This window comes from Loxodonta africana, chromosome 10, assembly GCF_030014295.1.
Source record: "Loxodonta africana isolate mLoxAfr1 chromosome 10, mLoxAfr1.hap2, whole genome shotgun sequence".
NCBI classification, from domain to species: domain Eukaryota; kingdom Metazoa; phylum Chordata; class Mammalia; order Proboscidea; family Elephantidae; genus Loxodonta; species Loxodonta africana.
This window is the reverse complement of record NC_087351.1, coordinates 110,611,936-110,733,831: the sequence shown is the minus strand read 5'-3', so window position 1 is coordinate 110,733,831 and position 121,896 is coordinate 110,611,936. Positions and strand designations below refer to the sequence as shown.

Genomic DNA, 121,896 nt, shown 5'->3' with positions numbered 1-121,896 from the left:
ACGTCCTTTGGAGCAAAATAGGAAGTCCTTTCTTCAAAGTGAATATTTGCATGTTTAACCCTCTGAGCAGACTTTTTGGATGGATATGTACGGTCAGCTCTAGGCCAATGAAAGCTTCCCTCTGGCCTAGCTAGCCAGGAGAGTGGAGGAATTCTGCCAGCTCCCTCTCCAAACCAAACCCACTGCCTTCGAGTTGATTCCAACTCATAGCGACCCTATAGGACAGAGTAGAACTGCCCCATATAGTTTCCAAGGAGCGCCTGGTGGATTTGAACTGCCGACTTCTTAGTTGGCAGCCATAGCACTTAACAGCCATCTGGAGATGAAAGGTTTTACTGAATTAAGTTGAGTCAACAGTCGCTATGAGTCAGAATCGACTTGACGGTAGTGGGTTTGGTTTGGTTTTTGGAAACATCACTCGGCCTATTCAGCACTTGGCCCAGTCCTGCCAGCCCGGCCCTGGAGGAGTTCACAGCCTGAAGAGGAGGGAAAGTCAGCTACGGCGGCAGGCAGTTCAGCACCTAGGGTGGAAAGGCCCAGAACCGGGAGGACTCAGGTTCTGGAAGCAACGTGGGGCCGCACCCACCCTGCTGAACCGGTTTCGCGGCCTTTGCCTGGTGGAGGCGGGACCGGGGCCTGCAGTTACAAGGCGCAGCCACTAGATGTCAGGGTGCCCCCGCTCGAAGGCAGCCCACGCTCGTTCGTCCCCTGCCCTGTCCTTGAATGACCACAGGACCTGCTTCTGGGAGGATCGTGGGAGATCCCCGAGCACCCTCGGAATCGCCGTTTGCACCAAGACCACAGTTTTACAGACAGAAAGCTGGAGCTCGGAAAGCAGGTCTGGTCGATCTTTGGGAGGGAGCATGGTGGATTCCCTGTGCGTGTGAGCCCCTCCTCTGTCTCTTGTTAGCGCAAGTTATTTCTCCCTCCAAACCATATTCAAAATGTGGAGGTAATAGCTTATCCACACTGTTGCTGGGAACGTTAGGTAAAGCCGTTAGCACAGGCCGCACGTGGCAGTGACGTGGTCAGTTATTCCAGTCCAGCTGGGAAGACGGAGGAAGTTGACAGGCTTGACTCTCCAGCAACCCACTTGGGCATGCGCAAATTCCGCTTTCTTCATTTTTTTTCTAACAACCTAATTTCTGACCCAGGCCCCGTTCCACGCTCCCACAGCTGCCATACCACAGCGGTCAGGCAGGCAGAGGATTTGTGCAGGGACGGTCCTGTGGGAAACCCCACTGGCCACTACTCATCTGTCCACACCGATTATTGCTTCCCTCCTGGTCCCAAGCCTCCCTATGACTCCCAGCAGTGCTGGGGTACAAGGGCCTCTTTGGCAAATCTGCCTGGGGTCCCTTCCCCTTGGTGCCCAACCAAGTATTGAACCTGGGACCCTTCAGCTGCCTCCCATTGCCCTAGCCCTGGGGAAATTTTCCTGTGGTCCAGGGTGCCTCACCACTCCCTGCTTCCCCAGGATTCTCTGCCTGCAAGGAGGCGCCAGCTCCCCCGTCCTCCCTCCCCCATAGTCTTTTTTCTCTTAAGGGCTTGGACACCTGCTTTCAGTCCTAGGGCAACAGGCCCAGGCTGGCTCCTGCTTGGATACAGAGAAGGAGCAAGAAAACAAAACAAAACGAAAAGTCAGTTCAGGCTTTCCAATATGAACAAATTTCAGTGACCATAGTTTAGTGAAATTACACCAGTTCCCAACAGCACAGTTCAAATGTCAGTGACCATAGTGCATTAACTGTGATTAACCAGTACAAACTTCACGTCTAACAGATGTACCTCCGTTATTCAGTTGACTCACAGACAGCAAAGTGTGTAGTTGTGTTGCCTCTTTGTCTCCCAGGGATAAACACACAGGACGTTGTACAAAAACAGTTACTCAAAAGAGGGAACTGGCAAACAAAGATGAAAGTGCAGCAAAGAAACAAAAAGTGATAATGCTGGAAGTAAAATTCAAATCAAACTTACATGAAGTTATAGAAGAAATAGCTGACCGTGAAAATATTGACCTGCTGCCATTGCAGAGACTCCAGATATGCAGCCAGAGAAACTCAGTGGGGGTGTACTTACTGATGTAAATGAGATATCGCAAGGCATTAAAAGTGCAAAGGATAAAATGTTGGAAGCTGATCAATTCATCAAGACATAGAATAGATGCTCCATATTGTAAGTTAACAAGGAGAAGAAGTCTGGCACCGTTCAAAATACTCTTTACAAATTTTATACAAAGAAATAAAACACTCAGTGTTTCTAGTGTTTAAAATTAGAATGTATTAAATAAATGTGTTTTTTTTTATTTTCCTGTTTATAACCAATAGTAAGAGTTTTTAATGTTTCGAAGATCATAGAACAATTGTAATTTTCCAACTGATTTTTTTTCTGCCCACAGTTTCATTTATTTTATTGTGATTTAGGTGAAAGTTTACAGAGCAAATTAGTTTCTCGTTAAACAGTTAATACACAAATTGTTTTGTGACATCGGTTGCCAACCCCACCATGTGTCAACACCCTCCCCTTCTCCACCCCAGCTTCCCTGTTTTCATTCATCCAGTTCTCCTGTCCATTCCCACCTTCTTGTGTTTGCTTTTGGGCTGCTGTACCCATTAATCTCACATACATGATTGACCTATGAAGCACGTTCCTTATGTGTGTTATTGTTGCCCCTATAGACCTGTCTAATCTCTAATCTTTGGCTGAAGGCTGAACCTCAGGAGTGACTTCAGTATTGAGTTAAAAGGGTGTCGGACTTTTGGGATTTCTCTAGCCTCTGTCTGCCAGCAAGCCTGGTCTTTGTGTGTGAGTGTGAATTTGAATTTTGTTCTACATTTTTCTCCAGTTCTGTCCAGGACCATCTATTGTGATCCCTGCCGGAGCAGTCAGTGGTGGTAACTGGGCACCATCTAGTTGTTGTGGGTAAAGTTTTATTTTATTGAGAAAAAATTTACCATTTTAACCATTCGAAGTGTACAATTCAGTGGGTTTTAGTATATTCACAACATTGCACAACCATCACTGCCCAGCCATTTATGTATATATGTGTAAGTATATAAATACATATGCTTATGTGTGTGTTTGGAAACCCTGGTGGTGTAGTGATTCAGTGCTACGGCTGCTAACCAAAGGGTCGGCAGTTCGAATCCACCAGGCACTCCTTGGAAACTCTATGGGGCAGTTCTATATATACATATATATATGTATATACATAAAAAAAAAACACATACATATATATAAACACACACACAGAACCCTGGTAGTGCAATGGTTAAGTGTTTGGCTGCTAGCCAAAAGGTCAGTGGTTTGGATCCACCCACTAGCTCAGAGGAAAAAGACCTGGTGATTTTGCTCCCTTGAAGATTACAGCCCTATGGGGCAGTTCTACGCTGTCATATGGGATCATTATGAGTTGAAATTGACTCACCAGCACCTACCAGCAACATATATATATAACATATATATGTATACATGTGTTTTGTTCTGTTATACACAGGGTCGCTATGAGTTGGAATTGACTGGAGGGCACCCACCAACAACAACATGTGTGTGTATATTTATATTTCCCAGACTGTCTTGCAGCTAGGGTTCTGTTGAAAATTGGGTGGACAACACAGTGGTTAAGAGCTCAGGCTGCTAACCAAAAGGTTGGCAGTTTGAATCCACCAGCCACTCCTTGGAAACCCTATGGGGCAGTTCCACTCTGTCCTATAGGGCCACTATGAATCTGAATCTACTCAGTGGCAATGGGGTATGGGAGGAAGCCTGACCTGTATGTCCAAGCAGAGTGGGGGCATGGGCGTGGGGCATGCCTGTGGACACTTTTTTCCAAGGAATTTTGCAAAGGCAGTGAAAAGGTGGAGAGGTGTTGGGAAGGGGTGTAACAGGGTTATTATTACTATTCTTGTTATTTCTTTTTTAGAGTAGGTTGGATCCTGTAGGGGGAATTCAAGAGAGAGAGAACATTCCGGAGTGAGGGGAGAATTGCAGAAGCAAGGTCAGTAGAGAGGTGGGGCCCAGCGCTCAAAGGGCGCTACGGTCTGGCTGAGGACACAGGTTTTTAGGAGGAGGAGGGCGGGGCACTCCCAGACAGGAGCGGCCTGGCTGCGACTCTGCTGGCCCAGGACAGCGTGCTTTCAGAGGGCTGGAGCGCAGCCACGGCCAACGCAGCAGTCAGGAGAGCCAGATCCTCTGCGTAGAGACGACCTTCTCCAACGTCTCCCCGATGAGCTGTGGGATACGGGCTGACCCGCGGGCTGGGGCTCTCCGGATAGTCACTGCCATGACTCGCTCTGGGACCCTGGACAAGTGACCCAGGTGACCTTGGGAACGTGAGCCGAGGGGATGGATGGGCTGCGGGGAACTCCCTGCAGGGGATTCCAGTGCGCACCTCTAGAGGGCGCGCGGAGACTGTCCCTGAGATGTGCTCACGACACCTCACTCTCAAACGGCGCCCACGCGAAACTCCAGGGCCTGGGCTTGGTTCAAGCTTCACCCCGAGCTCGCTGGACCGAGCCCGAGCCCTGGGAAGGGCGTCCCCAGAAGGCGCCCTGCCGCTCGGGGCGTCGAGGGCCAACCGGGCCCTCCAGTGCGCCGGGCCGCTGGACCAGGGCTCAGAGCCGCGAGGGGGCCTGCGCGCACCACTGGCCGGCGTCGCGCTGGGAGTCCAGATGAGAGGCTTCCCTAGCCCCAGCCGGATGAACGAGCTGAGGGTACAACGTGGATGTCCAGGAGAAGAGGGGAAACTGGAGACGGAGCCCTGGAGGTGCTGGGCTAGCCAGAGGTCCACTGAGGGGCTGGGCTGCCCAAGGGTTGGAAGGGGGAGAGGCTGACCCAGTTTGGAGTTAAGGAGCCACAAACGAGGTCTTTCAGAGACGGGGCATGGAGGGGAATGGACACAGTCTCATCCGCTTAGAGAGATGGCCCCCAGTTTCTGATAAAATACCCGGGTGCCACTCTCATCCCCCATCAACCCGTAATGAACCCTCTCTCTCACACCCCCTGCCCACTGCCAACTGAAAGCAGATTCAGCTATGGACAACCGAGTTCCTGCATGGTGCAAATGGCTAATGTACTGGGCTGCTAACCAGAAGGTGGAAGGTTAGAGTCCACCCAGAGGAGCCTAGGAAGAAAGGCCTGGTGACCTACTTCCAAAAAAACAGTCATTGAAAACCCTATGGAGCACTGTCCTGCTCTGATGCACATGGAGTCGCCATGAGTCTGGAAGGCAACTGGTTTTTACTGTGGACAAGAGAAAGCAGAGATGCCAACATAGCAAGAGTGTGGGAGGGGCCAGGTTGGGTTGTCCCCTCCCCCCCTCCACACACACCCAGGGTCAGCTTGGGGGAATGGCAGTGGCAGTTTCCTGCACAAGGAGCCTGAAAGGGCCCCTCTCAGGAAGCACCCCTCACCCTGCAACGCCCCGGTGGTCTAGCCAGGCAGGCACCTGCTGAGTCCAAGATGCACTCAGCACCTTGCCTTGTAGGCACTCAGTCAGTGCTTGTCATGCTTATTTTTAAATTCAACGTAACAAACATCTTTGGAAAGCAGAAGTGCAGCACGGTTCGTTAATGTATGAATCCTTGCAGGTTGATTGTTCAGGCTCTTACACTTCCACCTCCTTAGAAATAGCAAATGCTTCGAATTTTGAGCCTCTCCTACAGGCTTGCAAACCCAGAGCCTGCTGCTCTGGGCTGGCTTGGGGCCAGGCTGCAGATGAGTCCCTCGATGTCCCAGAGGCTGCGTCTCCTGGCTGGTGCTGACTCACGGTGCAGCCTGCATGCAGCTTCTCCAGCTGCCAGGTCCCTGCGTGGGCTTCTGGGTCTCAGATGGTGTGTAGCTAGTTCAGAGTTTACTGACCTGTACCTAATGGATTGCCCTCTTTGTCCCTGTTCCTACGCCAAAGCCCTTAGCCTAGTGCCCCACATGCAGTGAGTGCTCAGCTATAGCGGTTGGTGGCGTTATTCTTATTCATTTCTATTACGCTCAGAGCACAAACTTAGTGCCGTTGCTTTATTTTTTCCTGGAAGATGCTTTAGAACAAAGTGGGCACATCATACAAGGGTGGCCTGAGGGCTGAAGGAGGGCAGGAGGATGGGGTACTACTCTAGAGCCTAAAAAAAAAAAAAATGAGCAAGGAGTGAGCATTTTGCATATTTCACAGTTTTCCAAAGATGCTTTAAGGACATCAAATCATCCCATCACGATTCCACCAACCAGGCCTCAGCTCTCTGACTGCCCACTTTGATGTAAGCAAACCCTTTTGGCTTCTCATCCTCCATCTGTCCAGTCTAAGAAGCAAGTTAGGAGTTGGAACTTCAAAGTCCAGTTACTCCTCTTTAGAACTGCCATCTCTAATTACAAACGTGGGCAGCTGGGATTCTTGCCCTTAAGTGGTCTCTGTGTCTAGGAGGCCTGGAATGACACGACTGTCCCAGGTCTTCCTCTTGGTCTTCACAGCATCCTTGTGGAGAATGGTTCTCATCATTAGGGCCTATCACAGTGTCATCCCAACCTTTCAGGCATCATCTCCTGGCTCACCTTACATTACCTGTGCAGTCAGTACTCCAGCCACAAGCTTCAGGCCCCTCTGTCATTGTAGAGCCTACTTTCTCCGCTGGGAATGTCCCTTTCCAGCCTAGTTATGTGACTGTCCTGAAAAAGTCTTCACTTCCTCTATGTGTATCTAATAACAAATTTATATTTATGATATATTTATATTAAGTGGTTGTATTTTAGTCCTTAACAGTGAGCACACTGTAGTCATTCATGCATGTAGTCATTCATTCGTTCACTCATTCACTCAAGGTTAGGTGCTTAGAATAATGCCCAGTACAAGCTAAATGCTCAATAAACATTAGCTCACTCAGTATTTCTGGAGTGTCGGCACTGTGCTGTTCGCTGCGGCCACAGCAGTGAACAAGACAGACGAGGTCCCTGATCGCCCGCAGTCACCTGGGTGCCAAGTTCGGTCTTCTGGGCTCTCAGTGCGGAAACCGAGCGGGCCCCGCCCAGCGCTGGGACTACAAGTCCCAGCAGGCCACGCGGTGGCGTCACCGGCCCGCGCTTGCGCGACGTGGTGACGCATACCGCGCGCGGGCGCCGGTGGTGCGGCCGGCGGCGGGGCGGAGCCGGCGGCGGCCTTTAGGGCGGAGCCGGCGCCACTCCCTCAGTCGGCCGCGGGTAGCGGACGGCGAGGCTTCCGCGCCCGTTTCCCTCCGTGTCTCGCGGAGTCGCGGCCCCCGAGCGGCGCCATGTCGGAGCCCGGCGGCGGCGGCGGCGAGGACGGCTCGGCCGGCCTGGAGGTGTCGGCCGTGCAGAATGTGGCCGACGTGTCGGTGCTGCAGAAGCACCTGCGGAAGCTGGTGCCGCTGCTGCTGGAGGACGGCGGCGAGGCCCCGGCGGCGCTCGAGGCGGCGCTGGAGGAGAAGAGCGCCCTGGAGCAGATGCGCAAGTTCCTGTCGGACCCGCAGGTCCACACGGTCCTGGTGGAGCGCTCCACGCTCAAAGGTGCCGGGCCGGGGCGGGGCAGCCGGGCCGCGGACACCGGGGGAGGGCCCCCACGGAGGGCAGGGCCCCCCAGGAGAGACCCCCGGCCGCGGACACCGGGGGAGGGCCCCCACGGAGGGCAGGGCCCCCAGGAAGGGTCCCCCGGCCGCAGACACCCGGGGGAGGGCCCCCACGGAGGGCAGGGCCCCCAGGAAGGGTCCCCCGGCCGCAGACACCCGGGGGAGGGCCCCCACGGAGGGCAGGGCCCCCAGGAAGGGTCCCCCGGCCTCAGACACCCAGGAAGGGTCCTCCCGGCCGCAGACACCCAGGAAGGGTCCTCCCGGCCGCAGACACCCAGGAAGGGTCCTCCCGGCCGCAGGCACCCTGAGAAGGGTCCGCACGTAGAGCAGGGCCGGCTAGGTACCCCACAGTCTCAGACACCCCCCGAGAAGGGTTCCTGCGGAGGTCACGGCTTGGGGTCCCCCACAGCATCAGACACACCCAGGAAGGCCCCCCCCCCCACGGCCGCAGACACACATAGGAAGGGTCCTCCCCACGGCCGCAGACGCCCCGGAAAGGATCCCTGCGGAGGGCAGGGCTGGCAGGGCCCCCCCATGGCAGCCGATGCCCCGCCCGGGGCTCTCTCGCCACATCCCCTGCCCGGGCCGGGTCCCCGGGGGCTGTCCCCTCCAGGGCCGCGGGGACTGATGAGGGTGCCCCTCTCTTTCCATCACCCAAAACAATGGGATGGCTTTGTCTGCACGGGCCTCTCAAGATGGCCGAGTTGGGTGGAGACACCGTCTCCCGGGCTGAGCGCGGGCGGAGGCCGCATCCCTGCCTCAAATGTCACGTGAGCTTCTCGGTTTAGGTTCGTGTCCATGCCAGGCCGGCCTCGGCAGGGCTGTGCCGGGGCGCCTCGCGAAGCCGTCGGCAGCACCACCCTCGCCCCTAGGTGGTCTCGGTGTCGGGGAGGAGGGCTAGGCGGGTCGGAGCTCAAGGCAGCATTAGGGCGGGCACCCAGCCCTGTGCCCACAGACCCCCACCCCGAGGCCTAGAATGACAGTGTCGCCCGGCGCCTGCGGAGCATCACTGTGCCCGGGAGATGATACCCTCACCGAGGTCCCCTCTGGTTCCTCACAGCATCCTTGCTGAAAGCTGTATCTTCCCATTGTTAATCTTGGGGAAACCAGAGGCTCCTAGGCTGGACTCAGCATCTCAGCTTCCAGTCCACTGCTTATTTTCCTTACATATCCTTCCTACCTGTGTAGTGCCCAGAGGGTCCCAGTGACCATTCTTTGATATCCTAGTCTGATTATACAGATTTAAAAAAGAGAGACGACTGAGATTAGGCGTCTAGTTGAGCTAGGCTGAAAGGTTTGCATTTTCCAGGTGTTTTAAGTACTGTGGTAGGGATCTCCCAACAGCAGCCCAGAGTTACCCTGAGAGTCTGGAGCTTGCCTCTGGGGAGGGTTGCCCATTTAAGACCAGTTTTTAGTCCTGGAGCCCTGGTGGCGCAGTGGTTAAAGGTTCATCTAGTAACCGAAAGGTTGGCAGTTTGAATCCACCAATCTCTCCTTGGAAACCCAATGGAGCAGTAGTTCCACTTTGTCCTAGAGAGTCACTGAGTCCATATTGGTTTTTTTTGAGGGGGTGGGGGTTGTAGTCCTGGCGGTGAGCATGTTTGATAAGGGCCTGTAGGTGTGGCACCTTGCACCTGGGAACCCAGGCATGGTGGTTTCCTCAGAAATGTTAATGTTGGCGTGGAGGGATTGGCAGTTATCCAGAAATAATTTGCCAGCAAGATGCCTACCAACTAAAACCAAGCCTGTTGCAGTCGAGTCAGTTCCAACTCATAGCGACCCTATAGGACAGAGTAAAACTGCCCCATAGTTTCCAAGGAGCACCTGGCAGATTTGAACTGCCAGCCTTTTAGTTAGCAGCCATAGCACTTAACCACTATACCACCAGAATTTCCTACAAGCTGCCTGAGATCACCAAAAACTTCATGGTTCTCTCTGTGGATAAGAAAGTTTACACCTTGTGTCTCTTCCTGATAGTTTGTTTCTTTCAAAGGCTATTCTAACTCAGGAGATGTTTCATTGTATCCTTGATTCTGGAGGCGTGAGAGAATATTTTTCCCAGATCCATGTGGATCTTCAGTGCAGCTAAGCCGTTTTTAGGGCATTAATGTTTAGGGTTTGGGGTTATGCTGTCCTGCATGGAAACCACATTGTTTTTTTAAAAGCTTTTAACTCATTTATTCCTTTTTCTGAAAGAGGAGGCAGTCATTGTGGAAGATTCAGAGCACACACAATAATGAAATTGCAGTCACCTGGAACCCTTCTACCCAGCTGTCACCACCGTCAGCATTCGCCGTGTGTCTCTCTGGTCGTTTTTCAACACATATACGTTGTTTGGTTTTATGAAAATATTTTTTAACCTTCTTTTTCACTTATTGTGTTTTGAATAATTTTACCTTGGTTAATTCTTGATCATTTTTATTGCACAATTTATATTTTTATATATTGAACTCAGTGAGTTCTACCTTGAGTCACTATTTTTTTCATGTCTTTTTTTTTTTTTTTAGATGAAGGTTGACAGAACAAATTAGTTTCTCATTAGTTAATACACACATTCTTTTGTGACATTGGTTGCTAACCCCATGACATGTCACAATTTATTTCTATGGAAAAATTTTTTAAGTTTTGTTGTTTGTTATTCAGTAATTCACGTTTTTTCAAATAACTTGGAATTGCACTTAGTTTAATTTGGGGGGGGGGAGGCTGTTTCCATGGTCTCCTTTCTAGTGCAAATTGTCTTTGTGGTTTATTTCTGGGTACATTTTCTTCCTTCCAGTGAAAGGAATATCTAGACATCCAAATCTTGGCTCCATAATGACTTGCACTTTTGAAAGTTGACTGAGGAATGAGATCATCTAAAATTGAAATCCTACCTCATTCCTGTATTTATAGAAATTCCTGGAGTATTTTTAGTAATTTGTCGGTAATTTATTTTTTACTTATGAAAATCTACAGCAAGATTTAAACATTAATTTTACGCTAATTTCAGCATCCCAGCTACAGTAACACAATTTAGATACACTGAGTGACAGACCCAGGACACCCAGTGGGAGGGCTGTCTCCTGTGTGGTTTTATGAGTTACTGTTGGCGTTTGTACATTTGATCAAATGGGAGCATCCAGTGGCTGAATACAGCGAAAAGATGCGTTTGCATTAAAGTGGCAAACAAGTCTGGTGTTTAAACTGAATAAAGACCACCGCTGATGATGAAGTCATGTAATTATTTAATGAGCAGGGGAAATTGCATTTATTTTATTACCCTCCCTCTTTTTTCCATGAAATTTCCCGAACACTTGCAATTGAATATAGAAGCGTTTTTTATATGAAGCCATATATACTTTTTTTTCTTTTTTTTCCAGAAAGAGTGAGATAGTTTATTAAGGAGATGCATACATCACTGGGGACCCAGAAGCAACACAGGCTGTCTCTATGGAGTCCCCCATATATACTTTTTAAAGAAGCTACCCCAGTTAAACATATATGTTTGTCATTGTTAAAATACAGCATTCGTAAAATGCAGAATAAAGGTCATGAATGTAACAGCCTGTTTTGCTAGTGAAGAACTGGAGAATTAGCAGGAGAGGCAGTGTTCAGTTTGTAGCTCCTCATTTTAGGGAGACTCTCCTGCCCGTGATTCCTGGCCTGTGGGAAGACTCTTCTTCATAGTATACTGAGGAATTATGTCCAGATCGGGTTCGTTTTGTTCATTACTGAGCTAGGCATTTCAAGAGCAGTGGGTTTGGTTTGGTTTTTGTCTTGTTTTGTCTTGCCTGCAGCGCATTTCTTGGTTGCGTTCTAGCCTGTGAGAGGTTGGGGGTATAGGTAGGAACGGGTCCCCTTTGCTTTAGTGTGCAGCTGCTGGAGCTGGTAGCTCTTTAGGGACCAGGCTGGGATCAGGCACTTGGTGTGCCTGGTTTTTGTACCCTCAGGTGTCTTGCCTTACCTAGCCTTACGTTTGGAATTTTGTCATTAAGACCAAAAATAGCAGTAGTCCTGGTGGTGGTGCAGTGGTTAAGAGCTCAGCTGCTCACCAGAAGGTCAGCAGCTTGAACCTACCAACCACTCCCTGGAATCCCTATAGGGCAGGTCTATTCTGTCCTATCGGGTCACTATGAGTCAGAATCAACTGAAGGCAACGGGTTAGGTTTGTTTTTGTCTTAAGCTTGAAATGATCTTTTTTCCTAAGGGAGGTGTTGGGAGGGGTTTTATCTTCCCTTCCTGAGTACAGTGACAGCTCGGGGCCAGCTGTGGAATAAGACTGGAGCTGTCACAGTGGCCAGCTTCCTAGAGGTGTGGCCGTGCAGACGTTTGCCCGGGAGTGTTTTGGGGGAGTTCTAAAAATTATTTTTCTGAGGATTTAGTTTTCCCGGAAGTTTAAGAAATGTAGCAGAATGATGCCTAACAAGTGTAGTGTTCATTTCTAGACTTCCCTTGCCCGCCCGCAGTGAACAGCCAAGTAAAGGTAGGTGGGAATTGTGTCTGTCAGCATTGTAGAGTGTCAGGCGGGGAGCACCAGAAGGGACCGTCCAGCCTCCACCTCTCCCAACTGAGGAAACCGAAACCCCAGGAATTTAAGACCCAGTTGGAAAGAGGGGCCTGAACCCTAAAAACTAATCACTGTGTGCAGTTCCCTGGTATCCATTAAAGTAGGAATGTTCGTTTTAGTCTCTTTCATATTTGTTATGCCTTTTGAATTCGTAGTAGCCTTAAAAAGTACTAAATCTGAAGTTCCTTAGATGTTAATAATGTCCTAGTTTCTCTCTTTTTCTGGAAATACAGAGTGAACCCCAGCTTTACGTTAGGTACAGGTATCGTAGGGGTGTCACTCTCCTTTCACACTCCTTGCCATGCTACAGATAGAAGCCTTCAGTTTGCAGAGGAAACTCAGACTCTCTCACCTGGGTCTTAGCCTTACACAGAGCAGGGGGGTGGGGGTGGCAACCCCGTCAGGGCTCTGCAGGAGGATGAAAGGCTGGGTGCCCAGGTGACAAGAGAATTCACCCCAGTTGGGAAAGGGAAAAGCTAAAGCGACCTCATTAGAAGAAAGGGAAGAATCATATGATAGCGATTGACTTAAATAATTTGGTATTGATATGTTTTGGATTTTGAAAGGAAAAAAAAGAAAAAGAACTAGGAAATGTGTAATGAGTAATTTTGGAAGTGTGTGTGAGCCGAAGATGGTCTGTGGCTGTGGCTGCAGGTGGAGACAAGTTGTGATGTGTGGCTGAGGAAGAGTGAGACCAGGGAGCTGGTGCTGGATCTCTGTGCTTTAGCCCATTTGCCCATGGCCGGTTCATCGGATTTTGTGAAAACATAGTCTACTTAAGTTGGCGGGGGCAGGGGAGCGTAACTCTTAAGGAGCCTGGTGGCGCAGTGGATAAGCACTTGGCTACTAACTCAGAGGTCAGCTGTGGGAACCCACTGGCTGCCCTTGGAGAGAAAGATGTGGCAGCCTGCTTCAGTAAAGATTATAGTCTAGGAGAGTCTATGGGGCAGTTACTACTCTGTCCTGTAGGGTTGCTGTGAGTCAGCAACAACAACTGTAATTCTTAAGGTAACTGAACTTGCATCTTTTTAGTATTTCATTGAACATGGCATAGGCTCCGCTCATTGACAATGTAGTGATAGAAATCACCAGTAGTTTGAAATACCTTCAACTAGTCTTCCAGTAGAAGTATATATGGATTCGTGTTAAATGACATTTCGAACATCGCTAGAAACGCAGTGAACTCTCAGAAGTTAACCAAAGAGGTGTCCACCAGTCCTTGTAACGTGTGTCAGGGTAGCTCACAACAGCTCAGGGATCGGCCCGTCGCCTTCTGGGCTGGGTGCATTAACAGTGCAGGCATTGGCCCATCGGGTGTTAGCCAGGAACTTCATCAGCGTCGGGAACCTGATTCTAACTTTGCTGGAAGTGGTATTACCAGAACAGCAGGCATAAGGCGCTTGCATGTGAACGTCCCAATGGAACAGGAGCGGTAGCTCCTTTGTTATTAACAACTAACAACCAAGAGTCCCTCTCTCCCCTGAACAATGTTTGTTAAAAAGATTTTATAGTGTATTAGGTGAAAAAACGTTCAGAGCAAATTAGTTTCCCATTTGATAGTTCGTACATACAATGCTCCATGACCTTGGTTTTATCCCCCGCAATGTGTAAGCTCTCTCCCCTTTCCGTCCTAGTATCTTCATTTCCTTTCATCCTGATTTTCTACCCCTTCCAGACTTCTCATCTTTGCTTTTGGGCAAATGTTGCCCTTTTGATCTCATATAATTCATTGTTCTAAGGAGCATGTTCCTCCTGGGTGTTGTTTATTTTCTGGGCCTGTCTGTGGTTGGGCTGGAAGGTGGTCTCCCGGAATGGCTTCAGTTCCAGGTCAGAAGGGTGTCTTAGGGCCATAGTCTTGGGGGTTCCTCCAGGCTCTGTGAACAGTTTTTTAAAAATGTTTCTGCAGAAATACAATGTCAAACTACTGTTATTTTGAAGATGTAATAATTTACAGAGAGGAGACAAGGTTAAATCATGTGATGGCAGTTTACAAAATAATGTCATCAGTTCTTTAACTATAAATGGGAGTCAGACACAGAATTCACTTGGTGTTTCTGACTGTATAGGGAATAAGCATTAAAGCGAGTCTAGAATGTATTCTCTGATGATTAATAACGACTTCCACAAGTCAGTGTCATCGAGAGAAGGTAAAGTTTTAAAAAGCAGCAGGGGCATGGTTGCATTCCCTGTGACTTTAGATGATGTCATTGGGTGTGCCTTCCCGAGAGCGGAGCTGAGCTGCTCTCTATGCTCTCTATCCTTGCCGGCACCGACCGCATTGCAGTTTCCCTGGCAGGGACTGGGCAGGACAGAGCTGTGACTCATTGCCTGGCTGGGTGTCTGGTTCCTTTCGCCCTCTTTGCATCAGGAAGTGCAGATACCATGGTCAGGTGCTGCCTCCTGACTGCACAGTTACTCGGGGGTTGTGTTTGTGTAGACAAGCCTGATCTGGGGGAAGAAATGATGCAAAGTTAACACACCACGTTTTTACTTTAGTTTGGTGATTAGGGATTGTTACTTTTATTTCCTAAACGTATCATTTGGTTGTTATTTTGATGACACGTGTATTCTATATGAATCATGGAACAGTGTTGCAGATAGTTCAGAAAATTGAGGGAGGAAGTATTTCATGATCCTACCACTTTGACAGCTGTTTTAATTTGGGGGTGTTCCCTATAGTTTTTGTCCATATGCTTGCATTTTACAGTTGGCAGTCAAATCACAATGTGTGGTTGGGTTCGGCAGTAAGATTTATGTTAGAAGTCTGCATTTAAATGGTTAGAAAAATCAATTGCTCAGTTTATTGTTTTTAAAATAGTCATTTTGTAAAAACAGCTAGAAGCTGACATACTTGAGTGTTCTACCACTCATTCCTTCCTCACCTTCTAAGATTGAACCAAAAACAGTGTTTTGGAGAAGGAGTTTTCTTCTTGATGGATATACTAGTATTTTATACTCTTAGTGTGAATTTTTTGTCTCGTCTTAAAACTACTGAAGCAAATAACTTTTGCTCAGACCCTATACTCCCAGATTCCCTGGTTTAGGTGTTTAAGGAAACCTTACAGACCACCTAATTCAGTATCCCACCCCTCCCCCACTGTCCACTTCACATCTCAAGAACTTGAAGCCCAGGGGAAGAAAAGCGACTTTACTTAGCTTGTAAAAAACAAACTATTGTCAAAGAATTGTGTTCATCTTTATATCGTAGTTTTTGCCAGCATGATCTTTCATCTGGTACATCATTGCAAAGAGGATGTGATTAGGGCCTTTAGGCATCTAGTGCATGAACACTGGAAGTTGGGGTTATTTTCCATTCGTATGATTTTTTTACTTTTATTTTTGGTTTTCAATTATTTAGCTTCCAGGCATCTCGAGACTGTCTTACTATTAAATTCCAGTGAGCCTTTAGAATGGCCACGTGTGCACACGGGCATCCCACAGGAGGGGAAAAGATGCGGTCAGGACTCCAGCCTGGGTGATTGGCCAGTGCTGGTGGGAGCAGAGGGCAGTCAGGTGCGCTCCTGGGTGACGCTGCGGGTGCTTGTGACAGCAGCTCTCCTGTAGGAGCTTGTGCGGGACTGGCCTTGAAGGGGTGGGGGGTGGGCCAAGTAGAGGAACTGCTGAGTAAACAGCTGAGCAGGATGCACTTGTCCGTTTGGGGACTGGAGTGGCTTTCCGTGGGGCACAGGGAATGAGACAGCGGGGGTGGGGGAGAGAACTTGACAATAGCACGCACCCAGCACCCAGTACTTCCGGGCAGCCGGGCGCTGCTCCAGGGCTTTACACGCATTAGCAACCCAGACATCCTACTGCTGTCTCCATTTACAGACAAGGAAATGGGAGCACAGAGAAGGTACCATCTTGCCCGAGGTCACACAGCAAGTAGTGACTGAGTCAGCAGTCAAAAAATGGGTAGGAGCCAAGTTCTGTCAGGTCGCGGGTGGGGTGAGGTCAGGCATTCTCTAACCAGCTGCTAAAATAAAAGTGGTAAATGTTGATATAAACTTGACATAATGTTTATTATTATTTGTAGAGGACGTTGGTGATGAAGGAGAAGAAGAAAAAGAATTCATTTCCTATAACATCAACATAGACATTCATTATGGGGTTAAGTCCAATAGGTGAGTACTGTGAATCTATCGTTATCTGAGATTGTGAATTTGTGAGAATTAAATGTGACTCTTCATCGAATCAGATTAACACCCTAGGAAAACAGAAAACACTCTTAAGAAGATTTTTTTTTCTGCTCTTTAATTTCAGTATTTTAATTTTTATTTCATGTGCTTAATATCAATCCTGAGGAATTTTTATTTCAATGTCCATATCATGGCATCCGTCTCATATTTGAGCTCTTAAAAAAAAAAAAAAAATTTTTTTTTTTTTTTTTAATACTTAACCTAACCTATCTGACAGTGTTCTCAGACTGTACCTGACTTCACTATTATGGATAAAAAAGTAGATATTCTGGTGTGCAGGTCTCATTCTGCTTAGGTTACGTCCCTCAGGGTAGCATTCCTGGTTTGGATGGGGTTCATCACTGAAGCCTTTAACTCATGTTACTAAGTTTCCCACCTTCCAGAAAGGTTGTGCCAATTTATACTCCAATAGACATGTCCAAATGTAAATATATAAATGTTATAATCCATCCTGCATTGACTTCTTAAAACTTTTTATTTTTGAATAATTTCAGGCTTACAGAAGAGTTGCATGAATAGTACCTAAACCCCAAGATTTACTAGTTGTTAACATTTTGCCCTGTTTACATTATCTTTTTCGTATTTGAACCACTAAGGACATATAGACAACATGCCCATTCATCCCTCAATATTTCAGTGTGTATTTCCTGAGAACAAGAAGATTCGTGTTCATAACCTCAGTGTAATGATCAAATTCAGGAAGTGTAACGTTGGTATAATAGTATTATCTAATCACAGTACGTAGTCAAAGTTTCTCGATTATGACCTTTAAGGTAAATTTCCCCTGATCCAGAATCCGAACGATCATCTCACGTTGCATGTATTTCCCTGTCTCTTTGCTCACCTTTAATCTGCAGCCACCTTTAATCAGTGCCTTTCATGACATCAAAGCTTGGGACAAACACAGGCAGATGGTTTTATGGACCATCCCTCAGCTGAGTCTGTCTGATGCTTCCTCACGGTTAGATGCAGGGTACACTTTTCTGGCAGGAATACTAGTGTGACTTTGTTGTTTCTCAGTGTATCACATCGGGAAGGCCCTTGACTTGTAGGATAATACGAAGTGTTGCATATAAAGTACTGACCTAGAGGCTAGAAAATACAAATGTTATTAATTTTCTTGAAGCCATTAATTCAGCTAACTTTGAGCACCTGTTACGTACAAGGTGTGGCGGTAAGTGCAGAGTGGAATGCAAAGAAGTAAGACCTGATTCCTGTTGTCAGCAAGCTTGTGATCGTTTGGGAGGAGAGTGACAGGTACCCAGCCAACTGTAATACTGGACGAGAAATCTCAGGGTGCAAGCTATCGCAGACGAGGGGAGCAGAGAGGTCGGCTCTAATTAGGAAAGGCCCTGTGGAAGAGGCTGTGCTGGAATGGGGCTTTGAGGGTTACCTCCAACGTCCACAGGTGAAAATACATTTCCTTAGCGAAAGCACATGGCGTGGTTAGGGAATGGACGTCTGGTTTAGGTGGTGTCTCTGGGTGGGAAGGATGGTGCACAGCAGCAGCTGGAACTGGGAGAGTCACCCTAGGCCAGGTTGTGGGGGCCTGGAGTGCCCTCTTGTCCCTTTAACCTGTGGGTGACACTTGTTTATTCAGGCTGATCTGTACCTTAGTGCCGCAAATGAGTGGTGCAAATTAGTATCAAGTCAGGTTTAAGTACGTAATGGCTTGTAACTTACAGTTGCTAGTCCAAGCTAGTCTTAGTGAGCCCAAGGTCGTGCACTGAACTCAGCTGTGGAACAAGCTACCTTTGCCTGGCTTCACGGCCACATGCTGTAATCATGATCTTAATTCACTGGTTCTCGCATTAGTGACTAGAAAAAGATCAGCAATACATCTCACTATTAGAAAAGCAGTTGTTTGAACTATTCTGAATTTGGTTTTTAAATTAAGACATTCATAGGAATTCTTCATTTGAATATAACACAAAGAGGGCTACACTTATTGATGCTGATTAGGAATGAGACTCTCTAATTTCTTCCTTTGCTGTCTTTTTAGCTTGGCATTCATTAAACGGACTCCAGTAATCGATGCAGACAAGCCAGTGTCTTCTCAGCTCCGAGTCCTCACTCTCAGTGAAGACTCGCCGTATGAAACGTTGCATTCTTTCATCAGCAACGCAGTGGCTCCTTTCTTTAAGTCCTACATCAGAGAGTCTGGAAAGGCAGACAGGTAAAAGCCATTTTCCTTAGCCTAAATGTCGAATTTCATTTAATATTCACAAGACATTATGGGAGATGATGTAAAAAGAGGGCCTGGGGAGGGTGTAGCTAGTAAACCAGGAGGACTCAAATCCTTTGCATTAATAAATACATATACTGTTAATATTTGACAAACCTGAAATAATAGAATCTCTTTGGAGACCCAGTGGACGGTAAACTTAGAGGTGTTTCGTATCTTTTTAGGGATGGCGATAAGATGGCTCCCTCGGTTGAAAAAAAGATCGCAGAACTTGAGATGGGACTCCTTCACCTACAGCAAAATATTGAGATTCCAGAGATCAGCCTACCCATCCATCCAATTATCACAAATGTGGCAAAACAGTGTTACGAACGTGGAGAAAAGCCAAAAGTTACAGACTTTGGAGATAAGGTTGAAGACCCAACTTTTCTCAATCAGCTACAATCGGGAGTTAACCGCTGGATCCGAGAAATTCAGAAGGTAAGAGCACAGTATTGAAGACATACGTAAAGAGTAAGATGCTTTACCCTTTAACGTCTCTGGGAAAACTGGTCCGCGTTGTTGGCAGTGAAGTGAGCTCTGTGACAGCTTGTTAGCGGTGCCTCCTCTTGGTTCACCAGAGAACTAACTTTGGTCTCGGCAGGACGGGCAGGATGCAATCTGAGATTGTTTAAGTATGAACTCTGAGAGTGTTAATGTCACTTGTCCCATATCTTTGATTTCAGATCAAAAGCACTTTTAATTTTCAGAGGAGGAGATCTATTTGAAATATAAAAATTAGGTTGTAACGCATGTGTTTTGTTAGCAGTGCCTTTTCTGCCTTTGCTTAAATCTATACCCATAAACAATGTGGTGTTTTCAAAGGTGACCAAACTTGATCGAGATCCTGCATCAGGAACCGCCTTGCAGGAAATCAGTTTTTGGCTAAACTTGGAGCGTGCACTGTACCGCATCCAGGAGAAGCGGGAGAGCCCCGAGGTCCTCCTCACCCTGGATATCTTGAAACACGGCAAGCGCTTCCATGCCACAGTCAGCTTTGACACCGACACAGGTGAGAGCCAGAGCCAGCAGTCAGACCCACCATTGCTGATCTAGCCTTGGTGAAACCTACTAGATTGAGATGAAAACTCACATCTTTCCTGACTTTTTTCTCTCTTGCCCCTTGTGCCATCTTTCACTCGGTTCCAGGTAATGAAAGTGATTCCCCCACCTACCTGGTTCCTTTCTCTTCAGGGGTTTCAAGAATAGATTCTAGGCACGAGCATAGCAAGTCCTGGGAGTCTGCCTCCTGCTTTCAGTGACTTGGCTCCTTGAGTGGGCTGTACTTTTCTGGTATGAAGCCAAAAGTGCTTTTGACAGTCCAGCAGGAAGATGGTTTAAATTAAGCAGAAGTAATGTGCCCAGAAGATTGTGGGAGGAGAGCTGGTCAGCATTCCTTCCTCATCACTCTTTCGACCTGCTCCTGTCCGCTCTTCCCTGCCTTCCTCCTTGTTCGAATAAGTGGTCAGAATCGCTTCACTTCTGAGTAGGGCACAGCGCACGTGACGCTGCGTTAGCACTTGTGGGCACACAGATAATTGAGCGGCCAGGCTTGGCTGCACAACTCTGTGCCCCTAAGAAACAGAGTCCCTGGGGGCACCCTTGAGCTAAATAACAGATTGGCTTACAAAATAAAGAATATCATTTGTGAGTACTGTGCTCCTTTAAAAAATCATCTATGTGAGACCAAAATGGTCAACAATTTCTTTAACATAAAAATGAGAAGGTCAGGGGGCAGGGAAACTAGGTTTGTAATGGAAACGGAACAATCAGAATGGAAATAGCAAGAATGCCCACGTATTGTGAAGAATGTAACCAATGTCCCTGAACAATTAGAACAGGAAACAACTGCTGTGTAAACGCTCACAGTTTATTGTGAAGATACATATTGTTTAAAAAAAAGACATATTAGAACTAGGAATTAAGACTGCAATCGTCGTCAAGTTCTTCTCCCTCCCCTACAAAAAGAGGGGGTGCCCATATGTTAGAGGAAATTCCAAATAGCAGTCTTCCAGTTGCCTGGATCACATTGCACACATTACCTGGGCAGTTTGCTCACTGATGCTGCAATGCGTACATTGTTTTTTAAACACCTGTAACACCTCTATTTCTCACCGAATAACAATTATTTTTGCCCTTATGGAATCCTAGTGGCACAGTGGTGCAGTGGTTAAGAGCTTGGCTGCTAACCTAAAAATCGGCAGTTCACATCCACCACCCACTCCTTGGAAACCCTGTGGGGCAGTTCTGATCTGTCCTATAGGATTGCTACAAGTCGGAATTGACTCGACTGCAATGGGTGTTTTTTTTTGTTGTTGTTGTTGTTGTTGTTTTAATGCTTACGGCAGAGGAGGTCAAGAAATAGACTAGGACCCAAGTGACACTGTATCTGTAACACACCTAACCTGAGTCATGGCACAAAGTTAAATTTTAGTGTTCTTGAGGGTGACACAATTGTTTTTCTAAATAGCTATTGGTAGAACATTCAGGTAATACAGAAAGCCAGCAAGGTGAACTCTTTGAGGCTGCCCCCTATGGCCATTGGCCTGTGTATGGTTTGGTCTGTACTCTCAGAGAAACAAAAATGGGACCATCCTGCTGATACTGTTCCTGTTTTTCAGCTGTCAATAGGTTCTGTGTCACTGAAGCTTTTGCAACATCAGAATGTTGGGCTGTAGGATACATTGTAGTTTATTTACCCAGTTTCCAGCCTGGGATGACTGTCCCTCAGTGCTATTACTTTTCTTTGACCGCTTCTCTGTTCGTCTAGGTCTAAAACAGGCTTTGGAAACTGTGAACGACTACAACCCTCTGATGAAGGACTTCCCTCTGAATGACCTGCTGTCTGCCACTGAGCTGGACAAGATCAGGCAGGCGCTCGTGGCAATTTTCACTCACTTGCGAAAGATCCGAAACACAAAATACCCCATTCAGAGGGCACTGCGCTTGGTGGAGGCAATTTCAAGAGACTTGAGTTCTCAGTTACTCAAAGTGTTGGGAACTAGAAAATTGATGCATGTTGCTTATGAAGAATTTGAAAAAGTGAGTTTTAGAACGTTGGAGACCCACTCTCAGGCCGTCGAAATGAAAATACGCTTTAATAACATGATTCTTTTTTCAATTGTATCCTAGGTTATGGTAGCATGCTTTGAAGTTTTCCAGACTTGGGACGATGAGTATGAGAAACTGCAGGTGCTGTTGAGAGATATAGTGAAAAGAAAGCGGGAGGAAAACCTGAAGATGGTGTGGCGCATCAACCCCGCTCACAGGAAGCTGCAGGCACGCCTGGACCAGATGAGAAAGTTCAGACGGCAGCACGAGCAGCTGAGGGCTGTGATTGTCAGGGTCCTGAGGCCACAGGTAACGTCCACGTGATAAAGATTTGTAGATGCATTGCTTCGATGGCTTTTTTTTTTTTTTTTTTAAAGAATTAACTACTTATTTCTAATAGTTTAAACAGAGAGGAAAATATTCTTTGATGGTTGTGAGAGTGGGGAAGGAGGGAGGGAGAGGGGTATTTACTAATTAGATAGCACACAAGAACTATTTTAGTTGAAGGAAAAGGCAGCACACAATACAGGAGAAGTCAGCATAACTGGACTAAACCAAAGGCAAAGAAGTTTCCTGAATAAACCAAACCCTTCCAAGGCCAGCGTAGCAGGGGGCCCATGGTTTGGGGGGACATCTAAGTCAATTGGCATAATAAAATCTGTTAAGAAGACATTCTGCATCCCACTTTGGTGAGTGGCGTCTGGGGTCTTAAACGCTAGCAAGAGGCTATCTAAGATGCATCAATTGGTCTCAACTCACCTGGAGCAAAGAAGAATGAGGAACAGCAAAGACAAGGTAATTATGAGCCCAAGAGACAGAAAGGGCCACATAATTCAGAGACTACATTGGCCTGAGACCAGAAGAACTAGACGGTGCCTGGCTACAACCAATGGCTGCCCTGACAGGGAACACAAAAGAGAGCTCCTGAGGGAGTAGGAGAGCAGTCAGATTCTCATAAAAAGACCAGACTTAATGGTCTGACTGAGACTAGAAGGACCCCAGAGGTCTTGGTCCCCAGACATTCCGTTAGCCCAAGACTGGAACCATTCCCAAAGCCAACTAACTCTTCAGACAGGGATTGGACTAGACTATAAGACAGAAAATGATCCTGGTGAAGAGTGAGCTTCTTGGCTCAAGTAGACACACGAGACTGTGTGGGCAGCTCCTGTCTGGAGGGGAGATGAGAAGGCAGAGAAGGACAGAAGCTGGCCAAATGGACACAGGGAATACAGGGTGGAGACAAGGAGTGTGCTGTCTCATCAGGGGGAGGGCAACTAAGAGCGTATAGCAAGTCATATAAGTTTTTGTATGAGAGACTGACTTGATCTGTAAACTTTCACTTAAAGCACAATTAAAAAGAACTACTTATTTCTAATTTGCACTGCTAAATTCTTTAATTCCATTTGCATCTTGTGACCGTCACCTTTAAGATCTAGTGATCCTGTTTGATTATTGTTTCCATTCAGACATCTTGCCTGATCTCTAATATTCTCTATCTGTTCATCCCCACTTGTGTCATGCACGGACCCTTGAGCCAGACTTCCTGGGTTTTAAGTCCTAATTTAACACTTAGCAAGCTATGTGACTTGGCCACGTTATTTAACCTCTTCTCCAGAGTTCTCCTCTCTAAAAAAAAAAAGACCTGGATAATAATTGCATATGTCTGAGATTTATTAAAAGAATTAAATGACTCCTTGTTTTGTACATGCTTTTTTCCCCTCTGAGTTCACCTTTCTCTCCTTTCACCAATTCTTTTCTTTCTTTAAAAAATCCAATCCAGAAATATAAATAAGATGGATTGATTTGTAGACAGATGAATTGATAAATGGGTAGATATAAAATATATGATAAAGTAAATGTTAATCGGCCAAATGTTAATTATAGCATCTAGGTGGAGGTATGCGGGTATTTAAGGAACCCTGGTGGTGCAGTGATTAAGCACTCAGCTGCGAACCTCAAGGTGGGCAGTTCAAACCCACCAGCCACTGCCTGGAAGAAAGATGTGGCAGCCTGCTTCCATAAAAATTTACAGCCTTGGAAACCCTATGTGGCAGTTCTACTCTGCGCTACAGGGTCGCTATGAGTCAGAATCGACTTGACGGCAGTGGGTTTGGTTTTTCAGCTGGTAAGTAAAAGGTCGGTGGAACCCACCAGTGGCTTCATGAGAGAAAAGACCTGGCAATTTGCTCCTGTAAAGATTATAGCCTAGGAAACCTTATGCGGCAGTTGTACTCTGACCTGTAGTGTCACTGTGAGTTGGAATTGACTCAGCACGTAACTACAACATATGGGCATTTGTTCTACAATCCTTTTAACTTTCCTGTAGTTTGTAAGTTTTTGGTAATAAAATATGGGGAGGAATCCAGTCCAGAATTTGTGTCTTCTAGGAAACTTCACTCACAGGTTAGGAGAGCCCACACTTGTTGTTGTTAGGTGCCATCAGGTGGGTTCCAACTCATAGTGACCCAGTGTATAACCAAATGAAATACTGCCCAGTCCCGCGCCATCCTCATAATTGTTATGTTCGAGCCCATTATTGCAGCCACTGTGTCGATCCATCTCATTGAGGGTCTTCCTCTTTTTCACTGACCCTTTACTTTACCAAGCATGATGTCCTTCTCCAGGGACTGATCCCTCCTGATCACATGTCCGAAGTATGTAAGACGAAGTCTCGCTACCCTTGCTTCTAAGGAGCATTCTGGCTGTACTTCTTCAAAACAGATTTGTCCATCCTTCTGGCAGTCCATGGAGAGCCCTTTAACAGTAAATAGTTCTTGATGATTCCTGAGCGTCCTTTTACTCAGTGTGGTGGTAATTTATGTGTGGGCACATGTGTGTATTTTGTTGATTTTTAAACGTTGACCTTTTATACATCAGATTGAAACTGTTGCCTGCTCCCTCTAGTCCCAGGGTCCTTAAGCCTTTTTTGCTGTGGGCCTCTCTCGGAGTGTTTTTAATTGGCATGTTGAGTCCATTCACATTTAATGTAATTACTGATATGGTTGGACTTAGAGCTACCGTTTGACTATTCTTGTCTCATTTTCTTCGTTCCCTGTTCCTCTTTGCCTTGTGTCTTCTTTTTTAGTATATCGTTTTAATTCCTCTAATCTATATTTTTTATAGATTGTAGCAGTATTTCTTTTCTTTTTTAGTGGTTGTTGGGATTGCTGTATGCACCTTTAATTTAGAATAACCTACTGAATACTAGTAAAATTTAAGAACTTTGTACCAGTACGGGGCAGTTCTGTTCTATCCTATCGGGTCGCTGCGAGTCAGAATGAACTCAATGGCAATGAGTTTGGTCTGGTTTTTGGGTTTTGTACTAGTCTAGCTCCATTCCCTCCTGCTCGTGTGTATGTATGTGTATATAAAAAGTATATATACACGGAGAATAGTGGATGCTAGTCTTGTCATATATAATGGATTTATATATATTTATAAACCCAACAATACAGTCTTACAAGTTGTTTTAAATACCCATGCATTTTATAGAAATTAGAGAAAAACGTGTGTATACGTGTGCGTGTATACATATATGTATAAACTTTTGCAGTTATCCACGTATTCACAATTTCCAGTTCTCTTCATTCCTTCCTGTGGATCTAGAAGGTGTCCTCACCGTCTGTGTCTTCTCCCTTTAGCCTGATGATTTCCCTTAGCATTTCTTGCAGGATAGGTTGGCCAGCAACAAATCCTCTCATTTTTTGTTTCTCAGGAAAAATATTTCAGTTTTATATTGAAAGATGGTTTTGCTGGGTGTGGAAGAAGTCAGCTATCAGTTCTGTCATTCTTCCTCTATAAATGATGAGGCCTTTTATTTTTCTGGTTCCCTGCTGTTTTCAGATTCCTGTTTATTTTTGCTGTTCTGCAGTTTGACCGTGGTGTATCAGGTATAGTGTTCTCTGGTTTATCAGACTTCGGGTTCGGTGAGCTTTTTTTGTCTCTTAAGTTAATGTTTTCCACCAAATTTAGGGAGTTTTCAACAGTTGTTTCTTCAAATCTGTCTTCAAGTTCATTGGTTCTTCCTCCTCACATCTGTTCTTGAGCCCACCTAGTGAATTTCTGAAATTTTCCAGGAATCGCACTGTTCATCTCTAGAATTACCATTTGGTTCTTTTTTATACTTTCCATTTCTTCACTCATTTTTTGCATATTTTCTTTTTACTTAATTTTTTTTTAATTATTGGAACATATATAACTTCCTTGAAATCTTTTTGTGCTAAATCCATGATCCAGGCCCATTTGAAGTCACTTTCTACACTGTGCACTTTTCCTGAGTTGGGGGTCACACTTTGCATGTCTGGCCACTTTTTGTGTCTTTGCACATTTAATGTTTTTTGTTGAAAACCGGACGTTGTAGATAATACGTTGTAAACCCAAGGTAATACGTTCTAGCAGTTGTGAATTCTGTTCTTCTGAGTTGTGTTGGGTTTCTGTTGTAGTGGCACTCACCTTGCCTCAACTTCTATTGCACAGTGTGACCTGTGTCTCCCTGGCTCTCTGCACAGCTGTCTGTGATTTTAAGCCTGACTCCCAGGGCTGGCCCTCAGCAGCAGTCCGCCCGTGCTGTGGGCAGAGGTGATTCTTGGCCTCCCTGAGCAGTGGGGCCTCCACCACTGCCGGCTAAGCTGTGCGGAGGTGGAGGGGCGTTTGGAGGCCTACAGGCTTGAGTTTCGCCAGGCTTTTTATTCCTGCAGGGCCCCCTGGTGTCTCCTGCCTGTGTCATTTATTCTCTCTGCCTTTTGGGGGCGCTATTACCTGCAATTAAATTTAAATTAACTGGTGCTTTACTCCCACAGATAAGACTGCACGTTTTCACTGCCTGAGCTGGAGGGGACAGGAGCACCCCCAGGCAAGAAGGCCAGCAGCTCACAGGTCTTACCTGGTGCAGTAGCAGTTTTTCATGAGTAAACACATCTCAGGTTGTGGACTCATGTTTGGTTGTTTTCCATTGTCCTGAAGTAATTGTTTTTAATAATTTGCCCAGTTCTTGTCTCTATCCCACCATTACCAGGAGCCCTCAGAGTGTTTTTAAGTGCTGAAAATAAAATGCACAGGTTTATAAGGTAAACAGCAATATTTTCAAACTTAGAATCTAGTCATCTGCGTGCCTCTCCACACACACTGGTGACAAGTCCAGTACCAGAACCTTGAAGTGCGATGAAGATAAAAAAGATCCCAAGAAGAGCACAGCTGTAGTGTGAGGAAAACCACCAAAATTAAACCCATTGTCTCGGAGTCAATTCCAACTCATAGCAACCCTATAGGACAGGGTAGAACTGCCCCATAGAGTTTCTAAGGAGTGCCTGGTGGATTCGAACTGCTGACCTTTTGGTTAGCAGTCATAGCAGTTAACCACCAAGCCACCAGGGTTTCCACAGTGTGATAGGAACTTACTTATTGGCAATGAAGTCATGGGTACCACAAACAACTGTGACTTGCAGCCTACATTCAGAATTGTAGGAAATTTTAGTTAGATGTTAGTGAAAATAGTGATTTTAATTTTCCCCCAGTCAAATTCACAGACCATCTGAGTTTCATCCTAAGTATCTGTGGACCCCTGGTCAGCACTCCTGCCGGGCTCTGTGGTTCTGTGGGAGAATGGGTCTGAGATAGATGTGGGAGTCTAACACTTCCTCTTTTTTGTATTTTAATCATTTAATTTTTTGGAGAAAATACAGCAAAAAGGATATACCATTTTAGCAAATTGTACATGCAAAATTCATTGACATTGTTTACATTCAAGTTCTATAACTGTTCTCACTCTTCTTTTCCGACTTAGTCCACCACCATTAACGTGAACCCACTGCCCCCTAAGCTTCTCATCTAACCTTTTGAGGTGCTGTTGTTAGTTTGATCCCACACAGATAAATCTTTGAAGGAACTCAGTGTTCAAGACAGACGTACTTTCCTAAGTCAACTAAACTGTTGGGTTCTAAGCTGACTTCCGGGGAAAGTTTTAGTTTGAGGTTCAAGGTCTGAAGACTTATCTCTTGAGGTGTAGCGATCTTGTGTTTGCTTCGTGCTCTGCCCTGGTAGCACCTAGGGAACTGAAGGTCCTTCCCTGCCACCACAGTGCTCTGTCTGTCCCTCTGCTGATCCCATGAATTGTAATTTAAGGCTCTGAAAATCTCTGAAAGGAAGACTTTATCTTGGATACTGAGTTTGTATGTAGCACTCTCATGAATTACTGGGCTTTCTAGTGTGTTTTCAGTGAAAGTTTACATGGCAAATTGGGCTCCCATTTAACCATCTCTGTACACATTGTTCAGTGACAGTGGCTACGTTTTTCATAATGTATCGTTGTTCTCTTCAATGCAGTTTTAATCATAGACTAAACCTTGAAAAGGTAAGTACTAAAGTCCCAGTTTTTTACATATGTTGTTTTGACCATTTAAGCAACGAAGCTGCATCCCCAGAAGCTCTTTATAGTGCAGATTCAACAGTATTTGACTTGATTTTGCTGCGTGGTGGTTCTAAACCATCCAGCTAAAGTTAGGAGCCTGCATAACTGGCAGGTGGTTTTGTGTGGTGCAGCAGAACAGAAGTCTTCATTTGGTCAATGCTTTTTGTTACAAATCTCCCCTTTTAGGTCACAGCAGTTGCACAACAGAATCAAGGAGAGGTACCTGAACCCCAAGATATGAAAGTAGCGGAGGTTCTCTTTGATGCTGCCGATGCAAATGCCATTGAGGAAGTCAACCTTGCTTACGAGAACGTCAAGGAGGTGGATGGGCTCGACGTCTCCAAAGAAGGCACGGAAGCCTGGGAGGCTGCGATGAAGAGATATGACGAGAGGATCGACAGAGTGGAAACCCGCATCACTGCCCGCCTCCGTGACCAACTTGGCACTGCCAAGAACGCGAACGAAATGTTCAGGATCTTCTCCAGGTTCAATGCTCTGTTTGTCAGGCCCCATATCCGCGGGGCCATCCGTGAGTACCAAACCCAGCTGATCCAGCGTGTGAAAGACGACATCGGGTCTCTGCACGACAAGTTCAAGGTCCAGTATCCACAGAGCCAGGCATGCAAGATGAGCCACGTGCGTGACCTTCCCCCCGTGTCAGGGTCCATCATCTGGGCCAAGCAGATAGACAGGCAGCTGACCGCCTACATGAAGCGTGTCGAAGACGTCCTTGGTAAAGGCTGGGAAAACCACGTGGAAGGGCAGAAGCTGAAACAGGACGGGGACAGTTTCCGCATGAAGCTCAACACTCAAGAGATCTTTGATGACTGGGCCAGAAAGGTGCAGCAGCGCAACCTGGGCGTTTCTGGGCGCATTTTCACCATCGAAAGCACACGTGTTCGAGGCCGGTCAGGAAATGTCCTGAAGCTGAAGGTGAACTTTCTCCCTGAGATCATCACACTCTCAAAAGAAGTCCGAAACCTCAAGTGGCTCGGCTTCCGGGTCCCACTGGCGATTGTGAACAAGGCACATCAAGCAAACCAGCTGTACCCGTTCGCCATCTCGCTGATCGAGAGCGTGCGCACTTACGAGCGGACCTGTGAGAAGGTGGAGGAGCGCAACACCATTTCGCTCCTGGTGGCCGGCCTGAAGAAGGAGGTGCAGGCTCTGATCGCAGAGGGCGTCGCCCTGGTGTGGGAGTCCTACAAACTCGACCCCTACGTGCAGCGCCTAGCAGAGACGGTCTTCAACTTCCAAGAAAAGGTGCGTTCTGATTCAGGTCTCGAGGACCCTGGCAGTGACGTAAATATAACCAGTTGCTGTTGAGTCGACCTGACTCAGGACAACCCCGTGTGTGTCTCAGGAGTAGAACTGTGCTCCGTAGGGTTTCCAGTGGCTGATTTTTTGGGGAGCGGATTCCCAGGCCTTTCTTCCAAGGTGCCTCTGGGTGGACTTGAACCTCCATCCTTTCAGTTAGCAGCCAAGTGCATGCACCCTTTGCGCCACCCAGGGACTCCAGTTTAAATACAGGAATAGCTAAATGGGAGCCCTGGTGGCACAGTGGTTAAGAGCTCAGTCAGCGATTTGAATCCACCAGCCGCTCCTTGGACACCCTGTGGGACAGTTCTCCTCTGTCCTATAGGGTCACTGTGAGTTGGAGTTGGCTCAGTGGCAACAGGTAATAGCTAAAGCTATTAAAACATTCGTTCTGCAGTGGGTAATAGCTACGTCTGTTAAAACATTCATTCTGCCACAGAAGGTGTGCAGGAGGCCATGGTGGCCAAAAGTAGTTAGTGGGCTGGAGGGTAGGTCAGGGGTAAGAAGCCCTTTTACTCACTGTGCTGCTTGATGGGGTCGGGGCTGTAAGGAGACCATCAAACAGCACCTCGTCTTCATCGCCTGAGTTAGGAACTAGTTGGGAGATAAGGACGCAGGAGCCTGCGGTGCTGTGGTCCGTGAGAGAGCTTTAGGACTGAGAGAGTGAGCAGAGTGGAGGACATGGCTACTGGCCTGCAGCCATATCCCTCACTGACCACCCGCCTCAGACGTGGACTTCCTTCCCAGTCACTAGCATAGCTGGACCGTTGAGGCCCCTGGCGGGAGCTGCATCTGTCAGCAGGCCAGGGCCGACACATCTGGTGCCCAGGCCAGCTCTGCAGGCAGGAGGGCCAGGTGGAGAGCCTGTCTTCTGTAAGCGGAAGGGAGGAAGGGGGAGAAGCCGATAGTGTTCCTTCCATCCCCCTTCCCACTGAAAATGCAGGGGTGGGATGAATGTTCTCCTCAGCCCCAAAAATGGGAGTAACTCTTTGTGAGAGAGCGTCCCTGTCTCAAACACGGTTCGTGAATTGAGAAGAGGGTGTATAAAAATAAAGGAATAGAGTAAGCAGCATTTTAAATATTACATTTACCTCCTTTAGGTGGATGACCTGCTGATTATTGAAGAGAAAATAGACCTGGAGGTCCGCTCCTTGGAAACATGTATGTATGATCACAAGACGTTCTCTGAGATCTTGAACAGAGTCCAGAAAGCGGTGGACGACTTAAATCTGCACTCCTATTCCAACCTGCCCATCTGGGTCAACAAGCTGGACATGGAGGTAGGGCTGGGGCCTGGCAGGGCAGCGCCTTTCGCTTCCTGCTGCTGGCGCCGGATGGACCCTTTCCATAAATTTGTCGTGGAGAAGCATCCTCCCGTCAAAGTTATTAGGGCAGTCCCCCTGGAAGTCCCACTGAACTGATGACAACTGCACCGTGCTGACTCCAGTTCTGAGGCTTGGAAGCAGGGAGCTATGAGGGAGGAGAAAGAGCCCCCTCTGTTTTCTGGATGTTCGGAGATATGCCCCGTGCCCTTCCCTACTCACCTTATAATTGAGGTGGCCCTTCTCTCTAGCATTCCAAGCATCCTTGTCCACCAGCCCTGTCCCTCTCTGCCACCTCAGTTTAGAAAGGAATACCCAGCAACAAAAGACCTCTTAGTTCTGGCATAGAGGATCCCAGCTAGGTCTTGGGGGTAATTTTATTAAACAAAATCATGTTTTGTGGTTGGAATCCTCTGAGAAGTCAGTGTATATATTTATGTATATTTGAAGCCTGCCTACCAATCCCCCTGAATCTTCCAGTTTGTAGACTTCGGAGCAGCACGTATCAGAATGAAGTGATGTGTCTTGGGAAGGAGGCGATTTTGGGGCAGACAGGTTAACAGTAGATAGGACATAGTGAGTCAGTGCCCAGGGTTTTGGTGGCCCACAGCTTGTCCCTTCTGCCATCTGTTTTTAAATGGATACATAAATGGGGGTGCAGTGTACAGTAGAATGTTAACAGGAAGGTGAACAGACCCCACTCTCCTGAATCCCGTTTTCGTCACAGCTTCCCAGGATGAGTGGGTGCTAGAAGGCAGACTGTTCGCAGATGCCTGTGGGCATCCCATCCATGGAGGGTCCACCGCTCTGATTCTCTGCCATAGGAGATTCTTCTCCTGGCTAAAACAAAATGGCTTCATCTCCAAATTGTAGTTTCCCAGTGTCGTCTCTGAGGTGGCCAGGAAAGCCTTCTTGTGCTGTGAATTTTCTGTTGTATTGAACAGTTATCAGGCCTTCACTGCATCGGCTGTGTTTGTGTTCCAGCCCTGGGCCACTTCTCAGTCGAGAGCACGAGGACTCAGCCCAGAGACGCAGAGCAGTCAGCCTGACTGAGACAGCAGTATTAGTTGTCTGGGGCTAGGAAGGATGTCACAGAGCGAGACTCTGAGGATAAAGTGAGGGGAGATCATAGTTTAGTAGCTGTTTACCTTTGACCTGACGCATCTGCTGCTTTCTAATAGACTCACGTGGTTTGCAAGCTAACTTTTTGAGGAAACACTGTTCTTGACATTTCTTCTTCTGCAGATTGAAAGAATACTGGGTGTCCGCCTACAAGCTGGCCTGAGAGCTTGGACCCAAGTCCTTCTTGGACAAGCGGAAGATAAAGCAGAAGTTGACATGGATACGGACGCCCCACAAGTCAGTCACAAACCCGGCGGAGAGCCAAAGATCAAAGTGAGTGCTTCCTGTGGCACCCAGAGACCGTCGTGGATGTCAGTCAGCTGGTGCCTTCTTGCGCACCTGTTGTGCACTTAACACTGCGGCCCTAGGGGGGCCCAGGAGGAGCAGCAGGGCCAACCTCTGACCTTTTATAACACAGATCACAGCACAGAATTATAGAGGACAGTGTCATGTCTCATAATGGAGCCCTGATGGCACAGTGGTTTAACAGCTTGGCTGCTAACCAAAAGGTGGGCAGTTCGAATCTACCAACCGCTCCTTGGAAACCCCATGGGGCAGTTCTACTCTGTCCTGCAGGGTTGCTATGAGTTGGAATTAACTTGACACCAACAGGTTTGATTTTTTTTTTTTTTTTTGGTGTGTCTATTATTTATGCAACAAACTCTGTGATTCATACTAAAGTAGCTTAATTAAAATTTAGAGGATTTATGTACCAACGCCATTTTAAAATAGGTTGCTGAGTAAGAGCGACACCTTTCTTTTCCAGAATGTTGTCCATGAGCTGAGAATAACCAATCAGGTCATCTATTTGAACCCGCCCATTGAAGAGTGCAGATACAAGCTGTATCAGGAGATGTTTGCGTGGAAGACGGTCATCCTGTCTCTCCCCAGGATCCAGAGTCAGAGGTACCAGGTGAGTCTTCGGGGACTTGACCTGTGTCTCTGACCACACTTTTCCTAGGGCTCTTGAGGGATGGCCCCCTCACCCGCCTTTAACAAGCTCTTTGTGCGTATTTTCAGACCCAGGCGCTACCGTTAGGGAAAGCAAGCCGAAGCTCTGTGTAACCTGACATTTTTTCCAAATAGTTACTCTGCACTACAGTCTCCTCTCAGTGGTCTCTTAGAAATTCCCTCTACGAGCTTCTTTGGGAGTCCTAATTCCTGCTGCTTTTTTCTTTTTTTCCTCTTTCTGTTATGGAAACCTTCAAACATACACGGAAGTAGAATCTCAGGCACTTCTGTCACCCAGCTTCATATATCAACACGTATTTGTATTATGTTCTCCTCTCCCCACTGCGTTATTTTAAAGCAAATCTTGTTGGTAGACTCTTATTACTATACTTCTAGAGTGAAATGAAACCCTGGGTGCTCTTGCCCTTGCTGATGTCCGGTCAGAGCGCCCTTCAGGTGGACGTTCGCTTGGCTCACTCTGTGCCCTCCTTCCCTGAGCTCCTAACACCCGCCACCCGGCACTCCCTGTCTCACTGCCTCATCTTTCTCCTCAGCACTTCTCACCGTCTGAATTTCTGTTTATTTTTTATCTTCCTATATTGTCTCTGCCAGTAGGAGAGAGATCCACATGAGCAGGGGGTCTGTAGTTTGTTTATTGTACCTGGCACATTATAGGCACTCAGGTAGTTGGAATGAATCACCCAAGTTAATGAAAACATTTGGTCATAGTTATTGCCTCATCGTATCAGATAGCGTCATCAGCTCTTCCCTTCTCGAGTGAAAAGGCTCAAAGCTCTGGCTGCCGCTGTCCTCCGGCTGCCGCGGCGGGTGCCACGCCCTCCGCTCCTGGCTCTCGGCCTGCCCTTTAAGTGATTTCACCTTGTGCCGTCAGCAAGGCTGTATCTTTCTACCTTGTAGTGAATCTGATGTTCCTTTTATTGGGTTGGTGTGTTAGATAATAAGTAGATTTCTTGGTTATTTGTGGCTGAAGTAAGTGGATGCAGTTTTCACCATGACTTACCCTGTCAGGTCATTTTAACTGAGTAAAAGGTAACTTTGAGGTTACTATTTTTGTCCACTACTTGCATTCATTTGTGGCTCTGGTTGGTTAGGTGGGCGTCCACTATGAATTGACTGAAGAAGAAAAATTCTACCGGAACGCTTTGACGCGGATGCCTGACGGGCCTGTAGCCTTGGAGGAGTCGTATTCTGCGGTGATGGGTATCGTGACTGAGGTCGAGCAGTACGTCAAGGTGAGAAGCAGCATGTCCTGTTCAGGTGTGAGAGGTTATGTATGTGGAGCTAACGTTCAGGCTGTGTAGATACAGTTCACTAGATAAATAACACCTGCTTATGTTCAGCTCAGGTGTGAGAGGCTACACACGTGGAGCTAACGTTTGGGCCATGTAGCTGTGGTTCACTAGATAAATAATACCTTCTTTTAGAGCAGAGTGCTCCATAGGGCAGATCTTTAGGGGTATCGGCTACCACTTTGGAGAATAGTAAGGTTTTTTTTTTTTTTTAGTATAAAGACGTCATTTTAATTTCTTAATTGATTAAGAGAAGAGGACATTTGGGTAAGAACGGGACAGGCACGTAATCGTCTAGTCCTTCAGCTTCAAATTGATGTGAGAAGCGGTGTAATGACTTTTTTTTACATATTATCGTTATTTATTGTGATAAGCATACAGGTTACAGAGAACGTTTACCGTTTCTGCAGCCTTCACAGGTACAGTTCAGTGACATTAATTCCATTCATAATCGTGTTCAGTCATCACCATTAGCTGTTGAGAACTGTAAATTTTATTTTTTGATACAAAAATTCTGAGAATCTGAAGTCAGAATTTTCTGCATATAACGGTGACAAAAGGACCCGAACCTCTTTCATGGAACGTGAGCATCACACACACTGAGAGTCCACAGAAGGCAGGTTCCCACTGTAGTACTTAGCTGTGCCCTTCATCTGCAGGTCTGGCTTCAGTATCAGTGTTTATGGGACATGCAAGCTGAAAACATCTATAACAGACTCGGGGAGGATCTGAACAAATGGCAGGCTCTCTTGGTCCAGATAAGGAAGGCCAGAGGAACTTTTGACAACGCGGAAACCAAGAAGGAGTTTGGACCAGTGGTTATAGACTATGGCAAGGTGAGCTCGGCATCTGGTCGGAAGGTTTCAGGGTAGCTGTGAGAGCGGCTGTTCCCTCTGACAGACATCGGAGGCCCCCTCCTGTGTGAAGGAACTGACGGCCAGTCTCACACTTACCCTCCTGCAGGTCCAGTCCAAGGTGAACTTGAAGTATGATTCTTGGCATAAGGAGGTTCTCAGCAAATTCGGTCAGATGCTGGGCTCCAACATGACCGAATTCCACTCCCAGATCTCCAAGGTGAGGAGGGGGACTCGCCGGCACAGCGGGCCTGCTGGGAAGGCCTGCCTATGTGTTAACCTGCCGCACGCTCTCTCCCCAGTCCCGCCAAGAGCTGGAGCAGCACTCAGTGGACACGGCCAGCACCTCCGACGCAGTGACCTTCATCACCTACGTGCAGTCTCTGAAGCGGAAGATCAAGCAGTTTGAGAAGCAAGTTGAGGTGAGCTCTGTGAAAATTAAAAATTCCTAAACTTACCCCTAGTCTAGTTTGTTTTCCATAACATTTTACATCCCGAGGGAGCGTTCTCAATGTGCCACCCTTTAAGGTGCTGTTTCTTAGGATGCGGTCCCTGACCCTCTGGGCCATAACCACCCGATGTGCTTGTTAAGGTGCAGGTACCAGTACCCTGGCAGTCTGCATTTTACATCCTGAGGGAGCGTTCTCAATGTGCCACCCTTTAAGGTGCAGGTACTAGTGCCCTGGCAGTCTGCATTTTACGTCCTGAGGGAGCGTTCTCAATGTGCCACCCTTTAAGATGCAGGTACTAGTGCCCTGGCAGTCTGCATTTTTACCAGTGTCCTGGCAGTCTGCATTTTTAAAAGCTCTGCAAGGTGATTCTTAGGCACGGTAAGGTTTGAGAGCCACTGGTTTTCATCCCTTAAAATTTTTGGTGGTTGAGCTTCAGGCCGTCACACCTAAACGTCCGTTGTGTAATTTGGAATGAGGGGTGGAGCACAGCTCCGCACACTTCATACCCGATTTGGGGTCACATGGGTGCAGCTAGTGCAGTAACTGGACTGGCCACGGAGCGCTCTCCGGGCGGCTGCCCCAGAACCTAGGGCGGCACCTCTTAGGAGAAGCGCAGGGGTATGGGCCGCGTGTGTCCACAGCCAAGTGTCTTCTCTCTTGTGGGAGCCTAATGATGGTTCCTGGGGCCTTAAGAGAAAAAAGCCCATTTGTTTTCCTTCCCGAAGCTCTACCGCAACGGTCAGCGCCTGCTGGAAAAGCAGCGCTTCCAGTTCCCGCCTTCCTGGCTCTACATCGACAACATCGAGGGCGAGTGGGGGGCCTTCAACGACATCATGCGGCGGAAGGACACGGCCATCCAGCAGCAGGTGGCAAACCTGCAGATGAAGATCGTCCAGGAGGACCGGGCCGTGGAGAGCCGCACCACCGACCTGCTGACCGACTGGGAGAAAACCAAGCCTGTCACCGTGAGTCTCGCCCTGCTGTGTGCTGAGAGCACCGTCTGCTGTGTTTTCTTTAAAACTTCAGGCTTTTTGGCATGGATTAGCTTTGCAGTAGTGAAGACCTTCTCCCGTTCTATAATTAAAACACTGTTTAGTGCTTAGCATAGTAAATTTAGAAGTATAGAAGCTAGAAAACTTAGTCTTCTTCTTACTCAGACCCCCAATGGCAGTCATTTAAGTTGGGAAACAGTTTTAAAGATTAAAAGGTTTATGTTCTTAAAATTAAGGCGGCCTGGGGGCGCAGTGCTTTAGAGCTCGACTGCTAACGGAGGGGTTGGAAACCCACCAGCTGCTCTGTGGGAGAAAGGTGTGGCAGTCTGCTTCTGTAAAGATTACAGCCTGGGAAACCCTACAGGGCAGCTCTGCTCTGTCCTATAGGGTTGCTATGAGCAGGGATCGACTCAGTGGCAATGATTATGGGTCCTTAAATTATTCACTTACATCGGCTTAGAAACTAGAGTTTAATTTTTCAGACATAGACCAAGCTGCTAGCTCTCTGTGTCATGGGAGGCAGGTCCTGTTGTTGTAATTGTCAAACTTTTCCTTATCTGGAACCTGCCACACCCAGTTCTCTTCATTCGTTCAAGTATTTATTGAGCACCTGCTGTGTTCTGGAGCCCTGGTGGCACAGTGGTTAAAGTGCTCAGCTGCTAATTAAAAGGTCAGCAGTTCAAATCCACCTTGGAAACCTTATGGGGCAGCTCTGCTCTGTCCTACAGGGTCACTATGAGTTCGGTCTGCTGTGTTCTAGGCATGGCTCTTGGTGGCGGGGATGCAGCAGTGGGCTCACTAATGGCACTCCCGCTCCCGCAGGGAAAGGCCAGTGGTCAATGGGCAGGAGAAGTGGAGTGCAGCGGTGATAAGTGCTGCAGGCGGAAGTCAGTGCGGAGGCTGATGGGCTGGGGCAGGGCTTAGGGCCGTGTCCAGGAAGGTGACACTGAAGGCTGCAAGACGGGGCTGGCAGATCGTGCTGGTAGTTAGGGCCCAGGGGGTAGGTTCAGGGGCGCAGCAAGTGCAAGACTCAAGCAGGTGGATGACAGCAAGTTTGTGTCATAGGGGCAGAATTCAAATTTTATTTATTCGGATATGCACATACACGGGGTCAGGAAAGAGAGAGAGAAGGATTGTTAGAATGTGTTGACTTTCCATCTGGTTGTCTACTCTGGGGACGTGAGTTTTCCACAGCAGACCCTGGGGCAGACGTGGTCTCCCACGCTTACTGGCTGGTGCTCTGTCCCGTCCCAACCATGACTGTACTGCCAAGCTTTCTCCGGTTTTCTGTGGTCTTCGCTTGTGGTTCCTGGTTCACTGGCCCATGTTTTAGAAAGAGAAATGCCACCACTAGGTTACCAAGGCCAGCTCCAGCGGGGAGTGAGCACTAATCCACAGGAAGATTCTTGTCGCCACAGTGTGAATGTCCCTTACTGCCTCACCTTGGTGCCAGCAATGTGTTATAATTAAAATTTTCATTGTTTGTTTGCTTTGGTGGAAAACTGGTTTTTATGTAGTGGCTCTTAAAAGTTATTAAAGTGAAGAGGGAATGTGTAGATAATAGGGTTGCTGTTGAAGTAGAGTCCACTTTAGGTGAGAACAGGGCTTTATTTCCCATTCTCTTTGGAGACTGATTTAATGACTCCTGCGCGTCAGCCAGTGTGGCTGGGGGCCCGAGAGCTTTTTCCTCTCAGCTGGAGAGCGTTCCCCTCCAGGCCCAGGTCTGTCCCGAGCCTTCCCCGCAAGGCACGTAGCGCAGCAAAGGCTCCCCTTCCCTTCTCACACTTTTGTACCTTCAGGGATGCACGGTCACAGTGTGCAGCCTGTGGGGCTGCTACGTGTGTGGGGAATCGCCGTCTCCCGACGCCATCTTAAGGCCAGCGCATTCGTCTCTCCTGAGACTTTGCTCTGCAACGCTCTGCGTTTGATGACTTTCAGGGCAACCTACGGCCAGAGGAGGCACTGCAGGCTCTTACTATCTACGAAGGGAAGTTTGGCAGGCTGAAGGACGACAGAGAGAAGTGTGCCAAGGCCAAGGAGGCGCTGGAGCTGACAGACACAGGGCTGCTCAGTGGCAGCGAGGAGCGTGTGCAGGTGTGAGCCGTTAGAGTGGGAGGCGGGACCTGGCTCTTATCATGACTTGCCGTTGGCCTGAGTGGTCTCTGTGTCCCTTCGAGATTCCGAGATGATTAGTAATTCCAAAATGTGACTACTTTGTGCTTCTCAAGTGCAGGTGGCCTTGGAAGAATTACAGGACCTCAAAGGCGTTTGGTCAGAACTTTCCAAGGTCTGGGAGCAGATTGACCAGATGAAGGAGCAGCCGTGGGTTTCAGTGCAGCCCCGAAAGGTGTGTTTAGTTTAAACACGTTTGTGTGTAGCTTTACGTATTAATTAACAGCTGTGTTTATTTAGAAACTTTGCAAACAGGGAACTGTATTGTGAGTTCAGAGTGCCACTTAACGTCCTACAGGTTGCTCACGTCACTCATACAGAACAATGTGGAATTTACTGCAAAATCATTTTTTAAAACTATTTCACCGTTTGAAGGAATTAGAGCAAACTAAATATCTTGTGTTTCTGTTGGCAGCTCCGGCAAAATTTAGACGGGCTCTTGAACCAGCTGAAAAACTTCCCTGCCCGGTTACGGCAGTATGCATCCTACGAGTTTGTCCAGAGGCTTCTGAAGGGCTACATGAAGGTAGGTAGCTCAGTCTGGCACGGTGGCGAATGTCCACCGGAAACAACTGTGTGGGTGACCGTGTGTCCTCTCCCCAGATAAACATGCTAGTGATCGAACTGAAGTCCGAAGCACTTAAAGACCGCCACTGGAAGCAGCTAATGAAGAGGCTGCATGTTAATTGGGTTGTTTCTGAGCTCACCCTTGGCCAGATCTGGGACGTTGACTTGCAGAAAAACGAAGCTATTGTGAAGGATGTGCTGCTTGTGGCCCAAGGCGAAATGGCTCTGGAAGAATTTTTGAAACAGGTACGCACTAGCACCAGACTGCCACTTCCATGTCCTGTGTCAGGCCATCACATAGATGTGAGCTGTGGAAACAAAGGAGGTAGAAGGCAGGGTGGCTCGTGGTCAGGGGCCGTGGAGAGGCACATCCACTGGGAAAATCACTTTAAATCAAAACTTTCTCTGGAGAGGAGTGTGCTGTCACATTGTAGGAAGAGCAACTAGGGCCACATAATGATATGTGTTTAAATTTTTGTAGGACAGACTGACTTGAGTTGTAAACTTTCACTTAAAGCACAGTAAAAAAAAAACTTCCTCCAGGACAGTACTGTGTGTTTTAGCCTCTCAGATGGGCTTCGTCATCTCTGGTTCTTTTTGTCCCCATCGCTCTTGGTCCCTTGTGCAGCCACACATTGACTGCGTGTTCTATTTCCGTTCAGATAAGAGAAGTGTGGAACACCTACGAGTTAGACCTGGTTAACTATCAGAACAAGTGTCGCTTGATCCGCGGCTGGGATGACCTCTTCAACAAGGTCAAAGAGCACATCAACAGTGTCTCAGCCATGAAGCTCTCACCGTATTACAAGGTACCGTGCAGGGACGGCCCCTCTCTGGCCGGGGCTCCCCTGCACTCCACTGGGGGCCTCTGGGTTTGCAGTAACTAGATTCCTGTTTTTCTGAGTGTCAGTCACATAACATGACGGGACGTCTCAATCTGCAGTTTTTCAGTGAGTTTTGACGTATCTGTGATGGTAAGTTTACACTTGCACTCCACCTTCTGTTTGGCCCACTAGGTTTTCGAAGAGGATGCCCTTAGCTGGGAAGACAAGCTGAATCGGATCATGGCCCTCTTCGACGTGTGGATTGACGTGCAGAGGCGGTGGGTCTACCTGGAGGGCATCTTCACAGGCAGTGCAGACATCAAGCACCTGCTGCCGGTGGAAACCCAGAGATTCCAAAGGTACAGACCCAGCCAAGAGCCCAGGAGCCAGACGGAGCTGGTGATCCTTCTATACCAGAAGGCTAATGCGCTTTGTCATTTGATTTGCAGCATCAGCATGGAGTTTCTGGCTCTGATGAAAAAAGTCACCAAGTCCCCCCTTGTTATGGATGTTCTGAACATCCAGGGGGTCCAGCGGTCTCTGGAAAGGTTGGCAGACCTGCTAGGAAAGATCCAGAAGGCATTGGGAGAGTACCTGGAACGGGAACGGTCGTCTTTCCCCAGGTAAGATTTTTGTCTTGACACATACTGAACTAAAGTTGCTTTTCAGTTATCCTTCCTCCAGCCGTTCTCTCTCTGTCCTGGGCCCGTGTATTGGTCAGTTTCATCATCCAGGGTCATGTTAGCCAGTGATCGGTATGATGAATGCCATTTCCCTTTTAGACAGATTCTTAGTGCAACCAGTAATCCTTAATTATCTACTTCAGATTTGTGTTTAAACTTCATTTAAGCTGTCGTCTGCCCTCCCAGGCCGCTTGCATCTCTTAAATGTTTAGTTGTGATTATCTTCTAAGTGCTATTGCTGCCTTTATGAGTGGTTTGCTTAGTGTGAATTGTACCAAAACCCAAAAAGACCTGTTGCCATCAAGTCGATTCCAACTCACAGCAGCCCTCCCTCTAGGACAGAGCAGAACCGCCCCGTAGGGTTGTCAGGGAGTGGCCGGTGGAGTCCAACTGCCAGCCTTCGGGTAGCAGCTGAGCTGTTAGCCATTACGCCACCAGGGCTCCCAGTGAATTGTACAGGTTTTAAAAAAAAGAATCCACAGAGTAAGATGAACGACGTGAAGTTCACTGCCTTCTCGGGCTTCAGCCTCTCACTGGGTAACCGCATATCTTCTGCAGGGGCCGGACAGAATTTAGGTCTGACCTGAATTCAGGCTGGAGATTGTCCGTTCCCATCCACGTCCTCCTTCCTTCCTACAGTTTGAAAATTTTGCCTCGATTCGCCGTATCTGTGCATATGAGAATATTTTAGCAACTTAAATTCCTTTTTAATTTTAGGTTCTATTTTGTGGGCGATGAAGATTTGCTTGAGATCATTGGAAACAGCAAGAATGTAGCTAAACTACAGAAGCACTTCAAGAAAATGTTTGCTGGCGTTTCGAGCATCATCCTGAATGACGATAACTCTGTCGTCCTAGGCATTTCCTCCCGAGAAGGAGAGGAGGTAGTTGAGGTTGTGTTTGTAGCTTGGGAAGCATCTCTCAAATGTTTGCATATCTTACTTCTTGAATTGCTTTTGTTTTAGGTTATGTTTAAAACTCCTGTGTCAATTACTGAGCACCCCAAAATCAACGAGTGGCTCACGCTGGTAGAAAGGGAGATGAGAGTCACCCTGGCTAAGCTTCTTGCCGAGTCTGTCACGGAAGTTGAGATTTTTGGTAAAGCAACTTCCATTGACCCCACTACCTACATCACATGGATCGACAAGTATCAGGTAACGTGTGGTGGATGTAGAGCAGCCTGGAGGTCAGGGCACCGACTGGGTCCTCAGGTGATCCTTCTGGAACCTGCTTGTGTCTTTCAGGCCCAGCTTGTTGTTCTGTCAGCGCAGATTGCCTGGTCTGAAAATGTGGAATCTGCTCTAAGCACCATGGGCGGGGGCGGTGACGCAGCTCCCCTACACTCCGTGCTGAGCAACGTGGAGGTCACGCTCAACGTGCTTGCAGACTCCGTGCTGATGGAGCAGCCCCCACTCCGCAGGAGGAAGCTGGAGCACCTGGTGAGTCCAGACCCTATGCGTGCATGCTTTCAGCTGGGTGTCTACAAGGAATCGTTCTTAAAAGATGTGAATGGCACATGTATACCCCAGGGTGGGTATGTGGCTCTCTGTTCCTGGGAAAGCTGGTCTTGGTGGAATACAGGAGTGACACGACATCGCTGTAGAAAGAAAGTCATAAGGCTTGATCAGAGTCTGTTCTCTCCCCCATCATCTTCCCAGAGCAGCACCGGGGTAGGCTGGGAGGCACTCGTATGGGCCGGCAGGTCTCTGAGCCTGGTGTCACTTACCACCAGGCGGCATGCCCTGCGTGCAGGTGACTGGCCGGTAGAACAGCACTGGCGGTCAGGATTCACCCACCACACTTTATGCCAGTTGCAGAATTTTTATTTAAAGTCAGTGGTTTTACCGTTGGTTTTTGCTGCAGCTGTCTTGATCCTATAATTCTATTGCACGTGTAATATCTCTTTTATCTCTTAAAAAGGACTTAGTATTTTGGAATAACTTCTGAAAGTCCCTGTTACCGGACCTAGAAATTCAATTTAAGTCTAACAAACCAGGCTCAGGTCCAGAGAATGCTCCAGAAAACGCAGAACTACAATTTTGTTCTATGAGAAGGTGCTGTACGACTTTAGCTTGCAAGAACACACTGTACAACTAGTTTATGATCAACTTTTTGTTTTGTGGTGAAAATAGACACACCAAAGCATTTGTCAGCACACCACTTTTCACATTTACAGTTGAACGACGATTACACTTTTCACGTGCCACTGTTATTATCCTTTTCCAAAACATTCTGCCACCATTAACAAAAACTTAGTGCCCTTCGAACAAAAACTTCACCTCCCCCCGGCAAGCCGTGGTTTCTATATATTTGATTATTTCATGAAAGTGAGATCATACAATACTTGTCCGTTTGTGATTGACTTATTTCACTCAGCATAATGTTTTCAAGGTTCATCTCTATGTTGTAGCATGTATCAGGACTTCATTTCTCTTTATGGTTGAGTAACATTGCGTCATATGTACGTACCACATTTTGTTTATTCATTCCTCTGTTGGTGGGCATTTTGGTTGTTTCCACTTTTTGGCTATTATTGAGAGATGCTGCAGTGAACATTGGCATAGGGATTTCTGTTTGTGTTCCTGCCTTCATTTCTTCTGGGTGTATGTCTAGGATTCAGGTTGCTGGGTCATATGGTAGTTCAATGTTCAGCTTTTTGAGGAGCCGCCAAAGTGTTTTCCACCGTGGCTCCACCATTTTACGGTCCCGCCAGCAGTGAATGTGAGGAGCGTTCCAGTTCCTCCACAGCCTCACCAACACTTGCTGTTTTCCGTTTTTCTGATCATTGCCATTCTAACGGGGGGAGGTAATCTCTCATAGTGGTTTCGTATGATAAACTTTTGAAGTGTCTGTCTCTTTTCAGATTACAGAGCTAGTCCACCAGAGAGATGTTACCAGATCTTTGATCAAAAGCAAGATTGACAATGCCAAGTCCTTTGAGTGGCTCAGCCAGATGCGATTTTACTTTGATCCCAAGCAAACAGACGTGTTACAGCAGTTATCCATTCAGATGGCAAATGCCAAGTTCAACTATGGCTTTGAGTACCTGGGCGTACAGGACAAGCTGGTCCAGACCCCCCTCACAGACCGCTGCTATTTGACCATGACACAAGCCTTGGAAGCCAGGCTTGGTGGGTCACCCTTTGGTGAGTAATCCACAAGCCTGGACCAAGAGAGGTGACATCCAAAATGTTTTTTTTAGAGATTAAGCATGTGATTTGAATATATTTCTTAACAGCATGGCTAATGCCGTGGTATGTTTTAAAATCTTGTCTGCGTTTTCTACGTTTAGAATGAACTGGCTTTTTGTAGTTGTTTTAAAACTAAAGATATGCTTTCAGTGAAGTAGTGGACTGAAGTACTCAATTGCTTTTCTTTAATAAAATAGGACCTGCTGGTACTGGGAAGACAGAGTCTGTCAAAGCTCTTGGCCATCAGCTCGGACGGTTTGTTTTAGTTTTCAACTGCGACGAAACCTTCGATTTCCAGGTAAGAAGGTTTATGGGAGTCACCTAAAATTTAGTGGCTTGGGAGGGTCGGAGGAGTATCAGGAGGCTGGCAGTAGCCCAGCGTGGCTTATCTGTCCCTCTGAGGCCTTTTAGGGCCGGGTGTATTTTGAACTCTTCAAGGTTTCCAACACATGTGCTTTGAAGTTGACTTTGGCTTCATGGTTTCAAAGTTAAATCTTGCTGCTAATATGGTCAGTGTGACAAATCGTTTTCCACAAGGACAACTTCTTGTTAACACTTTGAAAAAACTCTTGATGCCCGTGTCTGAGAATGAACAATCAAATATTATGGAAGAGACATTTTAATCAAAAAAAAGTGGTAGGATAAAAGTAACACTTGGTCATATTGGGATCTTATTGGCCCAGGAGGAAAAAAGGTACCAGGTTGCATCTGTGTAGTGAGGGTGGCTGTGTTACCAAGTGCTCACCGTGTGTGAGCGCCATGTCCTGTCTGCTTGTGTGTCTCATTTAGCCTTCATCCCCACCCCGTGGGGTGAATGGCATCGCTCCCTCCAGCAGATGTGAGTTGCCTGAGGCTGGGTGACAACCAGAGCCAGGACTTGAGCCAGCAAGGCCAAGGCCAAGGCAGTGGTTTCACAGCACCTTCCTCCTTCCATCTCTCCCTCTCAGGCAATGGGCCGGATCTTTGTGGGGCTTTGCCAGGTGGGCGCATGGGGCTGCTTCGACGAGTTCAACCGCCTGGAGGAGCGCATGCTCTCGGCCGTGTCCCAGCAGGTGCAGTGCATCCAGGAGGCGCTGCGCGAGCACTCTAACCCCAACTACGACAAGAGTAAGGCTCCCTCCCGTGCATGCAGGAGGTGTAGGGAGCACAGGGGAATGCCCACCACAGCCCTGTTGGCTACCTTCCTGGTTAGGAATGAGCTGCAGTGGAGCTACCAGGAGCTCACTGTTGCAGGCAGTGTGCTGAGTCCTGATTAAAGACTGAAGGTTTGAGACCTGGGAAGGCGGTATCAGCAGTTTGGATTCCTCACTGTAGAGCAGCAGCACACAGGTCCTGTGTCCCACAGCAGCTGAAGACCTGGACAGTGCTTCCTCAGACACAGGCCCATGCTCCCTGAGTTCTCCCTCGGAGCCCCGTGCTCCCTGAACCCTTCCCCAGACAGAGCACTGTGCTCCCTGAGTCATCCCTCAGACAGCCCCATGCTCCCTGAGGCCGTGCTCCCTCCCTCAGACAGGCAGAGCTCCAGGCTCCCTGAGGCCATGTTTCCTCCCTCAGACAGAGCTCTGTGCTCCCTGAGGCCATGATTCCTCCCTCAGACAGAACCCTGTGCTCCCTGAGGCCATGCTTCCTCCCTCGTTTGCCACAGAACGAGTGTTCCTGTGCTGGTGTGGCTCTCGGTGCCACCTTCCTTCCTGTGTCCCCAGAGAAGCAGCCTTTGGCCACCTGTACGGCCAGTCCTACATTTAGTTTTGGGAATGAGCCATCTGTCACCACAGGAGGGTCTGTTCTGAGAGGCTCTCAGGGCTGCTTCACTTGCTGTGTGTAACACAAAGTCCTGGGCACGTGAGGTGCAGGCAGGCTGTGCTGTGGGAGGGAGCAAGTATATCGATGTGGACAGGGAAGAAAGAAGCTCCTTCTGTACTAAAACAAAAGGGGCATGTCAAAGAAAGCATTACCCATGTGGTCAGTACTCTCCAATGGAGAAAACGCACTTTATCCCTAAGTACGTAGTTCAGAGGGTTTTTTGTTTGGTCCTGGGAAAGGTGATTCTTGTGGGCTGAGCCAGTCGGTTTTGTGGCAGTATTGACTTATCTTTATTTCTGCACCTGGCTTGTGACAGTCACTGGAGCTAAGCAGCTGCAGCAGGGCTCCTTTGTGTCACATAGAGTAGCAGGTTTCCTGCCTCTGGTGGCATATCAGGTGCATGTTCAAATTGTGTGTACCAAGTGTGTGAGAGCGGGTCTGTGGGCTGGTGGATGTGCCTGGCGAGGCCTCTGAAAGGCCAGACGGCCCTCTGCAGCGGCTTCCTTCCGGCTGAGGTGCTGGGGGGAAACGAGTGCTTTGGTGTTGTTGAGAGAAACCTTAGAGTGGTTTTTTGAACCTCATCTTATGGCCACCATCCAATTTGCAGCCTCTGCCCCAATCACATGTGAGCTGCTGAACAAACAAGTCAAGGTGAGCCCGGACATGGCTATCTTCATCACCATGAACCCTGGCTACGCGGGCAGGTCCAATCTCCCAGACAACCTGAAGAAGCTGTTCCGGAGCCTGGCCATGACCAAGCCGGACCGGCAGTTGATCGCCCAGGTCATGCTGTACTCCCAGGGCTTCCGAACCGCCGAGGTGCTCGCCAACAAGATCGTCCCATTCTTCAAGTGAGTGCGAAATGCCCCGGGAACCCTTAGTGTTTACCTCTGTAATCGTGGCATAGCTTTGAGAGCATCGGTCTCTGATTGCTTGGCATTTGACGCTGTTGTCACCTAAAGGGTACTTTTTAAAAACAAAACCTCTCTTTCCTTTTTTAGACTGTGTGATGAGCAGCTCTCTTCCCAAAGCCATTATGACTTTGGTCTCCGGGCTTTGAAGAGTGTGTTGGTAAGCGCTGGTAATGTGAAGAGGGAGAGAATTCAGAAGATAAAGAGGGAGAAAGAAGAACGAGGTGAAGCAGTTGATGAAGGAGAAATTGCTGAAAATCTACCTGAACAGGAGGTTTGTAAAACGTTCTTTGAGAGCTTACCTCTTACACTTGATTTACTTTTAAATTGTGAGTGTTTAAGTGACTTGGCAGTTCATCCTTCAGTGTGTTTCTCGTTGTGATCCACGTATGCTGGACGAATAGAACATACTGTCCGATTTAACAGTAAAGCGAACGGATGAATGTGCCGTGTGATGCACTGACTGATGTCCTACACTTGATACCCTCAATTTGTCTTACCGACTTAGTAACTCCTGGTTAAGCACCTTCTGGAGCCATGGCAAGAGGCATGCACACAGCACTCCTACCCCTTGGAGCTGAGTCCTTTTCCTCTTCCACGTAGATCCTGATACAGAGCGTCTGTGAGACGATGGTGCCCAAGCTGGTGGCTGAGGACATCCCGCTGCTCTTCAGCCTCTTGTCGGATGTGTTCCCTGGGGTCCAGTACCACCGTGGGGAGATGACTGCCCTCCGAGAAGAGCTCAGGAAAGTGTGTCAGGAGATGTACTTGACCTACGGCGATGGCGAGGAGGTCGGCGGAATGTGGGTGGAAAAGGTAACTCGGCTTGTTCTGTTGGCTGTGCCCTCACAGACCCCACCAACCTCGGTGCGCAGACACTCCCTGGTACTCACTGGCCGAGGGCCAGCAGGAAGGAACTGTGCATGGTAGAACTCACCCAGGGAGCCCAGGGAGGTGTATAATCTGTTTACGAAGATTTGCCCCAAGACCCAAGAGAATTTTTTCTTAGCTTAAATTTAGAGCTTTCAGAACTTGCCTGAAATTTCACCTTCCTGGTGTAGCTGGTTCTCAGAGAATGCTGAGGAAAGGCACGGTGTGTATTAGAAATGCATTTATGTCAATCAGAGTGCTGTTTACAGGGCTTTCCAGCACCAGATACCAACAGCACAAATCTGCTAACCAATACTTGTCTGTGCTCTGCATCGGCTTCTTTTTTTCTTCTCTGAGCTTTATTTACAGAAAAGGTTGTTATTTATATGAGTTGTGTGTATTGAGCCTGAGACTCTACTGGATTAAACCAGTGGCTTATCCATTGGTTCCCTGGTTTTTTCCTTAGAGGGGATTTAATGTGTTTGTTTGTTGAGGCATCATCTCTTCCACTGGCCCCCATCCTTCCTGACTTATTCAATAACTTCCCACCAACCAGTTAAAAGTCTTCTCGAAGTACTTATTTAGATGTGGCCTGTGTAGCATCTCTCATTAACGAAATCTGGTACTTACCTGTAAGAGTCCACAGAACATGTTTCTTGCCTGTGGTCACGAGACACGGCTTGAGCACCAGCCCCTTCTTCCTGTGCAGTGGTGGCCATGTGGCATGTTTGGTCCTCAGGTCCTCCAGCTCTATCAGATCACCCAAATCAATCACGGCCTCATGATGGTGGGGCCCTCGGGCAGCGGGAAGAGCATGGCCTGGCGCGTGCTTCTCAAGGCTCTGGAGAGACTTGAGGGCGTGGAGGGCGTGGCCCACATCATCGACCCCAAGGCCATCAGCAAAGACCACCTCTACGGAACCCTGGACCCCAACACCAGGGAGTGGACCGACGGGCTGTTCACACACGTCCTGAGAAAGCAAGTTCACTGTGATCCCTGTCTTGTTTCAGTAACTGGGGGGTACTGATAGCATGCTCAGGTGTAAGTTATTTTTCCACCCAAAGGTCACCCTAGAAACTGTCTTGAGGTGAGAGTTGTTAATCTGAGACTCTTGACTTAGCAACTGTCTTAACTCCCTTCCCACCCAGGATCATCGATAACGTGCGGGGCGAGCTGCAGAAGCGCCAGTGGATCATCTTCGATGGCGACGTGGACCCTGAGTGGGTGGAGAACCTGAACTCAGTGCTGGACGACAACAAGCTCCTGACTCTGCCCAATGGGGAACGCCTCAGCTTGCCCCCCAATGTAGGTAGCGCTTGTGGGCTGTGCGTCAGACGTTCTGATCTGGCTGGCTGAGATTGGGGGCCTGGCACAGGAGATGAGACTCCACTCATCCAGAGCCCGTGGTGTAAATAATTCTCAAAGTTGGTCCGAATCTCTGAGTACCAGGTGTTTTCCATTCCCGTGGTTGGGAAATACTTTGATAGGATTTGCTAATAGCACAGTACCATTTGTTGAGTATTAAGCACACTGTAACTCGCAGCCCTCCCTGCAGCCATCCCTATAAAACAGGATTTCTTGACTTCCTGCCTGACTCCTCATTGTCGGATGCCGCTGAGCCGGTCCCGACTCCCCGCAGTGCTGCATGCCGGAGTAGGACTGCCCCTTCGGGTTTTCTTGTCTGTCATCCTCATGGAAGCAGATCGCCAGCCAGGTCTTTCTCCTGTGGAGCCAGTGGTTGGGTTTGAACCAGCAACCTTTCAGTTAGCAGCTGAGGGCTTAGCCATTGGCAGCCCAGGGCTCCGGACTGTACATCTAGGAAGGGCACCCGAGGAACTTAGATATGGAAGCAGACAAGGCTGGAACTGGAAAAACGTGTGTCTGACACAGGCGCCTGGTACGTAAAAGTGGACCGGCCCATGTGGACTCGTACTCCGGTGTCAGCCCCCAAAGTGTAGGGTCTGAGGTGTCCTTGTGCCCAGTGTGTGCAAGGAGAGCCAGGCCGTCGGTGAGGGGGAGGGAGCTGGGGACTGGAGAGGGACAGGCCAAGTCAGGCTGCATTCTCGGGGCTATTGTAAGGCCTTGGGCATGTGCGTTAGGGGAGTTGGGAGCCTCAGGAGGGTTCGGAACAGAGTAGAATACTATGGTTTATGTCTAAAAGCCCCCTCTGCTGCTGTTGGGGGGATGGCGGAGGAGGGCAGCGTGCAGGGAGGCTGTCACAGTGCCCCCGGCATGTTGGTGGCAGGGTGGACAGGTAGGTGGCTGCGGTGCAGGTGCTGAGAAATGGCTGGATTATGGATCCAGGTTGAAGGTGGTGCTGATGGACTTGCCGATGGACTGGGTGTGGATGGGAGACAGAGGAGTCAGAGTGACACCCAGGTTTTGACCTGAGCAACTGTGACCGTGAACCCCTGTCAGGAAGGGCTGGGCTCAGCAGCCATCACCCCAGAGCCTCTGCCACTGACACGGTGCCTGTCAGAAAGTGTGCACTTCCTCAGGCTCCTGGTCTCCTGTTGACCAGCCATGTTCTTTTTTGTAGCCAATTGTCCAGTAGATTCTGACTCTGTGAGAAGGAGCTTGGTCTCCTTGTGAGGCACTTAACACTGTGTGAAGGCTCTGGAACCAGACCTCCTGCTCTGAACCGCAGCACCTCAGTTGATTAGCAGTAGGGCCTCAGATGAGCCACCCAGCTGCGTGCAAAACGGAGTTGATGGTACCTGTCTCACTGGGCAGCTGTGAGCACAGAGTGAGTTGAGGTCTGTGGAGTATAGGCACAGCATCTGAGACATCCTCACAACTCAGTGTGCACTGCTTTTCGCAGCCTGGAGGACACGGTGCTGCTTGTACCCTACCGCAAGCTCTTCCGGTGGGGATACTAAGCATTGTCGTCTGACGTGCTCTCTTCCGCCACATATGTCCTGCCCAAATCTGCGTGAAGAGTGGTTGGTGGATTTTGTAGTGCTGTGAACTGTAGCAGTTTTTAATTTCAGGGTAAAAGTAGAAAATCAAATTTAAATAGCTCTTTCAGTGCGTACACAAGTTAAAAAAAAAATCTGATGTCCAGGTTTTTACCAAACCTACGTCACCAACTCTGTGTAACGGTGTTTCCCCAGGTACGGATAATGTTTGAGGTCCAGGACCTGAAGTACGCCACCCTGGCCACCGTGTCACGCTGTGGCATGGTCTGGTTCAGCGAGGACGTGCTGAGTACAGACATGATCTTCAACAACTTCCTGGCCAGACTGCGCAGCATCCCCCTGGACGAGGGGGAGGACGAGGCGCAGCGCCGGCGCAAGGGCAAAGAGGACGAAGGGGAGGAGGCTGCATCCCCAATGCTGCAGGTACAGGCCGCCTGCCCCAACGGAGGGCTGGGTGCTCACATGGGGGTCTCTGGGAATGAGGGTGTCACTCACTCATGGGGGCCCAACAGGAGCAGCTGCAAGAGTAGGGACATGTCTGGGGGAAGTCAGCCGTTGAAAACCCTGTGGGGAATGTTTCCAGTAGAGTCTGTGAATGGGGAAACAATGTACAGTTTCTCTCATTCATGTACAGGAAGTCAAACAAGTTTTACATGGTTTCAAAGTACATTTTGTGTTAAACAAAGACAGGAAAGTTCCCAGTACATTCTGTGAATAAGAAAATAATGTACGATTTCTCACATTCAACTATGAAAAAAGAAAGCCCTGTGGAGCACAGCTGTCACCAGGAGCCAGAGCTAACTCACGGCAACTGGTTGGTTGGTCTGTAATCTTAACTTCCTCTGTGAGCTGATGAAAGGTGACCCTTTTCCATTTTCACTGGTGAAAGCCGGTGTTCCTGGGAGCGTGATTCTTAAAATCACCAAGATGAAGGAATGAGGTTTGACCCCTGAAGTTTCACCCAGAATTCTTTTCGGAGGTCATGTGGCCGTCTCTCAGGCCTTGTTGTCATTAGGTGCCATCAAGTTGGTTCCAACTCATAGCGACCCTGCGTACTACAGAACGAAATTCTGCCGAGTTCTGCACCGTGCTCACAGTCGTTGTTATGCTTGAGCCCATTGTGGCAGCCACTGCATCAATCCATCTTGTCAAGGGTCTTCCTCTTTTTCGCTGACCCTGTGCTTTACCAAGCATGATGTCCTTTTCCAGGGACTGATCCCTCTTGATAACATGTCCAAGGTATGTAAGACATAGTCTCAGCATCCATGCTTCTAAAGAGCATTCTGGTCGTACTTCTTCCAAGACAGCTTTGTTCGTTCTTTTTGGCAGTCTGTGGTATCAGTATTCTTCATCAACACCACAATTCAAAGGCGTCGCTCCTTCTTCGGTCTTCCTTATCCATTGTCCAGCCTTCACATGCGTATGATGCGATTGAAAGTACCATGGCTTGGGTCAGGCGCACCTTAGTCTTCAAGGTGACATCTTTGCTTTTCAACACTTGAAAGAGGTTTTTCATAGCAGATTTGCCCAACACAGTGTGTCTTTTGATTTCTTGACTGCTTCTTCTGTGACTGTAGATTGTGGATCCAAGTAAAATGAAATCCTTGACAACTTCAGTCTTTCGCCATTTATCATAATATTGCTAATTGGTCCAGTTGTGAGGATTTTTGTTTTCTTTATGTTGAGGTGTAATCCATACTGAAGGCTGTAGCCTTTGGTCTTCATCAATAAGTGGTTCAAGTCCTCTTCATTTTTAGCGAGCAAGGTTGTGTCATCTGCATAACGCAGGTTGTTAGTCTTCCTCCAATCCACATGCCCTGTTCTTCTTCACATAGTACAGCTTCTCAGATTATTTGTTTAGCATACAGATTGAATAAGTATGGTAAAAGGATACAACCCTGACGCACACCTTTCCTGACTTTAAACCATGCAGTATCCCTTGTACTGTTCGAACAACTGCCTCTTGATCTATTTACAGGTTTCTCATGAGCACAATTAAGTGTTCTGGAATTCCCTTCTTCGCAATGTTATCCATAGTTTGTTATGATCCACACAGTCAAATGACTTTGCATAGTCAGTAAACCACAGGTAAACATCTTTCTGGCATTCTTTGCTTTCAGCCAGGATCCATCTGATATCAGCAATGATATCCCTGATTCTGAGTCCTCTTCTCCCTTCTGAATCCAGCCTGAATTTCTGGCAGTTCTCTGTCAATGTACTGCTGCAGCTTTCTCATGCAGTTGGATGACCTTGGTTAGGAGAGATGAAAATCTCCTGGGTCTCTGAGGTATCTCTGAACCATCGCTTATCTCCTCTTCTAGATTCAGAGGGACGCGGCCACCATCATGCAGCCGTACTTCACGTCCAACGGCCTGGTCACCAAGGCCTTGGAGCACGCATTCAAGCTGGAGCACATCATGGACCTGACGCGGCTCCGCTGCCTGGGTTCGCTCTTCTCCATGCTGCACCAGGCCTGCCGCAACGTGGCACAGTATAACGCCAACCACCCTGACTTCCCCATGCAGATCGAGCAGCTGGAGCGCTACATCCAGGTCAGGGCCACACGCTCGCCCAATTGGGCGCCTTCTCTCCCCTGAAGCACTACATCCAGGTCAGGACCACCTGCTCGCCCACCTGGGCGCCTTCTCTCCCCTGAAGCACTACATCCAGGTCAGGGCCACCTGCCTACCCACCTGGACAAGTTCTGTCCCTAGAGCGCGACATCCGGGTCAGGGCCACACTCACCCACCTGGGCGTGTTCTCTCCCCTGGAGCACTACATCCAGGTCAGGGCCACACGCTCACCCACCTGGGCGTTTTCTGTCCCTAGAGTGCTATATCCAGGTCAGGGCCACATGTGCGCCCACCTGGGTGTGTTCTCATCCCTGGGGAGAGAGAAAGCTTCCACGAGGGGCTGGGGTGAGGTGTCTCCAAGGTTAACTTCGCTGTATATGTCTTTTTGTTGTTGTTGAGGCTTTATTTTTTAAATGAAATCACAATTCATCTTTCCATAGCGCTATCTGGTCTACGCCATACTCTGGTCCTTGTCCGGAGACAGTCGGCTGAAAATGAGAGCAGAGCTGGGTGAATACATCCGGAGAATCACGACCGTGCCCCTGCCGACGGCACCCAATGTTCCCATCATTGACTACGAAGTGAGCTCGCGGCCTTTTTCCTTGCCACAGTGGCGTGATTCCCCTCAGGCAGCCTGCCCATGACAGCTTCACTTTTTCCCTTTCCTTCAGGGACTTTGTCCTCTTAGTTTCAGTGATAGCAGGGACACAGGTTAGCTTGAGCTGTCCTCACTCTGAAAGCTCCGGGCTAAGGCGTGTGGGAGCCTGGTAGGTAGAGGCATATGGACTGTGGCAGTTATCAGGCCTCCGTTCTGTGTCAGGTCTCCATCAGCGGCGAGTGGTCACCGTGGCAGTCCAAGGTGCCACAGATCGAGGTGGAAACGCACAAGGTCGCAGCCCCCGACGTGGTCGTGCCGACCCTAGACACCGTCCGTCACGAGGCCCTCCTGTACACGTGGCTGGCTGAGCACAAGCCCCTGGTCCTGTGTGGCCCTCCCGGTTCTGGCAAGACCATGACGCTCTTTAGTGCCCTCAGGGCCTTGCCGGACATGGAGGTAAGGAGGGCTGGACGTGGACAGCCGGCCATTGGTGTTGAGTTGAATGTTGTTCTTGGAACGATTCATTTTGTGTCTTGCTCTCTGAAGGTTGTGGGTCTCAACTTCTCAAGTGCCACCACCCCAGAGCTCCTTCTGAAAACGTTCGATCACTATTGCGAGTACAGGCGCACGCCCAATGGGGTCGTGCTGGCTCCCGTCCAGCTCGGCAAGTGGCTGGTGTTGTTCTGTGATGAAATCAACCTCCCAGACATGGATAAATACGGGACGCAGAGGGTCATATCATTCATCAGACAGGTGTGTTCTCTCCCATGTTCCCGCCCCCAGCATTGTCTTTTCACCCTCGGCTCCAGACGCCTCACACGCTGTGTTCCCCCAGATGGTGGAGCATGGGGGCTTCTACCGCACCTCTGACCAGACGTGGGTGAAGCTGGAGCGGATCCAGTTTGTGGGGGCCTGCAACCCCCCCACGGACCCAGGGAGAAAGCCCCTGTCACACAGGTAGCTGGCGTCTGCACAGGCATCACCGACTCCGCACACACGGCCAGGGTTGCCTTAGACTTAACGTCACACAAACCTCGTTTCCATCGGCAGAAGGTAGCAACATATTGTTTATCAGAGGGCTCCTCCGGGGCTCCCTGTGCTGTGCCATAGTTACACCAGGAAGACACACTGAGATACAAGCATCTACCAGACCTGCCGACGGGGCCACGAGGGGGCTGAAATCAGCCTGCGCTGTCCTCCACCTGGCCTGGTTCTTTCTCAAGTCAGTTGCAGCGGCTGCTGTGGCAGCACCAGGCCTGGTGGTTTGGGTGTGTCTCAGCTAACCTCTGTGGCCAGCCACTGCGGGTGGGTTAGGCAACAGCCTCCAGTCCCCACCTGGGATCCCTGCCAGCCCGTGGGCGTGGAGGGCTGACCGGGCCAACTCTGCGCAGGTTCCTACGCCATGTGCCCGTCGTGTACGTGGACTATCCAGGACCTGCCTCGCTCACCCAGATCTACGGCACCTTCAACCGTGCCATGCTGAGGCTCATCCCGTCCTTGCGCACCTATGCTGAGCCGCTGACAGCTGCCATGGTGGAGTTCTACACCATGTCGCAGGTACGCACGTGGGCCCTCTGCTCGCCAGGGAGTGGCCCCTGGGCTGGACGCAGAGCTCCTGCTGGGTTAGAAGGCCCCCGTCCCTGGCAGTGCCCCGAAGCGTTCTCATGCTCTTCTCGTTGCCCACGTTCTGTGCACTTGCACAAACGCTAATCCCTCACGAAGCCTGAGCCAGGCGGTTTCCAAAAGGGCGCGTGCAGCCCTAACAGTGCAGACACAGCCACCTGTGTAGCTACTCTCTGTGCACGGGTGGCTGCTTACTGCCACGTTGCTCTCAAGAAGGCCCAGGGCCTCTCTCCCTGGAGCCTCCCTAACATTGAAAAGTTATTTAAAATGATGACAATCTTGATCTATTTGAGGAGCAGAAGTGGTTATCAGGATTTTGATTTGCATTGCTTGGATTTGCCTTCCCGTATTCACCCTTTAATAAGGCGATCTAAGGGGACTTCCTGTTGGACTGTGCCCCCTTTCCCACAGACACAGCGATCTTGCCGTCAGTCTCTGGGAGCTGGCCTGCCTATAGGTGCAAATGTCGTGCCCTGTATTTAACTTGCCTTTAGTTTTATGTTGTGTTCTTGCCTAAATGGTTGTCATTGTGATCAAATGTAAGTTTTTCTCCTTAATGGCTTCTGCTTTTAAAGTCACGCGTACAACGGTCTTCCCTCAATTTAGGAATTCCTTTTTTTTTTAATTCGTATCTTCAGAAGGATTTTCGTGGTTTTATTTTCTTGAATACGTAAACACTTTATTTTAGCATGAGTGAGCAGCTTGGGTCTACTTTTTCCTGGATATTGTCCCAACATGGTTTACCGACTCGTTCTCAAATATCCCAGGGTCTAGATTCTTCATTTGAACATAAACATTTTATACCCCATTTTACTTGTTATCCGTTAGTTCACGGCTTCAGCTACGTTCTCGTAACCTCGTTTTCCCCTCCCCGCAGGAAAGGTTCACTCAGGACACACAACCCCATTACATCTACTCGCCCCGAGAGATGACGAGGTGGGTGAGGGGCATCTTTGAAGCACTGAGGCCCCTGGAGACACTGCCGGTGGAAGGCCTGATTCGGATTTGGGCCCACGAAGCCCTCCGTCTCTTCCAGGACAGGTGAGGAAAGCCAAGGCCCCCGCTAGCTGTGTTCTGTCTCCTGCTCCCAGGTGTTTGGCCCTGGAGTGACGGTCTGTGTGCCTGCTTCCCATGGCCAGCCTGCCCAAGCCTAAGCCAGGCGCTGCTGTGATGGAGAGAGTGGGGGAGGTGGTGCTGGACTTTGAAGCTGATCACAGCCACCCCCAGCTTAACAGGGCTGCATGACTGTGACCACTCTCTGTGCTTCCCCATGTGGGAGCTGTCACCCAGGCCTGCCTGCAGACAGCTTTTCTTGTCCAGGCTGTGTGAGGGACCTCAGCGTATCCCGATGTTCTAGATCGCTGTTCTCAAGCTCAGCTCCTGAGAGTCCTTGGGCTCCACACAGGTTGTCATAGGCCACTGTGAGGCATGAGTAAGGGGGCAGGGGAGGAGCGTACTGGCTGTCTCAGCCCTGTCCTCACCTGTCATGTTGGGATTCTACCACCTCAAAATTTGAAGTGTTTTTTTGTTGTTGTTATATGTGCTACCTTCACCCTCCCTTTCTTAACAGGAAAACTGGGCTACAGTGTAATCGTCCCAGGTTTCCCAGGATACCACTGAAAAATTTGTTTAGATTCCAATGTAGCAGCAGCAGTGGTGCTTCTGAACGCTAACGCTGTGGTCACTGCTGGTGCCCTCTCATCAGCTTCCCAGAAGGCCCCACACCTGGGAGGCCATCCTGGCCTTACCTGCCTGCTTTGTGGTCTTCTCAACTGGCCCCCTGCCTCCAAGACTGCTCACTGCAGCCCCCGCCCTGTCCCCCTTTGACGTTTGACACACAGTAAACAAGCAGAGAACCAGAATCAAATTTCTATTTTTTTTTAAATCAGTGTAATTAAAAATTTTAGAACTTAAAAAAAGTATTGATGCTGTAGTTCGATGGTTTTTATATTTAATATCAAAATTTCAGATTGCTGCAGCAGTCTTGAGTTCAGATTCTCAGGTGCCCGCGTTTACAGAAGATGAAAATCTGTGCTCCCGGCTGACTGCCCCCCAGCCCCTAGAGTAACCTATAGCCCCCACGCCCGCACACCTGGCGTCTGCTCCCCCGGCCGCCAGCAGACGCTCAGGAGGGTGCTGCTCTCCTTCCACAGGCTGGTCGAGGACGAGGAGCGGCGCTGGACCGACGAGAACATCGACATGGTGGCTCTGAAGCACTTCCCTAACATCGACAAGGAGAAGGCTATGAGCCGGCCCATCCTGTACAGCAACTGGCTGTCAAAGGTAACACGGCCCCTCCCTGGGGTGTGCCTCCCTCCTGTCCCTTCAGTGAGAAGTACCTTCTAACCAAAAAGTCTTTGTCCTGAAGTGCTCGTGAGGCTGTGGTCTCCAGCGTGGTGCACTGAGTATACGCTGAGTGCCATTGGTAACTCAGGGCGGGCAATGCCAGCAGCAAGCTGCAGCGGGCAGCCAGCTGTGGGTTTCTTCTGCATGCCAGTGTCCACGGAACCGTGCTTTCCCGCCTGAGGAAGATGGTGCTTCAGCACGTTTGCAGGAAAGAAGCCTTGGTTTCCCCCTGCTTTCACTTCCCTCACAATAAAAACTTGTGGGAAAATGTTTCACGTACTAAAATGCTAAACAGTCCGTGTTTCCAGGATAGCTGCGAGTTTTCTTTTCTTCTGAAAAGGAGATGAGGACATTTTTAGTAAGCTGGAGTCCCTGGGTGGCAGATGGCTAAGCACTGGGCTGCCAACCAAAGGTTGAAGGCTCAAGTCCACCCAGAGGTGCCTCAGAAGAAGGGCCTGGAGATCTACTTCCAGGGGAAGAATCAGCCACCGAAAACCCTGAGGAGTGCAGTTCTAACCTGAAGCACGTGGGGTCGCCATGAGTCAGAGTCAGTTCAGTGGCAACCGTCAGCCTCAGTGCACGTTTCACGTAATGAACCTCTCGGCAGTCTCTGCGCTGCACCAGCGCTGGCGTGCAGGGGTGAGCAGAGTCTTCCTTTAGGGAACTCACAGCCTGAAATAGGAGACAGGGAAGAGACGTCTGCCTCTGACAGAGACGACCCCGCGCTGGGTCTCAGAGGGCTTGGTAGGCCTTGGTCTGGAGCAGTGTCGGGAGGGCAGCCAGGCAGAGGGGCCACCAGGCAGAGGCCCAGAGAGAAGCAGGAAGTAGCAAGGTAGGTTTGGTCGATGTTGCTAGCGTTTTCTGTGTAAGCCAGACTCCATCCTCATTCTCTTTCATTGAGAGGCAGCACCTCCTCCCAGTGGCTTGTCTTTTCAGTCTTTTTTTATAATGTCTTTCGAGGAACAGATGTTCTTGAAGTTTTATCGTTTGTCATTTAAACCCTTCGTCCATCTGTAATGGAGTCTTTGTGTGGAGCGAGCTGTGGGCCGCTTTCGGTTTGTTCCTCCTGGACACCCCTCATCCAGCACCATTGATTGAATAACCCCTCACTCGTTGATCCCAGTGCTGCTCTGTCCCTGCGATGTCCCTGTGTGCACGGGTCTGCTGCTGGCTCGGCCTGTGCCGCGATGTCATGGCCCAGTGCTGCACTGAGTCTGGCTGGGAGGGCGGGCCTGCACTCCTGGTCCTTCTTAGCTGGATCTTAGCCATCTTTGGCCCTTCCCTCTTCCAACTGAAATTTAGAATTGGCTTGTCAAGTTGCACCAAGACAGCCACACTCAGCTGCCATTGAGGTTTCCACTGGGATTGTGCTGGTTCTCTGTAGGAACTTAGAGGGAAGTGATGTTTTTATAGTAGTGCGTTTCTTTATCCATGATTGTGGCATATCTTGTCAGGTACTTAGGTCTTCTCTGATATCTTTCGGTGAAATTCAATTTTCTCTGTAAAAACTTTCCAAGTCATTAGATCCATCCTTAGTTTAACTTGGGTTTTTACTGCTTTGTCTTGAATGATATCTTTTCTCGTTGGTATTTTTTAAACCGTTTGTTCACAGTGTATAGAACTAAAATTGATTTTGGTATAATAACTAAGATGACTTATTCTAAGGGATTTGGGTGTTTTGTTTTCTCCGTAGGATTACATCCCAGTAGACCAAGAAGAGCTAAGAGATTATGTCAAAGCAAGGTTGAAAGTCTTCTACGAGGAAGAACTTGACGTCCCGCTGGTCCTGTTTAATGAAGTCTTAGACCATGTGCTCAGGATTGACCGGTAGGCTTGTTCAGCCTCCCCACTCGCCTCAGCTGCTCTTGGCTCAGTTTGTGTGCAGTTCCTGACCGCATACTGCTGTCTTCCCCTGCTCCATCTCAGCCTCTCTGCCGAGCAACCTCCCTGACCCTTCCTTCTAAGTCCAGCTTAACCTCCTCAACTCTCCTCCCAAGCACTCTTCCTTCTGCTCCCCCGGCACCTTATACTGACCATAATTACAGCCTTTCGGCCTCATGCTAGAGTTGAGTTTGTCTCTCTGATGCCATCGAGCGTCTGGCAGGCAGGACCATGTCTTACTGATCTTTGCAGCCCCGTTAGACTTGGCAAATAACAATTGCTGAACAAATACACAAATTCAAGTTAACATGTAGACAAAATCTGAAAAAAGTTCAAAAGTGGGATGGGGTTAAAAGCCTTATAATTTATCATGTCCGTTAATGTTTCAGAATATTCCGTCAACCTCAAGGTCACTTGCTTCTGATTGGTGTTAGCGGAGCAGGAAAAACGACCCTGTCACGTTTCGTCGCCTGGATGAATGGTTTGAGTGTGTATCAGATTAAGGTGGGTGCGCTCTGTAGCCTCTTGCTCCCACCAGCAGATTCTTGATCCGTGTATCTAACCCCCTGGAATGAGAAAGGGCCTGACTTGCCATCTGCTTGCTTAGGTCCATCGAAAATACACGGGAGAAGACTTTGATGAAGATCTTCGGACGGTGCTGAGACGTTCTGGCTGTAAAAATGAAAAGATAGCCTTTATAATGGATGAATCCAACGTGTTAGATTCTGGGTTCTTGGAGCGGATGAATACCCTTCTGGCCAACGGAGAGGTAACTGAGCAACATGTCATATTTGCTACGTGTTCTAGGCCTCCGTGCCTGGGGACCAGTAGATGACAGTGGTGTCTGACTTGCATAGGTGCCTGGTCTCTTTGAAGGGGACGAATATGCCACCCTGATGACCCAGTGTAAAGAGGGGGCGCAAAAGGAGGGCTTGATGCTGGACTCGCATGAAGAGTTGTATAAGTGGTTCACCAGCCAGGTCATCCGCAACCTCCACGTCGTGTTCACCATGAACCCATCTTCCGAGGGCCTCAAGGACCGGGCAGCCACTTCGCCGGCACTTTTCAACAGGTACTGGACCTGTGCGCAGCTCTGCGTCAGGATGCTTGGTTTCTTCTCTCCAAGGGGCAAGTCCTCTGGTAGCTGTTCTGAGACATGGCATCTTTTCCAGGTGTGTGTTGAACTGGTTTGGTGACTGGTCCACCGAGGCACTCTATCAAGTCGGCAAAGAGTTCACCAGTAAAATGGACCTGGAGAAGCCAAACTACGTCGTACCTGATTACATGCCAGTCGTGTATGACAAGCTCCCACAGCCCCCGTCCCACCGGGAAGCTATTGTGAATAGCTGTGTGTTTGTTCACCAGACGCTGCACCAGGTGGGTTCAGTTCTCAGATCAGCAGGTAAAAAGCAGAACCGGCCATCATGTTTATGTAAAGCTAGACTGAAACAAAACAGAGCTTCAGGTAGTTCATATCTAGCTCTACACCTTCACCTGTAAAAGAAACACCTGTTTCTCACCTGTTTTCTTACCTCTGTCAATGACACCTCATCGTTGTCACCAGGCTGTGCCTTCTGGAGTCACAGTTACTGCCCACACTGGTACCCTCCATAAAGCACTCTTCTGAGCCTCTCTCCGCTGCCCCTCCTTGTAAAGGGGAGCGCACTCTGAGCTCCCAGTGACAACGCACTTTTTCCCTAAAGGGCTGGATAGCAAATGTCCTAGGCCCTGCGGACTGAACAGATCTCTCTCACAGCTGCTCACTCAGCTGTCCCAGGTCATCAGCAACCTTAGACAGTTTGTAAACAGTGGACGTGGCAGTAGGCCAGCAAAGCTTCATTTACACAAACAGGCATCTGGCCAGGGTTGGCCTGCTGGCTCAAGTTTCCTGAGCCTGCGCTAACTCTCTAAGAGGTGTCCAGCCTGCTTCCATCTGCCAGAGAAGCTTCATAAAGACCTCTCTGAGCTTGTGGGTGTCCTGCTGGGCTTGCTCGGCACTGTTGCCCTGGCTGGTCTGACCCTTGGCCCTGCTCCCGTGCCACCTTGCCTCCATGCCACCTTGCCCCCATCTTGCATATCTTGCTTCTCATTTCAGTGGCCTTTGAAAATAAGCAGGAAAAGGTAACTTGAGCATCACTGGATTTTTCATGGTAACTAACAGTTTGTCGAGTCTTTCAATGCAAAGTATAGCTGGGAGGTTGACAGATCATCACCCTTGTTTAGAGAAGTTCAGGGAAAAGGCTGTGAGGGGCTAAGGGGCTTCCTGGGACCTTGTACCCAACTGAGCTGAGACTTCTGCCTGGAGTCTGACTCCTGAGGGCTGGGTTCCTTCTGCTGTGTCATGTGTGAGCTGACGGGGGACTGAGGTTGAATGGCGACAAACGTCCTGAAGGGAGAAGAGATTTCACTTCTTTCCTTTTTTTCTTTCCAGTATTACTAGAGTTTTCATTGTGTTATTTATAATTAACCTCAGATCATCAGTTAACTCTCAATATACCATACTGCTAGGTTAATTATTTGTGTTTTATTATATTCTCTGTCTCTAACTCATATAGAAGCGTGCTTTTGAAGGTTAGGAAGGGACAGCTCCTGTCGCTCTCTGATAGCAGCCTAACCATGCAGACGATTTCATCTAATGACCTGGAAAAGAGTCCCATCCGTTCCTTCCCTTTTTTTGAACTTTTTTTTAATCGTGCATTAGGCGAAAGTTGACAGCAGGTTAGATCCCCATAGTTTGTACACAGAGTGTTTTGTGGCCTTAGTTTCAGTTCCTATATGTCAGCACTCTCTCCATTTCTGCCCTGGGCTCCCCGTTTCCTTTAGTCCTGATTTTATACCCCTTCCTGCCGTCTCATCTTTGTTTTGGGGCACATATTGCCCTTTTGATCTCTTATAACTGATTGTCCTAAGGAGCACATTCCTCTCAGGTGTTGTGATTTATTCTTATGTTATTGTTTGTCTATCGTGTGGCTGGAAGGTGGGCTCCGGGAATGGCTTCAGTTCCAGGTCAGAAGGTGTCATAGGGCCGTAGTCTCAAGGGTTCCTCTATTCTCTGTCAGACCAGTAAGTCTGGTCTTTTTTGTGAATTTGATCTTTTGTTCTACGTTTTTCTCCCACTGTGTCCAGGACCCTCTGTTGTGATCCCAGTCAGTGCGGTTGGTCGTGGTAGCCAGGCACCATCTAGTTCTTCTGGTCTTGGGGTCACGTAGGCTGTGGTTATGTGGTCCAATGGCCTTCACTTCTTTCTCGAAAGGCTAATGCTCGGCTAGCAAAACGCGGCGGCAGGACGATGGCCATCACCCCTCGCCACTACTTGGACTTCATCAACCACTATGCCAACCTGTTCAACGAGAAAAGGAGTGAGCTTGAGGAACAGCAGATGCACCTGAACGTCGGGCTTCGGAAAATCAAGGAGACGGTCGACCAGGTGCGCCACACCAGAGCTTCGTTTGCCAGCAGTGGGCGAGGGGAGGGCTGCGCTTCTGTTTCCCTGATATACTCTTTGTTCTTCAGGTAGAAGAGCTGCGCCGTGACCTGAGGATAAAGAGCCAAGAGCTAGAAGTGAAGAATGCCGCAGCTAACGACAAGCTGAAAAAGATGGTGAAAGATCAGCAGGAAGCAGAAAAGAAAAAGGTACTTCGTGTACTCCTGGGAACTCTGGCTTCTTTGGGCTCTGGTGAGAGAGTAGGAAGTTTAGTCTGAGACAGGCTTCAGGGTTTAATGGGTACTGGCGGTGAGCAAAGGACCCCTGGTGGTGCAGCGGGTAACAGTTCGACTGCTAACTGAAAGGTTAGCGGTTTGAACTCGCCAGCCACTCAGCAGGAGAAAGTTGTGGAAGTCTGCTTCCACGAAGATTACAACCTTGGAAGTCCTATGGGGAAGTTCTGCCCTGTCCTGTAGGGTTGCTATGAGTCATAACTGACTCTACAGTAAGAGGTTGGTTTGGTGGCGGGTGTGATTTGAGGTGTGTCTGTGCGTGCATGTGTGTGTGTATGTTTGGCAGTGTGTGGGGAGTGTTGTTTTAGGATCCTCTCAACAAATTAACCAGAGCTTAATCAGAGCTAAGCCATCTTTCCCTCCTAGGTCATGAGCCAGGAAATTCAGGAGCAACTGCATAAGCAGCAGGAAGTCATTGCAGACAAACAGATGAGCGTGAAGGAGGACCTTGACAAGGTGGAGCCTGCCGTCATCGAGGCCCAGAATGGTATGAAATGCTGCCGGGAGTCTGACTGTTGAGAGGATGACCAGTGTGCGCTTCCAAGGGCATTCCTAGGAAGAATCTAGAGGCAGGCTGCTTTTACCATAATTAACCCGTCTCTTGAGAGAATATGGGCAAAATTAGCTTTATGCTAATTCACATTTTTTATAGCTCTGTTGTTGTTAATGACGTAAATACGCTACTTACAAATTCCTGACTTGGATTTCGCCAGGAAACGCAAAAAGTATGCATTGTTGCCATCTGGTAATTACTTCTGAACAGGTTCTGACAGGGACCAGTGATGAGTGATCTAAGGAGGGACGGCAGTCACCTCCCCTCTCCTCCCTCTCCTCGAGTGCCTGTGGAGCGCTGTTCCCAGTTGGCAGTGCCTGTCCCACTGTGTTAGTTTGCAGATGTGCAGAGTCATCGAGAGTAGCCTTTGCGCTGTGCTCCCCTCTCGCCCGTTAGTGCGTCACCTGTGGATAACCTAGCTCGCTGATCGTGACCACAGTGCAGCCCAGGGTGGATTAAAATGACCAGTTTCAGCACCACCCAAATGTGGATGTGCTTTCACAGCTGGATTTGGATGAGAATTTAGTTCAGCTCTCCCCTGTGGAGTAATTACTTGATCAGTCTATTAGTAAAGTTTCACGTTAGAAAGGTATGCATTTTGATTTGTGGAAGGCACTGATGTTGATCAATTTTTAGAACTGTTAATTCCACATCTTCACTCAGTCCCTTAAGCAGTTTTTGAATTTTGGCAGATTGAAACGTTTTTATTGAAATTGTGTAAAATAAATGCACAATTAATCAACATTCTAAAATCTTTATGGGGATTAGGGAGTTAACGAGGACTTGCAGGGAATTTTTAAAGGTAGTATCCTGCCTTGTAAGGAATTTTTGCATTTAGGTTTAGTGTACAGTAAGGTCTTCATCATCATTTAAAAGATCAGCTACTTAAGTTGCTCCAGAGGGTTTTAAGACAGAAAGTCTTAAATTTACGTAGATCTCCCGATCAGTTGTCCTTTTTTCGTTGGCATCATACCTTCTGTTGTGATCTGGTCTTTTCTTACGGTGATTACTCTCTGCTTCCTCCCTCTCACCACCAAACCTCCTCTCTGCCCCTACCTGCGGCCCTCAGCTGTGAAGTCAATCAAGAAGCAGCACCTGGTAGAGGTACGCTCCATGGCAAACCCACCCGCTGCGGTGAAGCTGGCACTCGAGTCCATCTGCCTGCTGCTAGGGGAGAGCACAACTGACTGGAAGCAGATCCGCTCCATCATCATGCGGGAGAACTTCATCCCCACTATCGTCAACTTCTCTGCGGAGGAGATCAGGTGAGGGCGTGTGGCCACAGAGCCTCTCAGATGCTCTTCTGTCATCTGCTGGCTCTGTGTGCCAGGTGACGTTTTCCAGGGGACCTGCTTTGTCATCTCAGACATCATCGTAAGCCAGAAGGCAGCCCAACGACTTTAATCACACAGAGGCCTCTCTAGCATTTCCCCATGAAGAAGAAGCCTGGCTTCTTTCTCTCGCCTCTGGCAGTGCTTGCCTAATGCATGACTCCTGCGTGCGGGACACGGTTCCTTCTCCTACAGTAGCAGTGGGCTCTGTAGGACGCAGCCCCTGCTGCAGGCAGCTGCATCCCACACCATCCCACTCCCCTTCTGCAGCATTGGCCACCTTGGCCTGGAGAAACTGAGGTATCTGTTCCTGCTTGTCTTTGGTGAACATTGGGACACAAGGTTGACACCTTGTTCTCGTCAGTTATGATTCATAAAGATTCTTCTTTCTCTTGTCCTACACGTGCTTAGAGTTACAATTTCTCTTTGCAGTGATGCCATACGGGAGAAAATGAAGAAAAACTACATGTCCAACCCAAGCTACAACTATGAGATTGTCAACCGGGCTTCCCTGGCCTGCGGCCCTATGGTCAAGTGGGCAATCGCACAGGTAACATCGCAGCCGGGTTCCCATGCAGAAGGCGGCAGCTCCAGGTTTATCACCTTGAAGTGACAGTGACTGGCTTGGCTTTTGCAGCTAAACTATGCGGACATGCTGAAGCGGGTGGAGCCCTTGCGGAACGAGCTGCAGAAGCTGGAAGATGACGCCAAGGACAACCAGCAGAAGGCCAACGAGGTGGAGCAGATGATCCGTGACCTGGAGGCCAGCATTGCCCGCTACAAGGAGGAGTACGCTGTCCTGATCTCAGAGGCCCAGGCCATCAAGGCCGACCTGGCTGCCGTCGAAGCCAAAGTAAGCCTGTCAGCATCATTGTCGTTGCACGTCTTCCTGCCAACTCCTTTCAGGTTCCGCCTTGCAGAGAGCCTCACCAGGAGATGGTCGTTGGCCTCCTTGGGTGGAAGCCTAGATAAATACACTTCACCTTGTACATGTGCATCTTGTTGACCTAGACAAATTCACTTCGTAATGTCCTGATTGGTCCTGATGGTTTTTCCTTTGGGAAGTGTTAAACACTGAGTACTCGCTAAGCGGTGTTAATTAAGGATTGATACCTTCTGGAGAGCAGGACAGCCTAAAGCCAGTGATGCTCTTCCTGCCACCAGCTCCAAACCTGACTGTTGTCCTTGCTTTGGGCTTTGTAACTGGCATCACTGAGGGTCTCCTTGTTGGTGTCTTCCTTCCATTCTCTTGTCCCTTCCAACCGCCATCATCATCCCTCACACCGTCCTCCCATTTGAATCCTCTGACTCTATGCTTTAGTCTCCTGCCACTGACCTGTCCCCTCAGGCCAGCCCTCCCCTGCTGCTCTTCACCCCAGGCCTCTGCTCCGCCTGTCATCCTAGCTACGCAAGCCTTTCAAGGCTGGAAGTTGATTCTTTGCAGTCGTCTTAGGGTACTGTGTGGATTCTAAGACGTGTGTCTAATCTGAGCCTCAGCCCCTTTAACTCAGAACAACCTGAGCCCTCGCCACACATGCACATACACACACACTCACACGTACACACATCTGCACGTGATGGGGAGGAACTGACTGCAAGGCTCTTGCAAACCCTGCCAGTGCTGACCCCTGAGCAGCTCTGAGCAGCTGGGCTGATTGTTTTGGGGTTTTTTTAGGTAAACCGGAGCACTGCTCTTCTCAAGAGTTTGTCTGCTGAACGTGAACGGTGGGAAAAAACGAGTGAAACTTTCAAAAACCAGATGTCCACCATTGCTGGGGACTGCCTCCTGTCAGCTGCATTTATCGCTTACGCGGGGTATTTCGACCAGCAGATGCGCCAGAACTTGTTCACGACCTGGTCCCATCACTTACAGCAAGCCAATATCCAGGTAACAGCCCCTCAGGGGCTTCAGGGTCTCAGCCACATTGGTGTTCAGTGGGCGTTTGCCCAGAGGCAGCCTGTAAGCGTGCTGGGTCTAGGGTTCTGAAGGCGGAGGAGTAACGTGCTCACCTTTCAGTTCCGCACAGACATTGCGAGGACCGAGTACCTCTCCAACGCTGACGAACGGCTCCGCTGGCAGGCCAGCTCCTTACCTGCGGACGACCTATGCACGGAAAACGCCATCATGCTGAAGCGGTTCAACAGGTACGGACTCACAAGCAGGCCGAAAGCAGGCAGGAATCCACCTGGCCAGTGGTCCGGTTTGACTTGCTCAGAGCACACGTTTGTGTGAAGAGATGACTGGGGGAGGTCGAGGGGCCGGGGCACGGGTGCTGTCTGGGTCGGCTCTGGCTGATGGGGGGACGTGTTGGCCTTTGTTCTTACGTCTTGATTTCTGAATCGTTCTGCAGCGCATGTTTCTTGTGTAACTTTTTACAGTTATTTGGCAGCATCGTGTGATGGGCATTGAGACAGTTCCTCTCTCAAAGTGTTGTCAGAACTGAAAATACCTTGCTGAAAATACTTGAAGGGGAAAGTGCCCAGTTTTTCTATTCAACCGTGACTGCAGCGAAGTTCGGCTAGATGCTGACAGTTGCAGGCAGCCATGGCGATGCTGCCAGTTGCCTCTCTGGGGCTGGATGTTTTCTACAGTATCTCTTAACCAGGACACCCTGGGCCATGTTTTTCTGTTTTTAAACATATCCCTAGATTTTTTCTTAACCTCACCTAAAAACCTTGAACCCTCATTGAGCCCTTCTTACGTGCAGCTGTTCTGGGGACACAGAGATGAAGACCCAGATGCCATCTGAACTTTGGGCACAGACTCTCAAGTCCAAGGCCTGGGCACCCAGTGGCTCAGCAGCTTGCCCAGATGGTGCTGACAAGAATATCACTCAATTGGCCTACAGTCTGTATGTAGGGCTAGGTCAGTCTGAATGAAAAATGTACACACCCTTTGTCTAGGAGTTTACATCTAGGTATTTACTGAACGGTAACCTGGCACGTGTAGAAAATGACAGACAGAATATCCACCAGGACGAAGTTGGTGCTCACAGAGGACGCAGTCACTCGGTCTCCCTTAGGGGGCCTTAACAGATCACTGTGCACCCCCTTGTGAGCCTGGGCCACCTTGAGGACAGGCCCTTCGTGCAGAGCCACATGGGGCTGCCACAGAGGCGAGGAGGGAGACAGGCTAGTGTGAAGGTTAGGCAGGGCAGGGCCTGTCCCCACAAGGATCGCTGGCAGCTTAAATTCTTCATACGTGTTAGCTCGTGCCCTGCTGCTACCGTGCTGCACCAGCGCCTGCTTACCAGGAACTTGTCTTCTAGAAGGCGCTCAGTGGCACGCAGGGTGGTAATTATAATGGTGTGGTGGTGTTCAGGCAGAACCGTATGCTGGGTGCCATGCAGGAGAGAACTCACGACGGCCTCTCTTGACAACAGACGGCGTCATATGGTAGTCTTCCAAAAAATGCCTGGGTTTTGGCACTAAGCACTTAAGTATCATTTGTCTTTTTAGGTAAACTAGAACCTCCTCCAGAAACCACTCAAGTAGTGGTGATGGCCTTTCCACCTGTGTCATCAGGAACTCTTCTAGCCATGTTCACATGCAGGTTCACTGACTTTTCTAATCTATCTGTTGCCTTGTCCTCAGGTATCCACTCATTATCGACCCCTCTGGACAGGCCACAGAATTCATCATGAACGAGTACAAGGACCGGAAGATTACCCGCACCAGCTTTCTGGACGACGCCTTCAGGAAGAACCTGGAGAGCGCGCTGAGATTTGGAAACCCCCTTCTGGTCCAGGTGTGTGGCTTCACTTGCGTTCTTCAAACCCTGCTGAACCAAAACCAAGCCCATTGCTGTCGAGGCGGTTGCAACTTGTAGTGACCCTATAGAACAGATTAGAACTGACCCATAGGGTTTCCAGGGAGCGGCTGGTGGATTCGAACTGCCAACCGTTTGGTTAATAGCCATAGCTCTTAACCACTGTGCCACCAGGTGTCCTCAGACTTTGCTGCTGGGGGAGTGAGTTGCTTTTAGGGCCTCGTTTAATTCTTTTCAAATGCGGTTGACGTAAATTCTTGTATGAAAAGTCTAGATTAGCTTACCCACTACAACTTTTTGCTGTGAAGGGAGTATTCCGTGCTTTGTGCCACCAGTACAGTGGCCACCAGCCACGTGTGGCTACTAAGCAGTTGAAAGTGGCCAGTGTAACTGAGCAACTGGATTTTTAGTTTGGTGTAGTTGATCTACATTTATGTAGTCATAGGTGACTGGTGGCCACCATGTTGGCCATTGCAGGTCTAGGTGGCTAGATGGCTTCTGGGAGGGAGGTGTTTACCTAGAGTAGAAAGTTACTGTCGATAAACCATCGTTTGTGTGAAAACAAGTGTCGTGAACCCTAACCACTAAGTGACTTGTGTATCTGTGTGTACACGTAGGACGTGGAGAGCTACGATCCAGTTTTAAATCCAGTCCTGAACCGTGAAGTTCGGCGAACAGGAGGGAGAGTGCTGATCACGCTCGGCGACCAGGACATAGACCTGTCGCCCTCGTTTGTCATCTTCCTATCCACCAGAGACCCCACTGTAAGGAGGGGTGCTGCACGTGTGGGTACGGGGCCGTATTTGGTTTACAGCCGCACTAACAAAGGCTTCTCTTGTCTCCTCGGCAGGTTGAGTTCCCACCAGATCTCTGTTCCCGGGTTACTTTTGTGAACTTCACCGTCACCCGAAGCAGCTTACAAAGCCAGTGTCTTAACGAAGTGCTTAAGGCAGAAAGGCCCGATGTGGACGAGAAGCGTTCCGATCTCCTGAAACTTCAAGGTACAGTCCTGGGCCTGTGGTGTGCGGGGCCCAGGGCCCGGGGGCGGAGGCCGAGCTGCCCAGGGAGGGAGACGTCCCAGCTCACGGCGGACACGTTGGAAGAACGTGAGCACCCCTGCACACAACAACGGGTGTTGGTGTCACCGCAGGGGAGTTCCAGCTGCGCTTACGGCAGCTGGAGAAGTCTCTGCTGCAAGCTCTGAACGAGGTGAAGGGCCGCATCCTGGACGATGACACCATCATAACGACCCTGGAGAACCTCAAGCGAGAGGCTGCCGAGGTCACGAGGAAGGTGGAGGAGACGGATGTCGTCATGCAGGAGGTGGAGACGGTGTCGCAGCAGTACCTGCCGCTCTCCACAGCCTGCAGCAGCATCTACTTCACCATGGAGTCCCTGAAGCAGGTGACACGGCGCCCGCGGTGGCTGGGGAGGGCACAGCGCTCCGGTTTACATACGCCGTGCCAGTGCCTGATGGCCACCGGATGCTTGCTTTCAGATACACTTCCTGTACCAGTACTCCTTGCAGTTCTTCCTGGACATTTACCACAACGTCCTGTACGAGAATGCCAACTTGAAGGGCGTCACGGATCACACGCAGCGGCTCTCCATCATAACCAAGGACCTTTTCCAGGTAGGGCAGGCACGCTGCTCCGGGCAGGCAGGGAGGCTGCCGAGGCTGTTTGCAGGGCCATCAGTGTCTTGCTTCTGTCCCAGGTGGCGTTCAACCGCGTGGCCCGCGGCATGCTGCACCAGGACCACATCACCTTCGCCATGCTGCTGGCGAGGATCAAGCTGAAGGGCACCATCGGGTGAGGCCCACACCCTCCCTCCCTTCCCGTCAGTGGAGGGCACCTCACAACAGGAGAACGTCTTCGTCTCTGAAGTCATTACTGTTGCTTTAGTGATCTGGGCTAACGCTCTGTGCCTTGACAGGGAGCCCACCTATGACGCCGAGTTCCAGCACTTCCTGAGGGGGAATGAGATTGTCCTGAGCGCCGGCTCGACTCCCAAAATCCACGGCCTGACTGTCGAGCAGGCCGAGGCGGTTGTGAGGCTGAGCTGTCTCCCTGCGTTTAAAGACCTGATCGCCAAGGTGCAGGCTGACGAGGTGCGTGTGCACAGGCGTGTTCTCAGGAGACTGGCGGTCAGCGTGGGCATGTGTCATACGAGACCCAGCGTGCTGTGCGTATAGGCTCTCTGGTCGGGCTCCGCTCACGGCCTGCGTCCTGTGTTGTCTCACAGCAATTTGGCATCTGGCTGGACAGCAGCTCCCCGGAGCAGACGGTGCCATACCTCTGGAGCGAGGACTCGCCTGCAAGTAGGTCACCCAGGCCTCCCCACCCCAGACCTGAAGGCAAAGCCAGTGCCCACTTCCCCCCAGATAGGTATTTCAGGGTTAAAAATGTTTGGGAGACCACTGTGGAAGACAGTTTCTGGGTAGGAGTTGGCTTAGAAGGGGAAGACCAAAAAATTCCTAATTCCTATCTGCTCCCCAGCTCACAGACCCAAAGGGAAGCTGCACACACATGAGGGGGAAGGTTGTGTTACTCGTGCCACGGGCCCTTTCTGGGCGTTAGGCTAGGCCCTGGGCTAGCCGGGCTAGCAGGAGGAGCTAAACCAGCCCATGAGTGTCAGCATACACGGAGCTCTCCCTGGGGCCACGTGCTCTCCCTCCTTCAGCTTTTTCTGAAAACGTTCAGGTGTTCTGCAGTGAACAGGTGTTAGCGTAATAATTGAACAGTCAGTAAAGGATATGTCACCTAGGAAGGTGCGTCTGGGGCCTCAGCGAAGGCACCAGATGCGGCAAACTTCCTGGGGCAGGGAAGCCAGAGGGGCGTTGCGGCTTCTGCGACGACGACCAGGCCGAGTCTGGAGCACTGTTTGCCAAGTGGGCGCTTGTAGGAAGAGCAGCCCCAGTGCGGGGGCGTCTGCCCAGCAGGCTGTTTCAGCCCACCCCCTACCCCCCACCTGCCTTGTTTCAGCTCCCATCGGGCAGGCCATCCACCGCCTACTCCTGATCCAGGCCTTCCGCCCCGACCGTCTCCTGGCCATGGCCCACATGTTCGTGTCCACGAACCTCGGCGAGTCCTTCATGTCCATCATGGAGCAGCCGCTTGACCTGACCCACATCGTGGACACGGAGGTAGCCTTCGCTCCTGGCTCCCAGAGACCCCTCCTGTATCCCTGCTTCCTGGCCATGGTCCCTCCTCCAGCCCAACACCCCTGTGAATTCTGAGCCTGCCCAGGTCTACGCTGACTCATGCCTCTGAGCCAGGAGGTCACCACCGGCGTTCTCCCTCCTCTCGATGGGTGCTGCCCGGTGGCATACTGTCTGACCTAGTTTGCCGCCTTCATTGATAGGTAAAGCCGAACACCCCCGTGCTGATGTGCTCTGTGCCTGGTTATGATGCCAGCGGGCATGTGGAGGACCTGGCAGCTGAGCAGAACACACAGATCACCTCCATCGCCATCGGTAAGGGCCTTGGTCACGTTCACAGGCTCAGGCACCAGAGTCCACGTTGGCACGGAAGGCCGAGCTCGCTCTCGCTGACACTGCACTTTCTTCCCTGTGCCAGGCTCGGCGGAAGGCTTTAACCAGGCAGACAAGGCAATAAACACGGCCGTGAAGTCCGGCAGGTAGGCCTGGCCGTGTGTGGTTATGACATGTCGGCCTCGGGAGCTGAGTCAGGAGCCGGCAGTGCTACATGCTTTCCCTTCCTGTGTGTAGGTGGGTGATGCTGAAGAACGTGCACCTGGCGCCCGGGTGGCTGATGCAGCTGGAGAAGAAGCTACACTCCCTGCAGCCACACGCTTGCTTCCGGCTGTTCCTCACCATGGAGATTAACCCCAAGGTGGGTGATGGGATGCAGGGCAGTGGTTCTCAGTGCCAGGTCGGCTTCCTTGTCTAAACTCTGAGCGTGTGTCATCACTGAGCAGAACCTGCGTGGAATGATGTCTTTGTCTAAAGTGCGAGTGTGTGTGTCATTGAGCAGAACCTGTGTGGAATGACATCTCTGTTTAAACCGTGTGTATGTCATTAAGTAGAACCTGTGTAGGATGACGTCCTTTTCTAAACCGTGAGCATGTGTGTCATCGAGCAGAGCCTGCGTGGAATGGCATCTTTGTCTAAACCGTAAGCGTGTGTGTTGTCACTGAGCAGAATCTGGGTGGAATGGCGTTTTTGTCTAGACCGAGCACGAGTGTCACTGCATGGAACCTGGGGCGGTAACAGGTGCCATGTTCCCCCAGGTGCCCGTGAACCTGCTCCGTGCCGGACGCATCTTCGTGTTCGAGCCTCCACCGGGCGTGAAGGCCAACATGCTAAGGACCTTCAGCAGCATTCCTGTCTCCAGAATCTGCAAGGTAAAGATAGTCTCTGGGGCCCTTTCTCTGAGCAGCCCAGGGACTCGAGGGCCCGTCCCTGGTCCAGATGCAGGCTCTGCTTCCCAGCAGCTGAGAACAGCCAGTTGTGTGGATCATTTCGGTTTTAGCCGTAGGCAGAATTTCCTCCCTGTGAACTGGCTGAGGTGTACAGTCTCTTTATGCAGTGACGTGATGATCACGAGAGTGTGCTGGTTAGGTTCCCAGAGAAGGAAACATGACGCAGTGAAGCCCAGCCAGGACCCAGCGTAGATTGTGGGGAACGCTGTCCTCTGGGAAGCACAGGCCGCCTGGAAGGCCACATCCTACCCCTAGGCACCCATGGAAGCCAGGACTGGGGCAGGAAGGGGTTGTGGCAAGAACTGTGTATTCTGTCTGCATCTCAGGAGTGCGCTTGTCTTTTGTGCCATTATTCTCCTTGGCTGACACGTTCAGGCTGTGGCTTCTACCTGTCTGCTGACTGAATGGTTTCTCTCAGCGGTGCTGTCGGATCACTTCTTTGTTAATGGGGACATGGTACACGTTCTTCTGGCAGCAACATGAATGTTAACTTGCTGCTTGTTAAGCCTTTACGTCGAAGGTGGTCATACGTTTGTGTGCGGGAGCTTCTTTGAGCCTGATCCAACGCGGTGGCTGCACTGCTCGGCCTCCTCAGTATGGTCCTAACACGGTGTCCGCACCAGTCTCCTCAGTCTGGTCCTAATGTGTCTGCAGCGCCCCATCCCCTCAGCCTGGGCGCTGGTCTCGGTGACTCTGTGCTTTGTACTTTACTCATCCAGTCTCCCAATGAGCGTGCCCGCTTGTACTTCCTGCTGGCCTGGTTCCACGCCATCATCCAGGAACGCCTCAGATACGCCCCCCTGGGGTGGTCCAAGAAGTACGAGTTCGGGGAGTCAGACCTGCGGTCAGCCTGTGACACTGTGGACACGTGGCTGGACGACACGGCCAAGGCAAGTGGGCTGCCCCATCTCAGGACAGAGGCTCATTTAGGGAGAAAAACACGTAGGAAAGCTAAGGTTGTGGCGGTAACGTAATCTGCTGAGCTGAGAGGAACAGACTGACATCGCGCAGCAGCATAAACCCAGCGAGAGTAGCGTCCTGTTTGGCGCACGTCTGAGGAAAGGGTGGTGGGGTGGGCGGCTGGGCCTGCTTCCCCCTGGGGTGTGCGTCAGCCCAGCACCTCCCCACAGGGAAGGCAGAACATCTCTCCAGACAAGATTCCGTGGTCAGCGCTCAAGACCTTGATGGCCCAGTCCATCTACGGCGGACGTGTGGACAACGAGTTTGACCAGCGCCTGCTCAACACCTTCCTGGAGCGTCTGTTCACGACCAGAAGCTTCGACAGCGAGTTCAAGCTGGCCTGCAGGGTGGACGGGCACAAGGACATCCAGATGCCCGATGGCATCAGGTACGTGGCCGCACGGTCAAGGGGGCTTCGGACAGCGTCTGCACCCTCGCCAGCAACCCAGAGCGCAACCACCCACACATAGCCCCGTGCTGGTCTTTCAGGCGAGAGGAGTTTGTGCAGTGGGTAGAGCTGCTCCCCGACACCCAGACGCCCTCCTGGCTGGGCCTGCCCAACAACGCCGAGAGAGTCCTGCTCACCACGCAGGGTGAGTAGCCGTCTTCTGCTCCTCAGGAGCCCTCCCCCTCCCACCTGTACTCCCCCCCAGCCCCTACCCTCCCCCCTTCCCCCAGCTCACCCAACAGTGGCTTGCTCGCTGCCCCTGAGCCCCTCCTGGTTGAGGGGCATGAAGACTGCAGCATTCTGAGGGAAAAGCTTTATACCAGTTTAACGAGGTCTGGAAGTTACGTTTAGATTTTCATTTTACGTTGTTCTGTAAAGAGTTGAAAACCACCTAGTATGAAGCAATACTTTAAAGCTTGCACGCTGGGGGCCATTGCCCCCATTGCCATTGTCCCCCTCGCCTAGGGAGTGGTGTTGTCGTGGCCAAAGGACCCTGCACTCACAGTCCTGGGGGTAGCAGAGGAGGGGCATCCCTGGGTGTGCAGACCATGAGAGCCAAGATGCATGGGGAGGCTGGGGCTCGTCCCAGGCGCCGCCTGGTGTGGGGCCCTAGCTCTGGTCTTTGTGTGGTGAGCCAGCTGGTTTGGTTTTTTTTATGATGGTGAAATACGTGTACCAGGAAGTTTGCTGTGAAAATCATTTTCACACGTGTGACTTAGTGACATGAATCGAGTTAACCGTGTTGTACACACATCAGCACTGTTCATTTCCAAAAGGTGTTCTCCCCAAACAGAAACTTAGTCCCCCTTCACAGGTGACTTCCCAGTCCCCAGTAACCATGGTAACCTTTGGTCTCTGTGTTTTCTGTTCTGGATGTTGCATGTAAGCAGGGTCTGGCTGGTTCATGCTTAGCAGTTTTGTGCAGGACTTGGTGACAAGGGTCCATCGTTTGCCTCCTCCTCGTTCTGCCCAGGCACAGTCTGAGCTTTCAGAACGCACCCCAGCTGGGCCCCCCACCCCGAGTAGCTGTCCGGGTGTGGATCCTGTGCGGGCCTTCACACTCTCCTCCTCCTCCCCCTCGGGCTCAGGCGTGGACATGATCAGCAAGATGCTGAAGATGCAGATGCTGGAGGACGAGGATGACCTGGCATACGCGGAGACCGAGAAGAAGACGCGGGCTGACTCCACATCAGATGGGCGCCCCGCCTGGATGAGGACGCTGCACACCACCGCCTCCAACTGGCTGCATCTGATCCCCCAGACGCTGACGCACCTCAAGCGAACTGTGGAGAACATCAAGGTAGCGGGTTGTGGGGCGAGTGATGGTCTCAGCTGTCAGGCTGGGCAAGGGCTCTGAGCTGAGTTTGTCTCAAGGGAGCCACACAGCTGGGCTCCTTGGGAATAAGTTCGTAGAGCCCACTTTGAGAAACGGGAGTTGACCCTTTTTAAGCCAGCTGAAGATGCTCTAGAAGATTGTCCACCTTCCAAGGATCAGTGAGGTGGCTGACCTTCCTCTGTCAGTATCATCAGAGCGTCTGTGGTCAGGCAGGGCCGTGGGACTCCCAATAGCCTCCGGTTAACACACAGCCTGGCTCCATGGCTATTGCTCCAGGGACGCTTTCCGTGCCTCTGGGTGGGATTGTCAACTCTGGACTCGGGGTGAAGCATTCTTGCCGCCTGGTCCCTCCTTCCCTAGATGCTGTTCCCCTCACTCTGCCCTTGTCTTCTCTCCGAACGATTTTAGGATCCTTTGTTCAGGTTCTTCGAGAGAGAAGTGAAGATGGGAGCTAAATTACTTCAAGATGTTCGTCAGGACCTCGCTGATGTCGTGCAAGTGTGTGAAGGGAAGAAGAAGCAGACCAACTACCTGCGCACACTCATAAATGAGCTGGTGAAAGGTGCTGCTGGAGCTGGATCCTCCCGGTTGCTCCCTGCTCGGGGGTGGGGCCCGGCCAGGGGTGGGGCCCAGTCAGGGGTGAGGGCCCAGTGCTGTCAGCCTGGACTGGCTGGGTACTGGCCCTGCCACCCAGACACTGACCTGCTGAAGGCCACCAGACCAGAGTGAGGTGTGGTGCCCCGAGGTAGTCCTTTTATAGCCGGGGGACATGTGGCCCAGCGAGGGAGAGTGGGGGAACGGGCTGTGGGGCCAGGCCACAGGGCACTGAGCCACTGGCAGGCTGTGCATTTCCAGCTCTCGTTTCCCTTGGAAGTGACCATGGTCCTCCACGTGCATCACCCAGACAGTTGAATCCTGGGAGTCCCCTTGGACTGGGGTTGCAGGGGATACAAAGGGGCAGGAGGCCAGCTTGCACTGCTGTGGCGGCGGGGGGGATGCAGCAGGCTGGTGCCCCTCTGGGCCAGGTGGACCCTCAGACCAATGCCAGGCGCCCTCTTGCTTGCAGGGATCCTGCCGCGGAGCTGGTCCCACTACACGGTGCCCGCTGGCATGACCGTCATCCAGTGGGTGTCTGACTTCAGTGAGAGAGTCAAACAGCTGCAGAGCATCTCACTGGCGGCGGCATCTGGCGGTGCCAAGGAGCTAAAGGTGCTTCTTGGGCAGAGGGTTAAAGAGGCTCAAAAAGCTGGGGGTGGGGCGCTGAGCTTCAGCCCCTGGGCTGTGCGGCAGGACAGGCCCAGTCGGCTGCCGTCCTGACTAGCTCTGTTACCCCCCCAGAACATCCACGTGTGCCTGGGCGGCCTGTTCGTGCCCGAAGCCTACATCACTGCCACCAGACAGTATGTGGCACAGGCCAACAGCTGGTCTCTGGAGGAGCTCTGCCTGGAGGTCAACGTCACCACCTCGCAGGGCGCCATACTCGACGCCTGCAGCTTCGGGGTCACGGGTGAGTGGAGGCACACAGGCTGCACAGAGCCAGCCCCTCCTCTGGCAGTTCCCTGGAGATTACTCCCGCCCTGAGCCTCCAGCTCGTCAACATGTCCCCTTGCAGGCAACTTGGGTGACACTGTAGCACCTGCCTGGGTGTGTGAGGTGTGAGTGGCGAGCTGGGACTGTTGGGCTTTTTGGCCCGAGACTCCACTTCACACTGAGCTTGGCCTTGTCCCCCTCAGGCTTGAAGCTCCAAGGGGCCACGTGCAGCAACAACAAGCTGTCGCTCTCCAACGCCATCTCAACCATCCTCCCGCTCACACAGCTCCGCTGGGTCAAGCAGACAAACACAGAGAAGAAGGCGAGCGTGGTAAGGGCTGTCCCCTGTGGGCGGGGGTGCTGCGGGTACGGTCATCTCCCATCCAGTGAGTTGATGAGCACAAGTTCTGCCTGTGGCTGGAAGTCACCTGCCTCCTAGGAAAGAAGCGCGTCTCTCTCGCACAAATCCCACTACCACCAAAGCCCACCTTCACCTGTCTCTTCGCAGCTTCCTGGCTTGTTTTATCTTTTCCACAGACATGTTAGTTCCTGGTGCTGCCGTAACAAATACTGCAAGTGGGGGGCTTTAAAGAGCAGAAACTTATATTCACACAGTTCTAGAGGTTAAAAGTCCAATAAGGTTCTCTGCCGTGTGGACGCCTTCATCGTTGGTAGCCCCAGGTGTTCCTAGGTGTTCCTTGGCGTTCCGTGATGTCCTTTGTGTATGCCTCTGTTGGTTCTGCTCTTTTTTAAGTGATCGGGTTTAGGACCTGCCCTTCGCTGGTGTGACCTCATTCACATAACACCCTGTTGCCAAGCAGGATCACAGACACAGGCATAGGGGCAGGACGTCAGTCCATATTCTGGGGGGACACAATTCAGTCCCCAACAGTAAGTAATGCTTTTTTCCTCCTAGGTGACCTTGCCCGTCTACCTGAATTTCACCCGTGCGGATCTGATCTTCACCGTAGACTTTGAAATCGCGACCAAGGAAGACCCGCGCAGCTTCTACGAACGCGGCGTCGCCGTCTTGTGCACAGAGTGAAACTGAAACTCCCGCCTCCCTTTTCTGTGGTAGTAAAATTTCCTATTTAACATTTATTCGTCATTAAAACGTCTGGAAGAAGATACGTACTGGGGAGAAGAAAGTAGCTGGTCTGAGGTCAGAGGACATGGAGCGGACAACGCCTGACGGTTGGAGTGTGGAGATGGGAGAGAAAGTATGTGTTTTCAGAGGGTTTCTAGCATGGCTTGTTTTGGAATAAAACACTAAGCATGGCCTGGCCCCCGCCTCATCTCTGCGCCAGGTTTGCTCACAGAGCGTTGCTGCCCCTGGCCCTGCGTGGCACCCACCACCTCAGCAGGATAGGCAGCCGCAGCCCCCATACACCTCCTCTGTGGTGGGCAGTTTGTGCAGGACCCTGAGCTGCCCTGGCTCCCCAGTCGTGGCCATAGCACTTGTGGACGAGGAGCCTGGGGTATCTCCTCACGTGGAGAAACAGCCAGGCCGGGAGAGCTCTGTCCAGGCTGCCCTGAGTTGGTCATCGGGACCTTTGAGGCCTCGCTGAGCAGCTGTGTTCGAGCCCGAGTGCCTGCCCTGGTTGCCAAGGCCGCCAGTTCTCAGACGGGGCTGACCCAGCCAGCCCTGTACTGGAGATGGGTGACCAGGCAGAATGGCTTCTCACTGTGGCTGCGAGTAGAGTGGGGGCCTCACCCACCTGTGCTGACAGCCTTGGGGCGGCAGCACCCTGCACATCTGCGGGGTCCTGGGCGCAGGGCCTCAGTGATAGCGTGGTTGTCATGGCTGATAGAAACAGGCCCCACAGATAGTGACGCTCCAAGTCCCCGCTGAGAGCTGCAGCCTGGGGCCTTTCCCTAGTGGGGAGAAACTGCTGGAGACAGGCTGTCATCGACCTGTGCCCTAGAGCTATATTGGGTTGACGTTGGGGGACTGTCTTTAATGTCTTTCTCTGAACCAAGTGAGGGTCCGCGGCACTTCCACAGTGAGAGCCTAAGGCTGCCATACGTTCTCCCTGGGGAGGGCTGGACTGCTGGGATAGTGGGAGGAGCACCCACCAGAGGCAGCCCCCGTGGGAATATCCCCACAGCCCACGTGTCCCACCCCCATCCACAGGTGTGGCCAAGGCATAGGGCGGCTATAGTAATGGAACAAGGACCCCATAGCACAAGAAGGAAAGGGCCATGGCCCCATGGGTCCTAGAGGCGGCTGAGAGCAAATGCGGAGCTGACTTGGGACCTGAGGCCAGGCTGACCCTAACGCTTTGGATTCAGCCCAGAGAGAGATGTCCATCCGCCTTCCATCGGGAGGCAGTGCAGTCCTGCGCAGACCCCACCAGGATTGTCGGAGGGTTTCCTTTGCTATCCCTTCGAGTACTAGGACCCCCCACCCCTACACCAGTGGCTCGCCATCCAGTGGGACCATAAAGACCCCTGGGAGTGGTGGGCCTCATCCTGGCACCACCTTTGCTTCTGGGGTTCTGGGCACTTGCCATCTGTAGCCGTTGCCAGGGCTGGACGGTATGGCACGGGTCCTGCTGCCTTTTCTGGCCACAGCGGCTGGCATCATTTTAGGCAGGAAGTGTGATCAGAATGGGTCCCACGTGGGACTGAGCCTCCCAGGGCCCCTTAAGGGTCGGCTCCTCCCCCACAGGTGAGGCAGGACCCCAGGCCCTGGCCTGTGTGGGAACAAGCACAGAACTGCCGAGCGATGGGACCCCAGGCCCAGGTCTAACCCACCCCACCCACTGAAGGAGAGCGCCTCTTGGTTGACGTTACTTTATTGCCCCGGAGGACCCTGCTGTCTCAGCAGCGAGCTCAGGGCACCAGACTTGGGCAAAAGGTGGCAGCTGCAGCTGTGGAGACAGACCGCCCGCCAGCATCAGCACCCAGCCCGGCTCCGGCCTGCAGTGGCGGAAGAAAGCCCAGTGAGCAAACCCTTGGCGTTTGAAAAAGGCAGAAGACCCACTTGTTATTCTTAGATGTCACTGCAGAGACCCTGCTCGCGCATCCACAGGCTGAGCCAAGCCAACGCCCTGAGAGCCGATTCCTCACCACTGCATGAGTGAGGATGATACCCGCTGAACCCACTGCAGTCGAGTCGATTCCGACTCCTGGCAGAGTAGAACTGCCCCATAGAGTTTCCAAGGAGCACCTGGCGGATTCGAACTGCTGACCTCTTGGTTAGCAGCTGCAGCACTTAACCACTATGCCACCAGGGTTTCTAGGAACTCTATGTGCTAAACACATTAGGGTCAGCGCCCAGGACAGTTTCCCTGCAGAACTGATGGTGACTCTGCTCATCCACATGACATGAGCCCTTTCCAGGCCTCACTGTCCTTCACAGCGAGCCAAGGGCAGAGAGGATCTAGGGTCCCCCAGAGGATGGAGAGAGGATCAGGGGTCCCCCCGGAGGACAGAGAGAGGATTGGAGTCCCCCTGGACGACAGAAAGATCGGGGGTTTCCAAAAGACGGGATCAGGTTTCCCTGAAGGACAGAGAGAATCAGAGCTCTCCCCAAACGAGAGAGGATCTGCGGTTCCCCAGAGGACAGAGAGACGTTCGGGGTCCCTTCGGAGGACAGAGAACCTGGGGTCCCTCCAAAGGACAGAGGATTTGAGGTTCCCTAGAGGACAGAGAAAGGATTGGGGGGGTCCCCCTGAAGGACAGAGAGGATCAGGGTCCCCCAAAAGGACAGAGAGAGGATCTGGGGCCCCCCTAAAGAAAAGAATCTAGGGTTCCCAGAGAACAGAGAAAGGACCTGGCATTCCCCGAAGGACAGAAACTCAGGAGTTCCCCTGAAGGACAGAGAGAGGATCAGGGATCCCCCAAAGACAGAGAGAAGCTCAGGGGTTCTTCCCAAAGACAGAGAGATCAGGGGTATGCCCCCAAAGGACAGAGGATCAGGAGTTCCCCCAAAGGACAGGATCAGGGGCTCTGGGGCCCAGGGGGAGGGAGGGATGAAGAGGTGGAACCCAGGGCAGTTTTAGGGTGGCTGATGAAGCTGTTGTGTGTGACACTGGCATGGTGGGCACCTGACATCATGTGTTTGTCAACACCTGCTGGCTGGCCCACCACACAGAGGACAGCTTCCCCGTGAGCCGTGAGCATCCACTCACAGTGATGGCTCAGTGTCCGCTGTGACAGCTGACACACTGCACCGCAGGAGCGAAGGTGTTAGTGGGGGGGCCTCTGGCGGGGGCAATGGTTAAAGTGCTTAGCTGCTAACTGAGAGGTTAGCTGTTCCACACAACAGAGAACCCCTGAGGGAGCAGGGGAGCAGTGGGATGCAGAGCCCAAATTCTCAGACAGACCAGACTTAATGGTCTGACAGACTAGAAGGACCCCAGAGGTCATGGTCTCCGGACGTTCTGTTAGCCCAAGACAGGAACCATTCCCAAAGCCAACTCTTCAGACAGGGATTGGACTAGACTGGGATAAAAAAAGATCCTGGTGAAGAGTGAGCCTTTTGGCTCAAGTAGACACATGAGACTGTGGGCAGCTCCTGTCTGGAGGGGAGATAGGAAGGCAGGGGGGCAGGAGCTGGCTGAATGGACACGGGGAGTGCAGGGTGGAGGGAAGGAGTGTGCTGTCTCATAACAGGGAGAGCAACTAGGAGTGTATAGCGAAGTGTATATAAATTTTTGTATGAGAGACTGACTTGATTCGTCAACTTTCACTTAAAGCACAAAAAAAAAAAAAAAAAAAGGTAGCTGTTCCAACTCATCATCTGCTCCATGGGAGAAAGATGTGGCAGTCTGCTTCCGTAAAGAGTTACAGCCTTGGAAACCCTATGGGGCAGTTCTAGTCTGTCCCGCAGAGTCATTATAAGTCAGAATCAACTTGACAGCAATGGGTGTGGTATGCAGGGGGGAGGGGATATATGTACTTTCTGCACAATTTTTCTCTAAATCTAAAACTGCTTTTAAAAAAATAAAGCCTATTTTTAAAAAGTTAGAAGGTGAGCTGAACCCAGCAGGGCACAGAGCAGACCTTGAATTTGCTTGTTTGTTGTGTTTTTACTTTAAACACTATGTAGCCTGCCCCTCCTCCACCAAGGCAGTTGTGTACAAAACCCGGGGTGGAATCAGAGTGGGTTTAGGTCACAGCAAAGATGGAAACTAGTGGGAGCATCATGGAGCCCAGGATCAAGGCTAGAAAAGAACCGCAAGTTTTACGGCTGCCCACGCATCAGTGAAAGTACAGGGTCTCTGGAATCTGGAGGGGGTGCAATCAGGGAGGGATCCCAGGGCCTTGCCCTGAATTGAAAACCCATTTGCAAGCAGAAGGTGGATACACAGGTGTTTACTATTTAAGACATATGAAAAGGTCCAATTCTGATTCATAGCAACCCTCGAGGACAGAGTAGAACTGCCCCATAGGGTTTCCAAGGAGTGGCTAGTGGATTCAAACTGCCAATCTTTTGGTTGGCAGCCTTGCTATTAACCATTGTGCAACCAGGTCTCCAAAAAGGTCCAAGTGACCCATCAGACCTTTTCTGATGGTCATTAGCATTAGCTATAGAGTCCTTGGAAGGGTACAAACTGTTAACACACTCAGCTGCTTACCAAAACGTTCTGAGGCACCTCAGAAGAAAGGCCTGGCAATTTATTTCTGAAAAATCAGCGACTGAAAACCCCACAAAGTACAGTTCTACTCTGACACATGTAGGGGCACCATGAATCGGGGTCAACTCCACGGGCATGGGTAACCTGAGCTTTGACCGAGTCGCTTAGGTTGGGGCCCCTTCCTAGACTGAATTCTCTTACCTGGGTTTAAGCCACGTACTGCTTCTTTCTCTTATTTTTTTCAGGCTCTGCAAGTAAAAGTTCCAGTTTTCTCTTGAAAACTGAGAATCTGGGTCCCTTGTCTCTCTCATTCCCGAGTCTGGGGGGCAGCCGTGACCCCTTGGCTCTGCTCTCCCCGGGCCGCCCTGGTCCAAGAGGCCCCACGTGATTGCAGAAGGGGCCGGCTGCCCCTGGCCCCTGGTCCTCAGTCATTCTCGAGTCCTGCAATTCGGGCAGCATCGGCTCACTCACGGGCTGCATGTCCACGTCCAGGATTTCCAGGGCTGCAGGTATCCAGCTGGCAGCCTGGAGGAGGGGGTCGGAACACCTGGACGTGACAGAGTCCCCTAAAGTAACTCCTTCTGGACTCTTCGACTTCGGTGTCTGTGAAGTCACGTTACAGGTCACCAGAGAGCAACCATTGGCACTATAATCTGAATGACCGGGGCTATCTTCTGAGTCACCATCAAAAGGATCTAAAAACTGATGACAGAAGTCCTTCAAAGTCAGCAAGCAATTTCTAGCAGTGGAATAGCATATAACACACTCCCCGTTATGGGTTGAATTGTGTCCCCCAAAAAATCATGTTTAAGTCCTAACCTCTGGAACCTGTGAATGTAACCTTGTTTAGAAATAGGGTCTTTGTTAGGAAGTTATCCTGAGGTCCCACCCGTTAAAACCCGTTGCCGTTGAGTCGATTCCGACTCATAGCAACCCTATAGGACAGAGTAGAACTGCCCCACAGGGTTTCCAAGGAGAAGCTGGTGGATTCAAACTGCCAACCTTTTGGCTAGCAGCTGTACCATGGGAGTAGGGTGGGCCCTAATCCCACCTGAGTGGCTCCTTAAAAGAGGAGAAGAGACACAGAGAAGATAGCCACGTGAAATCGGAAGCCTGGAACACAGCCTCCCTCAGACCTCAGAAGGAGTCGATGCAGCTGACACCCTGATAGGGACTCCCAGCCTCCAGGGCTGTGAGACAATACATTTCTCTTCTTTAAGCCACCCAATCCATGGTACTCTATCACGGCAGCCCCAGAAAACGAAAACATTTTCTTACATGCACAGATGATTTCTTTCCTCACTGGTGTTGGCACATTTTGCACGACCTCCCCAGCCAATAAATCCAAAATGCGTTTGATCAACACACAAAAAGCCTGGGGGGGCCCGTCATCACCGGGGGTGGGGGGGGTTAGCCCAAGCCATGTCACATGAAGGCCTTGACCCCAGTGACAGGCATAGGCGGGAGGCTCGGCCCAGACCAGCCTGCCCCCACGTGGTGGGTCTGATCTCTGTCATTTCCTCTGGCATCACTTACAAAGGGCAAAGGGCCATTTTCCTGGTGACAGACAAGTGAGGCCAATGCCAGGGCAGCCCCCCCCAGCCCCTGCTGGCCCTCTGTCACACTTGGCTCCCAAACAGGATGTGCAGACACCCACCTCCCTGCTAGCCGCTCTGCAGAGCTGCCCAGGGTTCAGACGCTGCCCCTCAGAAGAAAGGCCTGGTGACCTAGTTCTGAAAAATCTGCCACTGAAAACCTACGGTGTACGATCCTACTCCGATCCACACGGGGTGGCCATGAGTTGGAGTCAGCTCCACGGCAGCTGGCAAACTGGTGTGTGGAGAAGTGAAATGAGTATATCAGCCCAAAAGCTCACTGTTTTCAAAGTGCCAGCGGTCCAGTCACAGACATAACAGGAGCAACTTGTCAGAGAAGCTGTGGCCAGTTGTGCTGCCACCCACGGGGCAGCCCAGACCCATGCTGGTAGGGGGAGCTTTGTGGGGGCGCTTCCTGAGTGTCCAGTAATACCGCCACCACCCTCTTTCAGACCAGGAGTTCCTATCTGCCATTCTTCCTTTTTCCTTTCTGTGTCAGTGGTCTTCCTTGACTAAAGGTCTCCAGAGAAACGCTAAGTCACCTGACACCAGCCTCAACAGTCATGCACCACCATCAGTTCCTGAGTTACATGCTGGGCAGCTGCACTTTGCTTAACCTCAGGGCTGTGTGGAAGGACCCTTTTAGACAAGTCTGAGGCACCCAGTGAAGACAGGCCAACGGCCTGCTTGATAAGCTGTGGCTGGGTGTGCACACAGTCCTCACCACTCCTGTGTGACGCTGAGCTTCCAGCAAACATGGGTGTGCACACAGTCCTCACCACTCCTGTGTAACGCTGAGCTTCCAGCAAACATGGGTGTGCACACAGTCCTCACCACTCCTGTGTAACGCTGAGCTTCCAGCAAACATGGGTGTGCACACAGTCCTCACCACTCCTGTGTAACGCTGAGCTTCCAGCAAACATGGGTGTGCACACAGTCCTCACCACTCCTGTGTAACGCTGAGCTTCCAGCAAACATGGGTGTGCACACAGTCCTCACCACTCCTGTGTAACGCTGAGCTTCCAGCAAACATGGGTGTGCACACAGTCCTCACCACTCCTGTGTAACGCTGAGCTTCCAGCAAACATGGGTGTGCACACAGTCCTCACCACTCCTGTGTAACGCTGAGCTTCCAGCAAACATGGGTGTGCACACAGTCCTCACCACTCCTGTGTAACGCTGAGCTTCCAGCAAACACGTACCAGGTACCAAACCAAAATGAAACCCAAACCTACCCCGCTCCCTTTGAGTCGATGCCAACTCAGAGCGACACTACAGGACAGGGTAGAACTGCCCCATAAGGTTTCCAAAGAGCGCCTGGCAGGTTTAAACTGCCAACCTTTTGATTAGCAGTCGTAGCTCTTGACAACTACGCACCAGTTTCCACCACGTCGCCTCCTGCTCGTGGGACCCACGTGGGTCAGAGCAGAGCTGCGCTCCACGGGGCTTCCAAAGGCTGGGTTTTCAACGTAGATCACCAGCCCTTTCTTCGGAAGCGCCTCTGGGTAGACTCGAACCACCAACCTTTGGTTAGTAGCTGAGTGTGTTGTTAACTGATGGCACCACCCAGGGACTCCAAAACTCACACGCACAGTGGGAAAGGACACTGGGTTGGCCTGTGACAAGTCAAGGCGGGACTCTGGTGGTGGAGACCTCCTGGGGCCTCTTTGGACAACTGCCATTGTTATTTATTCAAAAGTAAGCCACGTGAAAATGGTTAAACTCTAATCATTTCAACTGTGGGCACCTGTAACCATTTCAGTTCAGAAACTGGTGGGAAGTGTTTGGATTCAAGGAGCCAGCGTCTGGGGACCCCCACCACAGAGCAGTCAGCATCCCTTAAGTCCCCAGAGGCCACAAGTCCCCAGCCCAGTCCCCAGCCCAGTCCCCAGCCCAGTGTGTGTGTTGAGGGTGGGGGGATGCCCTCTGAGACAGCACTTATAAACCAGAGCTCCCAGGCGGGGCGATTATTCACCAGGTTTCAGCACCTACCTCTCTCCAGATGCCTTCCACGAAGTCCGCGCGATTCTTTCTGTGATTGGCCTGGAAAATAAAGGTTCACCTACACTTTTCTATGGAAAGGGCGAGCTCACAGCAGGTTATATTCAAGCACAAGGCAACAGCGGCGTCCACCGCCCAGGCCATTGGCTTCTGCCTGGCTGGACACTCCGGGCCTGGGGGGCAGGGTGTTGGTGGGCCCCCAGCCAGGCGGGGTGAGGTTGGGGGAGGAGGCATTTCCCAGGAGCCTAACAGAAGCCAAGGCACCCCCTAGAGGGTTAGGTTTGGAGACAAAATGCAGACTCAGGCCACTGCAGCCGGGCTGGTGGAGCCAGGAGAGCAGCAAGAGACAGGCTCAGTGAAAACATTCCCATTGAGATCAGGAACCAGACAAGGATGCCCTTTATCACCACTCTTATTCAACATTGTGCTGGAAGTCCTAGCCAGAGCAATTAGGCTAGATAAAGAAATAAAGGGCATCCAGATTGGCAAGGAAGAAGTAAAAGTATCTCTATTTGCAGATGACATGATCTTATACACGGAAAACCCTAAGGAATCCTCCAGAAAACTACTGAAACTAATAGAAGAGTTCAGCAGAGTTTCGGAATACAAGATAAACATACAAAAATCAGTTGGATTCCTCTACACCAATAAAAAGAACATCAAAGAGGAAATCAACAAATCAATGCCATTTACAGTAGCCCCCAAGAAGATAAAATACTTAGGAATAAATCTTAACAGAGATGTAAAAGACTTATACAAAGAAAACTACAGTACACTTCTTCAAGAAACCAAAAGAGACTTACAGAAGTGGAAGAACATACCTTGCTCATGGATAGGAAGACTTAACATTATAAAAATGTCTATTCTACCAAAAGCGATCTATACATTTAATGCAATTCCAATCCAAATCCCAAGGGCATTCTTTAATGAGATGGAGAAACAAATCACCAACTTCATATGGAAGGGAAAGAGGCCCCGGATAAATAAGGCATTACTGAAAAAGAAGAACAAAGTGGGAGGCCTTACTTTACCTGATTTTAGAACCTATTATACCGCCACAGTAGTCACAACAGCCTGGTACTGGTACAACAACAGATACATGGACCAAAGGAACAGAATTGAGAATCCAGACATAAATCCATCCACATATGAGCAGCTGATATCTGACAAAAGCCCCAAAACAGTTAAATGGGGAAAAGACAGCCGTTTTAACAAATGGTGCTGGCATAACTGGATATCCATCTGCAAAAAAATGGAACAAGACCCATACCTCACTCCATGCACAAAAACTAACTCAAAGTGGATCAAAGACCTAAATATAAAATCTAAAAGGATAAAGATCATGGAAGAAAAAATAGGGACAACGTTAGGAGCCCTAATACATGGCATAAACAGTATACAAAACATTATAAAGAACGTAGAAGAAAAACTAGATAACTGGGAGCTCCTAAAAATCAAACACTTACGCTCATCCAAAGACTTCACCAAAAGAATAAAAAGACTACCTACAGACGGGGAAAAAGTTTTTAGCTATGACATTTCTGATTAGCGCCTGATCTCTAAAATCTACATGATACTGCAAAACTCACCCGCAAAAAGACAAATAACCCAATTAAAAAATGGGCAGAAGATATGAATAGACACTTCACTAAAGAAGACATTCAGGTAGCTAACAGATATATGAGGAAATGTTCACAATCATTAGCCGTTAAAGAAATGCAGATCAAAACTACAGTGAGATTTCATCTCACTCCAACGAGGCTGGCATGAATCCAAAAAACACAAAACGATAAATGTTGGAGAGGCTGTGGAGAGATTGGAACACTTCTACACTGCTGGTGGGAATGTCAAATGGTACAACCACTTTGGAAATCGATTTGGCGCTTCCTTAAAAAGTTAGAAATAGAACTACCATAGGATCCAGCAATCCCACTCCTTGGAATATATCCTAGGGAAATAAGAGCCTTTACACGAACAGATACATGCACACCCATGTTTATTGCAGCACTGTTTACAATAGCAGAAAGATGGAAGCAACCAAGGTGCCCATCAACGGATGAATGGATAAGTAAATTATGGTATATTCACACAATGGAATACTACGCATCGATAAAGAACAGTGAGGAATCTGTGAAACATTTCATAATGTGGACAAACCTGGAAGGCATTATGCTGAGTGAGATTAGTCAGTTGCAAAAGGACAAATACTGTATAAGACCACGATTATAAGAACTTGAGAAATAGTTTAAACTGAGAAGAAAACATTCTTTTGTGGTTACGAGAGGGGGGAGGGAGGGAGGGTGGGAGGGGGACATTCACTAATTAGACAGTAGATAAGAACTATGTTAGGTGAAGGGAAAGACAACACACAATACAGGGGAGGTCAGCATAATTGGACTAAACCAAAGCAAAGAAGTTTCCTGAATAAATTGAATGCTTTGAAGGCCAGCATAGCAGGGGCAGGGGTCTGGGGACCATGGTTTCAGGGGACACCTAAGTCAATAGGCATAATAAAATCTATTAAGAAAACATTCAGCATCCCACTTTGAAGAGTGGCATCTGGGGTCTTAAGTGCTAGCAAGCAGCCGTCTAAGATGCATCAACGGATCTCAACCCACCTGGATCAAAGCAGAATGAAGAACACCAAGGACACAAGGTGATTATGAGCCCAAGAGACAGAAAGGGCCACATGAACCAGCGACTACATCATCCTGAGACCAGAAGAACTAGATGGTGTCCAGCTACAACCCATGACTGCCCTGACGGGGAACACAACAGAGAACCCCTGAGGGAGCAGGAGAACAGTGGGATGCAGACCCCAAATTCTCATAAGACCAGACTTAATGGTCTGACTGAGACTGGAAGGACCCCAGTGGTCATGGCCCCCAGACCGTCTGTTGGCCCAGGACAGGAACCATTCCCGAAGCCAACTCTTCAGACATGGATTGGACTGGACAATGGGTGGGAGAGGGATGCTGGTGAGGACTGAGCTTCTTGGATCAGGTGGACACTTGAGACTGTGTTGGCATCTCCTGCCTGGAGGGGAGATGAGAGTGTGGAGGGGGTTACAAGCTGGCGAAAAGGACACGAAAAAGAGAGAGTGGAGGGAGAGAGCAGGCTGTCTCATTAGGGGGAGAGTAATTGGGAGTGTGTAGCAAAGTGTATATGGGTTTTTGTGTGAGAGACTGGATTTGTAAACTTTCACTTAAAGCACAATAAAAATTATTAAAAAAAAAAGAGAGAGAGAGACAGGCTAAGTCTGTGCCAACCACCTCCAGTCCTGTAGCCCCTTTGCCCTCACTCTGTACTCAAAGCCAGAGGAACATGGAGTTTGGGAGCCAGGAGAGCCTAGACCCCAACCCTTCCACGACAGACGCAGAAGACAAGGCCAGAGAGGAGCCCTTGGAATAACCGGCTCCAGAGTCAGCCATTCTAGAATTTCCCCACTAAACCTAGGCTGCCTGGGAAAATGAGTGCTTTTCTCTCAATAAAAAGAAAGACTCTGCGACACTAGCACGTGAACACCTCTAGTTCTTGGAAGATGTGAGCAGTGGTGGTTCAGTGGTAGAATTCTTCATGTGGGAGACCCAGGTTCGATTCCCGGTCAGTGCACCTCACGTGCAGCCACCGCCCGTCTGTCAGTGGAGGTCTGCGTGTTGCTGTGATGCTGAACAGGTTTCAGTGGGACTTCCAGGCCAAGATGGACTAGGAAGAAAGGCCTGGTGACCTAGTTCAGAAAATCAGCCAATAAAAACCCTGTGGATCACAATGGTCCATCCACACCCAATCCTGGGGATGGCACAGGACCGGCAGCGTTTCGTTTGTTGTGTGGGTTCACCGCGAGTCAGGGCCAGCTGAATGGCAGGCAGCTACTAATGTTCTTGGAAGAGTAAAGAAGGAGAAGCACTGAGGAGACAATTTCCAGGGAGGGGTCTGAGCTCAGGTCGACGGCTCCTGTCCCAGGCTGCCCGCCTCCTCCCCCTCCCCTCCCCAGCCCCCAGCCTCCACAAGGCCAGCACCTTGAAGGGGTGCGTCCTTCTCTTCTGGAAGCGGGCCCTGGTGCTGACTGCGCTGAAGGCAGCTCGGATGCAGGCCGGCCGGCCGTGTCTCAGACCAGCCATGGCTTGGGCAGCTCGCGGATTTGTCGCTTAACTAAAAAAGATGAAGTTAGTGGGGACGACGCCACCGATGGGGGGCTGCAAGGGGTGGGGTAGGGCTGGCCAGCCACAGGCCCAGGGAACTTTCTGGGGTGAAGGCTCCGTGCTGTATCTTGATAGAGGAGATGGCGGCTCAAAATGTATGTTTGTCACAACTCAGAGCCGGACCCCAAAAGGTGACCTTTACCGTGAGTCGATTATACCTCACTAAGAAAAATCCAGGGAGGTTTCAAAAAAGTTTCTTAAAAAAGAAAACCCACAGGCAGCTGGGGACTTCACAAGCAGGGCCCCACGAGTCAGCCCCTGAGCTTGGGACAGCCCCTACCCTAGGCATGTGGCACCTGCTCTCTGACTTTCTCATAAAGAAAACTCAGGGGGAAAAGCCCACACAAATTCACTGACACTCATAGTTCTGGGACATGACAGCCGCAAGGGAACTTGGAGGCCCCCCACTCAGTTCAAATCACCTCACCCCCTTTTTAAACAGATAAAGAAATTTAAGCCCAGACAGAGGAAGCTACTTGCCCAGGGCAACATAAAACTCAAAGAGCCTTTCCTATGAAATTTGAGGGTCAAAACAAAAGAACTCACGTACCCCAAAACGAACAAGGAGGGAACAGCCGCTGGAACAAAACAATCACAAAGAGAAAGGGAGACCACGGCGCCCCTGCAGAGTTTCATGTCACTTGCTTCATTCGAGAATCCTCAGGTTTGGGGACCTGCTAGCAAAGGCATCAATAAGAATGCAGCCCATGCTGACCGGCTCCTCAAAGCGCTTGTCCCCACCAGGGCTTCCCCAGACCAGGCTCCAGACCAGCTGGCAGCAAGTTTATACATGTGTTTAATCAAAAGGTGTCCCATGCACATGGCTAAAAGAGAAGCTATTAAACAATATATAATGATAGTCAATGAACGTGTTCACCCCCTGCCGGAAGGCCTGGGCCCCCCGCTATTCGCACCGTGTGCACGCCCCACACACCACCTCCTTGTATTGTCACTCAACAATGAGCGCTTCACCCCGAGAGAGGCAGAAATCTAGACTGCAAAGCATGTCCATGCTCAGAAAAACAGAGGCTCCGTGCAATATTTTGGGGTCCAGGAGAAGACTGAGGCCATCTGGAGCATTCTGTCCCTCCCCTACACACCTCTGGAAGGCAGCCACTGACCACGGGGGCTCTGAACTCCCACCAGACTTGTCATCCCCCCTCACCAGTCTCATGGTTGGGGAGTCACATGAAATGACATCTGCTTAGAATCTGGGGCCGGTTTTGACGCCAAGTAGGAATTCAATTAATAGATGGGAGTTTGCAGACAGTATGAAAGCCTCAGCCCACTTTACCGCTGTGAAAACTGAGGCTGAGAACATGGAATTTGCCCAGAGGCAGAGCCAAGGCCAGAAACCGGTTTAACAGCTGCCTTGTGGCTGAATTCTGCGCTCCTCCCCGACGCACCACCTTGGAGGCATCCTGGGCGCCAAAGCGCCAGCAACTCAGGCTCCCTTCCTTCTGGAAGCTTCTCAGAAGGGACAAAAATGAGCTCCCGAACTGCCAGGACTTGCCCCACACCCCCAACCCCCTCTCCAGCCAGGGGCCCTGGGGAGAGGCCTTTTTATGCAAACTTGCTAGAGAATTCTCTGAATTCCATGCTGTTCTTCCTGAACTCACTTCATTACACACCTCTTCCTGGCCACTCCTCTGACCTTTCTATACAGCTGAAGCCAAAGTGCCCCAGGAGGGGAACCTGGCTCCTTCCTCATCCCCCACCCTCTACTCCTGGAAGTTGCTGTCTGCCCCCAGAACCCTACTGCCCCTCTCGGCCACTTAAGTGGCAACTCGAGGTGCTTTTTAGCTTGTTTGTCGTCCTCATAACTCCACCCTGCCCCCTCTCTCCGCCCCCTCTTCCCCTCCTCCCCCACGCCCCACCCGGGCCTGCTGACTGAATGTTCTATACCCTCTGGGGCTGCCACTGCTTTCTTGCCTTCCTCCAAAGCTCCAGATGAGCTCAGCCAAACCCACAGTTTAACAGACTTGATCATTCCAAGAGGGCATTTAAGGTACAGTGAGTGTGCTGTGGAGGCTCTGGGTAAACTCGGAAGAAAGGCCTGGCAATCTACTTCTGAAAGACCACAGCCATTGAAAACCCTACGGAGCACAGTCTCTGACACACACGGGGCCGCCATGGGTCGAAGTAGCCATGAGTGGGAGATGACTCAACGGCACCCAGTTTTAAGGAGGCTGTGGATGTGTCTGTAAAGTCCGTCTCGTTTAGGGAGACCCACAAATGACGAGTTGGGTGGGGCAGATGAAATGGGGTGACCACGTATTGGGGGAATGTTGTAGTTTTGGAAGTTTCCGAATGAGAGTCCGGAGTCACTGCCTTTGCCTCATACCACCAAGTCCTGGATATGACACTCCGACCCCATGTCCCCACTGCCCTCTCCCCCTAGCCTCAGTCCCCTTCCCTCCATCTCCCACCTCACCTGACCCCAGGCCTCCTCCCATCTCCCCAAGGTGCCCTTGTCCACCTCAGAGCTCTGCCCCTGCGTACCCACGGCCCCACCTTGTTGTAGCTGGCCTCTCCAATAGAACCCCCACAACATGACTTGTCCATAATCAGCAGACTGGTCTCCCCACATCTCCTGACCTGAGCACCAGCCCCGCCCCACTCAGGTGCTCCTCCTCTGCTATACCTGCCCCTGAAGGCTCTCCCCAGCCCCCCACCTCCACCTGCTGTCCCCTGCCTCCCACGAGGTCTGCACTTGAAGGCCGCCTCCTGTATAGCCTCCCTGGTGGTGGCCCCATAGCTCACATCCACCCCTCACCTGCCATTACATGCCACTTCCTTCTGCATTTCCCTCCTTCATCCTCATCACCCTCGAACACACTCTGTACCCCTCATCTCTCACGGTGATTCTGCAGCCTTTCCAGTTGATGTTACCCCATGGGCTGGGTTTGATGCCTGGTCACAGCTGCCTCCTCGCAGCACAGCACAGAGCAGGCACACAGTCTGCGCTCAGCAAGTGCTTGCTGAAAGTACCCACGCATATTCCAAGCCAATTCATTTCTACCCAAGGTGTGGCCCTTCTCCCACAGTCTCAGGGATACCCCAGCCAGAAACGGTGAAGGTTCCCTCGGGGGCAGGAGTCGATAGGCCTGGAATCTGACTGCCTGGATCCAAACACCAGGTCTGCTACCAACCAGCCCCATGATTTCAAACATTGACAGTAGCTTCTCACAGCCTCAGTTTCCTCTTCTGTAAAATGAGACTAACAGAGCGAGGATTCCATGATGTAAAACAAGGAGAGAGGCGCAGACTGTGAACTCACACCTGCTGTGCAGGTTGGTTTATTATTTCATGGGCTACTACCCCAAGATCAACTTTTACTCCCAATGAAATCACCGCCCAAGGGCATCGCCAGGCTCAAAGGGAACCCTGGCCCTGGAAAAACCCCCACACACCCCAACACTGAGTCACATTTTAAATAAGTGCACCACTAGTCCACAGAGAGTCATCTTCTTTTATGGGAGGATCTTGTCCAAAGTTCTCTCAGGGGGCCCTACGTAGTGGTTGAATGGCAGCCCTGAAAAGATAGGTCCAAGTTCTAATGCCCAGAACCTGTGCGTGTTAGCTTATCTTGGGAAAGGGTCTTTGCAGGTATAATCAAGTTAAGGATGTTGATGTGAGATCATCCTGGACTTAGAGTGGTCCCTAAATCCAATGACAGATGTCCTTGTACGAACACAGAGAGAAGACACAGACAGGAGAAGGCCATGTGAAGACGGAGTGATACATCTACAAACGAAGCGACGCCAAGGACGGCCGGCAACCACCAGAAGCTGGGAGAGAGGCTTGGGCCAGGATCTCCCTCAGAACCTCCAGAGGGAGCCAACCCTGCTGGCACCTTGATTTCGGACTTCCAGCCTCCACAACTGTGAGAGAATAAGTGTCTTGTTGTTTCGAGCTACGTCATCTGTGGTGATTTGTCACAGCAAACCCTGAGAGACTAGCAAGGAGCCCTCGTGGTACAACACTTAAACATTCGGTTGTTAGTCAAAAGGTTGGCAGTTCAAACCCACCCAGCGCTCCATGGGAGAAAGACCACCATGTGTTACATGGTTAGTAGTTGTTTTAGTCGCCCAGTGCTGCTGTAACAGAAATACCACAGGCAGATGGCTTTAAGAAAGAGAAATTAATTTCTTCACAGTCTAGGAGGCTAGAAGTCCAAATTCAGGGTGCCAGCTCCAGGGGAAGGCTTTCTATCTCTGTCAGCTCTGGGGGAAGGTCCTTGTCATCTGTCTTCCCCCAGACTAGGAGATTCTCCGCACAGGAACCCCGGGTCCAAAAAACACGCTCTGCTCTTGGCGCTGCTTTCTTGGTGGTATGAAGTCCCCACTCTCTGCTCGCTTCCCTTTCCTTTTATCTCTAGTAGGATAAAAGGTGGTGCAGGCCACACCCCAGGGAAACTCCCTTTACTTTGGATCAGGGATGTGACCTGAGCAAAAGCGTTACTTCCCACCCTAATCCTCTTCAAAATAATACAATTTTGCCTTATTAAGCACAGGCAGAGATTAGGATTTACAATACATAGGAAAATTACATCAATCACAAAAGGGAGGACCACCACACAATACTGGAAGTCATGACCTAACCAAGCTGACACATATTTTGGGGGGACAGAATTCAATCCATGGCAGTAGCCCAGTGCTTAACTATTTTCATCACCCAGGGACTCCAGTATATCCATACAAGGGAATATTATTCTGCCATGAAAAGGAATAAAATACTGATACATGCCACGACATGGATGAACCTTGAAAACATTATACTAACTGAAAGAAGCCAGACATAAAAGTCCACGTATTGCCTGACTCCAGTTATACGAAATGTCCAGAATAAGCAAATCCACAGAGTTAGGAAGCAGATTGGTGGTTGCCAGGGGCTCAGGAGGAGAAATGGGGCATGACCGTTTAAAAGGTACAGGGTTTCCTTTTGGAGTGGTGAGAATATTCTGGAACCAGATGGTGGTGATGGTTGCACAACACTGTGAATGTACAAATGCCGCTGAATTGTCCGCTTGAAAGTGTTGAATTTATGTAATGTGAACTTTATCACAGGTTAAAAAAAAGAATGGCTTGTTCCAAGTGAGGGTGTTCTACCGCAGTATATTGGCAGGGCCTTCGGATGAGAGGATCGTAGGTTCTGTAGCCTGTGCACAAATCACAGGTTTGTTTTTTTTTTTTTTTTACAATATTCATTTTTAAAGACTGACACCTTCACACCATACTTGGTATTGTTTTGACCAGACAATCCTTTTGCACAATTATTCTGGGATATAATACATTAACATGGCAGCTGGCTGTTGTTTTCTTGTTTTTGCAATTTCCTGTCCCTTACACCACCTGAAAAAAGGCCAAAAGGTATAACTCAAGCTGGAGACAATGTTGACCAAGTTTTAGAATGGCAAAGACATTCCAGATGTGGCCCCTGGCAGACTCGTGTCCCTGAGAGCATCACCTCACCTGGTATCTGGGCGCCAACCTCTCCAAGTCTGGGCTTTGATGGGGACCCATCAGATCACCAAGCTGTGCAACCAGAAAGAAGAACTGTTCAGCGCAGGTCTGGGTGCAGGGACCCCACAGAAACAACAGCGCAGCCACAGCTGCCTGTGGACCATTTTAAATCCATTTGGTCTAGAGGAAAACACTTAAATTATCTTGTTTTTGAAAAATACTGTTCAGCTTTGCATGCAGATGGTGGTCAGGCCCATTTCCCAGGAGAACCGGTACCATGGGGTTCCCCCTTGGGGCTGGTGGTGCCGAGGGCAGTGTCCACGCTGCTTCTGAGCATTGCCCATGTGGTCAGCCCAGGGCCTCCCTCCCACGCTCAGCCTGGACAGAGATGGCTGGAACCACCCCATCTTGGAACCCAGCTAGGCAGTCCTCTTCTCAACCTTTTAATTCATGCCTGGGTCCCCACCCCTTACCAGGGCTACCTGCAAGGCTGACCCTGGGGGTGGGAGGAATGTTCCTCCACATGAAGGAGAGAAAAGAGGTCTCAGAGGCAGAGACCCGGCCCTGGGGAGCATCCTCACTCCTGCAGAGTAGGGACCCCCACCTTCAGAGGGGGACAATTGTCACATCCATTGTTGAAGAGACCCCCCATGTTTAAAGGGGGCATAGTCCTTCCTCCCACAGGGCAGGGGCTCCCAAGCCTTGGTGGAGGGTAGTGTCTTCACAACCATAGAGCAGGGACCGTGTCATGGATTGAATTGTGTGATTGAAATGCATCTAGGCCATGATTCCCAGTATCATGTGGTTGTCTACCATTTTGTGATCTGATATGATTTTCCTAGGTATTGTAAATCCTGACCTCTATATAGGGTCTCAAGAAACCCTGGTGGTGTAGTAGTTAATAGCTATGGCTGCTAATGAAGAGGTAGGTAGTTTGAATCCACCAGGTGCTCCTTGGAAACCCTATGGGGCAGTTCTATTCTGTCCTATAGGGTCACTATGAGTTAGAATTGACGGCAATGAGATTGATTTTTTTGGCTTACAGTGTTAATGAGGCAGGATTGGAGGCAATTATGATAATGAGGCAGGACTCAATCTACACGACTAGGCTGTATTTTGAGTCAATCTATTTTGAGATATAAAAGAGAAAAGCAAGCAGAGAGAGGGACCTCATGTCACTAGGAAAGAAGTGCCGGGGGAGAGGAGCATGTCCTTTGGAGCTGGCGTCCCTGCACTGAGAAGCTCCTAGTCCAGAGGAGACTGATGACAAGGACCTTCTCCCAGAATCAACAGAGAGAAGGCCTTCCCCTAGAGCTGGAGCCCTGAATTGGGACTTCTAGCCTACTGGACTGTGAGAAAATAAATTTCTGTTTATTAAAACTATCCACTTGTGGCATTTCTGTTATAGCAGCACTAGGTGACTAAAACAGACCCCCATGCAGTGCCTGGGCCCAGCAACCTCCAGCTCCTCCTCTTCCTGGCCAGGGCCGCCCTCCCACCCATGCCCCAGGCACCCATAGGCATCTCACATCCACCTGGCTTTCACAAGCAAGAGAGGGGGACAGCAGCTCTAGGGCAAAGGCGCTCCAGGTGGTGACATCTCCCATGGGGAGTGAGAACCTGGCCAGGTGCACTTGGGCACACCTGTGCCTAGTACTTCCACACCACCTGCCCAAAGAGCCAGGCTGGACCGCAGCTTCCTCTACTCCCAGAAAAATAGCCCAGTCCAGCCTGGTGTAGCAAAGGATTGGTTTTAGATGGGTACAAGTAGGGCTTGTTGTCAGTCAAGCTATGACCATCGCGTACCCAAGCATGAGACAAATCTGGTGCTGGGGAAATTTGTTATTTAAGGCAGCTGAGGTCAAAATGGCAGAGTTGGTGGGGCAGGGTGGCTCACCTGCTGGGAGGGATGTCCATTTTGTTCCCAGTCAGGAGGGAGCAGATGCCTGACAGCCAGGACCCGAGTGGTATCACAGGCGTCGCCATGGTGACAAGTGTGAGGCCACAAGAGCCCTGCACCCAGGGAAGCAAGGTCTCTCCCCCACTGGTCCCCATCACCAAGAAGGCACTGCAGCCCACCCCTGAGCCCAGCCCCAGCCTGGCCTCTCTGCTCCCCCTCTCCTTCGGCCCTTCCCACCCCTCCCCTGCCTGCTCAATAGCTTAATGCTGCCCTCCCCCATTGCTCCTGTTGCCCCCCTGCATGCCTCCCACCATTGCTGTCATCCCTCCATGGTGGTCCCCACTGGTCCATGTCCCACATGCGGCCAGAGAGGCCTTTTTAAGGATGTAAGTCTGCTACAAAGCCTTAGGTGACTCCCATTGGGTGAAGCCCTACTATAACCCCAAGCAGCATCTCTCCAACCCCACCTTTCACTGCTGCTCCCCGAGAGCAGTCTGTGCCCCTGGGCTGCAACCACGCTGACTTCCTCTAATTCCCCCTATCCCTACAGGCACCAAATCCTCTCCCTTTCAGCCATTCACAGTCCTCCCTTCCCCTGCATGCTGCCCCTCCCCCCCGCCCACGCTGGGCTCTTCCTTAACCTTTGGGTCTTAGTTTGTCACCTCCTACAGGGGCCTCTGTGCTCCATGGCAGGCCAGGGCGGCCTTGTAGGAGTTTCCTGTTGTCTTGTGCTCCGTGCACTAGACTGTCATCCTCCCAGCCTACGTTAACCCCCTCAGCTGCTAACTGAAAGGTGAGTGGCTCAAGTCCACCCAGAAGAAGGTACCTCCGAAGGACACCCTGATGATCTACTTCTAAAAAACCAGCCGCCGAAAACCCTGTGGAGCACAGCTCTGCTCTGACTCACACGGGGTGACCATGAGTCAGAGCCAACTCCACAGCTCCCAGCAAAAATACCTTTTGAATGAAAGATGACGGGAATTGGCAAATTGAATCTGCCACAGATGATGTTAGCTGTACAGTCACTTGTTATTATTTTTAAATATTGTGTTTTTGGTGAAAGTGCACACTGCAGATTAGGCTTCCATTTAATAACTTCTATTTTTTTTATACATATTGTTCAGTGGCCTTGCTTACATTTTCCACATTGTGTCAACATTCTCGTTATTTCCTTTCTGTTATTCAGTTACGTATTAGTAATTTTTGAAGTCAGGAAGTGTGAGTCCTCCAGGGTTATTTATCTTTTTCAGATTGTTTTGGCAATTTGGGGGCCTTTACATTTCCGTATGAATTTTAGAATCAGCTTGTCAACTTCCACAGAAGGACCAGCTGGGATTTTGATACGGATTTCATTGAATCTGCAGACCAATTTGAGGAGTATTGCCATTGTCTTAGTCATCTAGTGCTGCTATAACAGAAGTACCAAAGGAGGATGGCTCTAACAAACAGAAGTTTATTCTCACAGTTTAGGAGGCTAGAAGTCCGAATTCAGGGCGTCAGTTCCAAGACAAGGCTTTCTCTCTCTGTCGGCTCTGGAGGAAGGTCTTTGTCATCAATCTTCCTTTGGTCAAGGAGCTTCTCAGTGCAGGGACCCTGGGTCCAAAGGACATGCTATGCTCCCGGTGCTCCTTTCTTGATGGCATGAGGTCCTCATGTCTCTGCTCGCTTCTCTCTTTTATATCTCAAAAGAGGTTGGCTCAAGACACAACGTAACCTGCCTCATTGACGTAACTGCCTCTAATCCCATCTCATCAACATCATAGACACAGGATTTACAACACATAGGAAAATCACATCAAATGACAAAATAATAGGCAATCACACAGTACTGGGAATCATGGCCTAGCCAAGCTGACAGATATTTTGGGGGGACACAATTCAATCCATAACAGAACTGTTTTGTTTAATCGTGATTTAAATGAAAGTTTACAAAGCAAATTAGTTTCTCATTAAACGGTAATACAAAATTTGGTGACACTGGTTCCCAGCCCCACGATGTGGCAACACTCTCCCCCACCCGAGGCTCTCTGTTTCCACTTGTCCGGTTTTCTTGTTCCTTCCTGCCTTCTTGTTTTTTTGGGCTTGTGTGTCCATTAGTCTCATACACATGATTGACCTATGAAGCACGTCATTCACGTGTGTTATTGTTGGCTGTATAAACCCGTCTAATCTTTGGCTGAAGGGTGACGCTCAGGAGTGACTTTAGTACTGAGTTAAAAGTGTATCTGGGGGCCACAGTCTTGGAGTTTCTGCAGCCTCTGTCAGGCCACCAAGCTTGGTCTTGTGTGTGTGTGTGTGTGTGTGTGTGTGTGAATTTGAATTTTGTCATACATTTTTCTCCCACTCTATCCAGGACCCTCCATTGTGATCCCTACCAGAGCAGTCAGAGCTGGTAACCGGGCACCATCTAGTTGTTCTGGGCTCAGTCTGGTGGAGGTTGTGGTAGTTGTGGTCCATTAGTCCACAGTCATTTGTTTTGATTGCACATTTATTTGTAGTACCAAGTACCTTGGGTGTGTTTCAGCTACAGAGGTATGTTAAGGAAAAGATGAAACATTTACAAATGAAATGATAAATGATAGAAGGGAGCCCTGGTGGTTAAATGTTCAGCTGCTAACTGAAAGTTCAGCAGTTTGAATCCATCAGCCGCTCCCTGGAAACCCTGTGGGGCAGTTCTACTTGGTCCTATAGCACTGAGTCCTGCCTGGAAATCAACGCAACTGCAATGGGTTTGGTTTGTTTTTGGCAACCTGCAATTGCTTCAGAATAACACAGGGGAGGGAGGGAGTCAGGCTGCATGGGGGTGGGTGGAGTAGGGCTGGTCCTGACCAGGTGGCTCGTTGTTGGGGTGGTGCTAGACACACGGGAGTTACATGCCATTCTGCTTACTGTGGGAAACTTTGAAGTTCACCATAATTGAAAGCCAAAAAAGTAAGATAAAGAATATGTAGGGCCCAAAAGAAAAAAACTAAAGAAAGCAAGACAGGGTGTTAAGGGGAAAGAACAGATTCACTGAGGAATGAGAACTTCACAGGAGAATGCTGGGACGCCTGAAGCTGCTACTCTCTGAAAATAGCTAATGGGGAAGCACACGTCGCGAACAGACCACCCTGTCTCGATTACCTAGTGCTGTTGTAATAAAATATCACAAGTGGGTGCCTTTAAAAAACAGAGGTTTATTTTCTCACAGCTCCGGGAGGCTAAAAAGTCCAAATCAGGGTCTCGGTCGTGTAGATTCCCTCTGTGTGCTTCTTCCCTAGTTTCTGGTGTCTGCCAGTGATCCTTGTTGTTCCTTTGCTTATAGACGATCCTCGCATGACATCTGTCTTCCCCCGTGTGTGTGTCTCTGTATCTAGTCTGGTCTTTCTTTTCATAACTCAGAAGTGATTAAGTTTAAGATCTATCCTCCACTGGTATGACCCCCAACTGATTGATTGATTATATTACATGAGCTTGCATTATGGAAGATAATTATATTATATCACATTAGATGTGAGGTACTTACATGTAAGGTCCCTGGGTGGTGCAAATGGCTTGTGATTGACTACTAACCTAAAAATTGGTGGTTTGAATCCACTCTATAGTGCCGTGGGAAAGAGTCCTGGCAATCTGCTTCCATGAAGATTGTTGTTGTTAGTTGCTGTCAAGTCAATTCTGACTCTAGGTGACCCCATGTGTGCAGAGTAGAAGTGCTCCATGGGGTTTTCAAGGCTTTCAGAAGCAGACCACCAGCCTGGTTTTCAGGACTGCCTCTGGGTGGGTTTGAACGGCCAACCTTTTGGCTGGTAGTCAAGCATTTAACCATTTGCGCTACACAGGTACTCCTTCCTTAAAGATTACAGCCAAGAAAAGCCTATGCAGCAGTCCTACACTGTAACGCACGGGGTTGCCCTGAGTCTAAATCGAATCAATGGGAACAAGTTTGGTCTTTTTGGTCTTATATTACATTAGTTTGCACTATGGGAAGTGATTGTATCATGTTACATTAGCTGTGAGGTACTTACATGACATTAGATTACATTATGGAAGGTAGTCTGCTCTACCCAGGACCAGCGGATTTAATCACACTTAACTACTCCATGACAATAACTAGTGTTGACTGGAAACCATAGCCTACCCAAGTTGACACACAAAATGAACTATTACAACCCCATGCCCAGTTGCCTCCCAGTGCCAACAGGTCTTTGGGCTACAACGTACTGTGTCTCTTAATCTCCTTCATCTGGAACAGTTTTTGGTTTTGCTTTTAAAATTAGCTGATTTGTGGAAGAGACCAAACCAAATATCTTGCAGAATCTTCTATGAATTTGTCAGGCTTCTTCCTTACAGTGTAGTTTAGCAGGTCCCTCTATCCCCTGTATTTCCCTGCTACTTGGACTTACCAGGGTGTATTATCTATTCTCCTATTTCTGGACATTTAGGCTATTTTTAATTTTTCCATACTACAATATTGCAAGAACATTCTTGTACATTTCTCCTTGTGCACGTAGTAAAGAATTTCTTTAGTGCATATGCAGGAAGTAGAAGCTCAAAGTAAGTTCTTCAACTTGCTGGATACATAAAATTGCGCTCCAAAGTAATTGTTATCAATTCACAGGCCCAACAAGGCTGCACGAGAGTTCCCATTTTGCACACCCTACCCAACATTTAAGGAGCCCACAATGGTTAAGCGCTTGGCTGCTAACCAAAAGGTTGACTGTTGGAACCCACCAGCTGCTCTACAGAAGAAAAACCTGGCAATCTGTTTCCATAAAGATTACAGCCTAGGAAAACCCTATGGGACAGTTCTACTCTGTCCTATAGGGTCACTATGAGTTGGAATCAACTCGATGGCATACAACAACAGCCAACATTTGATAGTGTCAGACTGTTAGGGGTTGAATTGTGTCCCCCCCCAAATGTTGGAGTTCTAACCCCCAGTACCTTGTGAGTGTAAACTTCTTTGGAAGTAAGGTCTTTGAAAATGTTATCAGTTAAGATGAGGTCATACTGGAGTACAGTGGGTCTTAATCCAGTATGAGTAGTATCCTTACGAAAGAGAAGAGACACAGACAGACAGAGGGAAGACGGTCATGTGAAGATGCATCTACCCGCCACAGAACGCCTGGGGCTACCAGGAGACAGGACAGACAAGAAAGTGTCTTCCCCTACAGACTTAGGAGGGAGCATGGCCCGGCCAACCATTGATTTGGACTCCTAGCCTCCAGAACTGTGAGACAATATATTTCTGCTGTTGAAAGTCAACCACCTTGTGGTACTTTGATATAGCAACCCTAAGCAGCTCATACACAGATCTTTACATTTCTGCCGTTCCAACAGGTGTAAGACGTATTTCCATGTTTACATGAGACAGGAATTGTGTCCCCTTTAAATACCTATCAACTTAGCTAGGTCATGATTCCCTTGTATGATTGTTTACCATTTCATCATCTGATGTGATTTCCCCATATGTTGTATATCCTATCACTGTGATGTGATAAAATGGGTTAGTGGCAGTTATATGATGAGATCTACAAGATTAGGTAGTGCCTTAAGCCAATCTCATTTGAGATATAAAAGAGAGTAGTGAGCAGAGAGACAGGGGGACTTCATACCACCAAGAAAGCAGCACCAGGAGCAGAGTGCGTCCTTTGGACCTGAGGTTCCTGTGCTGAGGTTCTCCCAGACCAAGGGAAGACTGATAACAAGGACCTTCCTCCAGAGCCAACACAGAGAGAAAGCCTTCCCCTGGAGCCGGTGCCCTGAATCCAAACTTCTAGCTTACTGGACTGTGAGAGAATAAACTCTTCTTTGTTAAAGCCATTCACTTGCGGTATTTCTGTTACAGCAACGCTAGATGACTGAGACACTACACGTGCATTTGTCCTTTTGTGATCACCAGTGGGGTTGGGCATCTCCAATGTCTCTTGAACTTTGGGGCTAAGGAAGGAGATTGGGCCAGCAGAATCCAAAGGACTTGGGGATTGCTTAGAGATGGTGTGGCTTGGTTTTATTTAAAAAAAACAAAACAAAAAACACATTGCCATCAAGCAGATTCCGACTCATAACGACCCTATAGGACAAAGTAGAATTGCCCTATAGGGTTTCCAAGGAGCACCTGTTGGATTCAAACTGCTGACCTTTTGGTTGACAGCCCTAGTCTTAACCACTACTCCGTCAGGGTTTCCTTTACTAAAAGGGGGAGTTTAAAAATAGCTTAATTTAGTCTACATCCACAGTAAATATTATTCAAATGTTAAACATTTTATTGGTTTCATCCATTCAGATATCTAAAAAATGGATAGGTGAGTTATTTTTTTCACTCTGATCTGTGAATTTTGGTGTCTTAACCTGGAATTATAAAACAACAATGGTGCTTCTTTTTGGGCCACATTTCAAACTCCAGAACTTTTGAGGGTCAAGTGTTGAGGCCTTAAAGTGCTTTGGGAAGAAGATGATGTGTGTTCCAGGCAGGCAGATACACTTGGCAGGCAACATGCTCAGCTCCTCGGCTCTGCAATAACAACCCTGAGTCTTTGTTCCGATTTTGAGGGTGCTATTAATACACCATGACTCACTAAAATCACTGCTTCCTGAGATGTTCTTCCCAGAGAGCTGAAGCAGTGTTCCTTCCTACAGAAGATGTACCCGTAATCATACTTTCTAAGGCCTGAACAGATCTTGAAGGCTTAGAAAACAAAAAACTTCTTCAATTATATAAAAGTATTTTAATACATTGCCATCCTCACAGGAAGGGGAAAAATATCGGTTGTATGTACCAGCTATCCATTCATCTCCAGTGCTGCCATGTACCAGACCCTGAGCTAGCAGTGAGCAGGGTAGATACACCTGGAAGAAGAGAGGCAGGAAGACAGGATTTTACCTAATCATCACTTTGTTCCAGTTGTGGTATGTGCTAAAAAGGTAAAGAGTGCAAGGAGGGTGTGTTCAGGGGCCGATGCTGTGTCAGAGGGTCTTCCTGAGCAAAACCACATGGAAGCTGGTGCCAGACAAGGGAAAGATTTATCTTGGTGGAGACGGGGCGTGAAGACCACCGCTGGTGGAGGTGCACAGGTATGAAGCCCTGGGGAGAGGGGTTTGTCCTTTTGAGTTTCTCGCCATTAAATTCCCCCACCTGTGCTCTGGGGACTCACCCACCTCCTGAGGCTGGGTGGGAGGTGAGCCAGCCTCTCCCTGTTGCTGTTTTTGGGTGCCATTGAGTTGATTTTTGACTCATTGTGACCCCATGTGACAGACTAGAATTGCTCCATAGGATAACATTTATGGGCACAGATTCCCAGGTCATTCTCCCTTGGAGCCTCTGGGTGGGTTTGAACTGCCAATCTTTTGGTTAGCAGCTGAGCGTTTAACCGTTGCGCCACCTGTGCTCCTTAGTCTCCCCGTATAAGAGATGAAAAGGCCAGAAACCTGTTTTCCCAGCCTGCCTTGCAGCTGGGACATGGTCACATGGCATAGCCTCAGCCAATCACACACTTTAAATGAGGAAGCTAGTGTGGGGTTGGGGGTTTAGAGGAGCGAATGTGGAGGGGAGGAAAGCCAGGGACGATAAAGAATCCTCTTAGGAATTGGGTAACGGGAGATATGGTCTGTTCCTGGCTCCACCCCTTACTTGCTGTGGGACCACTCTGAGCCTCAGTTTCCTCATCTACCAAAAAAGATTAATAATGACACTGTGATGGTTCAAGCTGTGTGTCAGCTTGGCTGGGCCATGATTCTCAGTGATTTGGCAGTTACGTAATGATGTAATTTGGCAGTTATGTAATGATGTAGTCATCCTCCATGATGTGATTTGATGTGATCAGTTAATCAGTTGTAAGGGGAGTTTCCTCGGGCGTGTGGCCTGCATCCAATATATATGGATGCTCTGGCAAAGCTCACTTGCTTGCTCTGGATCCTGATTCCAGCTCGTCACCATCTGATCTCTGATTTTTGGGACTTGAGCCAGTGGCCTGCTGTATTGCCTGCCATTCTTTGGGTTCGATGGCACCTGCAGCTACATGAGTCAGGAGTAGCCTCCAGCCTGACACCTGAGCCAAGGACTTGGGACTTGCCAGCCTGGACAACCATGTGGGCCATTTCCTTGAGATAAATCCCCTTGAGTATATATATATACACTTCACAGGTTTTGCCTCTCTAGAGAACCCAGCCTAAGACAGGCACCTTCCTCAAAAGATTCCAAACAAATGAGGTTCTATAACGTTGATGGGTATGTGGTGGTTCATACAGTAATCGCTTCTACTTAAAAAAAATAAAAATAAAAACAGCTTTATTAAGGTATAATTGTCATTCCATATACTTCACCATTTAAAGTGTACACTTTGATGATTTTTAGCATATTCAGAGTTACACCACTGTCACCACAATCAGTTTTGGAACATTTTCATTACCCCTAAAGGAAGCCCTGTATACATTGGCAGTCACTTTCCGTTTTGTGTCCCTGACCCCAGCCCTAGGTAACCACCAACTTGCTTTCTCTATGGATTTGCGTATTCTGGACATTTCATATAAATGGAATCATACAAATATGTGGTCTTTTGTGTCTGGCTTCTTTCACTCACCATAATGCTTTCCAGGTTCACCCATGTTGTAGCCTGTATCCGTACTTCATTCTTATTTATTGCTGAAGAATGTTCTCACGTACGTGTATATCACATTTTCTTTCTCTGCTCATTAGTCGATGGATAGTTGAGTTGTTTTCATTTTTCATCCAATTATGAATAATGCTGCTATGAACGGTAGAGTGTACAAGTTTTGGTGTGGACATGTTTTTCTTTCTCTTGGATATGTATTTTAGGAGTGAAATCACTGGCTCATATGTTAGCTCTGTTTAAGCTTTTGAGTCCGCCAGGCTGTTTTGCGAAGCGGCTGCACCATTTTGCATTCTCACCAGCAGAGTGTGAAGGTTCCAATTTCTCCAGCTCCTTGTCAACACTTGTTAATGTCTCCTTCTATTTTTGAATATGTTTGAAAATCTCCAAAATAGAACATTAAAAAATAAAAGAAATAATTAGATGCTGTTACGTATTGAACTGTGTTCCCCTAAATTGTGTGTTGGATTCCTTCTAATCTCACCTGTGGGTGCAATCCCATCTGGAAATAGGGGTTTCTTTGTTATGTTAATGGGGTCATATCAGTGTAGAGTGTGTCCTAAACCTAACCACTTCTGAGTTATAAGGAGCAGTCTAGATACAGAGACAAGCAAGCACAAAGCTGGGAAGATGGATGTGACATGAAGATTAAGGAGGACCGCCGTCGGGGTTTAGGAAGCTGAGACAAGGACCTCCCCCTAGAGCTGACAGAGAGAGAGCCTTCCTCTAGAGCTGGCGCCCTGAATTTGGACTTGTAGCCTCCTGAACGGTGAGAAAATAAGTTTCTGCTCTTTAAAGCCACCCACTTGTGATATTTCTGTTACAAGGGCACTAGGGAACTAAGACAGATAGCGAAAGTGAAAGCTTCTGTAAACTGTGAAGCGCTTAGCCTAATTTACTTATTTGACAAATACTGGGGTGTCTGCCATGTGCGCAGTTGTAAGGCTGGGTTTTATCTGGACCACCTAGGTGAAACAAACAGGCAAAACCCTCTGTCCTCAAACCTCACAGCAGGTCCTGTTTGCTCTCGGTAACCCCTCCACTGGAGGTGGAGCCGAGCCCAGGAAACTCATTGTCCTGGGACCCAGCCCAGGAGACAGGAGGCGGAGGGACAGGGGATCTCATGGAGGTGTGGCCTTATTCCCTGACTCTCATTTTTTTCATCTGAGAAATGACCTGGAGTGGGCTGAGATGCAGTAAGGGGCCACCGGGCATTAGCATGAACAATTATACGGTCCAACACATGGAACTGACTTACCAAATGTGGGTTACTCCTATGAAGGACGTGTCTGGACCCAGGCGAGGCCCAGGATAACGTTTAAGGTCCCCACGGTTAACGAGAGGCTGGCTGCTTCGCTTTACCTCCAACGTCGCCCGAGTTGCCGAGCAGGCAGCTCCGTGTCCCTTTCCAAGACCAAACACATGTGCCCTTGTAAGCCCCCTCGATCTGGGTATGCCCCCCGTTATGGATTGAATTGTGTCCCCCAAAAATGTGTGTCAACTTGGCTAGGCCAGGATTTCCAGTATTGTGTGATTGTCCACCATTTTGTCATCTGATGTGATTTTCCTACGTGTTGTAAATCCTGCCTCTCTGATGTTAATGGGGCAGGATCAGAGGTAGTTATGTTAATAAGGCAGGACTCAATCTACAGCATGAGGTTGTATTTTGACTCAATCTCTTTTGAGATATAAAAGAGAAGCTAGCAGAGAGACAGGGGGACCTCGTGACACCATAAAGAGGTGCTGGGAGTGGAGCTCGTCCTTTGGGCTCGGGGTCCCTGCGCTGAGAAGCTCCTAGTCCAGGGGAAGATTAATGACAGGGACCTTCTCCCAGAGCTCACTGAAGCAGAAAGCTTTCCCTGGGAGCTGGTGCCCCGAGTTTGGACTTCTAGGCTCCTAAACTGTGAGAGAATAAATTTCTGTTAAAGCCATCCACTTGTGGTATTTGTTATAGCAGCACTAGATGACTAAGACACACCCTGTCCCCGCTTCTCTCTGTATTGAAAGAAGTTGAAAGCCTGTCAGCTAGCATCAGCACTCACCTCCTTCCTGAGCTCCCCCAAGCTCTGCCCCTTGCTCTGTGCTTATCCCTCAATGGCGGCATTGATAGCTTTATGGCACTTGTCTCAGCTTAGCCTTGCTCTGCCAGCCCTCCCTCGAGGCCATCTACGTGGCCCGCACCACCCTGGTCTGTGGAAGGTGTTCCATAAGGCCTGGGTGAATGTATTCCGCCTGGCGGGGAGTTACTGAAGGTTTAGAGGATCATGAGATGGTGAGGGCAGAAGTTATCTAGGAAAACTTCCTGGAGGGGGCAAGGCCTAGGCTGGAGTTGCAAGATGGATGGCATTTGCAGGGTGAGAGATTACACTCGAGAACGATTTATGTGGTAGAAGCAGGCCTGGTAAACTAAGCTCGTAGGACAGGGAGGAACCTCCCTCAAATAGATGAGCCCTTGAATTTAAAAGCTCCATTTTCCAGCACTTGCTACATACCAGGCACCACTACCTAGAAAATGCCAGAAGACTCCCTAAAAGTCAGTGGTACAATGAGGTTAAGGAGGCCTGGGAGGTCCAGCCACTTGCTCAAGGTCCGGTTTGAACTCCAACTGATGGCCTTCCGTACCTTCGGGTTTTTTCATTTTTCAGCTTTATTGAGCTGTAATATACTGTAAAATTCACCCATTTTAGGTACACACCTGGATAGATTTTAGTAAATGCACACAGTTGTGCAGCCATCACCTAAACACAGAATGCTTCCAACACCCCCAAAGTTCCCTGGTGCCCCATGGCAGCCAACCCCCACTCCAACTCCCGGCCCCAGGCAACCACCTTTCTGTTGATATATCTCTGGCTTTTCTAGAAATTATACACAAATGAAGTCATATGGCATGTAGCCTTTTGTCTGGTTTCTTTCACATAGCATATTGCTTCTGAGGAAGACAACATCACAGTGATACTGAGCCTTCCAACACTCAACAGTCTGTTTACCTGCATCTTTCAGCAAAGCTTTGCAGTTTTCAGTGTACAGGCTTTGCGAATTTTTTTCCTCTTTTGTATGCTATTGTGAATGATTTTAAAAACAATTAAGTTTAAAAACAAGGAATTCTTCAAAATTAAATTATCCACGGTTTGTTCCTACTAGTCTTTTGTATGTTAATCTCATCCTGTGATTGCTAAATTCATTTATTCTAGAACCATCTCTGTAGGTTCCTTAGTGGTTGTCTACGCAGACACCCGTGTCACCGGCAAATAGTCTTATTTATCCTTGCTAATCTGTCCACATCTTTGCTTTCCTGTTCATCACTTTGGCAGGATGGGACTAGATATGAGGTCTTGAAGCACAAGTGGACCTGGAAGCAGACACAAGACTTCCAGGCCGTGTGTCAACAGTGCACACTCAGCGGTGCTGTCAAACGGTTCAACTTTCCACCCACTGTGCTGGGTCCGTTTCCTCTATGGTCACAGTCCCCAGCACAGGGGCTCCTGGGCATGAGTTCCAGATGCCCCCATTTGCCACAAAAGCTTCCCCAGTAACCAGGGAGGTCCTTTATACAAAAAGTCTCAATTTATTCTCTCAAATGCCTGTTGCTTTTAACGGAGTCTCATGTTCTAGTACTAGACACTGGGAAAAAAGTGAAATAAAATCTACTCCTTGGCCTTTTTGCCGTTCAATGCCTTTTAAGCCTCAAGCTTTCCCCTAGCTGACAGCACATTTCAGTAAGCAGTGGATCTTACAGCTACTGCCACCTCGATCTAATTCCTTTTGCTTATCATGTAAGAAAAAATTCCTGTCTCGGAGGCTTGGAAGGATTAAGGGCAATTACTACTTATCAAACACATGGCATTTAATGAGCACCAGGACTGGGACCTTGTATGATACTGTAATACCTGCCAAAGCCAGAACCCGTATTAGGCAGAAAGCTGTCAGAAGAGGCAAACTCAAATATAGTACACTAAAATGAGCCATGGAAAGGTAGGACCGCACTGTCTCCAATGTGGAAAACTTCCGAGGCCCGGAAAAACAAGGCAGTCCCGTCAGAGTTCCAGCTCTCACGGGTTTCACTGTATATAGAACTCCAAGTCTTCCCCCACACATTACATCACTGTCACCTACTTGGACCACATGTTTTATACACATGTGGGTCTTTGCTTCAGGGTTCTTCCAAGTTCTCTACCAGAAAACTTCGCTTAACATTACTACCTCCACACAGAAACCTTACTAGGCTCGGCTGTGTGGTCCATCGGAGACCCATGGCCGCCCCCTCATCTACTGACCCTCTGATACCCTTAGCAATCCTTACATCTGGCCCCGAGTCTGCATGAAGAAACAAAACGATTAAGGTAACTTCAAGAGGTATGGCTTGAGGTGGATCTTGCAATTGAAGAAACTTAACAGAGACTTAAAAGGCCACACAGTAAGGGGTCTATATTCAAAATGGATGGTACGGACAAAGAGCAGGCCTGTTCCTTGTTTTCTTTCTCCTTCCTGACTACAACACACCCACCTCCCCGACCTGCACCTAGCTGGTCCACCCCAGGGCGAGTACACGGACATCTCCTTCCACTAGACCCACACCCGTAAAATCTGTTGCAGAAATGACATCATGCCTACCACTTGCATATTCGGGGGCCACCCTGTTACCTAAAACCCCTCCAAAAGACAAAACATATCCACACGTTTCTTTTAAACTTAACTGTATTTATTACATCATTTGACGCAGCAGGTGACCTGGGAACTACACGTCCACTCACAAGCTCGGCGGGGTTACTTTTCACACTGCCTTTACAATGACCTAGACAGGCGCAAAATTTTGCTACTCTAATCAATACATTTTTCTTTGGAAACGAGCCCTATGGATACTTAGGTCCCATCAAGTTGGGTCAGTGTAGCATACTAATTTCTAGCCTAGTACATGCAGAGTTGGTAACTACGAGAGATGAAGGCTTAAAAACAAGATCCTAAAAGGTGAAACCCGAGTTATTTTAACAAAGACTTCTTTTAAACATCAAATTATATCTCAAACACCTCAGTGACAAAAATTTGGCTAAGGAATCTGCTCAATATCTAAACACTTTGGAGCACTCAGTTAACATGAGGTTACACACACCTTACGACAACGTTACCTCCATCTGTTAAATAAGCCAACGTGAAACTAGAGACATTACTCTGCTTTAGTGCCGAAAGTGTCACAGCATCACACTTAAAAGCAGAAAAAAATCTTATCTTCCCCTTATTGTCATGCCATACACATTTTTAAAATGTTAACAAAAATAAAGAAAAGAATCCTTAAAAATATATCAGAGGGAATGAAGACAAAAGTATCGCACACGTGTACAGCGATTCCTCGGGCAGAGCTCAGTCAACTTCTTCCATGCGCGACGTGTCGTCGTCTCCTTCGAGGGGCGGCATTTCTTCAGCGACAGCAGCACTGGTATCGTCAGCAGTAGGGTCATCTTCATCAATACCTTTTTGGGAACAAGGTCGTCAGATTAAAACAATTTCTTACAGCCGAGTTAGCCTAGTTATTAGCTGCTCTACACCCACACCCACTTTGAAAGAGTGAGCAAGAACAGAGCAGCTGCAACTGCTTTCCTTTCAGTTGGCCCTTCTCATAAACCCCGTGACTAAGGTGAGACTACCTCTCCCCCGCTGGACAACACAATCCCACTTTTTTCCAAGGAGCTGAGATTACCCCCTCCTCTCTACAGGCCCAGTTAGTTTCTCTGGCTTACTAACAGGCTGTCAGGGCACAGCTTACCCAGACCAAGCTTGATCATCCTGTAGATCCTGTTAGCGTGTGTCTGGGGGTCCTCTAGACTAAAGCCAGAGGACAGGAGGGCGGTCTCATAGAGCAAGATGACCAGATCCTTCACAGACTTATCGTTCTTGTCGGCCTCAGCTTTCTGCCGCAAGGTCTCAATGATGGAATGATCCGGATTTATCTCCAGGTGCTTCTTTGCTGCCATGTAGCCCATTGTCGAGTTGTCTCTTAGGGCCTGAGCCTTCATGATTCTTTCCATATTTGCCGTCCAGCCGTACGTGCTGGTGACAATACAGCATGGGGACGTGACCAATCGGTTTGACACCACCACCTGTAATCACAACAATGTAAATGGTGAGGAAACCTAGACAGGTTATTTCAACTTCTTAGCGCTAATAGCTCGGTTGTGAAATGCAATCCAAGGAATTCAAGTTTTGAAACTACTGATGGATCAAAAACACCATTTTCAATTTTACTACAAATGCAGGAGTCCAAAGCTTTTTCTCCTTTACGTTAAGAGCACTTACAAGGAAAAAAAAGTATGTATAACTTAATTTGAAGGAACCCCTTAGGGAAGTATCAAAAATTAAAAAATGTAGAGACGTTATTTTACTCACGTACCTTTTCAACTTTTTTCTCCAAAATGTCTTTCATGATTTTGCAGAGGTTTTCAAACTTTGTTTTTTTCTCCTCTTGTTTCTTTTTCTCGTCTTCGTCTTCTGGAAGTTCCAGACCCTCTTTGGTGACTGACACTAAGGTCTTCCCCTCAAATTCCTTCAGCTGTTGGACACAGTACTCATCGATGGGCTCGATCATATAGATCACCTCTAAGCCATGCTTCCGGAGCCGTTCCACAAAGGCCGAGTTAGCAACTTGGTCCTTGGTTTCACCTGAAATAACGTGAACAGTTACTTGCTCTTTCCTGCTGTCTAGCCCGGTCAGATGCTCAGCAGATTTAAGCACACAGGCAGCGGCCGGCTCAAGAAATCAGCATCTCCTGTACAGCAACACCAACTGTGCTCACTGATATGTGGTGCCACGTGGGGAGCAAACACCCCACGGGCCACCTATGGGGTTACCAAAACAAAGTGATGGGATGCTAACCTTTACTGTTCCTTACCGGTGATGTAGTAAATGTGTTTCTGGTTCTCCTTCATTCGGGTGCAGTAGTCCTTGAGGGAAACCATCTCATCACCTGAAGCCGATGTGTAGTATCTTAACAGCTCAGAGAGCTTCTTCCGATTTTGAGAGTCTTCGTGTATCCCGAGCTGAAAGACAACACAAGTGTTAGTTTTAAGAAAACTTCCCCTACGTTAAAAAAAAAAAAAAAAAACTGAGAACGTGGGAAACTACTTTGAAAAACGCTAACGGGTCAAACGTGTTTACCAACCTTAATGTTTTTAGAGAACTGCTCGTAAAACTTTTTGTAGTTCTCTTTATCTTCTGCCAGTTCAGTGAAGAGTTCTAAGCACTTTTTGACCAAGTTCTTCCTGATAACTTTCAAAATTTTGCTTTGTTGCAACATCTCACGGGAAATATTTAGAGGGAGATCCTCAGAGTCCACCACGCCTCTAATGAAATCTGGGGGGAGAAAAAAAAGACCAAACACACTCAAGTACCAAACTGACAAATACGTAAACGTGTGAATATAAACACGTTTCTTCCATATATTAAAACTTAAAGAACTTGGGACCTGACAACTTCTGTACATCAGTGACCACCCTTCATCTCCAATCATACTTACTCAGGTACTCAGGAATTAGCTCCTCACAGTTATCCATGATGAAAACTCTGCGTACATACAATTTAATATTGTTCTTTTTCTTTCTGTTTTCAAACAGGTCAAACGGAGCACGTCTTGGGACAAAGAGAAGGGCTCTGAATTCTAGCTGTCCTTCAACTGAGAAATGCTGCAATTACAACAAACACAACTCACTAAAAATGCCAATGCACAACGCAAGTGACTTTTACTCAAAGCTCCATTACCCCAGCAGGTAGACTGACAGCTACATCAACCAAAAGCACTTTGGAGAAAGGAAAAAGTTCACAGTACCTGACCTTCCAATTTTAGACAGACTATCTAGCAGGGGCAGATTAGTTTTGAAGCACTCAGCCCTCACTCACCTTCACAGCCAAGTGATCTTCCCAGTCATTGGTCAAGCTCTTATAAAATTCTCCATATTCTTCATTGGTAATATCATCAGGATTTCTGGTCCAAATGGGCTTTGTTTTGTTGAGTACCTCTTGGTCGATGTACTTTTCCTTTATCTTCTTTTTCTTCTTCTTGTCACCATCCTTTTTCTCTTCTTCCTCTTCATCAGAACCAACATCTTCTATTTCAGGCTTATCATCGGACTCCTTTTCTTCTTTTTCTTTCTCTTCCTCTTTCTCTTCCTTTTCTTCAGCCTCATCATCACTCACTTCTTTATCTCGTTCTTTCTCCACCTCAAAAAGACATGAAATCACATTATCCCTGCATTCCAGAACTAAAAAACAGGCTAAAAAGAATAAAACCCAAGTTAGCTAACCAAACTGAGAAACGCTAAGTAGCCAAAAACTTTTCATCAGTACTTAATTATCTACTTAATAGCTCTAAATACTTTGACAGGACTGAGTAAACTGTTGCTTAGTCTCCAAAAAAGCTTCAAATTAATCTAGAAAATGGTACTAGGCCTTCTCCTCATCAACAAACGTTGAGAACTAAAAGTCAATGGTCTACACGGAGACATTCACTTTGCAGCTATGTAGGAACTTACAAAGAGAGTGATCGGATAACCAATAAACTGGGAATGTTTCTTCACTATCTCCTTCATTCTTCTCTCCTCCAAGTACTCGGTCTGGTCTTCTTTCAGATGCAGAATAACCTTGGTTCCACGGCCGATGGGTTCACCTTTAAGTGAACAATAAGACAAAGGGACTCAACTTCAATCTTTCAGCCCAATTACAAAAAAAATTAACTCAGCTCTTAATGCCAGTCAAAAAGAATGACCATAGCTAATCCTCCAATTATGACTACGAAGCAGGATACCATTATTACAGTAAGCCTCCCACAGCAGTTAACCACCTTGCTCTAAATAACCAGCACACCAGACACTAGTAAGTGCTCCCTAGTTGGCGCCTGACTACATGGGGCAAAGAGCATTCACAAATTTCACAGCAACCTCTGGATGCTAGAGTACCTACAGTACCCCCCAACCCCCGACATAAGCCCACCCACCAGGTGCCTACCTGTGTCTGTCCTCACTGTGAAAGACCCTCCTGCCGAAGACTCCCATGCATACTGTTCATCATCATTATGTTTGGTGATCACGGTCACTTTCTCAGCAACCAAATATGCAGAATAAAACCCCACACCGAACTGGCCAATCATGGAGATGTCTGCACCAGCCTGCAAAGCTTCCATGAACGCTTTGGTACCCGACTTGGCGATGGTACCAAGATTATTGATCAAGTCGGCCTTGGTCATCCCAATTCCAGTGTCCACAATCGTGAGGGTTCGGTCTTGCTTGTTGGGAATGAGATTAATATGTAGCTCTTTCCCAGAATCCAGCTTACTGGGATCCGTCAAGCTTTCGTATCTAATTTTGTCCAGAGCCTATTCATCAAAAAGACGTTATCGTCAAACACACTGCCCCCAAAATGCGGACATTTACGCTAAAACAATAACCAAACTGTGGCCTGAAAAGAGACTTACATCTGATGAATTTGAAATCAGCTCCCTCAGAAAGATTTCTTTGTTGGAGTAGAATGTATTGATGATCAAGGACATCAACTGAGCGATCTCGGCCTGGAAGGCGAACGTCTCCACCTCCTCCTCCTCCATGGGCTGGTCTTGGGTCTGGGTCTCCTCGGGCATCTGGGGAGGACACGGCGCAGCGTGAACACCGCACTACGGGCGCGGCCGGGTCCCCGCCGTCCGGCGGGCGTTGCTGGCGCCCCGTTTCAGCGAGATCTGGGGAGACCGGGCGCCGGGGCCGGCTGACAAAGGATGACCTCATTCCGAGCGGGGAGCTGCGGGCGGCGTGTGCGCGCTCGCGGAGGCCGCTTCGGGCAACGGGCGCCGCTCCCGGCCGTGGGGACGCCGCCATGAGCCCCGCCGGGGGTCCCCGCGACGCGGCCAGCGGAGGAGCAGCCGGACGGGCGCCCCCGAGAAAGGATCCCGCGGCCGGCGGCCCCTCCCCCACCGCGCTCCAGAACATTCGCGGACCCGGCCGGCCGGGGGAGGCCACGCAGGCCGCCCCGAAACGTGGGCCGAGGGGCCGCGGCTGGACTCGCCCGGAGGCCCCCCGCCCCCCAGGGACCCCCAAACGCCCCCTCACCTTGGCGAAAGGACGGCACGGGCTCCGAGACACAGCGGCACCAGGACGCAGAAGCAACTGGCGCGCCGCCCCCGCGCCTCCCTTATATAGACGCGGGCCCGCCCAGCGCGCGGCGCCTTTTCCAGAAGCCTCCCGAACCTTCCGGAAGAACCCTCCCCAACCGCCGCCGCGGCCGCGCGCCCACGCATGCGCTCTGGCCCGCAGCCCCTCCCCGGCCCCTCCGTTGGCGGACCGCCGCGCCGCCCCAGTGCGCCTGCGCGGCCCGGAAAGCTCGGGCACAGCTCCGCGCTTCTGGGGCCCGGCCGCCCGCCCGGGCGCTCCGCCCCCGCCGCCGCCGCCGGGCGCCCTCCCCGGAACTCCCCCCCCGCCGTCCCCGGGCGCCCTCCCCGGAACTCCCCCCCCGCCGTCCCCGGGCGCCCTCCCCGGACCCCCCCCCCCCCGCCGTCCCCGGGCGCCCTCCCCGGAACCCCCCCCGCCGTCCCCGGGCGCCCTCCCCGGAACCCCCCCCGCCGTCCCCGGCGCCCCGTTTCTCCCCCAAAGCTGTCCCATGGGCTCCGCCCCCACTTCGGCCACGCGACCTGCTGGTTTCCCGCCTGCCCGCGCCCTCCGAGCCCGGGGCCGTGGGCCCGAATAATGAGCGCGCGTGGCCATGTTGTAAATTAGAAAGTCCCCGGTTGTCTACACTTCGGACACCTCAGGGTCTGCAGCCGCCGGGGCAGCGCTTTGGTGGCCGGGTTAGGGGCCTGGGGCAGCGATTGAGGGGCCTGTTCGGGGCTTAGGGGTCTTGTGCTGGGTTTGGGGGCACTGGAACCCGGGGTCTGGCGCCCCCGCCCCGCTGGTTCGCCTTCTGGGGTGTCGTTATACTGGGGGCCAGGGCTCGAGCTGCAGCAGCGGGTGGGTGGTTCGGGGGGCTGGCCCAGGATGGGGCGTAAGTGAGGGGTGACGGGGCAGGCGGACAGTGGATACGAGGCAGACTGGCCCCCGTTTCTGACGCTCACTAGAAGGAAGCCCGGGAGGAGAGATCATTTTTGGACAAGAGGTGGCCCTCGGGGGTCCGGTGGCGGGTGATCCTGTGGCCTAGGAGGGAGCGAGGAGCGCCGAAGCCGGTCATTCGGGTGGTCTGCAGCACCCATTGCCACAGGGATCCCCGAAGACAGGCCTCCGCTGGGATTTCGGGGCTCCTTTCCCACCGGAAGGTCAGTGGGCTGCCCTGACCGCCTGTCCGTATGCCCCACTATGCGCAGGGGGAGCAGCGAGGAGCCTTGGTTAAATGACTAGCGTGAGGGCCCCAGCCGCATTTGCAGTCCTCTGTAAAAGGTGTTAAGACCACATCCTTCACACTTCGGGGTTCCTTCCGTCTGGAATTCTGGGATTTAGTGAACAAATTCATGTTCACCCAGCTAATCGTTACGTCATGATTTTTTTTTTTTTTTTTAACTTAATAAGGTGTATCCTTGCGAAGTACTTAACTCACGGCTTGGGTGATTAACTTAGCCCAAAAGCCAATTTTTAAATGGGAATTCCCCAAGTGTTTTGAACAATGCCAGATCAGAGTTGAAAGAATCTTGGGGAGGTAGGTGCCTTAGACATTGTCCAGGTCAACACCTTAGTCTTGCCCAGGACACAGGGTTGGTGTCCAAGCACCCCTACCGGCCCACTTCCCTGCCTCAGTCCCCTCCCTCACAAACGCATCCCTTTTCCTGGGTTCTTTGTTCCTGGCTTTTCCCACTATTGACCCTCTTCTATTTCTTATATTTGAGGGCCCCGCACAACCCTCAGAAACCCTGGTGGTGTAGTGGTTAAGTGCTATGGCTGCTAACCAAAGGGTCAGCAGTTTGAATCCGCCAGGCGCTCCTTGGAAACTATGGGGTAGTTCTACTCTGTCCTATAGGGTTGCTATAAGTCGGAATCGACTCGACGGCACTGGTTTGTTTTTTGTTTTTTTTTAAGTTTATACAATCTCTGGAAGCTCCTTACGTGTGAAGTGTGTTTAACCCAGGTCCAATGGGTGTGGGTGCGAACCACCGGTTAGGTTAGCTTGTTTACAAAGTTCACTCTCTCCACTTCCTTATCTCTAGGGAAACAGCCTTTCCTGCTAAACTCAGCCTTTCCTGAAGCAGGGTTTTCAAACCGGAGTAGAACTGCCCCATAGAGTTTCCAAGGACTGGTGGTGTATTCCAACTGCCGACTTTTTGGTTAGCAGCTGTGTGCTCTTAACCATTGCGCCACCAGGGGGAACTTTCTTTATAAGGTAGTTCTATTCTGTCCTATAGGGTTGCTATAAGTTAGAATTGACTAGACAGTAATGGGTTTGGTTTTTTGGGTCTTAATCTTTACCAGAGCTCTGCTGGGTGGGTTTGAACCGCCAACCCTTAGGTTAGTAGCTGAAGACAAACCACTTGTGTCACCCACGGACCTGTGTGAGTGCAATGTCTGTTATATGCACCTATGTATGCGTTGATAATGTGTCTAAAGTACTTGAGGCAAGTCTCACCATCTTTGCTTCTGAGGAGCATTCTGGCTGTACTTCCTCCGAGACCTGTTTGTTCTTCTGGCAGTCCATGGTATATTCAGTATTCTTCTCCAACACTAATTCACCAGCATCAATTCTTCTTGGCTCTTCCTTATTTCCTTACTCATCGTCCAGCTTTCGCATGCATATAAGGCGATTGAAAATAACCATGGCTTGGGTCAGGTGCACCTTAGTCCTTAAAGTGACATCTTTGTTGTTTTTTTAATGCTTTGGGTCTTTTGCAGTAGGTTTGCCCAGTGCAATATGATGTTTGATTTCTTCGCTGCTGCTTCCGTGGGCGTTGATTGTGAATCCAAGTAAAATGAAATCCTTGACAACTTCAGTATTTTCTCTGGTTATCATGATGTTGCTTATTGATCCAGTTATGAGGATTTTTGTTTTCTTTATGTTGAGGTGTAACCCATATTGGAGGGTATAGTCTTTAATCTTTGTCAGTAAGACATGTTATCTTGTTAAGTAGAGGGACAGTGAAAACGAGGAAGACCCTCAATGAGATGGGTCGATACCGAGGCTCCAACAATGGGCTCAAACATAGGACTGATTGTGAGGATGGTGCAGGCACGGGCAGTGTTTCATTCTGTTGAGCATAGAGTTGCTATGATGACTCAGAACCAGCTCGAAGGCACCTAACAACATACACGTGCTGGGTCATGCTGTAAATGCATGTCTTACCGCGGGATATGTTTGAATGTTCTAGACATGTTTTCCATGCAGCCTGGGCCGGGGAGCAAGGGAGGATTGAGAGGGAGAGGAAGCAGAAGGGGTGAGGGGTGGTTGGTATCTGTAGGCTCCTGTTGCTACTTTCACCGGTGCAGAGCGTTGACCACCCGGTGAGCCCTGCCTCCACCCATCCTGTCCTGTCACCCCCCGCACCTGGCACCTGGGCCCCTCCTGACATGGAGACTTGCTCGCCCTTTCTTCCCATCCAGCTTCTGCCATTGCCCAGGAGGTTTAAGATTTCTTAGAGATGAACTGTTCACCTCCCTGGCCCTGAAGTTATTTGACCCCATTTGTGGCTACCGGTTGTTGGGGGGGGTCACTTGCCCTGCCGCCCACTCAACAAACTCACCCCGAGGTCACTTCCTGGATCTCATTGTCACCAGGAACCATTGCTTCCTTGCAAGTCCAACTTTAAATTTCTCCCTCCTTGCAAACCTCTGGCCCTTCCAGCTTTCTCCCCACTCAGCTGCTAAATAAAGGATGTTTCAAGCCCTGACTTCCTGTCTCAGAATCATTCCACACTGTTGACTGCCCTTCTCCGCTTGAGTCGCTCTGCGTTGGGTTTTCACATCCTTTAGCAGGCCTTGGGGCAGAGCGCCCCCAGGTGGTCCTGGGCCGCTGTGCAGGTGATTCACCGTAGAGCTTTGGCCAGGATTCTAGCTCCACACCTGCATGCAGAGCTCATGAGCACCCCATACCTGACTGGCCCTCTCCCAGGGCCCCTAGCCAGGTGACTGCCCGCCATCTTCCAGAACCTCATGCATCTCCACAGGGGAGCCGGCACTGAGCTCTGCCATGCTCTCCATCTTCCTCCCCCACCCTGTCCCCACAACCACCTGCTCACCCCTGGATGACCTCTGCAGCCAGGGTGAGGGTCTAGAACTCCTATCTGACCCCATCAGTCCTTCCTCCATACCCCCTCCTCCAAAATCCTCACTCCCAGGAGAAAGGCACAGCCCCCAACCAGGCCACGAGGCCCTGCATGTTCCCCCCCACCCTCCCCCTACTCAGGGCCAGCACTCCCCTTCTCTCACGCCTCATTCTCCATCACCTGCCCCACAGGCTGTGACACTCTGTCCCCTCTGCTCTCTGTTCTTATGAGTAACTCCTAAGGGACCTTCGCATCTTAGCTCACGTGACCCTACCCCACCCCAAACTCTGCTTCCTACTGGGTCAAAATCTCTCTTATAAAGGGGTTCTCAGAACAGGGGTGGAGGAGTGGGCACCTCTTCTTCCAGTGCTCATCCCAGTTGCATTTCACATTTGTCTGTGGACCAGCCTGGCTGTGGCTCCTGGGTCTGCCTCGGTACAGGTCTGGAGCACATGAACACTGCCTGCTTCATCAAGCCCCCCAGCCGTGGGTTCTCCCGGTGGCCCCGGATCAGCCCATGCGTTCTCTGTTCTTTTTCTACCCAGCCTTCTCCTACACCTCACCAGTCCTGCAGACTTAACTCCTCAACATTTGCTGAGGTTGTCCCCAGGTGCTCTTGCCATGATGGAAATCTGGCCAGGTCCCTCCCCCAGGTGAAACTTCCAGTAGCCCTCAATTAAGCTGGGACACCAGGCCTGGGTTCTGGATCTACATGACCTCTCTTCGAATCTTGGCTCCGCCCCTGCCTAGCTGTGTGACCTGGGGCAAGTCACTTAAACTCTCTGTGCCTCAGGTTTAGCACCTATAAAAAGGGGAGGAGAATAACTTCCTGCAAGGTAGTTGTGAGGCTTAAATGAGTCCATTCTGCTTCCAGAAATGGTGCAGAACAGGGCCTGGCACACGGTAACTGCTATTTATGTGTCTGCTAAAGTAAAAGCCCTTCTAGGGTCTACCCGGAAACCCTGGTGGTGTAGCAGCTAAGCGCTATGGCTGCTGAAC

The 121,896-nt window shown here is 49.7% G+C and overlaps 2 protein-coding genes across 2 annotated transcripts; one reads left to right on the top strand and one right to left on the bottom strand.

Moving 5' to 3' along the window:
- The first annotated feature begins 7,238 nt into the window (after positions 1 to 7,238).
- DYNC1H1 (dynein cytoplasmic 1 heavy chain 1) lies at positions 7,239 to 78,636 on the top strand. Its single transcript, XM_064292967.1, has 78 exons — positions 7,239 to 7,509; positions 16,148 to 16,235; positions 18,313 to 18,486; positions 18,720 to 18,975; positions 19,360 to 19,546; positions 21,305 to 21,576; positions 21,667 to 21,894; positions 28,178 to 29,254; positions 30,409 to 30,588; positions 31,876 to 32,025; positions 32,519 to 32,665; positions 33,816 to 33,956; positions 34,673 to 34,849; positions 34,977 to 35,087; positions 35,170 to 35,289; positions 36,045 to 36,284; positions 38,250 to 38,405; positions 38,545 to 38,658; positions 38,899 to 39,009; positions 39,087 to 39,296; positions 39,713 to 39,859; positions 40,067 to 40,233; positions 40,324 to 40,497; positions 41,275 to 41,440; positions 41,522 to 41,710; positions 41,801 to 41,995; positions 43,420 to 43,702; positions 43,945 to 44,045; positions 44,695 to 44,854; positions 46,158 to 46,401; positions 46,552 to 46,735; positions 47,065 to 47,277; positions 48,071 to 48,309; positions 48,480 to 48,636; positions 50,445 to 50,672; positions 52,571 to 52,801; positions 53,263 to 53,403; positions 53,643 to 53,876; positions 53,967 to 54,173; positions 54,256 to 54,377; positions 54,812 to 54,977; positions 55,921 to 56,084; positions 57,197 to 57,326; positions 59,083 to 59,216; positions 59,660 to 59,774; positions 59,878 to 60,039; positions 60,128 to 60,342; positions 60,443 to 60,647; positions 62,524 to 62,697; positions 62,784 to 62,903; positions 63,354 to 63,474; positions 64,610 to 64,805; positions 65,304 to 65,421; positions 65,509 to 65,724; positions 66,547 to 66,759; positions 66,889 to 67,016; positions 68,466 to 68,619; positions 69,258 to 69,404; positions 69,491 to 69,641; positions 69,791 to 70,044; positions 70,139 to 70,273; positions 70,357 to 70,451; positions 70,576 to 70,750; positions 70,885 to 70,960; positions 71,625 to 71,785; positions 72,004 to 72,115; positions 72,219 to 72,279; positions 72,371 to 72,494; positions 72,892 to 73,005; positions 73,803 to 73,973; positions 74,214 to 74,431; positions 74,533 to 74,636; positions 75,580 to 75,791; positions 76,236 to 76,389; positions 76,894 to 77,036; positions 77,166 to 77,334; positions 77,561 to 77,688; positions 78,274 to 78,636. Exons 1-78 carry the CDS (start codon positions 7,254 to 7,256, stop codon positions 78,400 to 78,402), a joined length of 13,941 nt encoding a protein of 4,646 aa, XP_064149037.1. The 5' UTR covers positions 7,239 to 7,253; the 3' UTR covers positions 78,403 to 78,636.
- Positions 78,637 to 111,370: 32,734 nt separating this feature from the next.
- HSP90AA1 (heat shock protein 90 alpha family class A member 1) lies at positions 111,371 to 116,905 on the bottom strand. The gene is made up of 11 exons (XM_064292966.1): positions 116,774 to 116,905; positions 116,149 to 116,310; positions 115,683 to 116,049; positions 115,211 to 115,344; positions 114,579 to 114,899; positions 114,199 to 114,364; positions 113,845 to 114,035; positions 113,575 to 113,722; positions 113,076 to 113,344; positions 112,452 to 112,785; positions 111,371 to 112,158 (listed from the first exon to the last, which is right to left on the bottom strand). The coding sequence occupies exons 2-11, from the start codon at positions 116,308 to 116,310 to the stop codon at positions 112,049 to 112,051; spliced, it is 2,202 nt and encodes a 733-aa protein (XP_064149036.1). The 5' UTR covers positions 116,774 to 116,905; the 3' UTR covers positions 111,371 to 112,048.
- Positions 116,906 to 121,896: the final 4,991 nt, after the last annotated feature.

Coding starts and splice junctions, on each gene's coding strand:
- DYNC1H1 (XM_064292967.1), top strand. CDS start 7,254: ATGTCGGAGCCCGGCGGCGGCGGCGGCGAGGACGGCTCGGCCGGCCTG. Junction 48,637..50,444: donor GCCTCAGCTTGCCCCCCAAT/GTAGGTAGCGCT, acceptor GTGTTTCCCCAG/GTACGGATAATGTTTGAGGT. Junction 72,116..72,218: donor GATCACCTCCATCGCCATCG/GTAAGGGCCTTG, acceptor TCCCTGTGCCAG/GCTCGGCGGAAGGCTTTAAC.
- HSP90AA1 (XM_064292966.1), bottom strand. CDS start 116,310: ATGCCCGAGGAGACCCAGACCCAAGACCAGCCCATGGAGGAGGAGGAG. Junction 114,036..114,198: donor GCTAATTCCTGAGTACCTGA/GTAAGTATGATT, acceptor TTCTCCCCCCAG/ATTTCATTAGAGGCGTGGTG. Junction 113,723..113,844: donor AGTTCTCTAAAAACATTAAG/GTTGGTAAACAC, acceptor GTTGTCTTTCAG/CTCGGGATACACGAAGACTC.